Source organism: Bubalus kerabau, chromosome 16 (genome assembly GCF_029407905.1).
Source record: "Bubalus kerabau isolate K-KA32 ecotype Philippines breed swamp buffalo chromosome 16, PCC_UOA_SB_1v2, whole genome shotgun sequence".
NCBI lineage: Eukaryota > Metazoa > Chordata > Mammalia > Artiodactyla > Bovidae > Bubalus > Bubalus kerabau.
The window spans coordinates 75,260,856-75,396,498 of record NC_073639.1 but is presented as its reverse complement, the minus strand read 5'-3'; the positions used below and the strand labels follow the sequence as shown (position 1 = coordinate 75,396,498).

The window sequence follows — 135,643 nt, the reverse complement described above, 5'->3', positions numbered from 1 at the left end:
CATGAAACCTTCAATAGAGGCCACCCCAGGCGATCAGCCTGATCTGCTATGTGAATTCCTCCCCGTAGTGAATGGTGATTGGGTTCTTCCTGGACCCGGGACTTCTGTTTGAATTATAATCTTTCCCCCACTGCCCCTCCAGGGATCTGGAAAACGGAGGCCTGGGCTAGATGGAAGCTTCCTGCAAGATTCTTTATTGAAGGGATTCGAAGATAAACTTAGGTGGTCAGTAATCTGTGGGGGATGGAGGGGTGAGTTCTACGTGTAACGGTTTTACTGTTGCTACTGGACCAGTTTTGATTTGTTTCCCCCTTCAAGAAGCAGACCCAAACACCGAGATGCTGAGGTTAGCCGCAAAGAGCGGGTTCATCCACAAGGCAACCAGGCAGGGAGGCCAGAGAACGCTCTGGAATCTGCCCCCCTGCGGGCACGGGCTGGGCGCTCAAGAATGAAGACCGAGCAGCAGGGGGCGTGGGGCGTGGGGAGCCTGGGGAAGCGATGGACGAGGTAGGGGACCTCCAGCGCGAGTTGGAGGCGGAGCTTCCAGGGACACGCGGCCACGCCCAGTGGGAGGGTCAGCGGTCCATCCAGTCCTAACAGCTCAGCTCCAACTAGACGCAGCTGAATCCGGCTTTCTAGAGAGCAACCCCGGCGAGTATTTTATTGTTTTGACTTCGTGACTGTAGGACACCCGAGTCTTTTTTAACACTTGGTTAAATCTAATCAAGGGCCTTGATTAGTGCGGGCAGGCGGAATGGATTTGACTGATCACGACCCGCAGTTTCACCATCTCAGGGGCCGCCCTCCCACCCACCTATCCTGCCAAAGGTGCTGAGATCGGGGCCACACGTGCCCTAGACCGTCGGTCAGCGTTGCTGCTGAGCGGACCCGGGGCCACCCTCACACCGCCACTGGCCCCTGTGCTCAATAAAAGGAAGGAAAGCGGGAAAAGCGCTTTCTGGCCGCGGTGGCCTTGCGCGTTCCTCCATCGCCATCTGCTGGCAGAGCCCGGCATGGCACCCGCTGCACAGAAACCTCGGTGTCCGTTTGGGTGCCCCCCCCTCCGTCCAAAATGAAGGACACCTGCTCCCAAGAGTCATTATAATCACAATCAATTAACTGTGTTAATTCCTGCTCAAGTCCACTCACAGTTCCACGGAACATTCTGCTAACTTCTGACAACTCCTACATAAAGCAATACTGAGAAGAAAAGAACGTGGTTGATAAATACAAAGGCATACAACAATAAGGAGCAAAGAAAAAAGACAGAGTCCTCGCAGTTCTGTTTTGTTCATCTCTCATGAGTAGGATGGCAGATAAAACACAGAATGCCCAGTGAATAATTTTAGTCTAAGTATGTCCCAAATACTGCCTAATCTTCAAATCTAACCTTATTTTTAAAATATATATTTTTTGCTGGTCACTCATTAGTTCATGCACCAAAGCCTTTGTTTCTTGACTCCTAACTTTCTGAGCCCTCTGGGGTGAGGAGCACCCCTAATCTCGAGAGCTAACCCTTGGGACTAGACCCTTCTCTGCCCATCACAGCTGACCAGAAGGGCCAGCCCATGGCCAGCGCTCGCGCCCCCTGGCGGACAGACTCTGCGCGGCAGCCCCGGGAGCCCGGGTGCGACCCCGCGGTCTCTGGCGCCCTCTAGTGTGGAAAGATCTCCGCCTGGTGTTCCCAGTCATTGGGCTGTATTTTATTAGTGATGATGCTCGCGTGACGACGACGGTCCTTTACCAGGAGGCACGTTTGGGGCGTGTCGGCTCAGGGGCCGAGCTATTAGCCTGCATCACGCCCACAGGCATCGCGTCCCCCTGGGCCGGGTCAGCTGTGGGCTGTCCTGACATGGGCTTCCCCCAGTCTCTGGCCCACTGTCCCTCCCAGGTCAGTGTCCAGCGTTGCCCTCTTGGTTGTGGACTTGTGCAGCGGCCTCATCAGATGTAGGGGCGACCCTAAAGGATGTATTGAGGCATCTCAGCACTGTCCTCCGCCCAGGTTTGCTGGTCAGCAGTGAAGTGACCTGGAAAAGGGGCTGTTTTGGGGTCCTTTCAGAGGCCTGGGCTAGACCAAAGTTTTCTAGAAGATTCACCATTGCAGGGAGTCAAAGACAAAACTAGGGTGGTCAGCAATCTTTGGGGGATTCGGCGGTGAGGGGATTCTGAATGCTACATGTAATGGTTTTACTATTGTTAGGGAACATTTTTTCCCCCCTACAAACAGCAGGCCAAAATACTGAGATGCCAGGTTTGCAGCAAAGAGCGGGTTCATCCACAAGGCAACCAGGCAGGGAGACCAGAGAACGCTCTGGAATCTGCCCCCCTGGGGGCACGGGCTGGGCGCTCACGAATGAAGACCAAGCAGCAGGTGGCGTGGGGCGTGGGGAGCCTGGGAAAGCGATGGACGAGGTGCGGGACCTCCAGCGCGAGTTGGAGGCGGAGCTTCCAGGGACACGCGGCCACGCCCAGTGGGAGGGTCAGCGGTCCATCCAGTCCTAACAGCTCAGCTCCAACTAGACGCAGCTGAGTCCGGCTTTCTAGAGAACACTCCGGGCGGGTATTTTATTGTTTTGGCTTCGTGACTGGAGGACGTTCAAGTCTTAAAACACCCTTGATTAGTGCAGGGAGGCGGGATGGATTTGACTGATCACGACCCGCAGTTTCACCATCTCAGGGGCCGCCCTCACCCCCACCTACCCTACCAAAGGTGGGGGCATCGGTGCTGAGATCTGGGGTGACACATAAAATCAGGTGAAGTCTTAGGACAGGGGGCCGATTCCAGGTCCTAGGGTGCAGGAAAAACCTACCTGGCCCCGGGCTAGACAGCTTGGAGGGCGTGGCCCGGGCGGGTGCTCAGAAGCGGCCCCCAACTGGTCAGAAGGTGTGGGAGCCCAGGGCTGGTCTACTGCAGAAGGGGTCGCCTGGCGGACAGAGTGGGGCCTGAGTGCCTGCTGAACTGGTCCGTCAGGGCTGCTGAGCAGACACGGGCCCATCATCACTGGCTCCTGTGCTCGATAGAAGGAAGGGAAGCCAGGAAAGCAAAGGCGCTTTATGGCCGCTTTTGTGTTTCGCGTTCCTCTAGCACCGTCTGCCGGCAGAAGGCGGCATTACACCCGCTGGCCAAACCTCGGGGTCCGGCTTGCATGTCCCCATCCTTGTCTCGGAGATCTCACCTCTCAGCAGTTCCCCTGGGGACAATGTCGAGAAGATGCGACCTTGACCCGGAGCTCGGTGGAGAGGGTGCCCTGTGTTCTTTCCGCAACTGCTTGGAGTGGACGTGCCTCATGTTGGGCTGGGAACGGGAGGAAGGAAACAGGTCATGATTGAGAGGCTCTAGACAGACTGTCCCTGCTCTTGCCAAATTTCAGAAGATTGTCTTTAATAAATATTCCATTTTTTGGTATGCCCTTAGGTCTATTTCCAGACACTTTAAATATATTGAAAGACTTTAAATATTTATATAAAAATATTATTTATAGCCTGTATAAAAGGAACAGTTAGAACTGGACATGGAACAGCAGACTGGTTCCAAATAGGAAAAAGAGGACGTCAAGGCTGTATATTGTCACCCTGCTTATTTAACTTATATGCAGAGTACATCATGAGAAACGCTGGACTGGAAGAAACACAAGCTGGAATCAAGATTACTGGGAGAAATATCAATAACCTCAGATATGCAGATGACACCACCCTTATGGCAGAAAGTGAAGAGGAACTCAAAAGCCTCCTGATGAAGGTGAAAGAGGAGAGTGAAAAAGTTGGCTTAAAGCTCAACATTTGGAAAACGAAGATCATGGCATCTGGTCCCATCACTTCATGGAAATAGATGGGGAAACAGTTGAGACAGTGTCAGACTTTATTTTTTGGGGCTCCAAAATCACTGCAGATGGTGACTGCAGCCATGAAATTAAAAGACGCTTACTTCTTGGAAGGAAAGTTATGACCAACCTAGACAGCATATTAAAAAGCAGAGACACTACTTTGCCAACAAAGGTCCATCTAGTCAAGGCTGTGGTTTTTCCAGTGGTCATGTATGGATGTGAGAGTTGGACTATAAAGAAAGCTGAGCACCGAAGAAGTGATGCTTTTGAACTGTGGTGTTGGAGAAGACTCTCGAGAGTCCCTTGGACTGCAAGGAGATCCAACCAGTCCATCGTAAAGGAGATCAGTCCTGGGTGTTCATTGGAAGGACTGATGTTGAAGCTGAAACTCCAATACTTGGACCACCTGATGCAAAGAACTGACTCATTGGAAAAGATCCTGATGCTGGGAAAGATTGAAGGTGGGAGGAGAAAGAGACAACAGAGGATGAGATGGCTGGATTGCATCACTGACTCGATGGACGTGAGTCTGAGTGAACTCCGGGAGTTGGTGATGGACAGGGAGGCCTGGCATGCTGCGGTTCATGGGGTCGCAAAGAGTCGGACATGACTGAGTGACTGAACTGAACTGATACATAAATTTAAAATTAATATATAAAACAAATACATGCAATTATAAGCATATATTTATATTGTAAATGCATAATTATAAGCAAGTATATGTTATATTTATAATACTTTATAATGTATTTATAAGCAAGTATATATTATTATAAACATAATTATAAGTAGAAGTAACTTTGGGCTTTCCTGGTGGCTCAGACAGTAAAGAATCTGCCTGCAGTACAGGAGACCGGGTTCGATCCCTGGTTTGGGAAAATTCCCTGGAGAAGGGAATGGCAGCCAACTCCAACACGTTTGCCTGGAGAATTCCAGGGACAGAGGAGCCTGGCAGGTTACAGTCCATGGGGTCGCAAAGAGCTGTATACAACAGAGTGACTAACACATGTATATAAATAAATTTACTTATATATTGTATATATATATTTATAAACATATTCAGATATTATAAATAATTAGAAACATATGATAAATGTATTTAAATATTGTTATAAACATAAATTAAAAAATAATTTTAAGCCCTTTGGCTTGGGGGTGTGTTTGTGGACGTCTTCGTGCTACTGTTCCTGAAGTGGAGCTCTCCCCTCCCAAACCGGCTTTTGAAATGACTGGGAAAGCTATGGAAGGCATAAGCATCGGGAAGGTAGCAACAGAGCTGCCATTCTTCACAGAGGGTGTGCTCGAGTGTGTAGCAAGTCCTGCAGAATGTAGACAGATTAATATAGTCTATTAAAAACAGTGTAGCAAATTTACCAGGTGCGATTTCAAGTATAAAAACTTACTGGGTCTCAGTTCAGTTCAGTCACTCAGTCGTGTCCGACTCTTTGAGACCCCATGAACCGCAGCACGCCAGGCCTCTCTGTCCATCACCAACTCCCAGAGTTCACTCAAACTCACGTCCATCGAGTCAGTGATGCCATCCAGTCATCTCATCCTCTGGCGTCCCCTTCTCCTCCTGCCTTCAATCTTTCCCAGCATCAGGGTCTTTCCCAGTGAGTCAGTTCTTTGCATCAGGTGGTCCAAGTATTGGAGTTTCAGCTTCAGCATCAGTCCTTCTGATGAATATTCAGGACTGATTTCCTTTAGGATGGACTGGTTGGATCTCTTTGCAGTCCAAGGGACTCTCAAGAGTCTTCTCCAACAGCACAGTATATGAATAGAATAGCAAATGAATAGAGAATAATATTTACGAGGATATATTTTACCATTGCATAAAAAATATCAGCTTGTAGAGAACAGACTTGTTCCCGGGGAGAGGGTGGGTAGGGACAGAGTGGGCATTTGGGATCAGCAGAAGCGAGCTGTTATATAGAAGATGGATAAAAAGGATAAACAACAATGTCCTACTGTGTGGCACCGGGAACTATACTCAGTAGCTTGTGAGAGACCATAACTGACAAGACTGAGAAAAAGTATATATATACATACGTACTTGAGTCACTTTGCTGTACAGAAGAAATTAACACAACATTGTAAATCGATATTTCAATAGAATCCACCCCCCCAAATATACAAGTTTCCTGGAGATGGAGATGGCAACCCACTCCGTTTCTTGCACCCCAGTATTCTTGCCTGGAGGATCCCATGGGTAGAGGATCGCAAAGAGTCGGACATAACCCAGCGACTAACACTTTCACTTTCAAATGTATAAGTTTACTAGGGGTGAATCTACAGAGATGCCCAAGACATTCGTTTATGAGGAAAATTCCACACACAGCTTCACTGAGAATTATTAAACCTATTAAAGGGAGAGAGTGCCAGGATATTCATGGATTGAAAGATTCAATGTGGTCAAGTTGCCAGTTTCCCCCAAACTGATTGGTAAATTCCCCAGGAGCTGTTCAAGGCGCAAAATTCCCTTTACCTTTTTTTTAAGAGACAGAAGCCAAGGAGCCGATTCTGGTTGAGAGAAGCTCAGGTCCTCCTGCGGGAGAGCAGCCTTCTTGCTCCCGGTTGCCTGGGCAGTTTCGAGGCCACGACCAGAAGGACTTGGTTCCCTGTGTCGCGCACTCAGAAGTCTCCCTCTCCGTCCCAAGGACTCAGAAGCTGGGCGTCCTGCCCGCCGCCTAGGAGGCAGCCTGGAGGGGCCCCGCGGGCACAGCCGCCCCGGTTTCAGCCGAGTTGCCCGCCCCGCCCCCTCTACCTGGGCGCTCGCACCTGGCTCCGGGGCCGGCCGTGCCCTCCGCGGCCGCAAGGCGTCGCTGTCCCCCCGCTGGAAGTGCTGAGGGCCCCAGAGCGCTGACCCGGAGGAAAGGCCCCAGACGGAGGGACTCGGAGCCTCCGAGTGACACCCTGGGACTCCGAGCGCCGGAGCACCCCAGGCAGGGGCAGTGGGGGCCCGGGGGCGGGGTCAGGGGCCTCCCCCCGGTTCTCATTTGACACCGCGGGGGTGCGCTGGGCACAGTGTCCAGGGGCCACAGTCCGAGCAGGGGCGCGATGTAGGCCCGGGCTCGGCCTGTCCCGGGGCGTGAGTCCAGCTGCTTTGCAGAGGGGGCAGCAGGTCGCAGTGACCCTCACAGAGACGCCCCACTCTGCGGCTCCAGGTGGGCCTGTGCCCCCCAGAAGTGCTGACCTGTGCACCGGGGAGGCACAGGGCTCCCCCAGCCATGTCTTCGATGGAAGGGCCGGAACCGCGCCATGTCCGTCCTCACTGACCGGCAGGCACCCGCCGTGTGTCCACACGCTGAGCCATCTGGCTCCCCTTGCTTGACATACACCCAGGACCTGAGAATGCAGGAAGTTAGAAGGGGCAGGTGTGGTGACACGGTGCCATCCAGCGTCATCTGAGAACCTGGACAAACCTCAGGGGGCTCAGCCCTCTCTGTGAGGCCCCGAGGGCCGGCCCCCTCCCTGGACCCCTGCCTTGAATTCGGCCACACTGACCGCCTTGCTGTTCCTGCGGCTTGTCAGACACACCTGACCCCAGGGCCTTTGCACTTGCTGTCCCTTCTGCCAGGACTGCTCCTCCCCAGGCTCTTGTTGGGGTTCCCCTTCTTCATTCGGGGGTGGCCTCTCTTGTTGTTCAGTGGCTCAGTTGTGCCCAGTCTTTGCAACCCCATGGACTGCAGCACGCCAGGCTTCCTTGTCCTTCACTAGCTCCTGGAGTTTGCTCAAACTCATGTCCATTGAGTCAATGATGCTATCCAACCATCTCATCCTTTGCTGCCCACTTCTTCTCCTGCTCTCAATCTTTCCCAGCATCAGGGTCTTTTCCAGTGAGTCAGCTCTCTGCATCAGGAGGCCAAAGTACTGGAGCTTCAGCATCAGTCCTTCCAGTGAATATTCAGGGTTCTGAATATTCTGCCACTGTTTCCACTTTTCCCCTTCTATTTGCTATGAAGTGAGGGGACTGGATGCCATGATCTTAGTTTAAACCAGCAGTTGTTACCCCAACCGCTTCCTTTCCTAAAGAGCTCATCACACCTCCCATTAGAATGTAATGTGTTGCTTGTCCGCCTGCTTCACCTCCTGGGACTTTGCTGCAGGTCTTGGTCTCTGAGACCCCTGCCATGTCCCCAGGGCCCAGAGCAGTGCTGGGCTTCGAGTCCGATCAGGGACTATGTGTGTGGAGTGGATGGTGCTTGCTTCTTCTGGGGAAGGAGAGACCTGGGCCTGGGGTCAAGGGGACCTGGTGTGACCGGATCTCCTCCCTCGGGAGAGGAGTCGAGCGAGTGGACACAGGTCAGCGTGTCTTGCTCCTGTGTGGCAGGTGTGTCCCGTCTGTGTCCGTCATCTTGGCATTTCGGAGTTTCTGTGAACCCAGCCCCTCCCCTCCTGATACCCCATCCCATCAGCACAGAGGAGACTGGGCTTGGGTCCTGAGATTCCTCTCCGCATGTGACTCCCCCCTCCTGGGGCAGGCAGGCACCGTGTGTGAGAAGGGTGGAGGCTTTTCAAGACCCCCAGCTTTTCTGTCCCAGGGGGCTCTGGCAGCACCTTGGGAGCTGGAATGAGCTGGAATCTGGGCCAGTGGGGGCTTCCCTGTTGGTAAAGAACCCGCCTGCCCATGCAGGAGGCATAAGAGATGCGGGTTCGATCCCTGGGTCGGGAAGATCCCCTAGAGGAGGGCATGGCAACCCACCCCAGTATTCTTGACTGAAGTATCCCTTGGACAGAGGAGCCTGGTGGGCTACAGTCTCTGGGGTGGCAAGGAGTCAGACACGACTGAAGCGACTTGCCATGCACGCACGCGGGGTCAGGGGTCAGGGCCGCGCTGCTTACCTGCTGTGTGACCTTAGCCAGGTCACACCCCCCAGGCTGTGAAAGGAGAGGGAGAGAACAGTCTTCCCAGACTCGGGCGTCCTGGTCTTTACAGACGTGCCTGCGAGCTTTGTGACTCTAGCTCTGTGGCCGCTAGAGGGCGCTGTCCGCCGGGCCCTATGTGCGTGCACGTATGTGAGCGTGTACGCACACGTGTGTGCATCTGTGGGGGGCGCACGGTGCGGGGCCGCGGGTACGTGGTCAGGAATGCAGCCGGGACACCTCCACGTGGCCCACGAGTACCGTCAGGTGAGGGTCGTGGCTCCGCTGTGTGGGTGACCCACCCTCCCCCCGCGAACGTGGTGCATCGTGACTGCCTGGCTGGGCTCCTGAGCTCAGCCATCCTGCCCCCGGGGCCGGCTCCCGACAGGCCCAGCTCTAGGCCCCAGGTGTGGACTGAGGCGCCCAGGCCCCGGCCTGTGAGAGGGGACCTCGGTCTGGGGGGCTCACTCTGCTCCCGGAGGCCTGGCAGGCCCCTCCTCTCTGGCATCGCATACCCTCGCAGTTGTGGTGGGTAAGCACAGTGCCCCATGCCTGTGGCCCCGGTGGGAGCTGCCTGCTCGGGGAGGCTGGAGCCTCAGCTACAGGGCTGTCACACCGGGGCTGCAGAGGAAGAAGACGGAGCGAGGCCTACAGGAACCCAGCCAGGCCCTGGCCCACTGAGCGGACAGGAGCCTGGCCAGAGGCCTGCACGGAGTGGGGCGGCTGGGCCCTGTGGCCTTGACTGCAGACCCTGAGGGCTCCTCAGCTTAGAACGGCCAAGCCTGAGTCTTGGGGGTGCAGGTCAGGGGGCTTGACCCTGTCCGAGTTGAGGGGGCACTCAGGGCCATCATGGGTGGGGGACAGCCCTGGGCCTTGAGTCCAGCAGCTGGGCTCACAGTGTGACCCTGGTGAGTCCCTTGCGCCCTGTGGGCCTCCGTTTCTCCTGTGAAAGCTGGGTGGTGGCCCCCGATCTCTAAGCCTCCCTTCCTGGTCCCTTGGTAACCCCCACCCGCCCACTGACTTCTGAGTCAGCCAGAGAGAGTAGCCGGGACCGTCGATGGACCTGCCGAGCCCAGACTCTGAGATCAGGGCCTGGTGGGTTGGGGAACCAGGTCCCGCTCCTGGAGGTCCTGGGGTTGGGGGCCTCCCCACCAATCCCCCCCTACCAAGGCCAGACTGGGGTCCCCGGCCTCAGAAGCTGAGGAACCAGAGGGGCCCGAACCCCTTCCTTTGGCCCCGACTCTGGGGACCACTGACCGGGCCTCCTGTTTCCTGGCACAGCTCCACCCGTGCGGACCTCACAGAGCCTGACCGACCGCACACTGACCTCGAGCTGCCTCCACAGCCCTGCCCCCACACTCATGGCCTCCCAGCGACCCCACCCCACACTCCCAGAGCCGCCAGGGGCCTAGATCACAGCCTGGAGCTCTCTCTTCTCACTGGGGCTCCCTGCTGCCAGGAGACAGAGCAACCAGAGGTGGAGGGGAGTGGTCCGGGGACACCTTGAGGAGGGGGCTTCCGGCCTGGAGCACCCAGCGGGTGCTCCCAAGAACTGGGAAGAGGCCTCGGGGCCCCTCTCTGCGCCCCGCCTGAGAGCAGAGCAGGAGTCAGGTGGGACAGGTTGGGGGCAGCGCCCTGGGCCGCTCACCGTCCAGGCCGTGCAGTCCCTTCCCTAGGACTCGGGGGTCCTCCTGGGCTCTGCGGGGTAGGCGGTTGTGTGCTGTCTTCCCAGAAGGTCTGTAACTTGCTCTGGAGGCCTTAGACAGCACGACCTTCCTGCGGGGAGGGTTCAGTGGGATTCCTGCCTGGGGATGGAGCCGGGAGTCTGCTGTGTGGGACGCTGGGGCTGGAGGGACCCAGCTGGTGTTGTGAGAGCAGCAGGTTCACAAGTGTGACAACCGGCTCACCACACCCGTGTGGGTGTGCGGCCAGTGACAAAGGACGGTGTCTCCCGTCCGTCTGTCCCCTCGCTCAGTGTCTTAGCGTCTGTCTATCCATCATCTGTCTGTATATCTCTCTGTCTACTGTCTGTCATCGACCTATCCCCCATCTACCCAGCCTTCTGGGTAGATCTCACAGCCTTCTGATGTCTGCGTGGAATGTGAGGTCCAGCCTGGAAGGACACCCCAGGTGCACCTGGCGTGATCTCCAGGCTGTGCTGGGAACTTCTGTTCTTTATACTTTTCCCCTGTTTTATTTGTGGAGAACCTGTGTACTTCTTTTTATAATCAGGGAAATATTACACTGCCTCCACTTTTGAAAACAAAACCAGTAGGAACAGTGGACAGTGACCGGCCCTGGAGGAGCCCCTGCCTTGTCCCCAGTGTCGGGGGCCCTGCTCTGGGGGGGCAGGCCTGCTCGGCGGTGACCGGCCGGGCACGCAGCTGTGGGGCAGGGGGCCTCCCGTCCACAGTGAATGCAGCGCTGGGCAGCGTGGGTGGGCGTCAGACGCAGTGTTGAGAGAAGGAAGACACACACAGTCTACACTTAAAAAATGTGTTTTTCTTTCATGTTGGAGCATAGTGGATTAGCACTGTGTTAGCTTCAGGTGTGGGGGGTTGTTGGAAGGGCTGGTGCTGAAGCTGAAACTCCAATACTTTGGCCCCCTGATGTGAAGAACTGACTCCTTGGAAAAGACCCTGATGCTGGGAAAGATTGAAGGCGGGAGGAGAAGGGGACGACAGAGGATGAGACGGTTGGACGGCATCACCGAGTCGACGGACATGTGTTTGAGTGAACTCCGGGAGTTGGTGATGGGCAGGGAAGCCTGGTGTGCTGCAGTCCATGGGGTCGCAGAGTCGGACACGACTGAGCGACTGCACTCGAGTTTCAGGTGTATAGCAAAGTGATTCAGTTATGCATGTACAAGTGTCTGTTCTTTTTTCAAATTCTTTCCATTTAGATTATTACAGAATACTGAGCAAAGTTTCCTGAAACACAGTCTAACTTTATTATAAAGTCAGATGAAGTTGAAACATGGTGGGTTTAAGAGCAGATACAGAAGACATGAAACTCTAAGGAAAAGTAAAGGAACAGTGGACTCGGGCTTCCTGAGGGCCTGGCTGCATTCTGAGCCTGTGAAGTGAATCAATGGGAAATTCATATCACCTAAAACTCACCATTTACAAAAAATTCTTTTTGGCCACTCCCTATGGCATGTGGGATCTTAGTTCCCCAACCAGGGATCAAACCCAAGGCTCCTGCAATGGAAGCAAAATCTCAGCCACTGGGACCACTGGGGAGTCCCTAGAATTTATTTTGAAACGAGCATTCACAGCGCGGCACCGCCATCGCCACCGCCATGCTTACTTTTTAAACTTCACAGAGACCTTTAATTTATTTATGATGTGGTTTTTAGAGTTTACAATGAAAATAGGATTAAAATAGAAGGCAACCCATCAAAGTGTTAGAGGCGGCTCTTCTGGGTGAAATACCCGGGCTGCGTGTTTTCCTCTTGTTTGTTTCTTTTCACGTTGTTTACGGAGAACAGTTGTTATTTTAAAACCAAAGACCAGGACCCATAAAGGCTATTTTAAGAGAAACTCAGAAAACAAACAAAGTGATTCTCCCTGACGTGGGGCTCACAGCAGAGTCCTTGCAGCTCAGCCCCACCCTGTAGCCCCCAGCCGGGTCTGGAGTTCTGCCAGGACAGCCCTGAGACAGGACACCGGTCTGTCACGGGCTTGGCAGGTCCCTTCCTGGATTATCTCCTCCACATCACGCCCATGTTTGATAAACTCAGTTGCCCTCTGTCTGGGCCTCTTGTTGGGTTGATTTTTGTTAGCACAGCTCATGAACCAGAGCACTGCAGGTCCCCTGGGAACGTGGGTGCGGTGTTTAGCCACCAGTCACTGCCTCTTCCTGTCTCAACTTGAAGCTAAGTCGATTCAGTCGTGTGCGACCCCGTTAACTGTAGCCCGCCAGGCTCCTCTGTCCGTGAGGCTTTCCAGGCAAGAATACTGAAGTGGGTTGCCATTTCCTTCTCCAGGGGAATCTTCCTGAACCAGGGATTGAACCCACATCTCTAAAACCAGCCGGCGGGTTCTTTACCACAGGTGTACCTGGGAAGTCCCTTTCAACTTTTAAGTTACTGGTAAAGTCCTCTTGTAACAGCCTTGAGAGACAGATTTAAAAAGTAAGTTGAAATGCCTCACAATCCTACTGCTGAATCCGACAGGGTCTCCTGCGGTCCTTCAGCCGTGTCCTCGTCCTGGGGTCGGGGGCGCCCCTGCTCGTGGGCAGGGAGGGCGCTGTGCTGGACTGAGTGCTGTGTGCTTGGCTCTCTCCTCCCCACCGAGTCCTCCTGGGGGAGCTTTGAATCTCGGTTTTTCCTTAATGAGGGTCTTGGATTAGATCAGTGAGGGGAGGGACGTCCCTGGCAGTCTGGTGGTTAAGACTTCGCCTTCCAATGCAGGGGCTGTGGGTTCAGTCCCTGATTGAGGAGATTCGATCACACAAACCTTGCAGCCGAAAAAACCAGAGCATAAACCAGAAGCAATATTGTAGCAAATTCAATGAAGACTTTAAAAATGGTCCACATAAAAAAAAAAATCTTTTAAAAAAGATCAGCGTGGTTAGCCCTCCACAGGCCATGGCCGCTTTTCTGCTCAAAGCTCTGGACCTGTCCCCCCACAAAACACATCTTCACAGACACACTTGGGGGTTTCTCGAACCCCTGGGTCAGTGTCCTGGAACACTTCCCGGTCTCCAGGGCTCCTTGCTGCCGAGAGGCGGGATTGGGCCTCTTCTTCGGGACCCCAGATCCATCCCTGCGCCCTTGGTGGGCGCTGTGCTAAGTGCCTTCCCGAACGATCCCCCTGAATCCTCCCACAGCCCTGAGCAGTCATCGTGTCCACCTCCCAGAGGAGGACTGTCATCTGCCCAAGGTCACATACTTGGAAAAGGGTGGAGCCAGGACTGGAACCCAGGTCTGTCTGGGCCCCAAGCGCAGACTCTTCCCACCGCAGATGTGATCCAAGCCCGGGGTCGGGGTGCAGGGGTGTCGGCTCAACTCCCTTAAAGGGCCTGAGTGTGCCTGAAGAGTCTCTCGGGCTTCTAAAGCATCTCCACGCAGTCTGTCCTTCCTGCCAGCCTGTGAGGTGGGCAGGGCAGGGGCTGGGGTCCTTTTGGCCTGCAAGGGGCAAGGCTTCGAGGCACTAAGGAAATGGCCAAGGTCACACCAAATCAGGATCAGAGCTGGGTTTGGAACCTGCGTGTTGAGTTCAGCCCCTTTCCACAGAGCGGCCCGGTGCTAAGGGTCTGTGTTCTTCATGACTAGGGCCTACCCACAAACTCAACTATCCAGTCACCCATCTGACTACTAACCTGCTCATGAACCCCCAGTCCAATAACTCATCTACCCACCCAACCACTGACCCATCCACCCTCACAGCCACCATCCATCCATCTAACCACACACCTACCCATCCACCTACATATCCAGCAGTCGTTCACCTACTATCCCATCCATTCACCTGCCCACCCAGCTATCCATTCATCCACTCACCCACCCAACTACCCACACAACCGTGCACCCACCCACCCACCCACTCATCCGCCCGCCCGTCACATCTCCCTTCTTTCCTTCCCACCCTCGTTCAAACTCTTTGCCGAGAGCCTTGAAGTGGTCAGGCACGGGGCTGGGGGTGAGACGCCCAGGGAGGGCGCTGCGCCTCCTCCTTTGTGGAGGGGGTCGAGGAGTGGGAGCTGAGGCAGGAGACAGGCAGGCTGGAGAGATGGCTGTTGACTTCCAGCCCGTTTGGACTCGCAGTCACAGTGCCAGACTCACTGAATTGGGCTAAATACTCATATTTTTCTGGGGAGAGAGTGTAGAATGAGCGACTGAGGCATGCTCATGTCATCTGCAGTGACTTTGTGTGTGTTGTGCTCGTTGCTCAGTCGTGTCCGACTCTTTACGACTTCATGGACTGTAACCCGCCAGGCTCCTCTGTCCGTGGAATTCTCCAGGCAAGAATACTAGAGTGGGTAGCCATTCTCGTCTCCAGGGGATCTTCCTGACCCAAGAATCAAACCTGAGTCTCCCGCATTGCAGGCAGCTTCTTTCTTGTCTGAGCCACCAGGGAAGCCCCTTAAGTGGAGGATCTAAATAGAGTGTTTAGGAGTATAAGAGAAAGGAAGCACGTCTATACAAGATCCTTCAGCTCCTGTAACTACGATTAGAATTAACAAGCCCTATGTGAGTGAGTTGCCAGTAATTATTGCTAATCTGTTTCTTTCACTCACTGAGCCAGGTATCCTGTGAGAGGGCGTAGTTACCTCCTCTTCTGCATTCCTCAGGATGGAGCTGTGAGGTGGCCTCTAATACTACCACCATCGACCAGGTCAGACCCAGGGAGAGAGAATTGCTGAGACGCACTGTCTCCTCTGTGGCAGAGAAGTTTGTCAGCCTAGGTCTTCCACCCACACAGACTGTGCTTTCGTCTACCACGTAATCCTTCCCGTCCGAAGAACTGGTTAAACGCTCCTGAAGCATATTCTGGTCTGCTTCCAAAAGTGCCTCTTTCCTTTATAAGTTCCGCCAATCCTGGACTTTGTCCCAGGCCCGTCTACTTTATTTGTGGGAAGGTTTTTTTGGTCTTTTTTTTTTTTTAAACTCTGCAGAAATTGCTTCCACTTTTGGTGTGCAATGGCTCACTCTTATGGTTTTAGCTGTATTAAAAGGGGTTGCTTTTCTTTGTTTTTAAAGCTTTTTGGACGTGGACCGTTTTTAAAGTCTTTATTAAACTTGTAGCATAATTTCTGTTTTATTTTCTGCTGGTCTGGCCACGAGGCCTATGGGTTTAGCTCCCCTACCAGGGGTCCAACCCACACCCCTTGCACTGGACGGCAAGGTTGAACCACCAGAGAGCTTCTGAAAGGGGTTGCTTCTCTCCAATCCTCTTTGCTCCCTGCCTGCTGGTAGGGATTCAGCACCCCTGCAATACCTTCTGTCTGTTCTTAGGGGCTCAGTAGCCTTTCTGCCTGGCCGTGGAGCTGGGGTTGTAAGAGAGTTTCGTGGATTCTGACATGACCTAAGACGTAGAGGTAAGACTCCATCTTAGCGCTGTAATGACCTCTTTCCAACAACCACCCCCACCACCCTGGACCACTGATCAAGAGAGATGGTTCTCTCTCTTGTCATCAGCATGGTCAGTCCCAAACTTGCACCTGGCCTGTCATGGATGTAGCAGGTAAGCAATAAATATTTGTTGAATGTTAAGTGAATTGAAATAACACAAGTGAAAAAAAAAAAACACTTAAAAACATGTGGTTTTATAATTATACGGTAAACATATAATCATTGTAGAAAAAAATCAGAAAAGTGGCAAGGGCCAAGTGAAAACCACCATTCCCGGTATGTCCACCGGCCCGGGTAGCCCCAGGTAAGAGGTGTGGACACGGATGGGCGTGTAGATACAGAGACACACGCTCGCATATGCTGGGTCTTGTCTTGTGACCTCTTGGGGATGATGTTATTTTCACGATGCCATTCAAACCTTCTACCACACCATTTTTAGAGGGTTGTTCATCGTAAATCAGTTCAGTGCTGTGTTTTCTGATTTTGAAAGTGTCACGTTCTTCGAGATATGAGAAGGAACAGGGGCGCATAAGGAAGAAAGTAAACACGTGGCCTTGCTTCCAGGGGGCACTTGGTGTGTTGGTGTGCACGCTGGCAGTCTTTTCTCTGTGACAGTCATGCCCTTTTCCCGAAGGTGGGCTCAGACAAGACCGCCTCCCATCCCCCGTCCCTGTCCCTGTTCCCTACAAAGGAACCCACCCATGGCCTGTCTCCAAGGCCCTTTGGGGCTGTGGACATTAGGCTGTGTGGACGTACTGCTGGTGGGGACCCAGGGCTGGGCACCACGTTGCCCCTGGGTCCTGGGCCAGTGAGGAGCTCCCAGGAGCAGGGCTGCTGGGCCAAAGGGCAGTGCGTCCCCAGGCCATGGACAAGGGGATACATTTCCTGCTGAAGGGCTAGACTGTCTCCCCCTGGGGCCCTTTGGAGTCATGGGCAGTGGGGAGGCCTCTGCTCACCCCCTTGCCCACCCATGGCTCACTTTGCAGCCAGGAGGGCCCGGGGCTGGGACGCCGGGGCCGGAGCCCCTCCCTGCTGTGCTGACGGGCTAGGTGACCCTGCCGCCCCCTCCCTGGGGCCCTGCTGACCGCGGGGGCCACCCCGGCCAGTTCTGAGATTCCCCTGGGGGCCACCCCCTGGATGGTCCATCCATCCAGGACCCAGGATGTCAAGGATGTTGAGGAGGCAGCTAGGGGGCGGCATCAGGCCCAGACCGGGGCTGGGCAGGGGCTGGGCGCAGGCAGGTGGGGGGGTCTGCGCACCCCCACCTGCGAGCTGCACAAACATCCGACAACGTCAGCCCTGAAACTGGCCTGTCCCGCCGCGCGGGCCACACCTGGCACTGTTTGTGCCCCGTCCCACGCCCCGCCGACCGCGGCTCGGTTTCTCTTCCCCTTACGGCTCCCGGCTGGCACCCGCAGTTCTGGTTTCAGCCAGGGCAGGGTTAACTTTAGCCTGGGGATTCCCAGGGGCAGCCAGCTGCAGGCAGAGCCTCCACCCAACCCGGTCCCCTCCCTGCTCCCACCTCCGGCCCCACTGCCCCTTCAGGCCCAGGGCCTGGCTGCCCGGCTCCCTGACCCAGGAATCTAACGGTCTTCCTGCTGCTTCTGGCCTGCAAGTCCCCCCACCCGCTTCTCCCCAAGCAGAGGGGAAGGCTGAGGCCCAGAGAGGGGAAGCGTTTTGCCCAGGGTCACACAGCACGGCAGAGGCAGGCCCTGGACAAGGAGCCCAGGAGGGGACGGAGTGACTGGGGTGGGTGAGGGTCACTGGGGTCCAAGCACATCACGGGCATCATCTCCCTTAATCCCCAGGCCCCCCTTCAGGGAGACTCACTAACCGCACCCCCTGCCCCTTGTGAAGAGGGAACTGAACTTAGAGGAAGGGAAGTGGCCCCAGGTCAAGTCTGAGAAGGGCTGTGGGTGGGGGACACCCCCCCCACCACCCTGGGGTCTGGGCTCCTCTAGGCCCTTGTCCACCAGCTCCCGGCTCCTCCCAGCTGTGGGGTTGGGGGGGGCCAGGGGGTCCACCCTTGGGCCTCCCCTCTGCCCCCCAGGGCTGGGATGATAGAGGCGGGGGTCACCCACGGGGTGTCCAGGGCCTGGCAAAGGGCAGCCCCCGTGGAGCCCCTGTGTGGCCTCGGTTTCCCACCCCACAGAGGGGAGACCCCAGGCCGGGAGGAGGGGCCCCAGGGGCTGGCTCTGACCCGCTCACCGGGATGTTCGTCATCTGGGCCTCGGTTTCCCTCCCTGTGGGATGGAGCGATGAGCCCGCTGGGAGCCTCCCGGAAGGCACGAGTGGCTCCGCCTGGGAGCGTGTGTCCCACGTTTCAGAGGTGGTTCGGGACAGGGGGCCGCTCAGTGGCCTCAGGGCGCAGCTGCCTTCTGGACCCACAGGTCTGGTCAGGGCTCGGCCTTCGGGTCCTTGGAGCCCCGTCGCTGCCCCTCTGCTGGGTTCCCAGGCCTGGGACATCCGGGGCCTCTGTGCTCACCGAGCACAGCACAGCGCCGTCCACCCTGGAGAACTCCTGCCCCTGCCCCCCAGGCCTCCACGGGCCCCCTCCCAGCATCCTCTGCTCACCCCTCTCTGCCCTGGCATCCTGTCTGTCTGAATCGCCTTCCTCCCCAGGGCAGGGCCCAGTCACATGGCACCGCACTCAGGGATTTCTGGGTGGTGAGCAGGATGGCAGGCCAGGCGGGAGACGGGAGCCCAGGGTCTCCAAGGGGGAAGGGTGCTGCAGTGGGGGCCTCTATGTGCCAGCTGAGGGGTGCTCAGCCCCCACCCGGGTGCCTATGCTCATGCCAACCCCCCAGGAGGCCCTCCTTCCCTCTGCCCCTCAGCCCTGGGAGTCCAGCTCCTGGGCCTTGTTTTGGGGTGCCTGAGGCTGCTGCTGCTCCCAGACCCCCTAATCTGATCCCCCAGGACCCCAGAACCCCCCGGCTCTTGTCTTTCCCACTAATGTTTCCTGACGGAGGGAAGAAGCATTTCTTGACGGCGCCGTGGGCTCCGGGCTGGGCATGGATGAGGCTCCCTGACTTAGCTTGACCCCCAGGACTTGACCTGGGCCCACAGGGGAGGGCAGGGTACTGGGAGTGGACAGTGGTTGCTGAGCCGACTGACCGCGGCTGGGGCGGGCGAGGGCCATAGTCTCCAGGCTCGCGGGTGGGGGCACCTGTCCACCGGACACTGTGTCTCTCTGTGTCAGCTGACATGGTGTTATGGCTGTGGACTTGCAGGCCTGGCCCCTGGCTTCCTGGGGCTGGGGGACCCCCTGGCAGCTCCCCTGAGAACGAGCTGGTGAAGTCCCACCGGTGGAGGGATTTTTTTGTGTGTGTGTTTGGGGGTGGGCTCAGGAGAGCGTGCCGGGTACTTGTTCCCCACCTTTTACTCCCATGAGGACCACGGAGCCCTGGAATGTCCCGGGACCTCTCTGATTGGAGCCGGACAGGGAGGCGAGGAGGGCAGGTGGCATCAGGGAGGCCTGTAACTGGGGTTAGGTGGGCAGTCTGCTCACCCGCAGCTAGGGGGGCAGCTGGCCCCCCCACGCTGGCCTGTCTGTCCCACCTCCTGCCCCCGCGTTGCCCTCAGCATCTCGGCCGAGCACGGGGGGCAGGCTGGGCAGGGCATGGGGCGCCCTGTGTCCACAGCCCCCCTCCTCCCGTGGTGAAGCAGGCACCTTCCAGGTCTGACTTTGGCCTTGACTGTGCTGGGCCTGACTGGCCTGGATGAGCAGCTGAGAGCTGCATGCAGGCTGGGCCCCCGGGGAGGCCTCAGAGAAGCTTTCAGATGGATGGAGGGAAGGGTGATGGTTGGACAGATGGGTGGACAGACGGATGGATGAGTGACTGGCCCATCTGAGGTCCCGTCCCCTGAAGAAGGACCCTGTGAGGCCTCGTGGGGTATGGATGAGTGACTGGCCCATCTGAGGTCCTGTCCTCTGAAGAAGGACCCTGTGAGGCCTCATGGGGAATGGATGAGTGACTGGCCCATCTGAGGTCCTGTCTGCTGAAGAAGGACGCTGTGAGGCCTCGTGGGGAATGGATGAGTGATTGGCCCATCTGAGGTCCTGTCCCCTGAAGAAGGACCCTGTGAGGCCTCGTGGGGAATGGATGAGTGACTGGCCCATCTGAGGTCCTGTCCCTTGGAGAAGGACCCTGTGAGGCCTCATGGGGAATGGATGAGTGACTGGCCCATCTGAGGTCCCATCCCCTGGAGAAGGACCCTGTGAGGCCTCATGGGGAATGGATGAGTGACTGGCCCATCTGAGGTCCTGTCTGCTGAAGAAGGACGCTGTGAGGCCTCGTGGGGAATGGATGAGTGACTGGCCCATCTGAGGTCCTGTCCCCTGGAGAAGGACCCTGTGAAGCCTCGTGGGGAACAGCTGTGCTTCGAGTCACCGCATTGTTACTCCAGACACACCAGGGCTCCCAGGGCAGCGATCATGAGAGTCCCCATTTTCCTCCCCATCCCCATACTTGGCTCAGTCCCTCCCCACAAAGAGTCCCAAGTGAGGGGCGGCAGGGGAAGTGTGACCGTGGTGCCCCAGGCCAGCCCCAGCTCCGCTGTGTCCCGCGGCAGCCTCAGCTCTGAGCCTGGCACTTAGATGGGCTCCTGGGGCCCCGAGAGGGGCCACGACCTCCAGGATCCCAGACACATGATCGTGGGACAAGAGATGCTGCTTCTGATGGACGTGGTCTCAGGTGGCCAGCCTGAACACAGGGGCCTGGGCGGCCTGGGTGCTGGGATGTGGGCCCTTCTCCAGCTGGGCTGGTGGAAGCTTCCAGAACTGGAGCAACCCCTCCCCCAACCCCAGGGAGAGGGAGGCACCTGCTGCCAGGGCTGGGCGGTCGGTCGGGGTTTCCTGGCTATTTCGGGCGTCAGGGCCTCTTGGTTTCGCCAGGCCAGCTGCGTGGGGTGAGGGTGCGGGGCCTGCGGGGAGCCCCAGGGGTGCTGGCCTGAGGCTGCTGGGCCCAAACAGCCCAGTGCCAACGGCAACAACTGTCAACCCCAGAGACCCACAAACGTCCATTTTCCACCTGACCGTCCCTCCCAGGCCCCCAGGGAGCGAGGTTCCACTGTCACCGGCCCAGCTGCACAGAGGGCACCCTGGCCCCCAGCCCCCAACCCAGAATCAGGGCTGTCCCAGCCCCTGGCAGCCTCTGGGCTCAGCTGTGGCCCCTGGGGCAGCCTGGCAGGGCACCCGGCAATCCCCTGGCTGTTTCTCCAGGGCACCGCTCGCTTTCCGCATGCTGTCCCCTGGCCCCTGTCCCCAGTCGGGAGCCCCCAACAGGGCTGCCTTGCCATCGCTGAGGTCCCTGCAAGCAGTGGGCACTCAGGAAATCACTGCTGAGCTGGGGCTTTGCTCTGGGCCCCGGTCCACCCGGGCCTCACCCGCTCACCCTGGTCCACCTGGGCCTCACCCACGTGGGCCATGGTCCACCCAGGCCTCACCCACTCGCCCTGGTCTACCCAGGCCTTACCCACTCGCCCTGGTCCACCCAGGCCTCACCCACATGGGCCCTGGTCTACCCGGGCCTCACCCACTGACCCTGGTCCACCCGGGCCTCACCCACATGGGCCCTGGTCTACCCAGGCCTCACCCACTCGCCCTGGTCTACCCAGGCCTTACCCACTCGCCCTGGTCCACCCAGGCCTCACCCACATGGGCCCTGGTCTACCCGGGCCTCACCCACTTGCCCTGGTCCACCTGGGCCTCACCCACATGGGCCCTGGTCCACCCAGGCCTCACCCACATGGGCCCTGGTCTACCCGGGCCTCACCCACTCACCCTGTCCACCTGGGCCTCACCCACTCACCCTGTCCACCTGGGCCTCACCCACTTGCCCTGGTCCACCTGGGCCTCACCCACATGGGCCCTGGTCTACCCAGGCCTCACCCACTCACCCTGGTCCACCCGGGCCTCACCCACTCGCCCTGGTCTACCTGGGCCTCACCCACTCACCCTGTCCACCTGGGCCTCACCCACTCACCCTGTCCACCTGGGCCTCACCCACTCGCCCTGGTCTTCCCGAGCCTCACCCACTCGCCCTGGTCCACCTGGGCCTCACCCACTCACCCTGTCCACCCGGGCCTCACCCACATGGGCCCTGGTCTACCCGGGCCTCACCCACTCACCCTGGTCCACCCGGGCCTCACCCACATGGGCCCTGGTCCACCCGGGCCTCACCCACATGGGGCCTGGTCTACCTGGGCCTCACCCCCTCACCCTGGTCTACCCGGGCCTCACCCACTCGCCCTCGTCCACACCAGTGCTGGGCTGGCGGCCTGTGTGAGCAGAGACGCTGCGGGTGGCTCACAGGTGGTCTGGGGTCCCCGTCTCTCAGAGAGCTGCTCTCAGCCGGCCCACAGCAGCCTTTCTGTCCTCCTTAGGGAGCCCACTGGGGGTCTGGCCCAGGCTTCTCCCTCCTCCCCCGATGTGTACCCAGGAGGCCTGGTGCTGGATGGGCAGGAGTTGCCTGTCCTGGTGAGACCCGAGAGTGGGTGCAGGCGCTGGTGACCAGCACAGTCCCGGGCACGGGGTGCTCAGTGGACGCCAGCCCTGATGTCCCCGGGGCGGGGGAAGAGGTTCCCAGGCCAGGAGCTGGGGAGCAGGAGGGACCTGGGGGGGCGTAATGTGGCCACAGGAAAAGAGTGTCACCATGAGGGGTGGCCTGTGTGGAAGCACGCTTCGGTGCCCTGGTGGGTCGTGCTGACCGTCAGCTGCTTTTTCCCGGGAGTGGGCACAGGGCCTCTGCTGGACCCAGCCCTGCCCCCCCCGGCCCCTGATCTGTGGCTGCCCTGAGACATTCTCCCTGAGTCCTGCCAGGTCCCCTGGGGACAAGAGCAGGTTTCCACACAGGCAGATCTGTCACTGGGTGGGAAATGGTTAGGGCTGCACCCAGGTCTCTCACGGGCTGGGAGCGGGTGGGCTCACTCCAAGGGCTCCAGTCAAGGCCCACGGGGGCCAGGAACCCCATGGCGGCCACACACTCGATGGGGCTGCACAGGGTCTGCCCGGCTGACTGCGGGTCTGGTCCTGGCCTTGGGCCCCACATTTTAACCCATGAGAAGGAGTGTCAGTCACTCAGCAAACGGTTACCCTGAGCTTGGACAACCCCAGTTCACCATCCACAATGGGACATTTCCAGGATTGGAAGTCGCTCAGTCATGTCCGACTCTTTGCAAACCCATGGACTATATGGTCCTTGGAATTTTCCAGGCCAGAATACTGGAGTGGGTAGCCTTTCCCTTCTCCAGGGGATCTTCCCAGCCTAGGGATCGAACACAGGTCTCCTGCATTGCAGGAGGATTCTTTACCAGCGGAGCCACCAGGGAAGCCCGCCCCACCCACCCTCTCTGCACCCCCGCTGCTAAAAATCATGCCAGCTTTGTATACATAGTCTGAACTCAGGGAGCCTGACTCTTCCAGCTCCATTTTTCTTTCTCAAGATTGCTTTGGCTCTTTAGGATCTTTCTTGTTTCCCTGCAACTTGTAAAACTTTTTGTTCTAATTCTGATTCTGTGAAAAATGCCATTGGGAATTTGATAGGGGCTGTGCTGAATCTATATGTTTCTCTGGGTAGTATACTCATTGTCACACTATTGATTCTTCTAATCCAAGAGCCTGGTATCTCTCTCTCTCTGTGCCGTCTGATTTCTTTTGTCAGTATTTTATAGTTTTCTGAGTACAGGTCTTTTGCCTCTTTAGGTAGACTTATTCCTAGGTATTTTACTCTTTTGGATGCCGTGGGATGGTTTCCTTAATTTCTCTCTCAGATCTTTCGTTGTCAGTCTATAGGAATGCAGGAGATTTCTGTGTATTAATTTTGTATCCTGCAACAAATTCACTGATGAGCTCTAGTAGCTATCTGGTAGCATCTCTAGGATTTTCTGTGTATGAGTGTCATGTCATTTGCAAACACTGACAGCTTTACTTCTTCTTTTCCAATTTGGATTCCTTAATTTCTTTCTCTTCTCTGATTGCCATGGCTAGGACGTTCAGGGCTGTGTTGAGTAAAAACGGAGTGAGTGGACATCCTCGTCTTGTTTTTGATCTTAGAGGAAATGCTTTCAGTCTTTCACCATTGAGCATGTTGGCTGTGGGCTTGTCACGTATGTGCAGAATCTAAAAAAGTGGTGTAAATGAACTTGTTTACAAAACAGAAATAGAGTCGCAGATGTAGAAAACAAACTTATGACTACCAATCGGCGGCGGGGCGGGGTGGTGATAAATTGCGAGATTGGGGCTGACACGTGCGCACTGCTATATATAAAATAGAAAACTAATAAGGACTTTCCGTACTGTTCATGGGGTTCTCAGGGCAAGAATACCGAAGTGGTTTGCCATTCCCTTCTCTAGGGGATACTGGGAAAGACTGAAGGCAGGAGGAGAAGGGGACGACAGAGGATGAGATGGTTGGATGGCATCACCGACTCGATGGACATGAGTTTGAATAAGCTCCAAGAGTTGGTGATGGACAGGGGAGCCTGGCGTGCTGCAGTCCATGGGGTCACAAGGAGTCGGACACGACTGAGCGGAACTGAATAAGGCCCTACTGCGTAGCACAGGAAATGCTACCTGATACTCCATAATGACCTATATGGGAACAGAATCTTAAGAAGAGCTGGATACATGTATATGCGTAACTGATTCACTTTGCTGTGCAGCAGAAACCCACATAACACTGTAAATCAACTACACTCCAACACAAATTAATTTTACCAAATCATGGACTTGTCAAGACACGGGCATGAGCTGGGAATGTAGGGGAAATACAGGAGGCAAGTCTACCCCCTGGAGCCCCCACTGGGCCCAACGTTCTGGGGGAGGCCGTCACTGGGAGACTCCTGGCCAAACAGGATCAGCTTTGCTGTGACCCCAGGTCACCAACTGGCTTTTCAGAAAAACGGGTCCAAAGACCGGCCCTGCCGGGACCCACTACCCTCTGTCACATCACTGAACCTGTGTCCCCGAGACCAACATGCAATCCCTCCAGGTGACCTCAGAGAAGCAGGGGATCCCTGGCCACCCCAGGAGCGTGCGGCCCCTCGAAGCCTTTCAAAAAGGCTCCTGCCTGGCAGTGTGGCGGAGCAGCCTGGCCGCGGGTGCTGGTGGGTGATGCTCCTGTGTGTGTCGCCAGGGGCCTTGGAGACCTGGCCAGTTCCTCCCACGTGTCCTGCTCAGGAGCTGCAGGGAGGAGGCTGACGACACCCCGTCACAGCCACAGACGGGCCGGGGACCCGGGCCTGACCGGGCGGAGGACAGCGCGCTCTGAGAGACGCGGACCTCATCTCTCTGTGTCCGGGTCACTGGCCCAGAGGGCACGGCTGCTGTAATTTCAAAGCGGCCGGAAACCTGGGTTTAGACCCTTGTGCGGGGTGTGAGGGTCTGTGTTTCCCGCCAGACGGAGGGACCATGCTGGGCTCGGTAACCACTGCGGGGTGAAGGACACGTGTGCCCTGCCCAGGTTTGGCCAGGCTGCGCTCTCCCGTCGACTCTCAGGGGGTTGGGCAGTCGGGAGAGGCACCCAGCTCAGCACGGTAGAAACTCCTGGGCCTCCCCAGGACCCAGCAGTCACTTCCCCTCCCCCCTGCCCCCACAGCCCGAGGCTATTCTAGGCCTCTTTCCGGCAGTGGAGGAAGTCACAGCCCCCCTCCCCCACCCAACGCAATCGCCTCTCCCTGCCTTGGCCTCAGCAAGCAAGGCCGGGCCAAGGGTGCTGCCCAGCGTGGCTCAGCGAGGCAGGGCAGGGCCAGGCCAAGCCCCCTCTTCTGACCTGACCGTCTTCTCTGTTCCTCCAGGGGCCATGAGCTGGGACCGCTCAAGCCAGCGCTCTGGGGCCTTCAGTCCCCAGAGGCTGTGCCAGCGCTTGGCTGAGCAGGGCAAGCCTGGTGTGTTTGAACTTGGTCAATGTGCCCTCTGTCAACTTAAAAAAAAAGCACAGCGTGAGAGTTGCAAGTTTCATCTGGGACAATATGAGGACTGTGGCCCAGGAGATAGCCCCTCAGATAGCTCTGAGAAACTGCCCCGAAGAGGCAGGGGAGAAAGGCCAGTATATGTGTGATTTCGGTGAAGGGGAAGACATGCAGCCGAGCACGTATCTTTCCAGATTTCTACCAGTCTTGTGAAGCTTTTGCCAGGCACGAGGAGCAATCATCACCATGAAGGATTTGGTGCTTTTCTAGATATGAGGACATACAAGAATTGGGCTCCTAAAGTCAGCTCCTGAGAATGTCTAACTCTCTGAAGACCCCCTGCTCCCACACAGAGGGCCTCCGTTCTGCTTTCTGCCCTGAACTCCTTTCGGCGGGTGTTGACGGTCGGCAGCTGCAGCAGCATGTGCTTTAATCCTGTAGGAGCAGGTGGCGAGTGCCCACGGCAAGCGCCAGTTTGTAGCTGACACCTCTGAAGTGGGCAACGGCAGCCCTGATGGACCTGGAGCCTCTGAAGAAGGGATTCACAGGGCCTGGAGCCCATCTCAGGCCTGTTTGTGCTGCTCATGCTCGGCCACCTCTCCAACGGACTCTGAACTCTGTGTTTAGAGCCTGTGGAAACCTCAGTAGGAGGATAAGACCCCCTCTGGACAGGGGAATCTTGAAGATCACATCCAGGTTACTCATCGCCTAAGAGAAAACATACTCTAATCACCCCTGCCTCCAAACAGGTCATAAATTCTTTCTGTGTCTATGGGAGTGCAGGCTTATTGATTATTAACTGTTTGAACACCTAACACTCGAATGATGGGGTTATTGCGATTGTATTTACCCTTCCTTTGTTTATGTAAGTCTCAAGGAAATTGGGGTGTTGAGTTCAGACACGTACACGTGGGTATAAAAGATTTTCACAAATGCTGGTCGGGGTCCTTGGCTAAGAGGAGACTCTGCCTTGGGCCTGCCGGTGTAATAAACTGCACTCCACTATCTGCATTGTCCTTCTGAGTGAGTTTGTTTCCTGGAACGCATGGCTATAACACCTCCTTGAGGGGTGAGTTGGGGGCAGAGGTCAAAGGGGAAAGGAGAGAGGTGAGAAGCTGCTGCAGAAGCAGAGGGGGAGGGTTGAGCGGAGGACTGGGCTCATCTGGATGCTGGAAGGTCTCGGTTCTCAGTTCACGATTGCTGAAGCCCAGCCTGAAGGATTCTCAGCACATCTTACCAGCACGGTCGCAATTGTACAATAGTTTGAATAGTCTTTGGCGTTGCCCTTCTTTGGGATTGGACACTGACACTGACCAATCCAATGAAAGCTGACCATTTCCAGTCCTGCGGCCCCTGCTGAGTTTCTCAAATTTGCTGACATTGAGTGCAGCAGTATGGGCTCCCCTTGTGGCTCAGCTGGTAAAGAACCCACCTGCAATGCGGGAGACCTGGGTTCAGTCCCTGGGTTGGGCAGATCCCCTGGAGAGGAGAAGGGCTACCCACTCCAGTGTTCTGGCCTAGAGAATTCCATGGACTGTATAGACCATGGGGTTGCAAAGAGTCAGACACGACTGAGCAACTTTCACTTCTCGAGTGCAGCATGTTAAAAGCATCATCTGTGAGGATTTTGAATAGTTCAGCTGGAATTCCGTCACCTCCACTAGCTTTGTTCATAGTAATGTTTCCTACTACTTCAAGCTAGCCTTCAGCAGTATGTGAACCGAGAACTTCCAGATGTACAAGCTGGATTTAGAAAAAGCAGAGGAACCAGAGATCAAATTGCCAGCATCCATTGGATCATAGAGAAAGCAAGGGAATTCCAAAAGGACATAATTTAATACTTCTGCTTCACTGACTATGCCAAAGCCTTTGACTGTGTGGGTCACAACAAACTGTAGAAAATTCTTATTAAAGAGATGGGAGTACTGGGCCATCTTACCTGCCTTCTGAGAAACCTGTATGCAGGTCGAGAAGCAACAGTTAGAACCGGACATGGAACAATGGACTGGCTCCAAATTGGGAAAGGAGTACGTCAAGGCTGTATATTGTCACCCTGCTTATTTAACTTATATGCAGAGTACATTATGTGACATTCTGGGTTGAATGAATCACAAGCTGGAATTAAGATTATTGGGAGCCACTTTAATGGCAGAAAGTGAAGAGGAACTAAAGAGCCTCTTCAGGAGGGTGAACGAGAAGAGTGGAAAAACTGGCTTAAAGCTTAACATTCAAAAATCTAAGATCATGGTATCCGGTCCCATCACTTGATGGCAAATAGAAGGGGAAAAAGTGGAAGCAGTGATAGATTTTTTTTTTTAGGGCGGGCTCCAAAATCACTGTGGCGAGTGACTGCAGCCATGAAATTAAAAGACGCTTGCTCTGTGAAAGGAAAGCTGTAGCAAACCTAGACAGTGTATTAAAAAGCAGAGACATCACTTTGCTGACAAAGATCAGTATAGTCAGTGCCATGGTTTTCCAGTAGTCATGTACGGATGTGAGAGCTGGACCACAAAGAAGGCTGAGAGCCAAAGAACTGATGCTTTTAAGTTGTGGTGCTGCAGAAGACTCTTGAGAGCCCGTTGGACAGCAAGGAGATCAAGCCAGTCAATCCTAAAGGAAATCAAGCCTGGATATTCATTGGAAGGACTGATGCTGAAGCTCCAATACTTTGGCCACCTGATGCAAAGAACTGACTCATTGGAAAAGACCCTGACGCTGGGAAAGATTGAGGGCAGGGGGAGAAGGGGACGCCAGAGGATGAGATGGTTAGATGGCATCACCGACTCAATGGACATTAATTTGATCAAACTCCAGGAGATGGTGAAGGACAGGCGGGCCTGTCCTGCTGCAGTTCATGGGTTTGCAAAGAGTTGGACACGACTTAGCGACTGAACAACAAACAACAGAGGCTGGAAAAAACCCCCGGAAGGAGTTCAGCCTGAGATACCTTGAATTTCTCCTGTAGGACTCATTTTGTACTTCTGCCCCCTGACCTGTAAGAATAAATGTGTATTGATTGCTTAAAGCCTCTGTGTTTGGGTGACTCATTATAGCCGCTAATGCAAGAGCCAAGGGACAGAGTCACCAAGGGACATCCCGAGCCCTGACCACAGCCTACCTTTCTAGCCCCCAAGTGCAGTGGGAGGGGGGCACCGCCCAGGGCCCCAGCATGGAGGGCTTGTTTGGGGCTCATCACACCCCTTGTCGTCAGAGCCCCTGGACCCCCCGGACCCTGGGGGCCTCACAGAGGGAGTGAGTCCTGACGTCATAGTGGAAGGGAGCAAGCGGCCAGTGGACAAGCCCCGGGGAGGTGGCAGGTGCCTTCCTGGGCCTCAGGCCTGGGAGAGCAGCCTCTCCTCTTTGCTCCCACCTGGCAGAGCTGGGTGGTGAGTTGGGGGACAGCTTGGGGGCCCGGGGACACCCAAGGGGTCTCAGGCAGGGGTGGGAGAGGCCTTAGGTGTGCGATGTGTGCAGGGTGGTGGGTTTTTGTTCCAAGGGTCCACCCTGGGTCCAGAGGCAGGAGCTTACCTGGTGCACCTCCCAGGGGCCAAACCCAGGGACCATTACTGTGTAGCTGTCGCCTGGTCCCAGATGGTACCTGAGACAGGAACACGGCGGGCTCCCTGTGCAGGGGCAGCCGTGCCAGCTCACGGTCTTGGCCCCATCCTGAGGCTGCCGGACCATCACCTGTGTGTGTGTGTGTGTGTGTGTGTCAGAGCCTGGCTCCCGGCAGGGCTGAGGTCTCTGGTAAAACATGACCCTACTTTTAACTGCGGTACAAGGTGCCTGGCTTCGGCACAGAGACACCAGTTTCCCTCCAGCGAAGGCTTTGTTGCGAATCTCGGAGCTTCCGAGGCACCTCTTGCCGCCTTCCTGAGGAGCTCAGAGCTCATCTCTGTCGCGGGCTCAAGCCTCCTCCAGGTGGGTCTTTCATGCAATCGTTTTCCTTCCTGGCTTCCTTCCAGCCTCTTGCACCCCTGAGCCTGTCGTCGGGTGGAGAACCAAGACACACCCTAGATTTAAGAGCCTATGGCGCTGACAGTACTGGAGTGGCCTGGCCCCCGCGGGTGATCCAGCCCTTGGGAGTGACAAGGAAGACGTGGGGGTGGGCAGGAGATGAACTGCGCAGCGAGGGAGGGGGGCGTTCCAGGGGCAGGGCCGGGGCAGGAAAGAGATGACACAGTGGTGGCGGTGGCGGGGTCGCCATCTAGAGGGTCTCGAGCAGGGCAGGGAGGGAGGGCTCATCTGGACGGCACCAGTCCAGAAAGGGGGCGGGGTGGGCAAGGCCCTGAGCTGGAGGAGGAGAGGGCGGGTGGGGGTGGGTCCCAACCAGTCTCCCAGAGACGCTGCCCCCTACCCCGACACTGTAAGCTGCTCCCCTTGGGGTATTTTCCTCCTTGGTGCCTGGGTTTCCCCACCCCAGTTCCAGAATCCTGGAGAGGTTGACGATTAAATACGGGACAAGGAAAAACATGAGCGGAGAGCAGGGTTTCTGAATGACAATGAGGACGTTTTATTGCAAGTTCTTGGGTGCAGGGAGAGGGCTGGGGTGGGCCTGTGGACCCTCCTGGATCCTGTTAGGACCCAAGCCCTAATCTCGGGAGCTCCGGGCTCCCCCTCTGCGTCACTCTGACTCTTCAGGGTCTCACGTCCTGTGCTGTCTGCATAACTTGCCCCCGGCCTGTGCTCCCTGCAGCTGCTGGCATCGGCGGCCACGACCTCTCACCCTTCCTGGGGCATCAGTCTGCAGTGACCATGGTCCCCCCCAGACCCCACTTACCCTCAGGGTCCCCACAGAGCACGGTCATCTGCACTGGGGTCGGGTCTCCTCCCTTTTGGGGAGGGGGTTTCTTGCCTCACAGTCTCAGAAGGGGAAGCATCCAGGGAGGCAGCTCAGACATTATCTGGAGGCCGCGGGGAGCCCAGGGTGAGAGGGCCCGGGGGGCTGGCGGTGGACTAGCCTGCCGTCCCATATTGCCTGCCCCATCTGGGTATTCTCTGGGCTTTGCTGGGTGACAGTGAAACTGTCCCTCAAGGAAACGTGAAGAAGCCCAGAGGGAACAGGCTAAAAGGGGGAGGGTTACAGGCCTGGGGCGGCGGAGACCTCAGCCCCAGATGGGTAAGAAAAACACAAGAATCTACCCAGTTGTCACTCCTGACCCCAGAAAGCTGGAAAGGGGAGACTCACCCCGATGGCCGGCTGGGTCCCTCCACCGAGCAAACACACACAGTGACACAGCCCCGAGCATAAACCCTGCTGCCAGCCTTGCCACCCCCGGGGGCCCGCCTGCAGCTGCACTCGGAGCCCCAAGGCCGCCTCCCCCCCCCCCCCGCGTCAGAGGGGCTGCTTGACCCTCCGGGCGGGTGAGGGAGCGACCCCTCCCGTCCTGTGAGTTCACCCCTGGGAAATGGGGCGCCGGCCATCTCCAGGCGGGGGAGGGGCAGGAGGGACGGCTGGGTGTCACACCGGGTCCCAGGGAACTTCTCCTGGAGGAGGTGGGGGCTCCTCGTAAGCAGCTTTGGGGGTCACCCCGGTGGGAGGGTGAGGAGACGGTTTACAGCCCGGAGTGGATGGAGCTGTGGTCTCCGCAGAGTGAGGCCATGGCGGATTCTGGAAATGCCTCTGGTCCTAGAGATGCATCCAACCACCATGGCCGTGTTAGCAGGGACTCGTGTGTGTGTGTGTGTGTGTGTGTGTGTGTGTGTGTGTAACGGTGCTCACGTGTGGTCCCGTGTGAGTGCCTAGCACAGTCTATCCGGGTCTCAGATCCCATTCTGAGCTCCTAAGAAAGGGCCCAAGGTCAGAGATGAACACACCACGACCTCCCTAACCTGATTCTTGGCTTGAGCTCGCGGAACACATCAACTGAAATGGGCACTTGGACCTGAGATAGTGCTGGGCTCCGTGGTGGGCTGAGTTCTAAGGGGTTGCAGAGAGCAGAGCTGGGCTGGTCAGAGACCTCGAAGGCAGCTGGGACCCTCCTGACACACAAGTGGGAGGAGGGCGACCTGGGGGGACTGTGAGATGAGTGACCAGGGTTGGGGGCTTGCCGGTCCCCTGAAGAATGTGAGGGAGAGGCCTGGGGGAGGGGCAGAGGGCAGTGGCCTTGGAAAGGTCGAGACGGGGGGAGTCTTGGCTGTGACAACTGGGAATCACCAGGGTGGGGTTTCAGCCAAAACACGCATGACTTCAGGGGGGTCATCATCTAAGTGGACAGAGGGCCGCTTGAGCAGGAGCAGCTTCCAGATGTGATTGCTGAGCACCCAGTGGAGGGAGCCTAGATACTGCCCTGGGGCCGTGGCAACCAGAGTGTGTGACCTGGACCATCAGAGCTGGACACGGCCCACACAGAGGAGGAAGCATGGTGGCTGATGGGGAGGGTGGACAGACTTCCACTCCTGTAGTGGCCCCATCCCCTGTTCCAGAATGTTCTCTGGGGGATTCTGGATGACAGTGAAATCATCCCTCCCCAAACCCCCAAGCTTCCGCCCTCTCTCCTGATTCCCAAAGGCTAAGAGGATTTGTTTCCTTTGAGGATAACTGAGCTCAGGGCACCAAAGGTATCAACAAAAATGAGCAGAGAGCATTCATTTCTGAATGACAATGAGGACATTTTATTAAGAGCTGATTGCATGCAGGAGGAAGGGCTAGGGGGAACCAGGGTGGGGGAACCAGGGTGGGAGGGTAGAACTTTCCGGGGTGGGGTCCAGGGCCCTAAGAACACTCTGAGGGCTTCACTGTCTTCGTCACGGTGCTCCCCTCGTGCGTGACCTCGCAGCTGTAACTGCCTTTCGATTTCCACTCGCTGTCCGTCAGGCTCAGGTAGCTGCTGGCCGCGTACTTGCTGTTGCTCTGTTTGGAGGCCCGGGTGGTCTCCACATTCCGGGTGATGGTGCTGCCATCTGCCTTCCAGGTCACGGTCACGCTACCCGGGTAGAAGTCGCTGATGAGACACACCAGGGTGGCCTTGTTGGCGTTGAGCTCCTCCGTGGAGGGTGGGAACAGGGTGACCGAGGGTGCGGACTTGGGCTGACCTGCAAAGTGGGGGAGGGGAAGAAGACCACAATCAGAGGTCCGGTGCCTGTCATGGGAGCCCCTGAGTCTGTGTCACAGGGGGACACAGGATCCTTTGGGAGCCCAGCAGGACCCGGAGTCCAGGCACCACTGTGAGCCAGAGGGTCTGTGCCAGGGAAGGTGGGTGGGGTTTTCTCAGGCACCTCCCCATCTTCCTGGGAAAGCCTGAGCCTGGACCCCTGCCAGCGCTGTCCTGAGTCCCCCTGGGTCTTGGTTTCCCACACAGACATCTGACCCTCACTGTCCTTGCCTGCCTGTCTGACGGTTGATGGGGGTCTGCCTGGGGCTGGCAGTCTGTCTGTCCCCTGAGTGGATGATGTGGCCTCCCTGGTTGCCTGTGAGTCAGTTCAGGTATATTTTGAGCTGACATGTCTGTTTGCGCCTTTGCCCGAAGGGGTCCGTTGGTCTCCAAGTCTGTGTCCCTTGGAGGCTCTGTGCTGGGTCGAGGGGGAGCCTGTCTGCCTGTCCTCAGTGCCCCCATCCGCAGATCTGAGTTCAGGTTCCTCTCTGATTCTTCTTGGGTGGAGGTTTCCTACCCTGGTACCTGTCTCTCTGCTTCTTCAGAGACTCCTGCTTCTGAGGAGTGTGTCCTGCAGACTCAGGCATCTGCGTCCCCTGTGTCCTGACCTCCTATCTCTTTCCCCAGTTCTGAGTTCAGCACCTTCTCCTCCCCCGTCTTCCCCTTGCACTTTCCCTGCGTCCCTGGCCGGCCCAGGATCTGCACGGCAGCCCCATGGAGGCCTGGGGGAGCCCCTCCACCTCTGCCGAGTCCCTGACCTGGATCCCTAGACCCAAGGTCCCTAGCCTCTCCTGGCCCTCTGACTCCAGTCCCCAGCTCTGAGGGTTCTGTGTCCCTCTGATGTCTCCCTAGGGTCCCTCATCTGTAGTCCGGTTCCTGCTTCCCCATGAGATGGGGACCCCAAGTGACCCTCAGAGACAAAGTTGGGTCAGCATAGAGCCCAGACTGGGGGTTGGGGGGACAGAGGAGAGCGAGGTCCGGGAGCCAGACAGAAAGTCAGTAGGTCAGCCTGCTCATTCTACTGCCTCTGGGGTCAGAGGGGAGGCTCTGTTGGGACCTCAGACAAGTAGGAGAGGTCTGGGGTCAGGGCCCTAGAGGTGGGTCCTGGTTGAAGGGTTGACCACAGGCTGACACTGGGCACAGAAAAGAGCAGAGTGACAGAAAAGTGTCCAAACCGGGGGGAAGAAGAGGGAGGGAAGGCAGGAGGGAGACTCACCCAGGACGGTCAGCCGGGTCCCGCTGCCGAAAACACCACACAGTGACACAGGCTGGCACAAAAACCCCCTCCTGGGAGGCCCGCCCCAGCCCCCACCTGCAGCTGTGCTGGAGGACGTGGGTCACCGCCCCAGGCTGGCGTCTGCTCACAGAGGGGCTTCAGCACCCTCCCCCACAGCAGACGACAGGACAGGGACTCCATGCCAAGCAGCAGGAGCCTTGGAAGGCAGGTTCCCTAAGCAGGTTTTTGTTTTGGATGCCGTCTTCCCACCAGGCAGCAAGGGGTGGGAATGGAATAATAGGGGGGCGGGGGCCTTCACCGCCCCAAGAGCGAAGTGCCTCGGAGGAGAAAGCCGCTTCTCTTCTCTGTGGAGTTGGCAGCAGCCTGACTGCGTGGTGAGAGCACAGGCTGAGGGCAGGGGCGTTCCCATCCTCCCACGGACAGGGCTGGAATGGATTTGCCGCGAACATCTTCCATCTGACCCTAACTGGGGCTCCAGGGGCTCACCCCCAGTTCCCCGGGGTTCTCCTGGCTTCAAATGGGCATCTGTAGTGAGGCTTGGGCCGGTTGCCATCCAAGTCCGGCCTCCATCTGCAGGGAGGACTGGACAGTGTCCTGGCCAGCCCTCAGGGTCTCATCTGACGTTTGGGTGCACCTGGGAGCATCTTATTCAGAACAGAGTTGCGAGCAAGCCCCTCACTGTGGTCCTGAGACAGACAGCATCGCTTTAAAGAGAATCAGGCTGCTGGCTACATGGGCCATCCCAGGCCTGAGTCGGGCCAGGCACCAGATCGGCTTGGAACACATGGTCTCCACAGAACGCAGGAAGTTGTGAGGTCTCCTGTGCCTGAGCAGGAGGACCTGGGGCCACCAGCGGAGGCTGCCCTGGACAAAGGTGGGAACTCCAGCACCAAGAGAGTATAACCAGGGTGTATTCAAACATCGCCTGCACGTACCCTAGACTTACCCGCGATACGAAGGACTGTTCTCCTTCAGAAGATGGCAGAGACCACTCATTATTTTGTAAAAGTGCTCCACTAAAGGACAAAAATAAGACCTGAAAGCTAGTCCTGGAGAAGTGAAGAGCGTCTGAAGGGCCTCCCTTTGTGGACCAATTACTGCTTTCACTCCTGGAGAAGGAAATGGCAACCCACTCCAGAAGCTTTGCCCGGAAAATCCCATGGGTAGAGGAGCCTGGTAGGTTATAGTCCATGGAGTCCCAAAGAGTCAGACAGGGCTGAGCGCCTTCACTTTCTTTCACTTACTGCTTTCACTAGGTCAAGGAGGACAGAACTACAATTGCCCCTGGCTTCCCATCCCACCTGAGGGAGCTGGGATTGGAGCGTCCAAGGAAGATAGCTTGGATAAATGACCGATGATCCCAAAAGGGCACTGTGGAGGGAAATGGCCAACGGTCCTAGGATTGCCTCTGGCCAAATTATCCCCCAGAAACCTGCTAGCGCTTTCTAGCTAGAACCACTTTGTAGGCACGTAGAGCAGTGAGAACTTCCCAGATACAGCTTGTGGTGGAGGGGCTGGGGGCTGCACCCCAACCCTGGGGGAGTCCTGCATCAGCAACTGCACTCTTGCAGCCTCTTCTAGCCAGAAGAGGCCAGAGCGATTTGGGAGAGACTGAAGGACCCACCAGGCCCTAGACACACCCACCAATCAAAGGCTCAAGGCTTTCCAACCCTCTTGGAAAGAACACAAAATACACCAAATCAAACAGTGCCCAAAACACAACCAAGTAACCAAGAGGCACATGGAAAGCTTAACATCACTAATTATTAGAGAAATGTAAATCAAAGCTACAGTGAGTACACCTCCAAATTGTCAGAATGGCCAACATCAAAATGTCTACGAAGAGTGAATGCTGGAGAGGGTGTGATGAAAAGGGAGCACTCTTGTGCTGCTTGCAGGAGTGTCAACTGGTGCAGGCCCTACGGAGAAGAGCATGAAGGCTCCTTAACATACCATATGCGATCCAGCAAGCCCAGCACTGGGCATACACCCTGAGAAAACCACAGTTCAAAGAGACACGTGAACTCCAGTGTTCATTGCAGCACTGTTTACAATAGCCGGGGCGTGGAAACAGTGAAATGTCCGTCGACAGATGACTGGACAAAGAGGATGTGGTTCATACATGCAAGGGAATATGCGTCACCCGTAAAGAAGAATGAAGCAATGCCATGTGCAGAGACATGGTTGGACCTGGAGCTTGTCATCCTGAGTGAAGTCAGATAGCAAAGGACAAGTAGCTCTCGATACGGCTTAAATGTGGAATCTAAGAAGGTGGTCAGAGGGACTGATTTACAAAACAGAAATGAAGTCACATGTAGGAAACAAAATTCTGGTTACCAAGGGGGACAGAAGGGGAGGGATAAACTGGAAGATCGAGATTGACATACATATGCTGCCCTTGTAAGGTCTATGTATAAAGTAGACGACTAATGAGAAGCTACTACACAGCACAGAGGAGGCGAGGCAGTCCTCTGTGATGACTTGGATGGAAAAGGAATCCAAAAAGTGGGGGTACATGTGAGTGTATATATATATATATATCTGATTCGCTTTGTTGTGCAGCAGAAAGTAATCCAACACTGTAAGTCAACCGTAGCTCAATAAAAATGAGTGAACACAGGGTTTTCCTGGAGGTCCAGTGGTTAAGAATCCACCTGCCGGTGCAGGAGGCACGGGTTTGATCTTCCCTGGTCTGAGGAGGTCCCACGGGCCTCGGAGCGCCTAAGTCCTCACAGCACAGCGGTTGAGCCTGGGCTCAGAGCCTGTGCTCTGCAACAGGAGGAGCCCCTGGAACGAGCAGCCTGCACACCGCAAGGACAGAGCAGGCCGTGCTCGCTGCAACCAGAGAAAAACCTGGGAAGCAGTGTAGACCCAGGAACACAAAAATGAATACGATAAAATAAAGGAAGACTTTAAAAACTGATCACTATTAACATGAAAAATTACCAGAAAAAAGAGAGATTAAAAAATAAAAAGAATGAAAACAAAATACAACCAAGTAAGTATTCTATGACAATTGTGAGTCACTTCAGGAAAAGCTATTTTTCGGTCTTCAGGAATTATGGATGATTTTGTTTGGGTTTGCTCATGATAATTTAGTTACAGTTTAGGTTCTTTCTTTCCAGGCCACGAGTGACATATTTTCAGAGGAGACGACGTAGTGGGAGATGGGCGGCAGAGGCCCCCACTGGGGAGGAGGGATTCTGTTGTGGGGAGGAGTTGGCAGCACCCCTGAATTGATGACCTGGGATCCAGGCGACAAGAACTGGGGGTATTATTATTCCTCTGCCTTCTCATGTCATGTTCTCGGTTCTTCATGATGAAAACGTATGGCAATACAGGGGAGTTAGATTTGGGCGGACACAACTCTGGGTGGGGGACATGGTGGCATTGTGCTCAGCAGGTTCATAAAGAGGAGGGCGACCTGTGTGGTCCCCTTCTCCTTTGAGGTCTTAGTTTTCCCATCATGGAAATGGGATCAGGCGGCAGCCATGGAACATCGCAACCCTGGCTTCTCTCACCTCCTCGTCTGTGATTTTGGGTCGGGGTACCAGGGATGAAGACCTGGGAGGGGGTCTCTCCTCTGCCGCAGGGAGGCCGCAGAGTCCTCTGTCCATGTGGACTTTGTCCCTGGGCTGACCCGGCGGTCTGCTGGAGGCTGAAGCTGGAGGCACAGACGGGCTGCGAGGCCGGGGTCTTGAGGACGACAGAGGCAGTGGGGCTGCAGCTCTGAGCGGGTGGCCCCTCGCCCCGGGCCCTGAGCTCGTGTGTCCAGCTGCAGGTGCGCTCAGGTGAGCGACTACATTATGGGGGAGGGCACCCTGAGCAGGGATCGGGCCTGCTGACTCCTCCGAGAGCCCGGCCTTCTGGGAGCACTCTGCCCACACTCTAAGCCTGGCAAGAGCTGGGTTCATCGGTCTGACTCTCCTCCTGAATTCCAATGGACTCTCTCCATGCGGCTGTCACTGGATGGCCTCTTTATCCCCGGTGGTGTCCTTTTCCGCTGATCCGGCTCTCCTGACCACCTCCCACCCCCCCACCATACAGGAAGATGGCACCTGGTCCCTGCAGACTCCCCCCAGAGCTAAGTCCACCCCTGGCCTGGCTTCAGATGCCTACAGTCCTCCTGCGGGAGGCCCAGCTCCCCACTAGGCCATAAGCCTGCTGTGTGAGGCTCAGTCTTACCTGGAACCCGCCTCATTTGTCCCTGATCCTTGCTCCCAACCCCAGAGACATCCCTTGCCCCTTTTACTGGCCCTTGTCCCTTCCCGGGGGGACGGGGTGTGTGGGAGGGCAAGCCTGCCCCCCCGAGCCTGTGCCACTCACAATGTCCTGCTCTGGATCACTGCTCCCCTGGCTCTCAGAGCTCCATGGTCCCTGGGGATGGGTTGGGGTGATGATAAGTGGATGGACTCTCAGGTCACACCTGTCCCTTCCTTAAGGAACTGACCCTTAACCCCGACACTCGGCCAGACGCAGAAAGCACTTCAGACATGTTGGCTGATAAATGAGAAGGTCTTTATTCAGGAGAAGCAGGAACAGGGAGGAAGGAGAGGCCCCTGGTGTGAGGCGACCTGGGTGGGGCTCAGGGGTCCATGGAGAGTTGGGGGAGTGGTTGTGGGCCAGAGGGCCCCCGAGGGTGGGGGTCCAGGGCCCTAAGAACACTCTGAGGGCTTCACTGTCTTTGTCACGGTGCTCCCGTCGTGCGTGACCTCGCAGCTGTAACTGCCTTTCGATTTCCAGTCGGTGCCCGTCAGGCTCAGGTAGCTGCTGGCCGCGTACTTGCTGTTGCTCTGTTTGGAGGCCCGGGTGGTCTCCACGTTCCGGGTGATGGTGCTGCCGTCTGCCTTCCTGGCCACGGTCACGCTACCCGGGTAGAAGTCGCTGATGAGACACACCAGGGTGGCCTTGTTGGCGCTGAGCTCCTCCGTGGAGGGCGGGAACAGGGTGACCGAGGGTGCGGACTTGGGCTGACCTGCAAAGTGGGGGAGGGGAAGAAGACCACAATCAGAGGTCCGGTGCCTGTCATGGGAGCCCCTGAGTCTGTGTCACAGGGGGACACAGGATCCTTTGGGAGCCCAGTAGGATCCGGAGTCCAGGCACCACTGTGAGCCAGAGGGTCTGTGCCAGGGAAGGTGGGTGGGGTTTTCTCAGGCACCTCCCCATCTTCCTGGGAAAGCCTGAGCCTGGACCCCTGCCAGCGCTGTCCTGAGTCCCCCTGGGTCTTGGTTTCCCACACAGACATCTGACCCTCACTGTCCTTGCCTGCCTGTCTGACGGTTGATGGGGGTCTGCCTGGGGCTGGCAGTCTGTCTGTCCCCTGAGTGGATGATGTGGCCTCCCTGGCCTCCTGTGAATCAGTCCAGGTATATTTTGAGCTGACATGTCTGTTTGCACCTTTGCCTGAAGGGGTCCGTTGGTCTCCAAGTCTGTGTCCCTTGGAGGCTCTGTCCTGGGTCGAGGGGGAGCCTGTCTGCCTGTCCTCGGTCCCCCCATCCGCAGATCTGAGTTCAGGTTCCTCTCTGATTCTTCTTGGGTCTGGAGGTTTCCTACCCTGGTACCTGTCTCTCTGCTTCCTCAGGGACTCCTGCTTCTGAGGAGTGTGTCCTGCAGACTCAGGCGTCTGCGTCCCCTGTGTCCTGACCTCCTATCTCTTTCCCCAGTTCTGAGTTCAGCACCTTCTCCTCCCCCGTCTTCCCCTTGCACTTTCCCTGGGTCCCTGGCCGGCCCAGGATCTGCATGGCAGCCCCATTGAGGCCTGGGGGAGCCCCTCCTCCTCTGCCTAGTCCCTGACCTGGATCCCTAGACCTAAGGTCCCCAGCCCTTCCTGGCCCTCTGACTCTGGTCCCCAGCCCTGAGGGTTCTGTGTCCCTCTGATGTCTCCCCATGGTCCCTCATCTGCAGTCTAGTTCCCTCTTCACCATGAGATGGGGACCCCAAGTGACCCTCAGAGACAAAGCTGGGTGGCATAGAGCCCAGACTGGGGGTTGGTGGGACAGCAGATAGCGAGGTCCGGGAGCCAGACACACAAGTCAGTAGGTCGGCCTGCTCATTCCCCTGCCTCTGGGGTCAGAGGGGAGGCTGTGGTGTCGACCTCAGTGCCAAGTAGGACAAGCCTGGGGTCAGGGGAAGGGAGGAGGTCAGGGCCCCAGAGGTGGGTCCTGGTTGAAGGCTTGACACAGGCTGACACCGGGCACAGAAAAGAGCAGAGTGACAGAAAAGTGTACAAACCTGGGGGAAAGAAGAGGGAGAGAAGGCAGGAGGGAGACTCACCCAGGACGGTCAGCCGGGTCCCGCAGCCGAAATAATCACACAGTGACACAGGCTGGCACAAAAACCCCTCCCTGGAAGGCCTGCCCCAGCCCCATCTGCAGCTGCGCTGGAGGACGTGGGTCACCGCCCCAGGCTGGCGTCTGCTCACAGAGGGGCTTCAGCACCCTCCCCTTTAGCAGATGACAGGACAGGGAACCCGTGACAAGCAGCAGGAGCCTTGGAAGGCAGGTTCTCTAAACAGGTGGCGTGTTGGATGCACTCTTTCCACCAGGTGGCCAAGGGTGGGAATGGAATATTGGGGGGGTGGGGCGGGGTCTTAACCGCCCCAAGAGTGAAGTATCCAGGACGAGAAAGCCCCTTCTCTTCTCTGAGGAGTTGGCAGCAGCCTGACCCCGTGGAGAGAGCACAGGCTGAGGGCAGGGGCGTCCCCATCCCCTCACGGACACGGGTGGAATGGATTTGCCGCTATCGTATTCCATCTGACCCTAACTTGGTCTCCAGGGGCTCACCCCCAGTTCCCCGGGGTTACCCAGCTTCAAACGGGCATCTCTAGTGAGGCTTGGGCTGGTTGCTGTCCAAGTCCGGCCTCATTCTGCAAGGGGAACTTGACAGTGTCCTGGCCAGACCTCAGGTTCTCATCTGACGTTTGGATGCATCTGGAAGCATCTTATTCAGAACAGAGATGTGAGCAAGCCCCTCACTGTGGTCCTGAGACAGCATCTCTTTAAAGAGAATCAGGCTGCTGGGCTACATGGGCCATCCCAGGCCTGAGTCGGGCCAGGCACCAGATGGGCCTGGAACACATGGTCCCCACAGAACGCAGGAAGTTGTGAGGTCTCCTGTGCCTGAGCAGGAGGACCTGGGGCCACCAGCGGAGGCTGCCCTGGACAAAGGTGGGAACTCCAGCACCAAGAGAGTATAACCAGGGCGGATTCAAACATCGCCTGCACGTACCCTAGACTTCCCCGTGATAAGACGGACTGTTCTCCTTCAGAAGATGGCAGAGACCACTCATTATTTTGTAAAAGTGCTCCACGAAAGGACAGAAATAAGACCCGAAACCTACTCCTGGAGAAGTGAAGAGCATCTCAAGGGCCTCCCTTTGTGGACCAATTACTGCTTTCACTCCTGGAGAAGGAAATGGCAACCCACTCCAGAAGCTTTGCCTGGAAAATCCCATGGGTAGAGGAGCCTGGTAGGCTATAGTCCATAGAGTCCCAAAGAGTCAGACAGGGCTGAGCGCCTTCACTTTCTTTCACTTACTGCTTTCACTAGGTCAAGGAGGACAGAACTACAATTGCCCCTGGCTTCCCATCCCACCTGAGGGAGCTGGGATTGGAGCGTCCAAGGAAGATAGCTTGGATAAATGACCAATGATCCCAAAAGGGCACTGTGGAGGGAAATGGCCAACGGTCCTAGGATTGCCTCTGGCCAAATTATCCCCCAGAAACCTGCTAGCGCTTTCTAGCTAGAACCACTTTGCAGGCACGTAGAGCAGTGAGAACTTCCCAGATACAGCTTGTGGTGGAGGGGCTGGGGGCTGCACCCCAACCCTGGGGGAGTCCAGCACCAGCAACCGCACTCTGGCAGCCTCTTCTAGCCAGAAAAGGCCAGAGCGATTTGAGAGAGACTGAAGGACCCACCAGGCCGTAGACACACCCACCAATCAAAGGCTCAAGGCTTTCCACCCTCTTGGAAAGAACACAAAATACACCAAATCAAACAGTGCCCAAAACACAACCAAGTAACCAAGAGACCAAGAGGCACATGGAAAGATGCTCAACATCACTAAGTATTAGAGAAATGTAAATCAAAGCTACAGTGAGTAGACCTCCAAATGGTCAGAATGGCCAACATCAAAATGTCTACAGGAGTGAATGCTGGAGAGGCTGTGAGGAAAAGGGAGCACTCTTGTGCTGCTTGCAGGAGTGTCAACTGGTGCAGGCCCTAGGGAGAAGAGCATAAAGCTTCCTTAAAATCCAAAAACAGAGCTACTGTATATGATCCAGCAATCCCAGCACTGAGCATACACCCTGAGAAAACCACAGTTCAAAGAGACACGTGAACTCCAGTGTTCATTGCAGCACTGTTTACAATAGCCGGGGTGTGGAAACAGTGAAATGTCCGTCGACAGATGACTGGACAAAGAGGATGTGGTACATATATGCAAGGGAATATGCGTCACCCGTAAAGAAGAATGAAGCAATGCCATGTGTAGAGACATGGATGGACCTGGAGCTTGTCATCCAGAGTGAAGTCAGATAGCAAAGGACAAAGAGCTCTCGATACGGCTTAAATGTGGAATCTAAGAAGATGGTCAGAGGGACTGATTTACAAAACAGAAATGAAGTCACAGATGTAGGAAACAAAATTCTGGTTACCAAGGGGGACGAAAGGGGAGGGATAAACTGGAAGATCAAGATTGACATACACATGCTGCCCTTGTAAGGTCTATGTATAAAGTAGACGACTAATGAGAAGCTACTACACAGCACAGAGGAGGCGAGGCAGTCCTCTGTGATGACTTGGATGGAAAAGGAATCTAAAAAGTGGGGGTGCATGTGCGTGTATATATATATATATATCTGATTTGCTTTGTTGTGCAGCAGAAAGTAATCCAACACTGTAAGTCAACCGTAGCTCAATAAAAATGAGTGAACACAGGGTTTTCTTGGTGGTCCAGTGGTTAAGAGTCCGCCTGCCGGTACAGGAGACCTGGATTTGATCTTCCCGGGTCTGAGAAGGTCCCACAGGCCTCGTAGCGCCTAAGTCCTCACAGCACAGCGGTTGAGCCTGGGCTCAGAGCCTGTGCTCTGCAACAGGAGGAGCCACTGAAATGAGCAGCCTGCACACTGCAAGGACAGAGAAGGCCGTGCTCTCTGCAACCAGAGAAAAACCTGGGAAGCAGTGAAGACCCAGAGACACCAAAAATGAATAAGAAAAATAAAGGAAGACTTTAAAAACTGATCACTATTAACATGATAACAGAAGAAAAAAGATATTAAAAAAAATGAATGAAAACAAAACACAACCAAGTAAATATAGTATGACAATTGTGAGTCGTTTCATGAGCAGCTGTTTTCCGGTCTTCAGGAATTCTGGACAATTTCTGTTTGGGTTTGCTCATGATAATTTAGTTACAGTTTAGGTTCTTTCTTTCCAGGCCTTGAGCTCCATATTTTCAGATGACACGACATAGTGGGGGATGGATGGCCGAGGCCCCCACTGGGGCGGAGGGATTCTGTTGTGGGCAGGAGTTGGCAGCACCCCTGAATGATGACTTGGAATCCAGATGACAAGAACTGGGGGTATTATTATTCCTCTGCCTTCTCATGTCTTGTTCTCTGTTCTTCATGATGAAAACGTATGACAATACAGGGGAGTTAGATTTGGGCAAGTACAACTCTGGGTGGGGGACACGATGGCATTGTGCCCAGCAGGGCCATCAAGATGAGGGTGACCTGGGTGGTCCCCTTCTCCCTTGGGGTCTTAGTTTTCATCATGGAAATGGGATCAGGCAGCAGCCATGGAACACCGCAACCCTGGCTTCTCTCACCTCCTCGTCTGTGATTTTGGTTTGGGGTACCAGGGATGAAGACCTTGGTGGGGGGGGCGTCTCATCAGCTGCAGGGAGGCCGCAGAGTCCTCTGTCCATGTGGACTTTGTCCCTGGGCTGACCCGGCGGTCTGCTGGAGGCTGAAGCTGGAGGCACAGACGGGCTGCGAGGCTGGGGTCCTGAGGACGACAGAGGCAGTGGGGCTGCAGCTCTGAGCGGGTGGCCCCTCGCCCCGGGCCCTGAGCTCGTGTGTCCAGCTGCAGGTGCGCTCAGGTGAGCGACTACATTATGGGGGAGGGCACCCTGGGCAGGGATCGGGCCCTCTGACTCCTCCGAGAGCCCGGCCTTCTGGGAGCACTCTGCTCACACTCTAAGCCTGGCAAGAGCTGGGTTCATCGGTCTGACTCTCCTCCTGAATTCCAATGGACTCTCTCCATGCGGCTGTCACTGGATGGCCTCTTTATCCCCGGTGGTGTCCTTTTCCGCTGACCCGGCTCTCCTGACCACCTCCCACCCCCCCCACCATACAGGAAGAAGGCACCTGGTCCCTGCAGACTCCCCCCAGAGCTAAGTCCACCCCTGGCCTGGCTTCAGATGCCTACAGTCCTCCTGCGGGAGGCCCTGCTCCCCACTAGGCCCCAAGCCTGCTGTGTGAGGCTCAGTCTCACCTGGAACCCTCCTCATTTCTCCCCAATCCCCAGCCACCAACCCCATAGGCATCCCTTGCCCCTTTCACAGGCCCTGTCCCTTCCCGGGGGGACGGGGCGTGTGGGAGGGCAAGCTTGCCCCCCCGAGCCTGCGCCACTCACAATGTCCTGTTCTGGGTCACAGCTCCCCTGGCTCTCAGAGCTCCCTGGTCCCTGGGGATGGGTTGGGGTGATGAGAAGTGGATGGACTCTTAGGTCACACCTGTCCCTTCCCTAAGGAACTGACCCTTAACCCCGACACTTGGCCAGACCCAGAAAGCACTTCAGACATGTTGGCTGATAAATGAGAAGGTCTTTATTCAGGAGAAGCAGGAATAGGGAGGGAGAAGTGGTCCCTGGTGTGAGGTGACCTGGGTGGGGCTCAGGGGTCCATGGCGAGCTGGGGGATGGGGTGTGGGCCAGAGGGCCCCCGAGGGTGGGGGCCCAGGGCCCTAAGAACACTCTGAGGGCTTCACTGTCTTCGTCACGGTGCTCCCCTCGTGCGTGACCTCGCAGCTGTAACTGCTTTTCGATTTCCAGTCGGTGCCCGTCAGGCTCAGGTAGCTGCTGGCCGCGTACTTGCTGTTGCTCTGTTTGGAGGCCCGGGTGGTCTCCACGTTCCGGGTGATGGTGCTGCCGTCTGCCTTCCTGGCCACGGTCACGCTACCCGGGTAGAAGTCGCTGATGAGACACACCAGGGTGGCCTTGTTGACGCTGAGCTCCTCTGTGGAGGGCGGGAACAGGGTGACAGAGGGTGCGGACTTGGGCTGACCTGTGTGGATGGAGGAGGGGGTGTAAGACGCTGGGGAGGTTCTGACCTTGTCCCCACGGTAGCCCTGCTTGCTTTCTCTGTGCCCCCCGACCCTTGCCCTCAGCCCCTGGGTGGCAGACAGCCCCTCAGAAGCCGTTGCATGCCACTCTCCCAGTGACCAGCCAAGCGTGGCCTCAGAGTCCCCGACTGCGACCAGAGCTGCTCTCCTCCATCCTCCTGGCCCCGGGAGTCTGTGTCTGCTCTTGGCCCTGACCCCTTGAGCCCTCAGCCCCTGCCAGACCCCTCCGTGACCTTCCGCTCATGCAGCCCAGGTGCCTCCTCCGTGAACCCGGGTTCCCCTGCCCACCTGCCAGGACGGTCCTAACGGGAGATGTGGGGACAAGCGGGCCAGGGGCATGTGCGGAGCTGGGCCTGGGCCTCCCTCTCCTCGCCCAGCCCAGCCTCAGCTCTCCTGGCCAAGGCTTGGGGCTCCTCTGAGACCCTGCCTGTCTACCGTCCCCCCTGCCTGAGTGCAGGGCCCCTCGCCTCACCTGCCTTCAGGGGACGGTGCCCCCACACAGCACCTCCGAAGACCCCGATTTTGTGGGGGTCAGAGCCCTCTTCATATCTCCTAAGTCTAATGCTCGCTTCGAGGCCAGCAGAGGCCGACCCTCGGACAGGTGTGACCCCTGGGTCCCAGGGGATCAGGTCTTCCGGACTGACAAGTTTCTGCCCCAGGGGACCCGCTTCTTTCTGACCGCTGTCCTGAGATCCTCTGGTCAGCTCGCCCTGTCTCAGCTGTGTCCACCCGGCCCCTCAGCCCAGAGTGGGTGAGACCCCTCTCTCTCTGACGTCCAGGGCCTTCCCTCAGGCTGCCTCCTGTGTTCCTGGGGCCTGGTCATAGCCCCCGCCGAGCCCCTAAGCTCCTGTCTGGCCCTCCCGGCCAGGGCATGGAGCTCACAGCATGGAGCCCGGGGCTTGGAGATGCCTCTAGTCAGCACCAGCCTCTGGCCCGCACCCCAGCGTCTGCCCTGCAAGAGGGGAACAAGTCCCTGCATTCCTCGACCAAACACCAGCCCCGGCACCCCGACTGGCCCCATTGGACGGTCGGCCTCTGGACGCTCCTGCTGGTTACCCCAAGACCAACCCGCCTCCCCTCCCAGCCCCACGGAGAAAGGTGGGGATCGGCCCTTAAGGCCGGGGGGACAGAGAGGAAGCCGCCCCCAGAGCAAGAGAAGTGACTTTCCCGAGAGAGCAGAGGGTGAGACAGGCTGGGGTAGGGGCGGGAGCCACTTACCCAGGACGGTGAGCCAGGTCCCGCCGCCTAAGACGAGACACAGAGACTGAGCCTCGGACCAAAACCCGCCGGGCCAGCGCCTGGGGCCTGTCCCCCGGGGGGGCTGGGCCGAGCGGGCACCTGCTGGGCGTGGCGGGCGCAGGGCTGCAGCCGGCGGGGCTGTGTCCTTGGGCTGAGGGGTGCTGTGGAGCCAGCCTTCCAGAGGCTGGGGCAACTTGTGTGCTGGAGATGCCCCATGTCCAGCCCCCTGGCTGAGGCAGTGGCCACACACGCCTCGGGCTCACCCAGTGCCCCCTCACTCGGAGGCTGTCCTGGCCACCACTGACGCCTCAGCGCTGATGGAGACGTGGAGCGGTAGAGGAGTACCAGCCTGGCTCGGACCTGCCCGACCGCTCCTGGCCTCACTGTAAGGCCGCTGGGTGTTCCTTCCCCACAGTTCCTCACAGTCCAGCCAGGCAGCTTCCTTCCTGGGGCTGTGGACACCGGGCTATTCCTCAGGCCCCAAGTGGGGAACCCTGCCCTGTTTCTCCACCCACGGAGACGCAGTTCAGTTTGTTCTCTTCGATCAACATTCTCTGTTGTCAGATCACTGTCTTTCTGTACATCTGTTTGTCCATCCATCGATCCAACATCCATCCATCCATCCATCATCCATCCATCTGTCATCCAACATCCATCCTTCCATCCATTATCCATCCATCTGTCCATCTTGCATCTGTCTGTCCAACAGTGGCCATCAAGCACCTGTCTGCCAAGCCCTGTTTCACACGCTGGGACTTGGTGGGGGGAGCCCTCCCCCCCCACCCCCATCTCTCCCTGAAACTTCTGGGGTCAAGTCTAACAAGGTCCCATCCCGTCTAGTCTGAGGTCCCCCCGCAGCCCCCGGTGCTCTTCCACTCTCTCTGCTTCTGACCCACACTGCGCACTCGGACAACCACCCAGGGCCCTTGCATCCCTATTTCCTTCCTGACCTCTTTTTTTTGGCTCTGGATTTATACACATTCTGCCTCCTGGATGCTTCTCAGCTTGAGTGTCCCACAGCCTCCTCAGACTCAGCATCTTCCATCGAAACTGCTCCCAGGTCCTTGCAGACCTGGTCCCCCGCAATGTTCTCAATTAGGTAGATTTCTCCACAAGCCAGAGGCCTGGACTCATCCCATAATGCTTGCGCCTCATTGAGTCAGCCTCTGTGTCCTACCATAACAAAACATACCCTTAAAAATCTCAGAAGAACAAAAAAAGCACCCAGATTGCACTGTCAGAGTTTATGATGACAAGAATCCTCAGTTCAGTTCAGTCGCTCAGTCATGTCCGACTCTTTGCGACCCCATGAATCGCAGCACGCCAGGCCTCCCTGTCCATCACCAACTCCCGGAGTTCACTCAGACTCACGTCCATCAAGTCAGTGATGCCATCCAGCCATCTCCCTCTGTCGTCCCCTCTCCTCCTGCCCCCAATCCCTCCCAGCATCAGAGTCTTTTCCAATGAGTCAACTCTTCACATGAGGTGGCCAAAGTACTGGAGTTTCAGCTTCAGTATCATTCCCTCCAAAGAAATTCCAGGGCTGATCTCCTTCAGAATGGACTGGTTGGATCTCCTTGCAGCCCAAGGGACTCTCAAGAGTCTTCTCCAACACCACAGTTCAAAAGTATCAATTCTTCGGCTCTCAGCCTTCTTCACAGTCCAACTCTCACATCCATACATGACCACAGGAAAAACCATAACCTTGACCAGACGGACCTTTGTTGGCAAAGTAATGTCTCTGCTTTTGAATATGCTATCTAGGTTGGTCATAACTTTCCTTCCAAGGAGTAAGCGTCTTTTAATTTCATGGCTGCAGTCACCATCTGTAGTGATTTTGGAGCCCAGAAAAATAAAGTCTGACACTGTTTCCCCATCTATTTCCCATGAAGTGATGGGACTGGATGCCATGATCTTTGCTTTCTGAATGTTGAGCTTTAAGCCAACTTTTTCACTCTCCACTTTCACTTTCATCAAGAGGCTTTTGAGTTCCTCTTCACTTTCTGCCATAAGGGTGGTGTCCTCTGCATATTCTCCCGGCAATCTTGATTACTGCTTGTGTTTCTTCCAGTCCAGCATTTCTCATGATGTACTCTGCATATAAGTTAAATAAGCAGGGTGATAATATACAGCCTTGACGTACTCCTTTTCCTATTTGGAACCAGTCTGTTGTTCCATGTCCAGTTCTAACTGTTGCTTCCTGACCTGCATACAGATTTCTCAAGAGGCAGGTCAGGTGGTCTGGTATGCCCATCTCCTTCAGAATTTTCCACAGTTTATTGTGATCCACACACTCAAAGGCTTTGGCATAGTCAATAAAGTAGAAATAGATGTTTTTCTGGAACTCTCTTGCTTTTTCATTGATCCACTGGATGTTGGCAATTTGATCTCTGGTTCCTCTGCCTTTTCTAAAACCAGCTTGAACATCAGGAAGTTCATGGTTCACGTATTGCTGAAGCCTGGCTTGGAGAATTTTGAGCATTACTTTGCTAGCGTGTGAGATGAGTGCAATTGTGCGGTAGTTTGAGCATTCTTTGGCATTGCCGTTCTTTGGGATTGGAATGAAAACTGACCTTTTCCAGTCCTGTGGCCACTGCTGAGTTTTCCCAATTTGCTGGCATATTGAGTGCAGCACTTTCACAGCATCATCTTTCAGGATTTGAAATTGCTCCACTGGAATTCCATCACCTCCACTAGCTTTGTTCGTAGTGATGCTTCCTAAGGCCCACTTGACTTCACATTCCAGGATGTCTGGCTCTAGGTGAGTGATCACACTATCATGATTATCTGGGTCGTGAAGCTCTTTTTTGTACAGTTCTTCTGTGTATTCTTGCCACCTCTTCTTAATATCTTCTGCTTCTGTTAGGTCCATACCATTTCTGTCCTTTATCGAGCCCTCATCTCCCTACGTAGAGAATCTAAGTAGGAAGGTAACCCATACTGCACTGGGTCCAGCATTCTTTTAATTCAGCAGTGGAACTTTTGGGTCACGGTTGTGTTTAAGGAATGCACATACTATTTTTGAAACAAAATTTAACAGGACAGCAATGTAAATTCAGCACTTATTTCTGATTAAAGAAAGCAAATATCCAGCCTGTTACTAAATTAATTAACTAAAGAAACATCCTCAACTCAATGAACAGTATCTCCTGAAACTTAGAGCATGCTTCACATTTAAAGGCAAAACCATTTTAGAGGCCAGGGTTCCCACGCTTACTTTTACTATTTAATATATGCTACAGATTCAAGCCCATGACACAAAATGGGGGGAAGAGTGTGAGTGTTAGGAACAATGAGATAAAATTGGTTTTTGCAGGTGATGGGCTAGTTTACTTTAAAAAAAAAAAAAAACAAGCTCAAGATGAACTGAAGGACTATTAGAACTGGTGCAAGAGTTAACCTGTGATCAAATACAAGCAGGCTAGGCAAAACTCAGCAGGTTTTCTTCTATACAGGCAGTAATGATTGAGAATACAAAATGGCAGAAGCACTGACAATCTCGATAACAGTTCTATTGAAAGCCCCAGGAATAAACTTAACATGGAATGTACAAGATCTGTGAGGATAAAATATAGCACAACCTAATGAACGGACACAGCAGCAAAGACATCAATTCCCCTCAAGTGAACCCACGTACTCCATAAAATTACAAGCACAACATCAAAGGAATAATTTTGGACTTCCCTGGTGGTCCCGTGGCTGAGACTCCAAGCTCCCAATGCAGGGGGCCTGGGTTCGACCCCTGGTCAGGAAGCTAGAACCCACATACTGCAACTAAGAGTCTGTAAGTCGCAACTAAAGGTCCAGAGTGCCGCAGCTCAGACCCGGCGCAGCCAAATAAGTAAATATTTTTAAAAATCAGTGAGCCAGTTCTAAAGTCCAACAGTAAGAATAATCGTGGAACTCAGTTCAGTTCAGTCGCTCAGTCATGTCCGACTCTTTGTGACCCCATGAACTGCAGCACACCAGGCTTCCCTGTCCACCACCAACTCCCAGAGCTTACTCAAACTCACGTTCACTGAGTCGGTGATGCCATCCAACCATCTCATCTCAATGGTGGAGAATAGACACAGATATTTTGATTGAGAATAACACTGGCGGATTGTTCCCTAGCAGGTACCAAAACACACTGTAAAGCTACCATCATTAAAACATGGTGGAAGGGGGGTGGGAACTGATGGTTAGAACCACAGCGAGGATGTGATAAGTCAGGAATTCAGCATTTGATGAAAGTTGTGTTTGTATTCAAGCAATACAGAATGACTGGTTTCCCATTTTGAAAATATATAAGGATACGTTTCTACCAACACAAAAATAAATTTCAGGTGAAGTAAAAACAAACACCGAAACAATAGAAGTACCTGAATACAATAAAAAAAAAGTCAAAATAGAAATGTCTTTCCTATGCTTGCCACAGTTCGCAAACACCATAAAGAAAAACAACCGATCTGACACGTAAAAATTAAAAAGCCTTAGTGTTGAAAGACCCCACAAATGAAATTGGAAAACAGATCAGGGAAACATATTTACCACATACATGCTTAACGAGGGGTTACTATCCCAAATGGATGAAGAGTTTCTATAAAGTACAACCAACCGAACAAAAAGCAAACCAGACAAAATTACAACCGGTACATTCACAGAAGAAATAAAGTCAATCAGTAAAAGTATGAAAGGAAAATAAATATCACCAACAATCAAATAAACAAATGGCAAACAGTTTTGTTCTCATTTTTGCTCTTCAGATGCGCAACATAAAAAAAGATCCAAACGTCACATTATTGCGAGAATGGAGAGGAAAAAGCACTGTTGTTGACTGCAGGGAACGGAAGCCAGAGCAGACTCTTGGGAGGACCACTGGCGTCTCCTATGAAAATTTCAAAGCCTGTTCTTTCTGACCCAGTACCCCATTTTTAGGCATCTTTCCGGGGAGACAAAGCGTACAAAGTACGAGCACATAGCTACGCACGTGGGGGTTTCCACGTAGCATCTCTTGTAATTTACATTTTGTAGTGGAAACACCCCAAACGTCCATTAATAGGCGAATGATTAAAGACACGCTGCTTATTCCAAACTTTGAATTCATACAGAGCCATTCAGGGAACATGGGGGATCCATATGGGCTGATACAGAAAATCTCAACAGACTGAATAGATAGTTGCAGGCTCATAGGCAGAGTATGAGCCCGTTTTGAAAAATAAACCCCCGGCACCGTTAGTTGTGTGTGTGAGTTTCCAGGGACATACATGCCTAGGAGGAAGGCCAGGAGTGTACAGACCCACATGACACTGTCTCTCGCTGGAGAATGGGTTTTAGGATAAGATGTGCGTGCGGTTGGTGAGCAGAGACTCTCAATTTTTACTTTATACGCTTCTGTGCTCAATCTTTTTTAAAAGCATGTTATTCTGGTATTAAAAAGTATTGTAGAAGATAAAATTACATGTCTATCTTCTTGTGAACATTTTCATGACTATTTTTTATAGTTTATAATTCTATCATTATATTTCATACAATTATAACTTTATAAAATTATAAAGCAAAAATTAAAAAATCTGGCTAGAGACACATGATTGTCATATTTCTATGTTTTCTGACAAGCTTTTGAAAGTGCACGCATGCTTTAAAAACCCAACTTTAGAAATATCATTTTGGAAGTTTGTGTTAGGTTTCCTTACGGTGGATGTGCCATGCTGCGCTTCATCACACCCTTTCTGTTGGATGTTCAGGTTATTTCCGGTTTTATCCCATCATTAACGAGTTGAGTTCCTGGCTTGTAAACCTTGGGTCACATCTTTTTGATTGTTCCCCCGCCCCCAGATGAATTCCTAAAAGCGGAATTACGCAATTTAAAGAAATGTGCTTTCTTTTATGATTGCTGCATATTGCTGAGAAGGGTGCACATTTTAGATTTTTGTAGCCGGTTTATGACACTGCCCTCTCCTCCCCGACAGCCCTCTGACGACGTCACTGTCAATTCGCCTGCGGATTCCATTGGCGATCTCGGTGCCTGGTCACCGAGGACCGTCCCCCTGCTCTCCATCACCTTTTCACAGCTTCTTCTCCATCCTCTAACCTGACCTCACACTGGTCTCTGATCTGAAACAATTTTTCCACAGCACGAACTGGACTCTGACAGCCCCGCACATAAATCCCTCAATGCCTGCCCTGGATCCCAGGATAAAGGAGGGGTGGACAAGACTCCCGTGGCCTGTACCCCATTCTCCCCAGCTCTGGAAGCTCCCTGCAGGCCTGTGCACCCCTCTCTCCTCCTCGGCCTCCCTACTCCCTTTGCCTGGAGCACTCCCATCCCAGGTCAGTGTCCCATATCTGGACGTGACCCCTTGGTTCAGGCTTGGCTCCATTAGACACTTAGGAACCTCGCTGAGGAGCTGACCTCCTTGGGGGAGACCGAGCCAAGCCCTTGCTTCCTTCTCTGGACGCCTTGCAGACTTGCCCCTTCTCTTGGACCGTTTTCTTAAAAAACACAGGACACTCTGGTGCCTGTCTAGTCCCGGAATTTCTACAGTCCTGGGACTGTGCCCATGTGCTGTGTGACCTTGGGCAGCTTGCCTCACCTCTCTGGACCTCTGTCCCCGCCTGTAAGAAGGGGAGGAAGGCAGACCTGCCTTGTGGGGCCGCTGCCCCCAAAATGATCAGTGCCTCCTGGGCACGTCCTGCCCCGTTGCGCCGTGTCTGCCTTGCTCAGAGGGCCGGGGTGAGGCAAGAGGGACACCAGCCACGGGTGCAAAATCTCAGGCTGCCAAAAGCTCCACGAGATAAATAGTATTTCAATACAAAATTAAAAAATAAAACCCAACACAAAGGCACACTGGGCCCAGCGTCAGCGCTCTAAGTGCAGCCACGTCTGCCCAGGCTCCTTCTCTCCAGCTGGTTTTCCCTTCTCGTTCCCCGCCCCTGCGGTCATTCACCCCTGGGTCCCATCGAAGGGAAGCCCCACTTCCCTGCACCACGACTCCCCCGGCCCTTACCTGTCCTGCAGGCTCCACGGGCTCTTTCCTGACGGGGCTTCCATGCAGGGGGCATGTGCATCAGGGGCAGCAGGCCGTGGGTGCCCACGGGATAAGAGGCCAGGCCCAGCAGAATGAGAGGCCAAGGCTGCCTGGGGACACCGCGCTGACCCCTGGGGGCCTCACGGGCCCCCTGGCCTGGCCTGGGCCTCATGTGCCCCCAAGGCCAAGGACACTTTGGACAGACGCGCTGGTGTGGGCTTCTCCTTGGAGGGGGTCGAAACTGCCCCCGCTTCCCCTTGCTGGCAAGGGCCGTTCTGGTGCACCCTGTCCCATGGGGCCCATCCTCTACCTGGGCCTTCTGTCCCTTCCCCCAGCACCGCCCCCTTCCCCAGGGCCCAGGGCCCAGGGCCAGTACTCCGGGGCGGGGGGGGGGGGGCGCCTCTCCCAGGGGGGCCTCTGCCAACTGTTCTGCTCTGGTTCCAGGGCTCAAGGGCTTCTCACTAAAGCCTGCCCACCAGCCCCGCCCCACCCTTGGGACCTGGTTCGGCACACTAGCTCTGTTCCGCTTCTCTGCTCTGCGAGGGTGTCTTGTGGCCCTGGAGAGGCCATGGAGGGCTAGGGTCCCAGTGCCGTGAGGACTCTGGGTGTAGGAAGAGCTCCACGTGGCAGGTTGCATGTTCCCACTCATTGCAGCCTGCACCTACCCTCCAGCTTGCCAGTTGCTTCAGTTCTGTCAGTCTCTCAGTCGTGTCTGACTCTCTATTACCCCATGGACCACAGCATGCCAGGATTCTCTGTCCATCTCCAACTCCCAGAGTTTACTCAAACCCATGTCCATTGAGTCCATGGGTGGGTGATGCCACCCAACCATCTCATCCTCTGTCGACCCCTTCTCCTCCTGCCTTCAATCTTTCCCAGCATCAGGGTCTTTTCCAGTGAGTCAGTTCTTTGCATCAGGTGGCCAAAGTATTGGAGTTTCAGCTTCAGCATCAGTCCTTCCCATGAATATTCAGGATTGATTTCCTTTAGGATGGACTGGTTGGATCTCCTTGCAGTCCAAGGGACTCTCAAGAGTCTTCTCCAACACCACAGTTCAAAAGCATCGGTTCTTCGGTGCTCAGCTTTCTTTATGGTCCAATTCTCTCATCCATACATGACTACTGGAAAAACCATCACTTTGATGAGACAGACCTTTGTGATCCAGTTGCTTAGGTCCACTTAAGTCCAGCTCTGCAGCCCTTCCGGTTCTCTGTTTCAGCAACTCTGGGGAAGGACCCCAAAGGGACTTTTCTGGAAAGGACTTTTCAGACATGTCTGGCCCTTGTATTTTGAAGCTGATACTCCTTAACATTTCTGCTACATTCAGTGAAAATCAGTCCAGCCTGTTCCATGGGATGTGGTACCAGACACACAGCCTGGGACTTCGGTTCCTTTACATAGATAGGATCCTGGGAGACAGTATCTGTGGATCTCTGTGCTTCTGCAGTCTCAGGAGTAAAGGCACGGATCGCCTTCAGTATGGATTGTCTTTGGATGTTTGTGGAATGAGAAACCCTGGAAGGTAGGGGAACCCTCTCCCTCCGGAGCTGAATGTATTTACTGTCTGGCATAACAGACCTGGGGTCCCCCAGCTTGGACATGCAGGTGTCTCCTGGCTCTTTTGCATCACCCCGTCGGGCTCAGAGAACCACTGCTTGGATGATGCTTGTGGCCCGACTGCCACTCTGGCGGGGTGACAAGCTGGCCTTTGTCTCCGGCACAGCATCTCGGGTCTGCCTGCATCAGTGCAATTGCGGCAGCCTCATGGTTTAGCTGGCAGGTGGGATGACCTCCCAGACCCTCCACAGCTCTCGATAATGACAATAACAACGGTGATGGGGGGCAGGAGGGGGCGAATGGATGGCGGTGATCAGAGCCTCACAGTTTGACCAAACTCATAAAGCAGTTTTGGAGGAATCCCAGGCTGCCTGGTCCAGTGCTGAGGCTGGACTGCGCGTGCGCGCGTGCATGCATACACACACACACACATCCCTGGCCTTGGACACTGGCCAGCACTGAACAGCAATGGGGTGCGGGTGCCCTGACAGCTGCCATGCAGGTACGGGGGAGCCCCTAGGGGCTCCGATCCAGTCCAACTTCTCCCCACCGTGGTGCTTCGCTCACCCCAGCCTGGCACCTGCTCTCCTCGCATCTTGGGGGCTGGGTCCCCCCGCCGCCTGGAGACTGCGGTGGCCCCCGGGACAGCCCCAGGTTTGGGGGAGGAAAAGGGACTGTCCCTGAACTCAGTGGGTGACTCCAGCTGCCCCCCTCCCCCCACCCTGCACCTGCCCAGGCCTCTGGGCCGACTCCCACCGGCCACGTCCTCCTGTGTGGGCTGCGGTCGGAAACTGGAGTCTGGCTAGACCCCGGGGGACCCTCGGGGGACGGGCAGGGCCTTCCCAGCCCATGCAGCTGCAGCTCTGGCCACACCACTCAGGCCTGCCCTACACCCTGCCTGGGCTGAGCATGGCTTAGAGCTGGATTCCAGCTGGCTCAGAGATGTCTGGGTCCAGCAGTCTGCTCAGTGGACCCCCTTCCCAGGGTCTCTTGTTCCTTTGTGCCGCCGCCCCTGCCCACCTCCCCTGGAGTGGAGGGGCGTGTCGTGTCCAGTCACCTCTGTCTGCTCCTGCCCGCTCTCCACCCCGCAGGCCCCAGAGACCCTGCCTGTGGCCACGATGGATTCCTGTCTCCCAGGCCCAGGCCCTCCCCCAGCTCCCCACTTCCCTCCTCCCCAAACTCAAGCCTGGTGGATCCTTCTCTTAAGCGCTTCACTGTTGGGGCTTGGAGCATTTGAGGTGGAGATGGGGGACAAAGGGTCATCTGGAGGTGTGACCAGGTTTTTGGAATCAGGGTCTGGCTCTGTGGTTCCTGAGCCCCCTCTGAGGGGTCCCCGGGAACCATGAAGACCCCGGGTCCTCTGGTGATCCTAGGGGTGCAGAAGCTCCCCCCACCCCGAGCTCTCTTTCAGCAAATGGGGAGAGAATCTTCGGCTGCTGGAGACGTCACAGACTCCCCGACCTGGCAGTCCCTTCTGCGGATGAGGGAACAGAGGCACAGAGAGGGAGAGTTTCTTTCCTAAGACACACAGCAACTTGATGTAAAGACTATATCCTGGGACTTACCAGCGCCAGCCGGGAACCTGGGAGGACCAGGCTTTCTGGGACATGGGAGTGGGGTGGGGCCCAGCCTGGAACCTGGGGGCTCTGGGAAATCTCCCTCCCTTAAATAGATGGGGAAACAGTGGAAACAGTGACAGACTTTATTTTCTTGGGCTCCAAAAATCACTGCAGATGGTGACTGCAGCCATGAAATTAAAAGATGCTTGCTCTTTGGAAGAAAAGTTATGACCAACCTAGACAGCATATTAAAAAGCAGAGATATTACTTTGCCCACAAAGTTCCATCTAGTCGAGGCTATGGTTTTTCCAGTGGTCATGTATGGATGTGAGAGTTGGACTATAAAGAGAGCTGATCGCCAAAGAATTGATGCTTTTGAACTGTGGTGTTGGAGAAGACTCTTGAGAGTCCCTTGGACTGCAAGGAGATCCAACCAGTCCATCCTAAAGGAAATCAATCCTGAATATTCATGGGAAGGACTGATGCTGAAGCTGAAATGCCAATACTTTGGCCACCTGATGTGAAGAACTGACTCATTGGAAAAGACCCTGATGCTGGGAAAGATTGAGGGCAGGAGGAGAAGGGGACGACAGAGGATGAGATGGTTGGATGGCATCACTGGCTCGATGGACACGAGTTTGAGTAAGCTCCAGGGGTTGGTGATGGACAGGGAGGCCTGGTGTGCTACAGTCCATGGGGTCGCAAAGGGTCGGACACAACTGAGTGACTGAACTGAACTGAACAGAAGGGACGGGCCCGGTAGCGGGCAGCAGAAACCAGCTGTAGAGGGAGACACTGCCCAGAAAGAGTGGAGCTCAGACACAGGACAGGGGAGACCTGGGGGCAGGGGTGGGGGGTAGGGGGGTCGGGGGGGTGGGAGGTGGGGTAGGCGGCTCCATTGGAGGAGGTGGTGGGGGGAGGGGGCAGGGGCTGGACTCTGTCCTCCTGGCACCCCTGGAACTCCTGGAACCCTGACCAGTCCTAGGGTGGGGGTGCTTAAGGTGAGTCACATCAGTGAATGTCAGAGCCTGACTTCATTTACTATTTCGATGCTTTATTCATCCGGATTGGGGAGTGGGGGTGGGCAGGAGCTTAATTTCAATTCTAAAACCTATTGCATTAAATATTTCTCTCTCTTTTTTCTTTTTTAAATTTGGCCATGTCTTGTGACTTGTGGGATCTTACTTCCCCGACCGGGGATTGAACCGGTGCCCTTGGCAGTGACAGTGCAGAGTCCTAACCACTGGATTTCCAGGGAGGTCCCGAAATATTATTTACCTTGATGACTGAGTCTGGGGACACTTCCTGGGCCAGCAGCTCCTGCCTCTCCTGGCCAGGTGGGTTTATATTAGTATCTGGTGGGTAGCACTTATTTCCAGGTCCTTTCCAAAGGTTTGGACCGACACCCGGGAGGTGCACTCTGGCAAGAGGAGACCCTACTTTGGCAGGTGGTGGTTTTGTAGCAGCTGCTGCTCCCTTAACTGTTGCTCTGACGACTGTCAGCTCGGTGAGTCCTCCTGGGACCCCAACTGTCAGCTCGGTGAGTCCTCCTGGGACCCCGGGACGGTGGTTCAGACGGACACATTCTCACATCCTTGTTCTGTGCATGGGAAATGCTTCGCCCGATGGCTAACGATGCCAAGGTGATTTATATTTGATTCTTACTTCATTATTTCTAAACGCCAAACACTTAAACACCCTGACATTTATTTCTCACTATCCGTGGCAGCCAACAGTATCTGTTGCTAATTCAAGAATGATGAGTAGCCTGGTGACTTATCTTGTTTTTAAAGAGCTTTTATAAACGTAGGTAAAGGAACATAGAAGATCTACATCATTTTAACGTTGGTTTCACTAGACAGACACATCGTTTAATTTTCAGTGATTTTATGATATTCCTCAAAATGCACACTAATATGTTTGTTTGTACTGACACAGTGGGAAGGCTTCTAACAGAACTTGGTCGGAATGGGACGTTTGGCAGGGAGGACTAGCTTTGCTAGTTAGATCACAAGATTAGACTCTTCCATCGATTAAACGATTCGAGTCAGCAGCCTCAAGTTTGGGAGGAAGCATATACTGAAAGCAGCAGTCGTTTTTGGCTCCAGGGACAAGGGTGGGAGGTGGTTTCAGGCTGGTTCAAGTGAACTGCATTTATTGTGCAGCTTATTTCTACTATTAGTACTCTATTATCAGCTCCACCGCAGATCTCAGGCGTTAGATCTTAGAGGCTGGGGACCCTTGACTTAGAGCGCATGAAAAGACGCAAGCATTTTCCTCATGAGATACCAGATTGGCAAAGATGCATGGAATTGACTTGTGCGGGCATGCCAAGTCGTGTCCAACCCTCGCGACCCCGCTGACTGTAGCCCGCCAGGCTTTTCTGTCCATGAGATTTTCCAGGCAAGAATACTGGAGTGCGTTGCCATTTCCTCCTCCAAGGGGTCTTCCCAACCCAGGGATGGAACCGACATCCCTTGTCTTGTCTGCACTGGCAGTTGGGTTCTTTACCAACTGTGCCACCTGGGAAGCACTGAGATGACAGATATTTAAAATTTCCTCAGTCTTTAAAACTACGTCTTCTACAAGGGGCCTCTAAAGTGAAGATTGAAGCAGGAAGCTCTGCTCAAGCTTTCTTGTTTACCCCTGAAACGGAGAAAGTGAACAAGTGACCGGGTGACACCTTGCAGCAGCTGGTTTCTTGAAACGTTGCCTCTGGGGTGGGGCCAGCTGGCGGGGTTTCCCCCAGCGGATGGGACAGTGAACCCTCCTCTCAGACGGTCCGGAGGTGCATCGAACTGGCCCATCTCGAATCCTCTTGAGGTCAGACGCTGTCCAGTGCTTTGTGATCTGCAAAATCAGAAGAGTACGAATTGGGGCTGTCAGCTGATAGATCATTCAGAGAAACAATTTCTGACCATCCAGCATGAATCATTTCTGGCACCTAATCAGGAAGGAGTTCATAGCAGGGAGGGACACTCTGTTACAAAACTCCTGTTTGTGGAACTGAAGTTTCCCCAGGTTTGTTGTAGAAACGAAAGCCAGAACAGCATTGCTGTGGACCTACTTCATTCTAGAGACAAAGAAAGAAAGAAGGAAAGTGAAGTCGCTCCATCGTGTCTGACTCTTTGGGACCCCATGGACTGTAGCCTACCAGACTCCTCCAGGCCAGAACACTGGAGCGGGTAGCTGTACCCTTCTCCAGGGGATCTTCCCAACCCAGGGATCAAACCCAGGTCTCCCGCATTGTGGGCAGATTCTTTATCAACTGAGCCACAGGGGAAGCCCCTAGAGGTAAAAGTAAATTATACTAATTGATGGATTCATGAATCAACACTAGTTGATAATTATTCATAAGGATTTCAGGACGTCCCTGGTGGTACAGCGGATAAGAATCTGCCTGCCAGTGCGGATCTGATCCCTGGTCGGGGAAGGGCCCACCTGCCACAGAGCAACAAAGCCCACATGCTACAACCACTGAGCCTGAGTGCCTAGGGGCTGTGCTCCACGACAAGAGACGATTTCACAGTGAGAAGTCGGAGAGTAGCCCCGCTGGTCACGGTTAGAGAAAGCCCACCTGGCAACAAAGACCCAGGGCAACCAAAAATTAAAAATAAGTAAATAAACTGTAAAAAAAAAAAAAGATTTCAATACATTTATGTTGTTTGAGTCAAACTCTGATACTAATAGTTAGGGTAATAATTCAAGGTAGGAGAAAAATCACAGTGCCATTGAACATTTTTAAATGAATGTACATTGTTCTGATGGAGATGTATGTCAGGATCCTGAATGAGATTCTTGGGTATGAAAATACAGGAGCATAAGTCCATCTGCTATGTCTACGTCTCTATTCCTGCCCTGGAAATAGATTCATCTGTGCTATTTTTCTAGATTCCACACGTATGCATTAATGCATGGGATTTGTTTTTCTTTCTGACTTACTTCACTCTGGGTGACAGAATCCAGGTCCACCCACATCTCTACCAAGGACCCTATTTCGTTCCTTTCAGTGGGTGAGTAGTACTACATTGTATGTGTGTACCACATCTTTAAAAAAAATTATTAAATTGTTCTCTTTCTTTTTTGTTTTCTAAATGATGAAAGTATAGCAACACGCTTAGAGGATACTTGGAAAATACAGAACAAGTTTACATATACTTCCACTATTTGTTACAATTATTTTTTTAAGTGGATAAATTAAGATTTTTAGTTGGAGTTTCAACGTCGAGCTCTCAAAACTTAATAGAATGAATATACAGAGAAGTAGAAGGATAGTGTAGACCTGAAAAGCACTATGAACCAATTCAACATAATTGAGATTTATACAATTTTCCCACAACAGTACAATCCAAATTCTATTCAATTTCCCATAGACTACAAACTAGGAGACAATGGAACATATCCAGGGACACAAAACAAGGTCCAAAAGTTTAATGGGTTAAAGGTACTTGAATCACACAGAGTCTGTTCTCTTATCACTGTGGAAATATGTTAGAAATCAATATCTAAATGTATTTGGAAATAACCCACACCTTTTGTAGTGCAATGTGACATCTATCAAGAGAGAGCTTTGAGTTCACCGTTGAAACCCTCAGTAAAATCAGAAGACTGAAAAAAACACAGAGGGTGATTGCAGAGAAGAAAACACTTAAATGAGAAGTTGATATGACCAATTAATAGCAAAGATACTTAAAAAAAAACTCATGTATTTAGACATGAAATGTCCACTGTTAAATGATGGGTGTAGCTAAGAAGCCACAGCGAGGAAAGTTAGAGAATATTTATAACAGAAGGAAAATGACAAGAGAAGTTGCCAGAAGTTGTTGCAAGCAGCTGAAGCTGCTCCGTGCATCACATCTTCTTTACTCATTCTCTGTCTGTGGGCATTGAGGCTGCCTCCACGTCTTGGCTATTGTCAACAGAGCAGCTTTGGGGCACCGAGGGGAAGGGGAGGGTGGGGTGGGTTGGGAGAGGAGGCCTGACACATATACACTGCCTTGGATGAACAGGTAGCTAGTGGGAGCCTGCTGTAAAGCACAGGAAGCTCAGCGCGGTGCTGTGTGATGACCAGGAAAGTGGGACGGGGAGAGGTGGGAGGGAGGCTCCAGAGTAAGGCGATATACGCATTGACTTTGCCTTTTGCTAAGTTGCTTCAGTCGCGTGCAGCTCTTTGTGACCCTATGGACTGTAGCGGGTCAAGTACTTCTGTCCATGGGATTCTCAAGGCAAGAATACTAGAGTCGGTTGCCATGCCCTCCTCAGCACAGCTCAGTTCAGTGCAGTTCACTTGCTCAGTCGTGTCCGACTCTTTGCGACCCCATGAATCGCAGCACACCAGGCCTCCCTGTCCATCACCAACTCCTGGAGTTCACTCAAACTCATGTCCATCGAGTCAGTGATGCCATCCAGCCATCTCATCCTCTATTGTCCCCTTCTCCTCCTGCCCCCAATCCCTCCCAGCATCAGGGTCTTTTTCAATAAGTAAACTCTTCGCATGAGGTGGCCAAAGTATTGGAGTTTCAGCTTCAGCATCAGTCCTTCCAATGAACACCCAAGACTGATCTCCTTTAGGATGGACTGGTTGGATCTCTTGGCAGTCCAAGGGACTCTCAAGAGTCTTCTCCAACACCACAGTTCAAAAGCATCAATTCTTCGGTGCTCACCTTTCTTCACAGTCCAACTCTCACATCCATACATGACCACTGGAAAAACCATAGCCTTGACTAGATGGACCTTTGTTGGCAAAGTAATGTCTTTGCTTTTCAGTATGCTATAACTTATTGGAGAAGGCAATGGCACCCCACTCCAGTACTCTTGCCTGGAAAATCCCATGGACGGAGGAGCCTGGTGGGCTGCAGCCCATGGGGTCGCTGAGGGTCGGACACGACTGAGTGACTTCACTTTCACTTTTCACTTTTCACTTTCATGCATGGGAGAAGGAAATGGCAACCCACTCCAGTGTTCTTGCCTGGAGAATCCAAGGGGCGGGGGAGCCTGGTGGGCTGCCGTCTGTGGGGTCGCACAGAGTTGGACACGACTGAAGTGACTTATAGCTTATAGCAGCATGCTATAACTTTCCTTCCAAGGAGTAAGCGTCTTTTAATTTCATGGCTGCAGTCACCATCTGCAGTGATTTTGGAGCCCCAAAAAATAAAGTCTGACACTGTTTCCCCATCTATATCCCATGAAGTGATGGGACCAGATGCCATGATCTTCTGAATGTTGAGCTTTAAGCCAACTTTTTCACTCTCCTCTTTCACTTTCATCAAGAGGCTTTTTAGTTCCTCTTTCACTTTCTGCCATAAGAGTGGTGTCATCTGCATATCTGAGGTGATTGATATTTCTCCCGTCAATCTTGGTTCCAGCTTATGCTTCTTCCAGCCCAGCATTTCTCATGATGTATTCCGCATGTAAGTTAAATAAGCAGGGTGACAATATACAGCCTTGACGTACTCCTTTTCCTATTTGGAACCAGTCTGTTCCATGTCCAGTTCTAAGTGTTGCTTACGGACCTGCATAAAGGTTTCTCAAGAGGTAGGTCAGGTGGTCTGGTATTCCCATCTCTTTCAGAATTTTCCACAGTTTATTGTGATCCACACACTCAAAGGCTTTGGCATAGTCAATAAAGTAGAAATAGATGTTTTTCTGGAACTCTCTTGCTTTTTCGATCATCCAGCGGATGTTGGCAATATGATCTCTGGTTCCTCTGCCTTTTCTAAAACCAGCTTGAACATCTGGAAGTTCATGGTTTATATACTGTTGGAGCCTGGCTTGGAGAATGCCTGGCTTGGAGAATTTTGAGCATTACTTTGCTAGAGTGTGAGATGAGTGCAATTGTGCAGAAGTTTGAGCATTCTTTGGCATTGCCTTTCCTTGGAATTGGAATGAAAACTGACCTTTTCCAGTCCTGTGGCCACTGTTGAGTTTTCCCAATTTGCTGGCATATTGAGTGCAGCACTTTCACAGCATCATCTTTCAGGATTTGAAATCGCTCCACTGGAATTCCATCACCTCCACTAGCTTTGTTTGTAGTGATGCTTACTAAGGCCCACTTGACTTCACATTCCAGGATGTTTGGCTCTAGATGAGTGATCACACCATCGTGATTATCTGGGTCGTGAAGCTCTTTTTTGTACAGTTCTTCTGCGTATTCTTGCCATCTCTTCTTAATATCTTCTGCTTCTGTTAGGTCCATACCATTTCTATCTTTTATCGAGCCCATCTTTGCATGAAATGTTCCCTTGGTATCTCTAATTTTCTTGAAGAGATCTTTAGTCTCCCATTCTGTTGTTTCCCTCTATTTCTTTGCAATGACCTCTAAGGAAGGCTTTCTTATCTCTCCTTGTTATTTTTTGGAACTGTACATTCAGATGCTTATATCTTTCCTTTTCTCCTTTGCTTTTCGCTTCTCTTCTTTTCACAGCTATTTGTAAGGCCTCCTCAGACAGTCATTTTGCTTTTTTGCATTTCTATTCCATGGGGATGGTCTTGATCTCTGTCTCCTGTACAGTGTCATAAACTCTGTCCATAGTTGATCAGGCACTCTGTCTATCAGATCTAGTCCCTTAAATCTATTTCTCACTTCCACTGTATAATCATAAGGGATTTGGTTTAGGTCATACCTGAATGGTCTAGTGGTTTCCCCCACTTTCTTCCATTTCAGCCTGAATTTAGCAATAAGGAGTTAATGATCTGAGCCACAGTCAGCTCCCAGTCTTGTTTTTGCTGACTGTATAGAGCTTCTGCATCTTTGGCTGCAAAGAATATAGTCAATCTGATTTCGGTGTTGACTGTCTGGTGATGTCCATGTGTAGAGTCTTCTGTTTTGTTGTTAGAAGAAGGTGTTTGCTATGACCAGTGCGTTCTCTTGGCAAAACTCTGTTAGACTTTGCCCTGTTTCATTCTGTACTCCAAGGCCAAATTTGCCTTGTGTTACCAGGTGTTTCTTGACTTCCTACTTTTGCATTCCAGTCCCCTATAATGCAAAGGACATCTTTTTTGGGTGTTAGTTCTAAAAGGTCTTGTAGGTCTTCATAGAACCGTTCAACTTCAGTTTCTTCAGTATTACCGGTTGGGGCATAGACTTGGATTACTGTGATATTGAATGGTTTGCCTTGGAAACGAACAGAGATCATTCTGTCATTTTTGAGATTGCATCCAAATACTGCATTTTGGACTCTTTTGTTGACCATGATGGCTACTCCATTTCTTCTAAAGGATTCCTGCCTGCAGTAGTAGATATAATGGTCATCTGAGTTAAATTCACCCATTCCAGTCCATTTTAGTTCGCTGATTCCTAGAATGTCGACGTTCACTCCTGCCATCTCCTGTTTGACCACTTCCAATTTGCCTTGATTCTTGGACCTAACATTCCAAGTTCCTATGCAATATTGCTCTTTACAGCATTGGACCTTGCTTCTATCACCAGTCACATCCACAGCTGGGTATTGTTTTTGCTTTGGCTCCATCCCTTCATTCTTTCTGGAGTTATTTCTCCACTGATCTCCAGTAGCATATTGGGCACCTACCGACCTGGGGAGTTCCTCTTTCAGTATCCTATCATTTTGCCTTTTCATACTGTTCCTGGGGCTCTCAAGGCATGAATACTGAAGTGGTTTGCCATTCCCTTTTCCCGTGGAGCACATTCTGTCAGACCTCTCCACCATGACCCTTGGGTCTTGGGTGGCCCCACAGGGCATGGCTTAGTTTCATTGAATTAGACCAGGCTGTGGTCCATGTGATTAGATTGACTAGTTTTCTGTGATTATGGTTTCAGTGTGTCTGCCCTCTGATGCCCTCTTGCAACACCTACCATCTAACTTGGGTTTCTCTTACCTTGGACGTGGGGTATCTCTTCAAGGCTGCTCCAACAAAGCTCAGCCGCTGCTCCTTACCTTGGATGAGGGGTATCTCCTCATGGCCGCCCCTCCTGACCTTGAACGTGGAGTAGCTCCTCTCGGCCCTCCTGCGCCCGGGCAGCTGCCCCTCCTCAGGACATGTATAACTAATTCACATCGTTGTACAACAGAAACCAATTCAACATTGTAATGCAAATATATTCCAATAAAAAAATTAAAAAAAAAAGAAAACACACGAGCAGACCAAAGGTAGTAAGAGATGTGGAATGAAAACACATCTAAGGAGCAGGAAAGATGAACGTTATAGAAGACTTTTTAAGGAGAGTGGTTAGCAAGTTATGATAATTTTTAGCTTCTGAGGAATGTACATAAAGGAGCGGTGTGACTATTTTGCAGAAGTTCTGATGAAAATGTTCGGATGTCAGGTTGCGAAGGGGCAGGCGTCCTGGGGAGCGCGGTTCTTCGAGGGTTTGGGGTGACGGTGTGAGGGCCGGGCTGCAGTCCCGCATCCTGCCCTCCAGGGAGGCCCTGGGTCTCAGTGCTGGACGATCCGGTAGGCTGACCAGAATGGCCGCCTGACTCAGTGGCCACCAGCGACTGATGGTTTCCTGCCTGTTTCTGGAATCTTCCCACCACTCCTGAGAGAAGCTGAGCATGGACAGGGGACATGGCTGTCCTAGGACTCAGCCGGCATGGGGGACCCTCTGGCTCAAGGGTGCTGATATGCCCCCAGGACTCGGGACCCAGTGCCCACTTGCCGCTGCTCAGCAGGATGAACAGAGGGCCCTGAGCACAGAGGGCACCAGGCCTCAGTGGGACCTGCCGCTGCTCCGAGGAGGCTGGGCTGTGCGGGCCAGGCAGGGGGTTTGCGTCTCGCTTCCCGCCTGCCTGTGTCGCTGTGAGGATCGTTACTGCTGCTGTCCCACAGCTGACTGTAATAGTCAGCCTCGTCCTCGGCCCGGGCCCCGCTCATGGTCAGGGTGGCCGTGTTCCCCGAGTTGGCGCCAGAGAACCGGTCAGGGACCCCCGTGGGTCGGTTATCGTCACCATAGATGACCAGCACACGGGCCTGGCCCGGCTTCTGCTGATGCCACTGAACATTTTCACCTCCAACGCTGTGCCCTCCACACGTGATCCTGGCCGTCTGTCCTGGGGACATTGATGCCGAGGGTGACTGAGTCAGCTCGTAGGAGGACACAGCGCCTGCAGGAGAGGAAAGGAGAGGCGGCTGGACATGGAGAACCTAGGAACAGAAGCCCCCTGCCTGATGCAGATTAAGTGCCAAAGATTCTCTGGCCCCCAGGGACACCCTCCCCTCAGTCTCAGCACTCCCGGCTCATGTGCCTGGTGGATGGAGTCTCTGAGTAAAGGAGACCCCCCCTTTCCCTGGCAGGCACAGCCCTCAGGGCTGACCCAGCAGTGAGCACAGAGGGGGGATTTCAGCCCACCCTGCAGCAGCTCCAGGAGCCCCCTGCCCCCATGGGCAGATCCCACTGAGCTCAGAGTCAGGGCCAGGCCCGTCCCCGAGTTCTGGGCTGGGGTGGGTGGACCCTGGGACTCACCTGTGCAGTGAGCTAGGAGGCCTAGGAGCAGGGGGTCCAGGCCGTGGTGGAGGCGCCCCGAGTCTGCTCGCCAAACCCAGGCTAAGCAGGGCTCCTCCCATGTCTGTCTTATCCCCTTGCTGCTGGGGATACAAATCAGCCCGAGCCGGGGTTGGGGGTGGGGTGGAGGCTGTTTGCAGCCGTGGTCGGAGAGGCTCAACCCAGGGCCACAGCGGTTGTGGGGGGGGAGCACCCTGCACACTCCCCTCAGCCCGGGGCTGCTCCTGCACCTGCTGGTCTCAGGGTCTGGGGGGACAGCTCCACCCCAGTCTGGGTCCTGGCCGCACTCTTGGGAGAGAAGCCCTTCTCACTGAGGGCTCAGAGGTGGAGACTGTATTTTCCAGGAAACCTGAGTCCTTTGCACCAAAGGATCCTGGGCCCTGCCATGAACGTGGCCAGAGTCACAGTGGAGACGTCGGGGTTTCCTGGAAGCCAAGTCCTTCCTCTGCTCCATCCTGGTTCAGGGGAAGGACCTTAATTTCACCCAGGACTTTGAAGTGTCTCATCCTTCACTGTTTTTGGGTGCAGTTCACATGTGGGTCTGGTTCTAGCTCCACCTCTAGAACTTTTAAGGGAAGGTTCTTCTGATCCTTGAGGGCCCCTGGACGGTGACTCTCACCAGGCCCACACCACAGGTGACGCACCCAGCCCAGACACAGCTCCCGAGTGACAGAGCCATGGATAACACTGGTCCTCTGCCAAGAGCACGGGGCGTTCTTAAAGGTCCCCTGAGGTCCTGGAAGTGTCCACCCTTGGCCATGAGGTTCTGGGCAGCTGGTGGGTGCTGGGCCTCAGTATTGCTGTGTGTGGTCTGGGCTATCGACCGATCATGTGCTCAAAGGAATGACTAAGTGTAAGACAGAATACTGGCTGTAAATTATAGAAACACCTCACATGAAATATATGCATACTAAACACTTGTTTCTTTGCCTGCATTGGTTGGCATGCAGGATCTTATTTGCAACCTGTGGGATGTAGTTTCCTGAGCAGGGATTGAACATGGGCCTCATGTACTGGGAGCTCAGAGTCTAGCCACTGGACCACCAGGGAAGTCCCGGAAATACATTTTTTAAAGTTGCCTTCAGTTACTGGGGAAATGCAGGAATACAAATAGTTTTTCTAATTAAGACAAATAAATCTCTTGGCTCTGTGTTCCTGGAGCTGACTAGAGAGAACACTGTTGGCCCCAGCCCCCTGGGGAGAGATGGGGAAGGTGGAGCTTGTCCTCCAGGTAGGACAGAGGCTATCAATGCAAGCGAAGAGGGTGGAGTCTGTGCATCCTGACAGGACGACACCACAGAAAGCCGGCCCCTGTCCTCAGGTGTGAGGTGTGGGTACCCAGCCCCTGCATGGGCACCTGATGCCCAGGTCACCTCATCTCCAGATGCGGTGTTGAGTGACTCTCTGCTGCCCCCTGGTGGCCACTTTACACTGACTGCTGATGAGGCCAGGAAGTCATCTGTCCAGGTGGTCATTCCCTGGGCCTTGACTGTCGGTCCCATGGGAGGAACTACTGCTCTCTTCACGCCCTCAAACTGCCTCGGTGTCAAGCTTTAGGGTCTCAGGTTACCTGTGAAATGATGAGCAGACCTGTTTGGAGAAGGAGGCTCAGGGTTCCACCTGAGGCGTCTCTGTGTTGCCACCTTTACGACATTAGGTCTCCAAAACACAAACAGTGTTTCTATATGATTTGCTCTTATTTAATTTCATCACCAAATGTTTTATAACTCTCTGTAAACAGGTCTTTTCTCTCCTGCTACTGCTAAGTCACTTCAGTCATGTCCGACTCTGTGCGACCCATAGACGGCAGCCACCAGGCTCGCCCGTCCCTGGGATTCTCCAGGCAAGAACACTGGAGTGGGTTGCCATTCTCTCCTAAGTTAAATTAATTCCTTGGATACTATTGTTAATGGAATTGTTTGTTGGTACATCAAAACCCAGATGATTTTTGCATCTGAATCTTGAGCCCTGACGCATTTCTGGATTCATTATGAGCTCTAGTAATTTTTGTGGACTTTAGAAATTTGTCTATATTGTATTATGTGTCCAGAAAATAGAGACCCTTTGATTTCTTCCTACCAGTTTAGACGGCCATTATTTCTTTCTCTTGCTCTGTTGCTGTGACTAGAATTTCCAGGACACAGTTCAATGGCAGTGGGGAAAGCTTTCAGTCTTTCTCATGGAGTGTGATGTATGCTGTGGGTTTTTCATAAATGCCCTTCATTGGGTTGAGATATATTCTTTCTACACAGAATTTTCTGGTGTTTTGTTTCTTTTTTTTCCTTTGGTCATGAAAAGATGTTTGATATTGCCAAATCTTTTTCTGCACCATTTGTGATGTTTAATGTCTTTTTAATTTCTTTCCGTGATTTATTCATGACTGATTGTCTTAGGCTGAACCACACTTGCATTCCTGGGGTGAATGTCACTTGGACTTTTGATACATTTTTGTTGATTAAGTTGGCTAATATCTTAAAAGATTTTTTCTTGTATATTTATAAGGCATTTGGGGCTTCACTTTCTTTTCTTGTAATGTCTTTATTGGTAAGTGTAATTCCAACTTTATGGAATAAACTAGAGAGTATCCTTTCTCCTCTATTGTTTGAAAGATTTTGATAAAGATTAGTGTGTAATTCCTCTTTCAATGGTTGGTATAATTACCATCTTTCCTCCCTGTTGGCTCAGACGTCAAATATCTGCCTGTTAGGCAGCAGACCCCATGCACAGGAGGCGACTCGGGTTCCATTCCTGGCTCGGGAAGATCCCATGGTGAAGAAAATGGCTACCATCTCCAGTATTCTTGCCTGCGAAATCCCATGGACAGAGGTGCCTGGCGGGCAGCAATCCATGGGTTGCAAAGAGTCAGACATGACCTTGCAACTAAACAATAGTAAGAATTAGTTAGCAAATCAAGACATGAGTGTCATGCCTCCCTGCTAAGAAATGCATCCGGAGGCGGCCGGTCACAAACAGCTGGCAGTCTTCGCAGCTCCCTGCCCCTGACCTCTGGCCATCACGCGAATTCCTTGCTTTTCTTCCACTTCTTTCCAGCTCCTGATGGTGGAGGAGGGCTCCTGAGACCTTCCCATTTGTTGCTAACCATTCAAATGTATTTTTATTCAACTAAAACCCCACATAATAAAAAATGCCAAGCTTTTCTTTTAAAAAGAAAAAAAAAAAAAAAAAAAAACTACCACATTGGACATATGTCTTTGCCTGACTTTAAATGAGACCCGAGTTCTACATTTCACACCATTGTCAAGAAAACACCATGGAGCCTGGTCCTGGGAACCCTAAATCCATTCCTGACCCACCCACCCCCCACCCCCGCCGTGCAGAGCCTGCCTGGAGGCCCAGGAGGTGGGGCTGCCTGGGGGCTCCGCTCTGGGGGAACTGGGCCAGGCCTGTCCCTGCGGTGTCCACAGTCCTCCCGGGGCTGGAGGAGAGTGTGAGCAGGACGGGAGGGTTTGTGTCTCACTTCCCCGTCTGTCTGTGTCACTGTGAGGATTACCGCCGATGTCATATGACTGACAGTAATAATCGGCCTCGTCCTCGGCCTGGGCCCCGCTGATGGTCAGGGTGGCCGTGTTCTCTGAGCTGGAGCCAGAGAACCGTTCAGGGATCCCTGAGGGTCTCTCACTAGACTCATAAATGACCACCACAGGGGCCTGGCCCGGCTTCTGCTGGTACCAGTGAGCAAAAGCGCTTTCGAAGTCGTCTCCCTGGCAGGTGATGCTGGCGGTCTGTCCCAAGGGCACGGACACCGCAGGCGGCTGAGTCAGCTGAGAAGAAGCCAGTTGACCTAGAAGAGAGGAGAGGAAGGGGAGTGTGAGGAACAGGGTCTTCTCCCCAGGACCCCATACCCCCTGCAGCAGCCCCTGTGCTGAGTTTAAGACCAGCCTGAGCCCTGGTCACTTGGGGGCCGAGGCGGGGGCCGCACCTGTGCAGAGAGTGAGGAGGGGCAGCAGGAGAGGGGTCCAGGCCATGGTGGATGTGCCCCGAGCTCTGCCTCTGAGCCCGCAGCAGCGCTGGGCTCTCCGAGCCCCTTTATTCCCTCTCAGAGCTTTGAGGGGGCAGTGAGGGTTTGGGTTTATGCAAATTCACCCCCGGGGGCCCCTCACTGGGAGGCGGGGTCACCACACCATCAGCCCTTGTCTGTCCCCAGCTTCCTCCTCGGCTTCTCACATCTGCACATGAGACTTGTCCTCAGGGACTGCGGTCACTGTCACCTTCCCTGTGTCTGACCACATGACCACTGTCCCAAGCCCCCCGGCCTGTGGTCTCCCCTGGGCTGTCCCAGAGGTGCCCTCAGCCTGGCAGCATCCTGGCCATGGGCTGAGGCATGGATGGTGCCCCTTGCCCTGGGTGTTCTGTGTGTCCTGAGGGGATGGCCTGTCCAGTCCTGACTTCCTGCCAAGCGCTGCTCCTTGGACACCTGTGGACCCACCAGGGCTGGTTCCCCTGAAGCCCCCCTTGGGCAGCCCAGCCTCTGACCTGCTGCTCCTGGCTGCGCTCTGCTGCCCCCTGCTGGCCACCCCACGTGCTGCCTCTAGTAGAGCTCTGATTTCTCAGCATGACTGTAATTTCTGTCTTCAGTTCAGTTTAGTCGCTCAATCCTATCCTACTCTTTGCGACCTCACAGACTTTACAGTCCATGGAATTCTCCAGGACAGAATACTGGAGTGGGGAGCCTTTCCCTTCTCCAGGGGACCTTCCCGACCCAGGAATCGACTCGGTGTCTCTGCATTGCAGGCAGATTCTTTACCAACTGAGCTATCCTGAGCGTGAGTGTGATTATTCTCTTCAGTTCTGTTCAGTCCCTCAGACTTGTCCGACTCTTTGCGACCCCATGGACTGCAGCACGTCAGGCCTCTCTGTCCATCACCAACTCCCAGAGTTTACTCAAACTCATTTCCATATAGTCAGTGAGGCCATCCAACCATCTCATCCTCTGGCATCCCCTTCTCCTCCCGCCTTCAATCTTCCCCAGTATCAGGGTCTTTTCCAATGAGTCAGTTCTTTGCATCAGGTAGCTAAAGTATTGCAGTTTCAGCTTCAGCATCAGTCCTTCCAATGAATATTCAGGACTGATTTCCTTTAGGATGGACTGGTTGGATCTCCTTGCAGTCCAAGGGACTCTCAAGAGTCTTCTCCAACAGCGCAGTTCAAAAGCATTGATTCTTTGGCGCTCAGCTTTCTGTATAGTCCAGCTCTCACACCCATACGTGAATACTGGAAAAACCAAAGCTTTGACTAGACGGACCTTTGTTGGCAAAGTAATGTCTCTGGTTTTTAATATGCTGTCTAGGTTGGTCTTAAATTTTCTTCCAAAGAGCAAACGTCATTTAAATTCATGGCTGCAGTCACCATCTGCAGTGATTTTGGAGCCCCCAAAATTAAAGTTTGTCACTGTTTCCATTTTTTCCCCATCTATTTGCCATGAAATGATGGACCAGATGCCATGATCTTCGTTTTCTGACTGTTGAGCTTTAAGCCAACTATTTCACTCTCTTCTCTCACTTTCATCAAGAGGCTCTTTAGTTCTTCTTTGCTTTCTGCCATAAGGGTGATGTCATCTGCATATCTGAGGTTATTGATATTTTCCTCAACAATCTTGATTCCAGCTTCTGCTTCACCCAGCCCAGCATTTTTCACGATGTACTCTACATAGAAGTTAAATAAGCAGGGTGACAATATACAGCCTTGATGTACTCCTTTCCCTATTTGGAACCAGTCTGTTGTTCCATGTCGTGTCCTAACTGTTCCTTCCTGACATGCATACAGATTTCTCAAGAGGTAGGTCAGGTGATCTGGTATTTTCTTCTCTTTAAGAATTTTCCATAGTTTATGGTGATCTACACAGTCAAAGGCTTTGGCATAGTCAATAATGCAGAAATAGATGCATTTCTGGAACTCTCCTGCTTTTTCGATGATCCAGCAGATATTGGCAGTTTGATCTCTGGTTCCTCTGCCTTTTCTAAACCCAGCTTGAACATCTGGAAGTTCACAGTTCACATACTGTTGAAGCTTGGCTTGGAGAATTTGGGGCACTACTTTGCTAGCATGTGAGATGAGTGCAATTGTGCGGTAGTTTGAGCATTCTTTGGCATTGCCTTTCTTTGGGATTGGAATGAAAACTGACCTGTTCCAGGCCTGTGGCCACTGCTGAGTTTTCCAAATTTGCTGGAGTATTGAGTGCATCACTTTAACAGCATCATCTTTTAGGATTTGAAATAGCTCAACTGGAATTCTATCACTTTAGCTAATTCCATTCATTAGCTTTGTTTGTAGTGATGCTTCCTAAGCCCCCCTGGCTTTATCTTCCTGGATGTCTGGCTCTGGTGAGTGATCACACCATTGTGATTATCTGGGTCATGAAGATCTTTTTGTATAGTTCTTCTTAGGAACAGATTTTATGATCTCCATCCTTGCATCTCATTATATATAGAGAAGCACTGACTCCCTTCATGGTGACATCAGATCCTCATGACTAACAAAAAGCCTTTTGTAAAATGAGTGCTTCATGGTATTGAACTCCCCCGTCACCAAAACCTTATATTTGACCTTCCCCCATTGCCCCAGGTACCTCTCAGAGCATCTGAGATGCCGCCTCCCAGGCTGCACTCCTCATTTTGCCCCAAATAAAACTTAACTCGCAGCTCTCAAGCTGTGCATCTGTGTTTAGTTGACAGTACAAATATAATGGAAAATTTAAATTAAATATAATCCATGGGGAGAAATCCAAACATCTTATGAGGGAGAGAGAGTTAGAGAAAGGAAAGAAGAAGAAGCAGGAGGAGGAGGAGAGGAGAGAAGCAGGGGGAGGGCGGCAGGGAGACAGAGGGGAGGACACCGAGGGGAAAGGGAGGAAGGGGAGTGAAGTGAGAGAGAGGCCAGAGTTCATCAGAGTCTGGACTCGCAGCCCAATCCCGCGGGTGTGTCCCGAAGCAGGGGAGAGCCTGAGCCAGGCGGAGACAGAGCTGTGTCTCCAGTCCTCGTGGCCGTGACCTGGAGCTGTGTGGTCAGCCCCGCTGACCTCAGCCCGGCCCTGCTGGTGGTCGGGGGCAGTGATCCTGGACATAGTGTCTGAGCGTCTGAAATCCCTGTGGAGGCGCCACTCAGGACGGACCTCGCCTGGCCCCACCTGAATCTGCAGGTCCAGGCCCTAGTGGGGCTTCCTGCCTGGAACTGAGCAGCTGGAGGGGCATCTGCACCCTGGCAGCGGAGCTGCCCCAGGGGCGCTCAGAGTTGCCAGGGGGAGAACAGAGCTTGTCTGAGACCCAGGGCTCGTCTCCAAGGGGTCCCCTAAGGTGTCTCCTGGCCAGGGTCAGAGCCGGGATGAGCACGTGGTCTGAGTCGGACTTTCAGAGCTGGTGGCTGCATCCCTGGGGACAGAGGGCTGGTCCTAACCTGGGGGTCAGAGGGCAGGACGGGAGCCCAGCTGACCCCTGGGGACTGGCCTCCTCTGTGGTCTCCCCTGGGCAGTCACAGCTTCCCCGGATGTGGACTCTGAGGAGGACAGCTGGGGCCCGGCTGTCAGGAGGGGTTCGGGAGGCCACACTCAGGGGAGGAGACCCTGACCTGCTCGGGTTGTGACTGAGTTTTTGGGGTCCTCTAGGAGACTCTGGACCTGCAGGCCCTGCAAGTTCATCTCTAGTGGAGCAGGACTCCGCAAGATTGATGAACTGAATCCTCTAGGAGAGGTGTGGTTGTGAGGGGGCAGTATTCTAGAACCAACAGGGTGCGCAGGTAGCTGGCACCGGGTCCAGTGGCGGCAGGCAGGGCACTCAGGGCTGACTAGGGGTCTGGGGGATTCAATGGTGCCCACAGCACTGGGTCTTCCATCAGAATCCCAGACTTCACAGGGCAGTTTCGGGGATTAGGTCAGGACGTGAGGGCCACAGAGAGGTGGTGATGGCCTAGACAAGTCCTTCACAGAGACAGCTCCAGGGACCATGATAAGATGGATGGGTCTGTATTGTCAGTTTCCCCACATCAACACCATGGTCCCACCAGCCCCTCCTCCCGGGCCTCCAGGAAGGCTCTGCGGACACCCCTGTGCAGAGTCTGCCTGGAGGCCCGGGAGGAGGGGCCACCTGGGGGCTCAGCTCCAGGGGAACCAGGCCAAGCCTGTCCCTGCTGTGTCCACAGTCCTCCCGGGGCTGGAGGGGAGTGTGGGCAGGACGGGAGGGTTTGTGTCTCACTTCGCTGTCTGTGTGTGTCACTGTGAACATTGTAACTGCCACTGTCCCACGACAGACAGTAATAGTCGGCTTCATCCTCGGCACGGACCCCGCTGATGGTCAAGATGGCTGTTTTGCCCGAGCTGGAGCCAGAGAACTGGTCAGGGATCCCTGAGCACCGCTTACTGTCTTTATACATGACCAGCTTAGGGGCCTGGCCTGGCTTCTGCTGGTACCACTGAGTATATTGTTCATCCAGCAGCTCCCCCGAGCAGGTGATCTTGGCCGTCTGTCCCAAGGCCACTGACACTGAAGTCGGCTGGGTCAGTTCATAGGAGACCACGGAGCCTGGAAGAGAGGAGGGAGAGGGGATGAGAAGGAAGGACCCCTCCCCGAGCGAGAAGGGCACCTTCCTGAGGTTGTGTCTGGGCTGAGCTCTGGGTTTGAGGCAGGCCCAGTCCTGGGTGCTGTGGGACCAGGGCCGGGGTGCAGTGCTGGGGGGCCACACCTGTGCAGAGAGTGAGGAGGGGCAGCAGGAGAGGGGTCCAGGCCATGGTGGACGTGCCCCGAGCTCTGCCTCTGAGCCCGCAGCAGCGCTGGGCTGTCCGAGACCCTTTATTCCCTCTCAGAGCTTGGCGGGGGCCAGTGAGGGTATGGGTTTATGCAAATTCACCCCCGGGGGCCCCTCACTGAGAGGCGGGGTCACCACACCATCAGCCCTGTCTGTCCCCAGCTTCCTCCTCGGCTTCTCACATCTGCACATCAGACTTGTCCTCAGGGACTGTGGTCACTGTCACCTTCCCTGTGTCTGACCACATAACCACTGTCCCAAGCCCCCTGGCCTGTGGTTTCCCCTGGACTCCCCAGTGGGGCGGTCAGCCTGGCAGCGTCCTGGCCATGGACTGAGGCATAGTGTCCTGGGGTTCACTGTGGATGTGACCCTCAGAGGTGGTCACTAGTCCTGAGGGGATGGCCTGTCTGGTCCTGACTTCCTGCCAAGTGCTACTCCTTGGACACCTGTGGACCCACAGGGCTGGTTCCCCTGAAGCCCCCCTTGGGCAGCCCAGCCTCTGACCTGCTGCTCCTGGGCACGCTCTGCTGCCCCCTGCTGGCCACCCCACGTGCTGCCTCTAGTAGAGCTCTGATTTCTCAGCATATCTGATTACTGTCTCGAATACATTCATGTCCCTGTGAAGGGCTGAGTTAGCTTTTCTCACACTAGAGAACCACGGTCCTCCTGCGTACAGTGATCACACTCCTCTCTGTGGAACTTTTGTAAAAGATTCTGAAGCCAGGAGTCATAAGTAGTCTTAGCTGAGAAATGCTGGATCAGAGAGACCTGATAACCGATGTGATGGGGGGAACCTGGAAGATCTTCAGTTCAGTTCATTTCAGTCATTCAGCTGTGTCCGACTGTTTGGGATCCCATGGACTGCAGCACGCCTGTCCTCCCTGTCCATCACCAACTTCTGAAGCTTGTTCAAACTCATGTCCATCAAGTTGGTGATGCCATTCAACCATCTCATCCTCTGTCGTCCCTTCTCCTCCTGCCTTCAATCTTCCCTAACATTAGGGTCTTTTCCATGAGTCAGTTCTTCGCATCAGGTGGCCAAGTTTTGGAGTTTCAGTTTCAGCATCAGTCCTTTCAATGAATAGTAAGGACTGATTTCCTTTAGGATGGACTGGTTTGATATCCTTGCAGTTCAAGGGACTCTCAAGAGTCTTCTCCAACACCACAGTTAAAAGCCATCAATTCTTCGGTGCTCAGCTTTCTTTTAGGTGCAACTCTCACATCCATACATGACTACTGAAGATATATTGGTCTTGTAGAACCAGTTTGGGGCTTCCCACATGGCGCTAGTGGTAAAGAATATGCCTGCCAACTCAGAAGATGTAAGAGATGCGGGTTCAATCTCTGGGTCGGGAAGATCCCCTGGAGAAGGGCGTGACAACCCACTCCAGTATTTTTGCCTGGAGAATCCCATGGACAAAGAAGCCTGGTGGACTACAGTCCATGGAGTCTCACAGAGTCAGACACAACTGAAGCAACTTAGCTACATGGGAAAGAGCATGCACGAAGCTCTCTAAAAAACAGGTCAAGAAGTCTCGTGTTTTGAAGGTTTACTGAGAAAGTTGATGCACTGCTCCAACACTTCCTCTCAGTTGAAAAGATCAGAAGCATTAGATCAAATGGTGGTCAATACCTTGGATGTGCTCCAACAGGTTATATCTGCAGATGGAAATGAAGCCAGTTTGTGGGGTAACTGGAGGACAAGATGAGATCATACACTTAGAACACTGTCTGGCATCGAAGGCATGTACAGTAAGCATTAGCTCTTATTAGCAAAATAAATTCAGCTTGAATCACCCAAATCAGGTGGCGTTCTTAAAGCCACTGAGCGGTAAAATCAGGGGTGTGCAACCAAAATGTAAATTTTGACTCGTTATGATTTCCATGTCACAAGACTAGAAAATCACTTTCTCCTCAGCAGAAGAGAAGGTAGAACATTTTAACCTTTTTTTGGAGTGTCAAGGGAATTTTGTTTACACTGTAAAGTCAATGAAAATATTGAAGCTTTTCATTTCTGGAAAATATTAAATATGTAAAATTGAAATTTTAAAATTTATTCCTGGGTAGTTTTGTTTTTCCAGTAGTCATGTATGGATGTGAGAGTTTGACTATAAATAAAGCTGAGTGCTGAAGAATTAATGCTTTTGAACTGTGGCACTGGAGAAGACTCTTGAGAGTCCCTTGGTCTGCAAGGAGATCAAACCAGTCAATCCTAAAGGAAATCAGTCCTGAATATTCACTGGAAGGACTGATGCTGAAGCTGAAACTCCAATACTTTGGCCACCTGATGCAAAGAACTGACTCATATGAAAAGACTCAGATGCTGGGAAAGATTGAAGATGGGAGGAGAAGGGGATGACAGAGGATGAGATGGTTGAATGGCATCACCGACTCAATGGACATGAGTCTGAATAAGCTCTGGGAGTTGTTGATGGACAGGGAGGCCTGGCGTGCTGCAGTCCATGGGATTGCAAAGAGTTGGACACGACTGAGCGACTGAACTGAACTGAGTTTGGTAACAGATATGAAAATTATATAATTTAAATCTAAACTCTTGGTATTTCTTTCTTTCTTTGGCAGTTCCAAAAGAGCTGTACCTTCTGTTAACTATACAAATCCTTTTTGAGAATTACTAAATTGATAATGTTCACAAGTTATCCAATTTCTCATTACTCTTAGTTGTCAGTATAAGAAATCCCATTTGATTTATCATGTTATAGTGTCTGCAACTCTAATAGTTCAGTTCTGACAAATTTTTATTTTATTTAAAAATATTGGCATAAAATAAAATTTCAAACAATATACAATTCTCCCTTTCAGTTAAAAAAAAAAAACAAAAAACAAATGTAATATTAGTTAAAAAAAAATCCGGGAAGAATCCAAACATTTAAAATTGCATCACATTTCTATGCTAGACAAGCTGATATTAAGTTATAATTAATAAAGGATTGGACTATTAAACTCTTTACATATGAGGTAACATGGCTCTCTAGCAAAACATTTAAAAATATGTTGTGGGTAAATTATTGTTGTCCTTAAAGAAATAAAAAGACATAAGCGTAAGCAATTGGTTGATATAGTCCACTGAGAATTTCAAAAGCCATTTGACAAAGTTTTACATGAGCTAATTTCAAAATCTGGTCAGGCTGTAGTGAAGAGTCTTTTTTATCTTATAAAGGCTCTAGAGATAATAAACAAATAATATAAATTAATTCTTCTCTGAATACAAATGGGTGAATAAGAGAGTTCTGTAAAGACTGCATGAATTAATAAATAACTTGGAATAGAGACAACAAAGCAAAATATTTATATTTGGAGATGATACTAAGTCATTTTGAGTAGCTAAGAATAGACTCCTGAAAGATCTGATTTATCTGTGAGAATAAATAGAAAAATTGTCAATGATGGACAAGGATAAACCATTGTATTTGTCTACTAAAAGAATCCAAGCCAGGGAAATGGAATTCTAGTTTCTGGTAATGGAGGAATAGCTCTTACTGGGCCAAATATCCTTCAACAAACAACAGTGAATTCTGGAGAAAATACGACAACCACCTAAAGGCACCGGAGAACAAACAGAGAGCGGAAACTTGACAGCAGCCCAGCTTGCAAGGACGGCGAGGCACGGACTAAGCTTCTCATTTTTCTCAATTTGTTTACCTGAGAGCAAACCCCAATTTATGCCAGATGGGGTGGCTCAAACTTGGCTAGAAAAGTCATAGTCCTAGAGGTGTAAATAATCAGATGACAAATTTCAGGGGGACCACAGAAGCCAGAAATTTAAGAGCAAGTCTCAGGAAGGAGAGAGCCATGGAGGAGACTATATTCTGCACACCACTTTTGCTTAAATCTCTGTCTGATTCTTGAACTACATAGGTATGTGGAAGGCTCCAAGCAGCCTAATTAAGTCTAGAAGAAATAAACTAGGTTTCTACTGCTTCATCTACTGGATGAGATGGTTGGATGGCACCCCTGACTCAATGGACATGAGTTTGAGTAAACTCCGGAGGTTGGAGATGGACAGGGAGGCCTAGCGTGCTGCAGTCCATGGGGTTGCAAAGAGTTGGACGCGACTGAGCGACCGAACTGAAGTGAACTGCACTAATGCTTCAGGCAACACAAAGAGTTTATCACTAGAGTTCTGTCAGGAAAATTGTCTGATAAAAAAGTTCAGTATTCTCAAGAGGGACATAAGAGAAACCAAAACCTGTACACCATATCATTAGCAATGTCCAGGGTATAAACCAAAATTACCAGGAATGTGAAGAAATAAGAACATGTGGCCAATGTTCAAATAAAAGGCAATCAACGGAGACAAACTCAGAGATAACCGATTTAATGAAATTACCAAAGATTTTAAAACAGCTTTTTAACTATACTTGACACTATGAAGGAAAATACACTCAAGTGAATAGAGAATGCCAGGGAGAAATAGAAAATGTTGAAAATAACCATTAAGTCATAGAACTAAAACATCAACATCTAAAATAAAACATCCCCTGGATAGTCTAAACAAGAGACTGCAGACGACAGAAGAAAGTGCTGGTAAACGTAAGGGCAGTTTCATATAAATTAGACAATCTGAGGAATTGTGTGTTGACTGTAAAAACTCCTTTACATTATAAAGGCACAGACAGTTTAAAAGTGAAAAGATGGGAAAAGGCTATAAAATACAAAACTGATCATAGAAAACCTAAGTAGCTATGTTCATGTCTAACAAAACAAACTTCAGAGCAAGGAGTATTATCAAGGATAAAGTTCACAATTATTAATGAGCTAAGTTCAAGATGACAAATTCTCAACGTATGTGCATATAATAACAAAAATCTAAACAAAACACTTGAAGCAAAAATTGGTAGAACTACAAGGGAAAACTGAGAAGTCTACAGTGTACAGAAACTATAACAATTCTTACTTGTTAATAAACAGCACAAATAAAAAGTTGGTAGTGCCGTAGGAGACTAGGAACACATCCAACTTGACCTGACATTTGCAGAACACTTTACCAACATCTGCAGGATGCACAATTTTTTCTAGTGCCTATGAAACACTCACTAAACTAGACCATATTCTGGGATTTAAAAAGAATTCTCAGTGACTTTTTGGTTTTTTGGCTATGCTACATGGCTAACAGTATCTCAGTTCCCCAGCTAGGGACTGAACCCAGACTGGCAGTGGAAGAGCAGAATCCTAATCACTAGGCCACCGGGGATCTCCCTCAGCAACTTTAAAAAAATTAAATAATAAAAATTATGTCTGCCACAATGAATTTAAACTAGAAATCAACAACAGGAAGATGAGGAAGCTATCTGACAATGTTCTCAAATATTTAAAAATTAAAAAACATACTTCCAAATTGGCTTCCTTGGAGGCTCAGATGGTAAAGGATCTGCCTGCCAGGTAGGAGACCCAGGTTTGATCCCTGGCTTGGGAAGATCCCCTGGAGAAGGGAATGGCCGCCTACTTCAGTAATCTTGCCTGGAGAATCCCCTGGACAGAGGAACCTGGCAAGCTACCATGGGATTGCAGAGTCAGAAGTGACTGAGCAACTAACACTTTCACTTCTAAATAACCTCTGTGCTATGGTTTGAATGCTTGTGTCCCCCTGAGATTCATGTGTTGAAAACCTAATGTCCCAGGTGTATTTAGGAGGTGAAGACTTTGGGAGGTGATTGCTGCTGCTAAGTCGCTTCAGTCGTGTCTGACTCTGTGCGACCCCATAGACGGCAGCCCACCAGGCTCTCCCGTCCCTGGGATTCTCCAGGCAAGAACACTGGAGTGGGTTGCCATTTCCTTCTCCAATGCATGAAAGTGAGAAGTGAAAGTGAAGTCGCTCAGTCGTGTCCGACTCTTCGAGAACCCATGGACTGCAGCCCACCAGGCTCCTCTGTCCATGGGATTTTCCAGGCAAGAGTACTGGAGTGGGGTGCCATTGTGGTTAGGTGGTGATTGATTAACGGGGCCCTTATGCAAGTGGCCTCAGAGAGCTTCTTCGCCCCTCCAGCTATGTGAGGGCACAGCACTAAGTTGGCAGTGTGCAACCTGCATGGAAGGGGACCTTCATCGGGACCAACTCTGCTGGCCACATGATCTCAGACTTCCAGCCTCCAGGATTTAGGGATAAATTTCTGTGGTTGACGAGCCACCTAGTCTGGGGCAGTTTGTTGTAGCTGCCCAAACAGACGAAGACACTGGGTTAAAGAAGAAATCCGAAAGCAAATTACAAAATAATATGTCAGCTGTATGAAAATGAAAACACAACGTGTAAAGTTAATGAGATGCAGCTAAGCACATGCCAAGAGAAAAATACACAGCATGGAGTGCTTTTATTACAAAAAAGGAAGATCTTCAACTACTGAAGCTACAGAAGTTAAACCCAGAGTAATTAAAAGGATCTTCCAGACCCAGGAACTGAATAAAGGATAGAAACGCTATGGACCTAACAGAAGCAGACGATATTAAGGAGAGGTGGCAGGAATACACAGAAGAACTGTACAAAAAAGATCTTCACAACACAGATAATCATAATGGTGTGATCACTCACCTAGAGCCAGACATCCTGGAATGTGAAGTCAAGTGGGAGAAAGCATCACTACGAACAAAGCTAGTGGAGGTGATGGAATTCCAGTGGAGCTATTTCAAATCCTGAAAGATGATGCTGTGAAAGTGCTGCACTCAATATGCCAGCAAATTTGGAAAACTCAGCAGTGGCCACAGGACTGGAAAAGGTCAGTTTCCATTCCAACCCCAAAGAAAGGCAATGCCAAAGAATGCTCAAACTACCCCACAATTGCACTCATCTCACACGCTAGTAAAGTAATGCTCAAAATTCTCCAAGCCAGGCTTCAGCAATACGTGAACTGTGAACTTCCTGATGTTCAAGCTGGTTTTAGAAAAGGCAGAGGAAACAGAGATCAAATGGCCAACATCTGCTGGATCATCGAAAAAGCAAGAGTTCCAGAAAAACATCTGTTTCTGCTTTATTGACTATGTCAAAACCTTTGACTGTGTGGATCACAATAAACTGTGGAAATTTCTTAAAGAGATGGGAATACCAGACCATCTGACCTGCCTCTTGAGAAATCTGTATGCAGGTCAGGAAGGAACAGTTAGAACTGGACATGGAACAACAGACTGGTTCCAAATAGAAAAAGAAGTACGTTAAGGCTGTATATTGTCACCCTGCTTATTTAACTTCTATGCAAAGTACATCATGAGAAACACTGGGCTGGAGGAAGCACAAGCTGGAAGCAAGATTGCCGGGAGAAATATCAATAACCTCAGATATGCAGGTGACACCACCCTTATGGCAGAAAGTGAAGAAGAACTAAAGAGCCTCTTGATGAAAGTGAAAGTGGAGAGTGAAAAAGTTGGCTTAAAGCTCAACATTTAGAAAACTAAGATCATGGAGGTCCCATCACTTCATGGCAGATAGATGGAGAAACAGTGGAAACAGTGGCTGACTTTATTGGGGGGGGCTCCAAAATCACTGCAGATGGTGACTGCAGCCGTGAAATTAAAAGACGCTTACACCTTGGAAGGAAAGTTATGACCATCTTAGACAGCATGTTAAAAAGCAGAGACATTAATTTGCCAACAAAGGTCCGTCTAGTCAAGCTTATGGTTTTTCCAGTGGTCATGTACGGATGTGAGAGCTGGACCATAAAGAAAGCTGAATGCAGAAGAATTGATGCTTTTGAACTGTGGTTTTGGAGAAGACTCTTGAGAGTCCCTTGGACTGCAAGGAGCTTCAACCAGTCAATCCTAAAGGAAATCAGTCCTGAACGTTCACTGGAAGGACTGATGCTGAAGCTGAAACTCCAATACTTTGCCCACCTGATGCGAAGAACTGACTCATTGGAAAAGACCCTGATGCTGGGAAAGATTGAAGGTGGGAGGAGAAGGGGACGACAGAGGATGAGATGGTTGGATGGCCTCACTGACTCTATGGACATGAGTTTGAGTGAACTCCGGTAGCTGGTGATGGACAAGGAGGCCTGGTGTGCTACAATCCATGGGGTTGCAAACAGTCGGTCACGACTGAGCAACTGAACTGAACTGAACTGAGTAGCTTAATACTTCTTTCAAGGAATTTGTCCATTTCATCTAACTTGTCAAATATATTGGATCTAAAGTTGTTAATAATTTTTACTTATTATCCTTTTGATGACTATGGGGTTTTCTTTATGATAATTTTACTTATTTACTTCTTCGTTTTTGGCCGTGCTGGGTCTTTGTTGCAGCATGGGCTTTTTCCTGCTTGAGGAGAGCGGGGGCTGCTCTCCAGGTTCAGCGTGCGGGTTTCCCACTGCAGTGGCCTCTCGTGGAGCCAGGCCCTCGGACGCACAGGCTTCAGTAGCTGTGGAACACAGGCTTAGTTGCTCTGCAGCACGTGGGATCTTCCGGGACCAGAGAAGTCTCTTCCCGCACCAGGGAAGTCTCCTGCGTGGGCAGGTGGATTCTTTACCACTAAATTACCAGAGAAAATGCTTCTCTTTCATTCTTGATATTGGTCTTCTTCTTCTTCTCCCTCTCGCTTTCTCTCTCTCTCTCATTTTGCTTGAACTATATGAACAGAGAACGATGAGAACAGTTTCTCAAACTTGGAACAGTTAACATTTTGGGCTAAATGATTCTTTTTTGTGGGGAGTTGGCCTATGAATAGAGGATATTAGCAGCATCATTTAACCTTTACTCACTACATACCTGTAGCAACTACATCCTCTCCATTTGTGTCAATCAAAACTGTCTCCAGACATGGACAAGTGTCCCCTGGGATGAGTGGAATGACCTTTTGTTAAGAACCACTGGGTCAGAGATTCATAGATTTTTGTCTTGTTGACTTTTTAAAAATACATCTTGTTTTTTATTTTATTGGTTTCTGCTCTTATCGTTATGATTACCTTCCTTTTACTTGGGGCTTCCCTGATAGGTTTTCCCTTCTGGCTCAGCTGGTAAAGAATCTGCCTGCAATGCAGAAGACCAGGGTTCAATCCCTGGGTTGGGAGGATCCCTGGAGAGGAGAAGGGCTACCCACCCCAGTATTCTGGCCTGGAGGATTCCATGGAGTGTATAGTCCATGGGGTCGCAGAGTCGGACATGACTGAGTGACTTTCACACACACACATGTCCCTGGTAGCTCAGCTGGTAAAGAATCCCACCCGCAATGCAGGAGACCCCGGTTCAATTCTGGGGTCCGGAAGATTCCCTTTTGTTTACTCCATAAGATCTTATCTGGGGACAAAACTAACAGCTATGCCAGACCTTCTGGGCATCAGGGAACATGAGGGCTGTGGACTGGACAGATGTGTGTGTATTCTCCCAAACACAAACATACATCTGTATACATGTACATGGAGAGAGAGGGAGAGGGAGGCTGTGAGTCTCCAGGGGACCATGCAACCCATGTGACATTCATGGACGCGATTGCAGTTGATCACTACACAGTTTCTTCTTCTGGTTTCTTGGTCAATTGACTTCACAATTCCAATTCCTATACTTCATTTTAGACTGAGGGAATTTTACACTATTGTAAGACATATGTATACATGAGTTATGTTCAGCACCATGAGGGCACATTTTGTGTGTCCACTTTGCCTGGAAACAAAGTTGGACTGATTTACTTCTAGGGGTGTCTGGGGGTGTTTCTGGAGGACAGGAGCATTTGAACCCAAGGGCTCAGTGAAGCATGAGCCTCTCTGCAGGTGGACCCAGGAGGAACGCAAGGCCGAGGAAGGCAGAGTCCCCTCCTCCCTAACCTGAGGTCTCTGCTCAGAAAAGGGACAATATAATGACTAGAAGAAAAGAAAGAAAATCAGCTGTTGGAGGTTTGTTCTCTGGAGCAGATTCACACTTTGAGGCTCATGTGCAGGAATTCTAGGTGAAACAGAGCACTCACCCATGTGTGTTGGAAAATTTTAAATTACATGTGCAGTTACAACGTTGTTTAAGCCAGACAGGGTAGCACAGCAAAGTCACCACATCGGTCACTTGTGTTTTAAAGGAGAGAGAACTTGCTGGCACATTCAGGAAAGGCCGTGTCTCAGCTTTGGAGGCACACTGAGAGGCCACAAGCAGATGGTGAGGACCAGGGTCTCGGGCAGAGGGATCAGTTTGCTGCTCTTCACTTTTGCCACATCTGTCTGCTGTCCATCCTGTCCAGACTAGTTCAGTCTTCAGATGCTGTAGTTCCCATTGGTAGAAATTCAATCTGGGTCATTTTTAAACCTCTCTTGTTTCTACTTAACGTGTTTAAAATCTCTTTGTCTCAAGAAAAAAAATAAACATAATTTTAAAGGTTGGTTTTGTGTCCTTGACTATAAACTATATTATCTGGGCCATTTCGGAGCATGTTTGAATTAATACATTTCGTGCTTACTATTTTCTTGATTCTTTACAGGTAATTTTTGTTAGGAATTGGGTACTGTGAATCTTTCCTTGTTGAATACGGGATATTTGTATTTTTCCCTAATTTTTTTTTTTTTTTTCACTTTTGGTTTAACCTTGAGGAAAGTCACTAGGACTCAGGAAAGTCCTTTGTCCACCTGTTATTTCAGTCTCTTACCTGGGGCCAGGGCAGCGTTTCCTCTGGGCTAAGTTTCCCCACAACCGGGGCCAGTTCTCCTGACTCTTCACCCTGAGGCCTTAATGAGGAGGTCCCCTGCGTCTGGGCAGCCGGCCCTACTGTGACGTGCGTGTGTCTCTGGCCATCGGCGTCCAATGTCCTTGGAGGTTCCGTCCTCCCTCCGCTCACTGTGCCCCGCACTCGAGCTGTCAGGCTCCGAGCAGTGTCCGCAGTCTGCAGACCCTCTGTGTAGCTCTCTCCTCCTCAGGACTCTTCCCTCTAGACGTGTGTTTTCTTTTGGCTCCTTGGATCTCCGCTCTGAACGAAGGCATGGTGCTGAGTGTGATCTCTGGATGGAAGCTGGACAGGTCCACCCTGCAGTGTGGTGACAGGTGTGGGCTTGGGGCGGGGCCTGCATGTCGTCCTGCCGCGAGCCGGGGACTGGGCTCCGGGCCTCAGGCATTGCTGACTGAATCTCCCTCAGAGAGGGGTCAGGGCCTGGGCGGGGGGACAGTCTCTGCAGTGACAGCCCCTCCCAGGGAGGGCACAGCGGGGAGCTGCCGCGGCTCCAGCACTAGTGGGAGGTCGGGGAGCCCAGGAGAGGGCCTGATGGCCCGTCACCGGCCCCGGGCTGGTTCGTTCTGTTTCTCGAGCTCAACAGAAGCTCCGAGGAGCTGGGTAGTTCTCTGAATTCATCCAGGAGTTTTGGCTGCTGAGTGTCCTGTCAGCACCGAATGGTCATCCAGGGTCCATTGGCAGTGGTCTCTGTCCCTCTGTCTGTCCTTCATCAGGCTCTTTGTCCAGGTCACCACACGGCCAACACCAGGACAGTCTGGTCCCGCCAGCCCATCGTCCACTGCGGACGCCCCTGTGCAGAGCCTGCCGAAGGGCCGGGAGGCGGGGGGAACCGGGCCAGGCCTGTCCCTGCTGTGTCCAGGTCCTCCCGGGGCTGGAGGAGAGTGTGAGCAGGACGGGAGGGTTTGTGTCTCACTTCCCCGTCTGTCCGTGTCACTGTGAGGAATATCACTGCTGTCAGCTGACAGACAGTAATAGTCGGCCTCGTCCTCAGTTTGGGCCCCGCTGATGGTCAGCGTGGCCGTGTTCCCTGAGCTGGAGCCAGAGAACCGGTCAGGGATCCCTGAGGGCCGCTCACTATCTTTATAAATGACCTTCACAGGGCCCTGGCCCGGCTTCTGCTGGTACCAGTAAGTATATTTTTTATCCAGCAGGTCCCCTGAGCAGGTGATCTTGGCCGTCTGTCCCAAGGCCACTGACACTGAAGTCGGCTGGGTCAGTTCATAGGAGACCACGGAGCCTGGAAGAGAGGAGGGAGAGGGGATGAGAAGGAAGGACCCCTTCCCCGGGCATCCACCCTACAGCGCTGCCTGGACTGCGCTCTGGGTTTGGGGCAGGCCCAGCCCAGGGTCCTGTGTGGCCGGAGCCTGCGGGCAGGGCCGGGGGGGCCGCACCTGTGCAGAGAGTGAGGAGGGGCAGCAGAAGAGGGGTCCAGGCCATGGTGGATGCGCCCCGAGCTCTGCCTCTGAGCCCGCAGCAGCGCTGGGGCCTCTGGGCTCTTTTATTCTCAGAAGGGACGTCCTCATGCAAATGTCCTTCCTGCCCCTCGTGACCTGGTGACCGGCCCCCTGCTGAGCAGAGAGCAGCTGGGCTCCAAGAGAGGAGTCTCTTGGGGCCGGCCTCCCAGGTGCCCAGACTCTCTCTGGGCTGAGTGAGAAAGCCTGCCCTTCCCCAGCTCTTTCACACATCCTATGTCTGGTCATGGGGTCCCCTCTGTGTCTGGGAGACACACAGGAGTCCTCTCTGGGGGCGAGGTCATGTGGAGGGCTGGGCACTGCTGGAAGTGGGTGCTGAGGGGACCGTGGTCCTGCTGCTGTGAGAGCCAGGATTCCAGCATCAGACACGATGACACTGGTCACATAGCTCTGGCAGAATTTTTACTATATTTCTTTAAAATTGTATTTATTTATTTATTGACATATCGAGCTTTCCAGGTGGCTCAGTGGTAAAGAGGTCACCTGCAATGCAGGAGAGACAGGAGATATGATTTTGATCCCTGGGTGGCAAGATCCCCTGGAGGGGGGCACAGCAACCCTCTCCAATATTCTTTCCTGGAAAATCCCATGGACAGAGGAGCCCGGTGGACTACAGCCCACGGGGAAGCAAAGAGTTGGACGTCACTGAGTGAATGAGCACACATTTATTGACCTATAGATGATTTGCAATGTTGTGTTAGTTAAAGGTTACAGCAAAATGATTCATATATACGTATATGATTCATATGTATAAATATTCTTTTTCATATCATGTTTTAGAAATAAAATAGGGAAAAAAATCTTCTGTACCTAGACCAAGGTAAGAATTCTTGGACTCTTCACAGTAACTTCATTACATGTAGAAGGAAGAAGTCAAGTGGAAACATTAAACTGGAAAGTACTTGTTATTAGAAAAGTCTTTTTTAGAGAGTTGAAAAATCCAGGAAAGTTTAGAAAGTACTCTCTACTCACCGATTCCTCAAAAGACTTGTGTATGGATTTCAAAAATTCTCAAAACTAATCAATATGAAAAAAATCCAATAGGAATGGGGAAAATGCTGTGAAGAGACAGTTCTTCAGGAACGTACAGATGCCAGATGAGCAGATGGACGATGGCCACGAGTCATTAGGGGAATTTCAATTACACCCTAAGGAGACCCCAAGGCTGGCTGGACAGCAGAGAGATAGGTTATCCTTGAGTCACAGGAAGGAATGTGAAGCGTCACAGCCACTCTGAGAAAGAGTTCTGCAGCTACTAATACACTCAACATTGGATTACTGTGCAATCTAGAAATTGTGCTCTTAAAATTTATTTCAGGAAAATGAAGACTTATGTTCCAATAAATCCCTATACACCAGAGCAACCAGCTCCTGATATAGTCAGCTCAGGCAGCTATACTCAAATACCATCCACATGATGCTTAAATACCATAAATTTCTTTGCTCTGTTTCTGGGGGTCAGAAGTCTGTGATCAAGACCCTGCAATATTGTTTTTGTTGCCAGGTCTTTCCTTGGCTCACTGAGGCCGTCTCCTGGCTCTGTCCTTACAAAGCCTTGTCTCGGTGGCTCACTGGGGGTTGGGCAAGTGTTTCAGGTCTCTTTTATAAGGTCACCTATCCTATCTCCACAGGGCAGAGTCACCTGAAGTGGACACCAATGTCCACCCCGTTCATCTGTCACTTTCACAGATGGGACGGACAGTGGCCTCCCTGAGAGCCTGACCTTGTTGTGACCTTGTCACAGAGATGACCTCTAAAGGGTGCTCCAAGCTCTATGGCCAAGACTCTGTGGGGGGGGACTCCTCACTGGTGCGGCACCATCTCAGCACAGCAGGGAGTGGTCTTCTCTGCCTCCCTTTCCCACCACTGTCCTCCCTTCTGTCTGTCTGTCCTTCTGTGTGTCCATCAGAGGTTCCTGCTGACTGTCTTCAGTTCTCAGCAGCCCAGACCGTGGGGGTGTGGACGTGGTGGGACCTGCAGGGGTGGCTTTGCTCCCTGCTGACCTCCCGCTCCCTCTCCTGCAGTGTAAGGAGGACAGGACACTCCCCACTTGAGGGAGCTGTAGGAGCTCTTGTCTGGGTCAAAGGCACTGCAGAGAACAGCCCTTCCCTGGAGTGAGGGCCTGGGAGACGGTCCTGTGTCCCCAGTGAGTCCAGGCAGACTCGTGGACAGAGGTCACTGTGGGATGGAACCCAGATGTCCTGTCTAGTCCTGCTTCCTGCACCCTGTCCATCCCTCATCAGGACACCAGCCTCCTCCTCTCCTCCTGCCCACGGGCATCACCAGGCCACGGGCAGCTCCTGGACTTTCCCCATCAGCCCTCAGTCACTGAGGCCCAGCTGACCTTCCCGATCCAGCCCCGAAATCCCACCCGATGCTGGTCAGGTCAGTGCCGAGAGTCATGGTCCCTGTGGTCAGGACAGCTGCCCCACGTTGACTCAGGGGCCGGGTGTGTGTGAAAGATGCTTGTTTTTCAGATTTCAGACAAACTCTGCAGGAACCTCAGGTGCACAAACCTCCCTCCCAGGTGCGTTTGAGGGGGTCCCCAGCAGGCTGAGACATGGGGCGGGACCATACTCTCCAGCTCAGTGTCCCTCCCTGATGCCTCTTGCTGTCTCTGTGGCCATGGTGCTGGCCCAGCACTAGGATGTTCTGTGGGTGAACGGGAGCCATTCTTGACAGCAAAGCAGAGATTCTTCCTAGCTGGAGAAACTCAGCCGGCCTCGGGTCCGTCTGGCCACAGCTCCCCCTCACACACCCCTCATTCCACCAGGACCCAGCTCTGCTCCCACCATGGGGCCGAGGCTCCGACCTCCCCTGAGGCTCAGTTCTTCCTGCTGAGCCCTCAGTCCCGGCAGAGCTCCACTTCTGTCCCCCGGGAACCTGAGTCCGGTCACTTGGTGCCTCAACCTCCAGTGTCACTTGTGGACCCCAAGATCCCGGTCCCTCACTTGAGAGACCCCACAGGGCCTGGGGGCTCTTGGGGACAGGGTCATCTCAACTCAGCCTCCTCCCAGGGTCATGGTCCCTCCTGGTCTGGGCTGGCCTCTCCCAGCATCGTCCACACAGGCCTGTGGAAGAGGAAACACAATGTCCTGTTTCTAAACCACTTAAAATTAATGTGTATCTGATCTCCAGCTGGTGAATCTGGGAGAGAGTCAGGGAGATGGATTTCTGAGGGGAGACTCAGAGGTCAGGGCCCTGGGGACGGACAGGGAGCAGATCACCCTGGTGCCCGTGGGCAGAGGGCACGGGAGGGAGGTGTATGCCTCACTTCCCCTTTGTGTGTGTCACTGTGGTACCCACTTTGGCCACCATCATTAGAGCTGACACAACAGATGTAATCAGCCTCGTCATCAGACTGCGGTTGCTGATGGTCAGGTAGTGGTCAGCCCCAGAGCTGGAGCCGGAAACGTGGTCGGGGATCCCGTCCCCCGTGGTGACTTTTCCGTCACTGGTCAGCCTCATCAGATGCCGAGGGGCCTGCCCAGGACTCTGTTGATACCACTCACTGTAGACCGTGCTGTGCTCGCTGCTCAGGGTGCAGGTGAGCTTGGCCGAGCCTCCCAGGGAGGAGGATGCAGACGGGAGCTGGGTCAGCACAGGCCGAGCACAGAGGCCCGCAGACAGAAAGGCAGGCGAGGCTGAGGGTGCCCACACTGGGCAGGGGACCCTCAGGACTGAGCCAGACGGAGGGGCCGGGAGCCCCCCGAGGCCCTGGGCCACACTGACCTGTGCTGACCAGCAGGTACAGCAGGTAGGAGAGGACCCAGGCCACGGTGGGAGGCGCGTCCTGAGCTCTGCCCTGAGGCTGCCCAGCTGGACGGGCCTCTCCAGGCCCCGTTTTATCCTCTCCCCTTGCAGCTCCAGGAGGACGGGCAGTGCATGCAAGTCAACTCCCTGCCCCCATCCTTGGTCTCAGCTCCTGTCTCAGCCCTGAGCCCAGGGCCTCACTCTGGGGATCCCCTGGGGTCAGAGGTAGGGCCACGTGTGGGTTTCAGAGGGACAGACATTCTCCCCAAGAGTAGTGTGTTCAAGGAAGCACCAGTTATGCCCTTTGCACTTGAGCCCTGCCCAGGGGACAGGCACCTGGGAGGGTCTGCAACCAGGACCCGCAGCGCCCCCTGGTGCCCCAGGATGGTCATCTTCCTACACCTGTAGCTCCTTCAACACAGGGAGGACTTGTGAGCCCCAGTAGATGCCAGACCCTTGGGGAGTTTCCTGCATCCCCTCCCCTGGCATCACAATAAGCCCACAGCGCCCTCTGTGACCGCTCAACCCCTCCCCAGTCTAATGAGGCGGAGCCAGCACTGGGAGAGGACATGACTTCCCCAGGGTCCCCCAGATGGGGATGAGTGAGTCAAGATTCCATCCAGGGCACTGACCTCAGAGTCTGACCCTCCGCCCCTTCCCTCCCCTCCCCATCTTTGGGCCCCATAGCTTCTTTCCCTCCCCCACCCGAGGCCTCCTCCCCCTCCACTGGCAACCCTCTCCTCTGTATTCAAGGGCACTGGAACCTACGTCAGTAAAATAGTCCTTACATTCCACCTTTCCTTTAGATCTAGGCACAAAATAAAACTTTAGGACATGCCACGGGGTTCATGCAAATATCTTCCCAGTGTAAGGGATGCTTGTAGAAATTTAATAAAACAGTATTGCCACTTATTTCACAAACAATATTAAAAATGTGCATGATGGCTCAGAACCACCTTTGAAAATTATATTTGCATTCCTAACTTGCCTTTGAGATGGAAGTCACATGGATACATGTATAAAAGCCCCCAGTTTCTCGGTGGAATGTAGATGGGCAGCTTCTCCCCAGCAATAACACTAGGTCTGGGACCCTCCATCGCCTCCTGGTGGTGGGAAGTGTGTTCTGCAGGCACAGTTACCCCAAGGAAGCCTCATCCGTCTCACTTGCTCAGTCCAATATGGTGGCTAAAAGCCCAGGTGGGCGGTCCCTGTAGAGAAGTGCTGTTCTGAAATACCCAGCAGATTTTAAAAATTTAGGATAGAGTAGTGTAGAATGTATCCAAATTTCCATATTCAATTCATATTGAAATGGTATTTTAAAATGATGTCTTGATGTATTTATGGCGGCGCTGGGTCCTCACTGCTGTGTGGGCCGCCTCCACTCGTGGTGAGCGGGCGCTCGTCTTCCTTGCGGTGCTCTGACTTCTCAGTGCAGTGGTTTGTCCGCCTGTGGAGCACCGGCTCCAGGAGGGCGGGCTTCCGTAGTTTCGGCAATGAGCTCCGCAGCTGCAGCTCCCAGGCTCCAGAGCGCTGGCTCAGTGGATGTGAGGCGTGGCTTAGTTGTCCTGTGGAATGCGCAATCTTCCCTGATCAGGGATAGAACGCGTGTCTCCTGCATTGGCAGGTGGATTCTTTCCCACTGAGCTTCCAGGGAAGCTCTTGAACTTATATTTTCAACTAACTGAGTAAGCAAAATCTATCATGGAAACAGCACCTGTTTTGCATAATTTTTCAAAAGTATCTCTTGGAAAATTTAAAATTACATATGTGGTTGGTGGTGGTGGCTTAGTTGGTAAGTCACGTCTGACTTTCATGACCCCATGGACTTTTGTGACTCCATAGATTGTAGCCTGCCAGGCTCCTCTGTCCATGGAATTCTCCAGGCAAGAGAACTGGAGTGAGTTGCCATTTCCTTCCCTGCCGGGGTCCATCCCGGGTGGATCCAGGGAATTCGAAGGAGAGACGGCTTCAGCGATCAGGATAGGATAGCTTTAATTAAATATTAATTAGAGATATAAAGAGTAATAGAATAAGGATAGCTCAGTAGGAAAATTCAGTGGAGAAAAGAGGCTGAGTAGCTTGGTTTATGTGGGAAACCAATAAAACTTCAAGACAAGAAGCTTGCACCTCTTACGTAGGCTGCAGGCGTCCTTCCGTTCTCCCGAAGGAGAGGAGACACTGAGGTCTCCCCGGTCGGATCTTAGAAGCCTAGGCAAAATTAGTAAGCTTGGCAGGCTCTGCGCTCCAGATGGAAACTCAGCCAGAGTTTGAGAGAGAGAGAGAGAGACATGGGGAGACCAGTATTTTGAGGAACTGATCCCAATTCTTTATTTTCCAGAGTCTGTTTTTATACACTGAGATGTTATACAAAAGTCACGAGGGGACAGCAGTCCTGACTTTTATTAAAGTCATGTGCTTCATACAAATGTATTCAGAGGTCTTAGGGGTGTTACATCATTACCTGCTGACAATTTATGACCCTCTCCTTGTGACAGCGGTCAGTCAACACTTATTTCTCCAGGGGTGATTATTCTTAAAACAGACACCACCCAAATAAAGTTACATTCCTAGAGGGTGATGGTGTAGTGGGTTTTAATTAAGGAAAGAATTTACTTAGCCTAAGGTCTAACATGACTTATATCAAAGGTTAATACTTATTTCTTCTATATATTCATTAATGTGTGTAAGGGCAGGGGATGTGGAGACTTAGCAGCAAACATTGGCTCAACAAATGAAAAACCCTTCACCAATATAATTTCCAATCAGCCCACTATACTTATACTAATAGTTTTCTAACTTCTCTAAGAAACCTGTTTTTAGAAGGTTTAAAGCATCTCGTGCCTCTCACGGTTGGGAGGCTGTGAGCAATCACATGTGGCCGGACAAGCCTGTCAGGCAGTCTAGAGAACCTTCAGAGGAATTTGTAGGTTGAAACAGTCCTATCACACCCAGGAATTATTATTAACTGGAGCTCTAAGTTAATTCCTTCTCTGAAAGAAGTGGTGGGGGACAGCCCCCCGTAAAGTCAGAGGTGTAGGTGAGAGCACAAAGTAGTAAAGTAGGCAGACTCTGGTTTTGGGGGTAGATGTTCGAGGATTTCCAGGGGGACTCCTGAGGCTCGATCCCGCCTTTGCGTATGTCGAGCCTCCTCCCTCATGACCTCTGTCACGGGTGGAGGTCCTCACGCCGGCTCCACGCACTTCCCAGGAGATCTTCGCGACTTAGGAATTGAACTCGGATCTCCTGCATTGCAGGCAGATTCTTTACCAACTGAGTGATAATGAAGCCCCCACGTGCGGCTGAAACTTTGTTTTAATAGCACAGGGCAGCAGTGCACAGTCCCACATCAGTCACTTGATTTTTCAAACAGGAGGAACTTCCCAGCACATTCAGGAAAGGCCGTGTTTAGCTTTTGAAGCACAGTGAGAGGCCACAGGAAGGCGGTGAGGACCAGGGCTTGAGTGGAGGGAGCGAATAGTTCTGCTAAAGAAGTAAATACATAGAAAGAACTTTGATGGTGCTTGATACATCTTAAGCACATATGAATATTTACTCTTATCCCATCTGTTAATATTCATATTCCTTATCCTTGACACAAACCAGAGGCTTTAGGATGGTGGGGGTAGGAGTGTGATGGGTTTGGCGCAATTGGCAAGGGCAGTGTTTTCTGGCAACACCAATATACACACACTCCTTGCGGGAACCCTCCACACTCACCAACTGAGGTCCTAACAGCCGTGCATAAGAGCGGGCCTTATTTGGAAACAGTCAATTCAGACATCATGAGTTAAGCTGAGTTCATGTTGGGGAGAGGTGTCCCTAGTCCCATTCAGTGCCCGTGGGTCTCAGGAGCTCTGGTCCAGGAAACCGTCACCCTCTCCCACCAGCCCATCGTCTGCACTGTGGACGCCCCTGTGCAGAGCCTGCCTGGAGGGCCGGGAGGCGGGGCCGCCTGGGGGCTCAGCTCTGGGAAAACCCGGCCAGGCCTGTCCCTGCGGTGTTCACGGTCCTCCTGGGGCTGGAGGAGAGCGTGAGCAGGACGGGAGGGTGTGTGTCTCACTTCCCCGTCTGCCTGTGTCACTGTGAGCAACACCACTGATATCAGCTGACTGACAGTAATAATCGGCCTCGTCCTCCGCCTGGGCCCCACTGATGGTCAGGGTGGCCGTGTTCCCTGAGCTGGAGCCAGAGAACCGGTCAGGGATCCCTGAGGGTTTCTCACTAGACTCATAAATGACCACCACAGGGGCCTGGCCTGGCTTCTTGGTACCAGTGAGCAAAAGAGCTTTCGAAGTCGTCTCCCTGGCAGGTGATGCTGGCCGTCTGTCCCAAGGACACGGACACCACAGGCGGCTGAGTCAGCTGAGAAGAAGCCAGGTGACCTAGAAGAGAGGAGAGGAAGGGGAATGTGGGAAGAGGGTCTCCTCCCTGCGGCCCCCATCCCCTGCAGCAGCCTCTGTGCTGAGCTGACGGGCCAGCCTGAGCCCTGGTCACTTGGGGGCCGAGGCTGGGGGGCCGCATCTGCACAGAGAGTGAGGAGGGGCAGCAGGAGAGGGGTCTAGGCCATGGTGGATGTGCCCCAAGCTCTGCCTCTGAGCCCGCAGCAGCGCTGGGCTGTCCGAGACCCTTTATTCCCTCTCAGAGCTTTGTGGGGGCAGTGAGGGTTTGGGTTTATGCAAATTCACCCCCGGGGAACCCTCACTGAGAGGCGGGGTCACCACACCATCAGCCCTGTCTGTCCCCAGCTTCCTCCTCAGCTTCTCACATCTGCACATGAGACTTGTCCTCAGGGACTGCGGTCACTGTCACCTTCCCTGTGTCTGACCACATGACCACTGTCCCAAGCCCCCCAGCCTGTGGTCTCCCCTGGACTCCCCAGTGGGGCGATCAGCCTGGGAGCATCCTGGCCGTGCACTGAGGCATAGTGCTCTGGGGTTCACTGTGGATGTGACCCTCAGAGGTGGTCACTAGTCCTGAGGGGATGGCCTGTCCAGTCCTGACTTCCTGCCAAGCGCTGCTCCTTGGACACCTGTGGACCCACAGGGCTGGTTCCCCTGAAGCCCTTCTTGGGCAGCCCAGCCTCTGACCTGCTGCTCCTGTCCGTGCTCTGCTGCCCCCTGCTGGCCACCCCACGTGCTGCCTCTAGTAGAGCTCTGATTTCTGAGCATGACTGATTACTGTCTCAGGTACATTCACGTCCCTGTAAAGGGCTGAGTTAGCATTTCTCACACTAGAGAACCACGGTCCTCCTGTGTACAGTGATCACACTCCTCTCTGTGGGACTTTTGCAGAAGATTCTGCAGCCAGGAGTCACAAGGAGTCTTAGCTGAGAAATGCTGGATCAGAGGGACCTGATAACCAATGTGAGCACAGGAACCTGGAAGATATTATCTGCTGACAATACTCACAGCTCTGACAGATGTTCTGGGCATCAGGGAACACGGGGGCTGTGGACTGGTGAGACGTATGTGAAATCTTCCGAATACATACATACATGGAAATATATGCGTATGTACATGTAGAGAGAGAGCCAGAGGCTGTGAGCGTCAGAGCACCAGGTACCCACGTTACCGCCACAGAGATCACAACACAGTGATTTCTTCTGGTTTATGGGTCAATTGATTTCACGATTCAAATTCTTGTACTCCATGTTGAACTGAACAAATTTAAAAATACTGCAAAATACACTTCTGTGTGCTTGTGTGTGTTCAGTCTCTGTGACCCCGTGGACTGTAGCCTGCCTGGCTTCTCTTCCATGGAATTTTCTAGGCAGGAATAGTGGAGTAGATTGCCGTTTCCTTCTCCAGTAAATACACACACACAGAGGTTACTATTTTAATCACCGAGGTGGTTCTTAACATGTGTCCCACTTGTCTGGGAAACAAGGTGCCATTCCATTTATTTCTGGGGGTCTCTGGGGGGAGTGTTTCTGGAGGACATGAGCAATTGAACCTTCCGGCTCAGTGAAGCAGGCGACCCTCCCCGTGTGGGTCCTGGAGGAACAAAAGGCTGAGGAAGGCAGAGTCCCCTCCTCCCTCTGCTCAGAAGAGGGTAGTATCATAAAGAAGAAAAGGAAAAAATGAACTCTTGGAGCTCAGTTCTCTGGAGCTAAATTGCACTCTGAGGGTCACATGCAGAAATTCTAGATACAAGACAACTCACCTCACCCAACTCCCAGCCTTTCGGGAAAGGATGGGATGAAGGAGGCAGGATGGTGACCTGGGGGCCATCACAGCCAGGCCTGCAGGAGGACCCGAGGAGCTCTGGTACGGGTGAGCTCTTCAGCCCAGTTCAGTTCAGTTCAGTCGCTCAGTCATGTCCAACTCTTTGCGACCCCATGTATCCCAGCACACCAGGCCTCCAAGTCCATCACCAACTCCCCGAGTTTAACCAAACTCATGTCCATCGAGTCGGTGATGCCATCCAGCCATCTCATCCTCTGTGTCCCCTTCTCCTCCTGCCCCCAATTCCTCTCAGCATCAGGGTCTTTTCCAATGAGTCAACTCTTCACATCAGGTGGCCAAAGTATTGGAGTTTCAGCCTCAGCATCAGTCCTTCCAATAAACCCTCAGGACTGATCTCCTTTAGAACGGACTGGTTGGATCTCCTTGCAGTTCAAGGGACTCTCAAGAGTCTTCTCCAACACCACAGTACAAAAGAATAATTCTTCGGCACTCAGCTTTCTTCACAGTCCAATCCTCACATCCATACATGACCACTGGAAAAACCGTAGCCTTGACTAGACAAACCTTTGTTGGCCAAGTAATGTCTCTGCTTTTTAATATGCTATCTAGGTTTGTCATAACTTTCCTTCCAAGAAGTAAGCATCTTTTAATTTCATGGCCGCAGTCACCATCTACAGTGATTTTGGAGCCCCCCAAAATAAAGTCTGACACTGTGTCCCCATCTATTTCCCATGAAGTGATGGGACTGGATGCCATGATCTTTGTTTTCTGAATGTTGAGCTTTAAGCCAACTTTTTCACTCTCCTCTTTCACTTTCATCAAGAGGGTCTTTAGTTCTTCACATTCTGCCATAAGGGTGGTGTCATCTGCATATCTGAGGTTATTGATATTTCTGCTGGCAATCTTGATTCCAGCTTGTTCTTCATCCAGCCCAGCATTTCTCATGATGTATTCTGCATATAAGTTAAATAAGCAGGGTAACAAAATACAACCTTAACATATTCCTTTCCCAAATTGGAACCAGTCTGCTGTTCCATGTCCAGTTCTAACTGTTGCTTCCTGACCTGCATACAGATTTCTCAAGAGGCAGGTCAGATGGTCTGGTATTCCCATCTCTTTCAGAATTTTCCACAGTTTATTGTGATCCACACAGTCAAAGGCTTTGGCATAGTCAATAAAGCAGAAATAGATGTTTTTCTGAAACTCTCTTGCTTTTTCCATTATCCAGCGGATGTTGGCAATTTGACCTCTGGTTCCTCTGCCTTTTCTAAAACCAGCTTGAACATCTGGAAGTTCACGGTTCATGTATTGCTGAAGCCTGGCTTGGAGAATTTTGAGCATTACTTTGCTAGCGTGTGAGATGAGTGCAATTGTGCGGTAGTTTGAACATTCTTTGGCATTGTCTTTCTTTGGGATTGGAATGAAAACTGCCCTTTTCCAGTCCTGTGGCCACTGCTGAGTTTTCCAAATTTGCTGGCATATTGAGTGCAGCACTTTCACAGCATCATCTTTCAGGATTTGAAATAGCTCCACTGGAATTCCATCACCTCCACTAGCTTTGTTCATAGTGATGCTTTCTAAGGCCCACTTGACTTCACATTCCAGGATGTCTGGCTCTAGGTCAGTGATCACACCATCATGATTATCTGGGTCATGGAGATCTTTTTGGTACAGTTCTTCTGTGTATTCTTGCCACCTCTTCTTGATATCTTCTGCTTCTGTTAGGTCCATACCATTTCTGTCCTTTATCGAGCCCATCTTTGCATGAAATGTTCCTTTGGTATCTCTGATCTTCTTGAAGAGATCTCTAGTCTTTCCCATTCTGTTGTTTTCCTCTATTTTTTTGCACTGATCGCTGAGGAAGGCTTTCTTATCTCTTCTTGTTAGTCTTTGGAACTCTGCATTCAAATGGGAATATCTTTCCTTTTCTCCTTTGCTTTTCGCTTCTCTTCTTTTCACAGCTATTCGTAAGGCCTCCCCAGACAGCCATTTTGCTATTTTGCATTTCTTTTCCATGGGGATGGTCTTGATCCCTGTCTCCTGTACAACATCACGAACCTCATTCCATAGTTCATCAGGCACTCTGTCTATCAGATCTAGTCCCTTAAATCTATTTGTCACTTCCACTGTGTAATCATAAGGGATTTGATTTAGGTCATACCTCAATGGTCTAGTGGTTTTCCCTACTTTCTTCCATCTAAGTCTGAATTTGGCAATAAGGAGTTCATGATCTGAGCCACAGTCAGCTCCTGGTCTTGTTTTTGCTGACTGTATAGAGCTTCTCCATCTTTGGCTACAAAGAATATAGTCAATCTGATTTCGGTGTTGAGCATCTGGTGATGTCCATGTGTAGAGTCTTCTCTTGTGTTGTTGGAAGAAGGTGTTTGCTACGACCGGGGAGCTCTTAAGAGCCCTTCAAATTGGGGGCAGGGGCCCTGCCTCTATCCCCTGCTCCACACACAGGTCCATAGCTGCATCTGCCACTGGGATGAGGAGTGTCACCGGGGCCAGAGACTACAGCAGAAGTAAGACCGGGATCTGGGGCTGTGGACCCCAGTGTCTGGGGAAATGAGGGGTTCAGTCCTGCAGCTGGCGGGCTGGATTCGGGCTGTCACACGAGACACCTGGGGCAGTGATGGTCACAGCATGGCTACTTCTGGTGTTATGACCATTAAAGAATAAAGACAGACAGACAGACACACAATGGACAGGGGAAAACAATGAGAATCAGTGCATGAGTAGAGGACGTATAACATGCAAATGTAATGCAAGATTTAAATAAAAATGTAACTTTTGGGGAGAAATCCAAACATGTTAAGAAGAAGAGAGAAAGGAAGGCAAGAAGAGGAAGAAGAAGGAGGAGGAGAAGGAGGTGACGAGGGAGAGGGACAGGAGGGAGGGGAGGAGGGTGAGGGGCCGAAGAGAGGGAGGACTCGGGGGAAGAGAAGTGGATTAGAAGGTGAGAGAGGCCAGGGTCAACCCAGCGTCAGGTCACCCGAAGTCAAGCAGCAACAGTTAGAACCAGACATGGAACAATGGACTGGTTCCAAATTGGGAATGAGCTCGTCAAAAGTGTATATTGCCACTCTGCTTATTTAACTTACATGCAGAGTACATCATGCAAATTGCTGGGCTGGATGAAGCACAAGCTGGAATCAAGATTTCTGGGAGAAATATCAACAGCCTCAGATATTCAGATGATACCTCTCTAACGGCAGAAAGTGAAGAGGAACTAAAAGGGCCTCTTAATGAGGGTGAAAGAGGAGAGTGAAAAAGCTGGCTTGACACTCAACATTAAAAAAACTAAATCCTGGCATTCACTCCCAACACTTCAGGCAAATAGATGGGGAAAAAGTGATAATACGACAGACTTTATTTTCTTGGGCTCTGAAATCACTGTGAATGGTGAATACACCATGACATTAAAAGACACTTGGTTCTTGGAAGGAAAGCTATGACAAACCTAGACAGCATATTAAAAAGCAGAGACATCATGTTGCCGACAGAGGTCCATATAGTTGAAGTTACAGTTTTTCCAGTAGTCATATATGGATATGAGAGCTGGAATACAGAGAAGACTGAGCACCAAAGAATTGATGCTTTAAAACTGTGGTGCTGGAGAAGACTTTTGAGAGTCCCTTGGACAGCAAGGAGATCAAACCAGTCAATCCTAAAGGAAATCAACCTTGACTATTCATTGGAAAGACTGATGCTGAAGCTTCAATATTTTGGCCACCTGATGTGAGAGTTGGACTATAAAGAAAGCTGAGTGCTGAAGAATTGATGCTTTTGAACTGTGGTGTTGGAGAAGACTCTTGAGAGTCTCTTGGACTGCAAGGAGATCCAACCAGTCCATCCTAAAGGAGATCAGTCCTGAGTGTTCATTGGAAGGATTGATGCTGAAACTGAAACTCCAATATTTTGCCCACCTGATGCAAAGAACTGACTCATTGGAAAAGAACCTGATGCTGGAAAGATTGAAGGCAGGAGGAGAAGGGGACACAGAGGATGAGATGGCTGGATGGCATCACCGACTCGATGGACATGAGTTTGGTTAAACTCGGGGAGTTGGTGATGGATAGGGAGGCCTGGCGTGGGGCGATTCATGGGCTCGCAAAGAGTCGGACCCGACTGAGCGACTGAACTGAACTGAACTGAACTGAATTGTCAATATTTTTGATGGCAATTTTCCCTCACATTGCCTCCATCCTCCATATTAGACGTCAGCTCTCAAGCTAGACAGGGGTGTACCTGGAAGAAAGTTCTGCCTTTTCTTTTCAAAGCAATTCACAGGTGACGTTTTTCTATTTCTGATGTGGACATTGCCCTGCAGCCACTGGAATTCTGTGCCAAGTAGGAGGTTTATGTGTCCCTGGTCCAGGTCATCACATGGTGATTCAAATATTCTCCAGGGAAATCTTCTTTGTATGAAAGTTCACTGTTTTTGTAGGACACCCAGAAATTTCCTCTTGCACCTCTAAGAGTTTGGACAGTGGCTTGCTGAGCAAACCAGTGAGATGGTCTGGATTTTCTTTTTGAATGTGATGGAAAAACATGGTCAAAAGGAGAAACATGGGCCAAAAAATCATGGGTCAATAGCTGTCCAGGTAGCAACCCAGTTCCTCCCCGGACCTTGTCTCAGAGAAAGAGAAGCCTTTGGTGTAACTGAGGTGTTTGTTCTCAAGGCTGGGGCAGCACTTTGAAACAGAACAGGTGTTCCTGGTGACCCTCATCACTTACAGCACCTACACACAGGCACAGCCTGAGGGGTCTGGGGTTCAGACACAGCTCAGGGCCAGTGTGATATTGCCTCTGAGGTAAGAATTCGAAGGGCAGGAGTGACATGTGGTCAGGTAGTGGCACGGGGGGCTTCTGGGTAATAGATCTGGGTGTTTGCAGCTGCCCAGGATGGCGCCCGAGGAGCAAAGCAGGATTGCCACGGGTGGGTTGAGGCCAGCCTTGACCTTCACTACTTTATCCGGGGCCTGAAGATCTTCAAGGAGGTTCAGCTGCTGTGTGTGGCTGAAGGTCCTCTGGGCCTGAACCCTGTCTACTGTCCCCCGTGCTGACCATAGATGCCTTCCCCAGATATCTGCAGATTTTCTGCTGAGCGTGCAGCACAGGATTTAGGGAGTGGCCTTGACGGGGAAAGGCAGGGGCTGGAGAGCGAATAACAATGCCAGGTTCCCTTGGGGAGGAAGAGGTTCTTTCTGATGGACCTTGAAAAGCATTCTCCTGAAGTCTCAGGTTAAAGAGGTCTTGCTTGAAAACGCTGGATCAGCATGGCTGGACAGACCTGTGAAGGTCATCACTGGCTCAGCCTCTCATCTGGTCTTTGTCCCTGCTGTGCTCTGCCCACAGTCAGCTGAGAAAGGAGCTGCTCTTCCTATGGGGAAGGGACGCCCTGTCTGTGGAGCTGACCCAGGCTCTGGGCTCTGGAAGGACCAGGCGGGGAGGAAGATGGAGTGGGCTATGCCAGGCTGATCCAGCCCCCCGTGAGAAGCTGTGAGTGTGAAGCAGGTGCATTGGACCAGACTATACAAGGGCCCTCAGCCTTGTCCCCAGCGATGGTGAGGGCCGCTCTGTCCCCAAGGATGGAGCCTAAAGAGTGACTGGGGGTGGATGAAGGTGAGGGTGACTGTCGGCCTGGATGACAGCATAGGGAAGGGTCTTGAGTCACCACAGGCTGGAAGCTGATGGCCGAGGAGAAGAGAAGGAGACACCCATGGGCACCAGTGTTAGGGCAACTCCTCCACAAGGCCCCTTGCCCAGACCCCCTCCCCACCGCCCAGGGAGTCTGCCCTGACCTGTGCAGAGGCCCATGAAGGGGACAGTGGTCCAGGACATGTTGTTGATGCTTCTACATGCACTGCTTCCTGAGGGGCTCGTGGCTGGGGCTGGTCTCCTGCACCTTGAACTCTCCCCTGTCTCTTCAGTGAGGAGTGGCCCTCAGGCCCATCCCCCACCCACCCAGCTTCCTGCCAGCACCAGGGCTGGGTCCTAGCTGAGGACCCCTGCCTGATGAAGGGTGGGCGGAGGGGGTGGTGAGGGCTTCGTGTCTGCTTTCCTTCGGCTGTCACCCTCTGTCCCCGGGCATGTGGACCCTCATGGCTCCTGACGCACGCGTGAGGACCACTTACAGGAAATGAAATGGCGTCAGATGAAAAGATACTCAGCTGGGCCAGCTCCCACAAATGGAGACAGGGACTCAGTGCCCACTGCTACTCAAAAGTCTGAAAGTCTCCTTTCCCCAGACTCCAGGTCTGATAGACTTGACCATGGGCCTCTGGTTGATTCCCTCTAAAATAAGCTTTGGTCTTTTTTTTTTTTTTTTAAAGTACTTTTAGCTCTTTTTTAGAAAATTTATTTATTTATTTATATTTCTTCTTGACTGCACCGAGACTTCATTGCGGAGTGGGCTTTCTCCAGTTTTGGCAAGTGGGCAGAGGAACCTGGTGGGCTACAGTCCATGGGGTCGCAAGAGCAGGACACGACTTAGTGGCTAAACCACCACCACCACCAAACTGGCTCAAGGCTGGAAATGGATCCAGGCGCTGTGACTTGAGTTAGACTTTTGTTCACTTGACCTAGACGGTTTTGGGGCAAAGTAGGAGTTTGGTGGTGGTTTAATTGCTAAGTTGTGTCCTACTCTTGCGACCCCATGGACTGTAACCCACCAGGATCCTCTATCCACGGGATTTCCCAGGCAAGAATACTGGACTGGGTTGCCATTTCCTTCTCCAGGGGATCTTCCCCATCCAGGAATTGAACTCCGGTCTCCTGCTGGGCAGGTTGATTCTTTACCACTGCACCACTTGGGAAGCCCCCTCCAAGTGTGGGTAGCAGGTCTTAAAGCACAAATCTACTCTAACCTTACAATCTCGTTACACGTTGAGTCCCTTTGTGTTCAGGCAGACAGGTCTGGGTCTTCTAGTTCACTCACTAGTGAGAGGGTAACAGGAAGGAAGGCTGTGGGTCTCCAAATGGGGGAAATAGGCTTCAAGTGTCAGGCGTTTTTTCTCTCTCTCTTAAGGGCCAGGAGGAAACAAACTACAAATGTCCTATTTTTTCCCTTCTCTATACAAAATTATAAGGAGGTTTCTTTTTACAATCTATGTTCCATCAGAACTTAACTTTTCTCAAACCTTGAGCTAACCAGTGCGTTTTCTTCTGGAAATGCTTTTCGTAAGTTACGTTAATGAACTGTGTATTTACCCTAGACTCTGTTTTTCTTCAAGTTGATTTCGCCTAAGGCTGAGAACCGTAATGGCTCAACAAACCAGTATGTTTTACTCATGCAAATGTTCTCTTAAGCTATATTAATGTATTTGCCTGGAAACCTAGCTTTCTTTAAGAATCACGTCAAATGTTTTATGGCCTGGGGTGACTTACCTTGTGCCAATATTATCTCAAAATTTATGTTGTGGTTGAGGGATCTGGTGCCACTTTCTGAGTTTTGAGACATTTCCTTTTAGCAGCCTGCTCATAGGTGTATAACTTCTTGCTAAAAACTAGCAAGGGGGCACTCTTTCTGCCTGCTTCTGATGTCTATGTCAGAAGCTTTCTCTATCTCTTTTATACTTTATTAAAACTTTATTACTCAAAAGCTCTGAGCGATCAAGCCTCGTCACTGGCCCTGGATCGAATTCCTCTCCTCTGGAGGCCAGCAATCCCAGCTTCTTTCATGGCTCAGCAACAACCTTTCACTAAGGATCGCGTTTTGGACTCTGCTTCCAGTAACTAATCAACCAAACCACTGGGACTCCCTGTACCCTCTGCCACCCCTACCAGCTGCAGGTAACACGAAATGCAGAGTCTGTGTGAAGGGAGCCCAGGTCAATGAATCCAGCTGATCCAGCCTTATGCTCCACCCACCACTAACCACCTCCCTTCCTGTCCCCTCCCCGTTTGGTCTAGGGGTTTTTGTCCCTGTGAAATAGGAGAACCAAGCAGTTCCTGCAGTGCAGTGTCCCTCCTGTGGGTCGTACTCTCTACTCAGCCTAGGAACCTGCTGAGGCTGATTGCAGTTGTTGGTCTAGAAGCTAAGGGGGGGCAACACAGGTGGGGGCCCAGTGGAGAATCAGCACAGGCCCACGTGGCAGCTTCCTCATGAACCGTGACTATGTTCTTGGGTCATGTTCCCACTCATATGCGGCTTAAAGAGGAGGGACAACAACCATGAAACCACCCCTTCCTCATCTCCTCAGCCCTCAGAAGGGTCCTCAGTGCCCTCTCAGCTGCTGACGCTTCCACATCAGATGCAGACGAGCTGCCAGCAGAGTCAGAGCAACAGGGAGCCTGTGACCTCAGGTGGGTTTTGTCTCACTTCCCCATAAGCTTGGACCGCTGTGCACAGCACCACCACTTTTATATGAGCTGCAGTAATAGTCGGCCTCGTCCTCAGCCTGGAGCCCAGAGATGGTCAGGGTGGCTGTGTTCCCGGACTTGGAGCCAGAGAACCGAGCAGGGATCCCTGAGGGCCGTTTGTTGACATTATATATCAGAGCTTTGGGGGCTGAGCCCGGGAGCTGTTGGTACCAGCCCACACCATTATAACCCCCTATGTCACTGCTGGTCCCAGCACAGGAGATGGTGACTGTCTGTCCCAGATTCCCAGACACTGAGGGAGGCTGAGTCAGGCCAGACTGGCCCCAGGACCCTGCAAAGAGGAGAAACACACTCTGGTCAGTTCCCTGCTGGGGCCCAGGTCACCCTGAGGACAAAGACACCAGGGATCAGTCAGGTCCCCGGGGTCCCTCCCCTGGAGGCCTCACCTGAGCCCTGAGTGAGGACGGTAATGAGCAGCAGAGCCCAGGCCATGGTGGAGACGCTCCAGACGCTGCCTTCTGAGCCCGCAGCCCTGGGCCTGGTCCTCAGATCCCTCTTATCCCCTCCCCCAGAGGAGGGTGGGTCCCCATGCAAATCTGCTTCCTGCTCCTGCCCCTCCTCACCCCCTCTGCTCACCCTCTCTGACCTGGCCCTTTGTTGTAGATACTTCTCCCTCCCCGGACAGCAGAACTTCCTGAGAATTAACTCTTTCACATATTGAGTGAGGACAGACCAAGTCCATGACAGGATGTGGGGAATGAACCCCACAAGTTTCCACAAGTCATCGTGGTTCCTGGGGGAGAAATCCCAGAATGTCCAGTGGGCTGGCTGACCCGCAAAGAAGAGAACTGGGGCCCCGATGGCTCAAAGATCCAGCTGCCCCACATTCCAGGAGTCACATGCAGAGCTGGAGACCATTACCCCTCAGCTCCTTCTGTTTTAAAAAACTGTTGTTGAAGGGCCTTCCCTGGTGGTCCCGTGGTTAGCTCTCCGAGCTTCCACTGCATGGGGCTCGGGTTTGATCACTGGTCTGGGAACTAAGATCCTGCAAACTGCGAGGCACAGCCAAAAAGTAAAAGTAAAAACAAAAGATTATATTGAAGTATAGTTGATCTACAATGTAGTGTTAATTCTGCTGTAGAAGAAAGTGACTCGGTTATACTCACGTACACATTCTTTCTTCATGTTCTTTTCCAACACGGTTTACCACAGGATATTGCATACAATTCCTTGTGCTGTACATAGGACCTTGGTGTTTATCCATCCAGTGGTTAATAGTCTGTTCTACTTGTCCCAAACTCCCAGTGGGTTCCTCCTCCACCCCCAGCTCCTTCTTTCCGCCTCTCTTGGGAGAGTCCTCATGTTCCCCTCCATCCTCTCTCGGCGGTGCTCTGAGTCTGAGACCCGAGCGTGAGCCATTGGCCGCTTGTTTGCACTTCTGAAGGTAATTTATTGGAGCGCAAATGCTTTGGGACATAAAAAGGGATCTGGGAGAAGCAGCCGGTGAAACTTCATTTGCTCTTGTTTAGTCACTATTTGGTGTTAACTCTGTGCGACCCCGTGCACTGTAGCCCACCAGACTCCTCTGTCCATGAGATTTTCCAGGCAAGAATACTGGAGTGAGTTGCCATCTCCTTTTCCAGGGGGTCTCCCTGACCCAGAGATTGAACCCAAGTCTCCTGCACTGGCAGCTGGGTCGTTTACCACTGAACCACTGGGGAAGCCTGTCGATCCTTCACGTGGGACAGTTTAAGCCGCCAGAACCGTCCCCAAATCCTGGCCTTTACTGCCCCCTGGTGGCTGCAGACGTTGCCGACCAAGCCCAGGGAGGCAGCTGAGTGGCAGCTGGAAATCCCTCCCTCCGGCCCTCCCCTTCCCTTCCCGCTCAGTACCAGACCGCCCCCACCACGCCCCCGCCGCCCTCCCTGACCCAATCCGCTCTAAACTCTTGTCTCTTTGTCCTTTAACTCCCTTCGGGATGGGATATATCACCTGCCCCACCAGGTGGACGGACCCTCACCCGTGGCCAATGATGGACAAAGCTAGAGGGATCCCCTTTCCATTTCAAGTCCCGCAGAGGCATTCTTCGCTCTCTATGTTTTCTTCAGAGAATCAGTTACAACCTCACTCTTTAAAACCATGGTCTTGTTTTGGTTTTGCTTTGGTGTTTTTCTGTTTCCACCCTAAAACTCATGAGCACATACCTTCTTGACCGTTGCACCAGCAGCCGCTCAAGGACAAATGTTTGTTTAATGAGTCTGGATGAGAGGAAGGAGGGGAGGGCTGAACCTCCTGTTCCAAGATGAAAAAATTGAGTTTTGATCAGCTCTGTTCCAGGTGACAATCTTAGGTCCAGATGGAACAACAGTATGCTTAAAACGATGCTTAAAACTCAACATTCAAAAAAACTAAGATCATGGCATCTAGTCCCATTACTTCATGGCAAATAGATGGGGAAACAAAGGAAACAATGACAAACTTTATTTTCTTGGGCTGCAAAATCAATGCGGACGGTGACTGCAGCCATGAAATTAAAAGATTCTTGCTCCCTGGAAGAAAAGCTATGATAAATGTAGACAATGTATTAAAAATCAGAGCCATCACTTTGCTGACAAAGGTCTGTATAGTCAAAGCTATGGCTTTTCCAGTAGTCACATACAGACATGAGAGTTGGACCCTAAAGAAGGCTTAGCGCTGAAGAATTGATGCTTTCAAACTGTGGTGCTGGAGAACTCTTGAGAATCCCTTGGACTGCAAAGAGATCAAACCAGTTCATCCTAAAGGAAATCAACTCTGAATATTCATTGGAAGGACTGATGCTGAAGATGAAGTTCTAATACTTTGGCCATCTGATGCAGAGAGTCGACACACTGGAAAAGAGTCTGATGGTGGGAAAGATTGAGAGTGGGAGGGGGAGGCAACAGAGGATGAGATGGTTGGATGGCATCATCGACTCAGTGGACATGAGTATGAGCAAGCTCCGGGAGATGGTGGTGGACAGGAAAGCCTGACAAGCTGCAGTCCATGGGTTTGCAAAGAGTTAGACATGACTTAGCGACTGAACAACAACAATATATTCATCCATCCATCCATCCATCCATGTGTGTAGCTGGACACCTTAAGCTCTCTTAGCTCACAGGCACAGGGATGTCTGGCGGAATGGCAGGGAGAGCCAGGAAAAACAGCCATCCCTACTGCCCTGCCTTTACTCTTAGCCACCAGGAGCTGCCAATGGCCTCTGGTTAAAGATTTAGGGTCTCTGGGATGACAAGGACACAGCACCAGACCCCACCTTCAGAAAAACACAGCTTCACTGTCTGAGGATGCCAAGGGTTCCTAGGCTTAAGTGAGGACTCAAAGGAGGCCCCCCAGGCCAGCATGAATGAGAAGGGCTCTGCTTGGCTTGTAACCCATCCAGGCAAGAATCCTCAGCCACCTGGCTCTTACGTCTATCCAGAAGCCAGACTTTCTCCCCTCCAGGGGCTGGGAGGAAGGAAGTGCCAAAATCATCCTGGATGCCAGGTACCTGGTGCCCCCTGGTGGCCCAGGTGTAACATCCCCAGATTTGAGGGGCACCGCTTCAGAGGGTCCTGCCCACATTTTCCATGACTATGCTCTGCCCTGACTTAGTCTGAAGGGGACCTTTGGTGAAAACAGGGGAAGCCTGTGCTCAGGAGCAGCTCAAGCTGAGGACATCCGAGGGGCTGCGGAGATTAGGCAGAGGTGAGGAAACCAGACGCAGGAATTGTTTGGCTTCTTAAAAAGCTGAAAATGAATCGGGGGGTGGGGCAGGGGACTCAAGTAGAGGGGGTGGCACTGCCTGCCCTCCACAGGGGCAAGCAGGCAGTGTTGCTGATGGGGTGGCATGGGATGGAAGTCGGGGGTGGAGTGGGATGAAGGTGCCCCTGAAATCTGGAGGGTGAGGGGTAGAACGAGGCATCATCTGGAGAGAAGACAGTCTAATTGACCCTGGTCTGCAGTTTCCGCTGCCCCTGGGATCACAGAAGTGGCAAAGTCCAGAGAGTAGGGGGCATTGGAATGATAAGGGGAGGGACATCTTATCTTATAAGGGAGGTGGGGGTGGGGCAAGAAGCACTGCTGAGCAGGCCCTGGGCCCCTGACACCCCACCCCCAGAGGAAAAGGGGTTTTGGAAGCACAGGCCCAGAGGCGGGGTGGGTAGAGGATTGGTGGTGGGGGCTTTCTATGTCTCACCCCCTCCCTCCAGATCACAGGGGCCTTCACCCCACTCCACCCTTGACTTCCATTCCATGCCACCCCATCAGTGAATCTGCCTCCTTGCCCCTGTGGGGGGCAGCAGTGCCACCTGCCAGCAGATGGTCTGAGTCTGAGCTCCGGAGGACAGCTGCTGAGCCGAGGCACCAGTGAGTGCAGGTTTTTCTGGATTTCTCCCCAAATAGTGCACCCTTCCCCCATCCTCCTGGATGACCTGGCAGGACCCCCAGACCTGCTGAGTCCCGGGACAGTGGAGAATGGTGTCTCTTCCATTCAGAATGGAAGCTCCTGTCCTCCACTCTCATCCCGGACCTTGTCCACTGCCCACAAGCAGAGTGGGCAGTTCCCACCTTCAGGCGACTTCCCTGGGCACACTGCCCTACCAGGCTGGCCCAGGGATGTCTTGGGAAGCCCTGGACCTGCAGCCAAAATAGCTTTACTATTTTTGTTTCTCTAAACATTTACAAGAGTAGAAGAATGGTGTGCTGTAGTTCATGGGGTCGCAAAGAGTCAGACATGATTTAGTGACTGAACAACAGCACTCATCTCACACGCTAGTAAAGTAATGCTCAAAATTCTCCAAGCCAGGCTTCAGCAATATGTGAACCGTGAACTTCCAGATGTTCAAGCTGGTTTTAGAAAAGGCAGAGGAAACAGAGATCAAATTGCCAACATCCGCTGGATCATAGAAAAAGCAAGAGAGTTCCAGAAAAACATCTATTTCTGCTTTACTGACTATGCCAAAGCCTTTTACTGTGTGGATCACAATAAACTGTGGAAAATTCTGAAAGAGATGGGAATACCAGACCACCTGATCTGCCTCTTGAGAAATCTGTAGGCAGGTCAGGAAGCAACAGTTAGAACTGGACATGGAACAGCAGACTGGTTCCAAATAGGAAAAGGAGTTCGTCAAGGCTGTATATTGTCACCCTGTTTATTTAACTTATATGCAGGGTACATCATGAGAAACGCTGGACTGGAAGAAACACAAACTAGAATCAAGATTGCCGGGAGAAATATCAATCACCTCAGATATGCAGATGACACCACCCTTAGGGCAGAAAGTGAAGAGGAACTCAAAAGCCTCTTGATGAAAGTGAAAGTGGAGAGTGAAAAAGTTGGCTTAAAGCTCAACATTCGGAAAACAAAGATCATGGCATCTGGTCCCACCACTTCATAGGAAATAGATGGAGAAACAGTGGAAACAGTGTCAGACTTTATTTTTCTGAGCTCCAAAATCACTGCAGATGGTGACTGCACCCATGAAATTAAAAGACGCTTACTCCTTGGAAGGAAAGTTATGACCAACCTAGACAGCATATTCAAAAGCAGAGACATTACTTTGCCAACAAAGGTTCGTCTAGTCAAGGCTATGGTTTTTCCTGTGGTCATGTGTGGATGTGAGAGTTGGACTGTGAAGAAGGCTGAGCGCTGAAGAATTGATGCTTTTGAACTGTGGTGTTGGAGAAGACTCTTGAGAGTCCCTTGGACTGCAAGGAGATCCAACCAGTCCATTCTGAAGGAGATCAGCCCTGGGATTTCTTTGGAAGGAATGATGCTAAAGCTGAAACTCCAGTTCTTTGGCCACCTCACGTGAAGAGTTGACTCATTGGAAAAGACTCTGATGCTGGGAGGGATTGGGGGCAAGAGGAGAAGGGGATGACAGAGGATGAGATGGCTGGATGGCATCACTGACTCGATGGATGTGAGTCTGGGTGAACTCCGGGAGTTGGTGATGGACAGGGAGGCCTGGCGTGCTGCGATTCATGGGGTCGCAAAGAGTCGGACACGACTGAGCGACTGATCTGATCTGATACAAAAGCTTCTCTACTACTCTTGATAAAAGCTGAGAAAGAACAACAACAAAAAGAGAAGAGATGGAGAAATTGGAAAACCTAAACTACATGAAATGGGAGCATTGAATATGAAACTGAAAAAGTGAAACTAGATAAAAGTAAAAGATCATCACATAGTCCAGTTGCCTTTACACCTGGCTTCTCATTAGAAACATATCTACAGCTTAGGAGATAAAAGTAATACCTAGGCATTTGTATTTTTCAACAAATTCCAAGATAATTCTGATATTCATCTGGATTTTTAAAAGTGACTACAGGTTTTCCTATTAAATGGTAGTTTTGGTGATCTAGAATTCTATTATTTTTCTGTTGATCAGTCATGATAAAATGGTATTAATGAGTAAAAAGATAATCACATTAGTAAAAGATGTCTAGAAGTTTTCACAATCAATAGCCAAACAAAAAAGTAAAAATAATAATTACAATTGCAGGCCATAATGGGAATGTGATTCACCTAATAATACAAAATAACTGCATATAATTTGGGGGTCAAGCAGAGTGATGTAGTAAGTGGAGTGCATACAGGCGCATGTTTTCACCCTCTAGCCAGTCTTTGTCTTTTGGTTCGTGCATTTAACCCATTTACATTTGAAGTAGTCATCCATATATATGACCCTATTACCATTTTCTTAGTTGTTTTGAGGTTTGTTTTGTGTAGGCCTTTTCCTTCTTCTGTATGTCCTGCCTAGAGAAATTCCTTGAGCATTTGTTGTAAAGTTGATTTGTGGTGCTGAATTCTCTTAACTTTTGCTTGTCTGGAAAGCTTTTGATTTCTCCATCAAATCTGAAGGAGAGTTTTGCTGCATAGAGTATTCCCGGTTATAGGTTCTTCCCTTTCATCATTTTAAATATATTGTGCCATTCCCTTCTGGCTCGTAGAATTTCTATTGAGAAATCAGCTAACAATTTGATGGGAGTTCGCTTGTATGTGATTTGTAGTTTTTCCCTTATTGCTTTTAATATTTTACCTTTGCCTTTAACTTTTGACAAATTGATTACTATGTGTCTTGGGGTATTCCTCGTTGGGTTTATCCTGCCTGGGACTCTCTGTTTTATCTGGACTTGGTTGATTATTGACTTTCCCATGTTAGAGAAGTTTTCAGCTATTATCCAGCTATTATCTCTTCAAGTATTTTTCTCAAGTCCTTTCTCTCTCAGATTTCCACAAATTCCTGGAAAGCACTTTCTGCATTCTGCTGGTTATGGAAAAATTCTCCCTGCAAAAAGTTGTCAAGATGCTTGAAGAAGTGGCAGTCATTTGGCAAGAGGTCAGGTGAATATGGTCGATGAGGCAAAACTTTGTAGCCCAGTTCATTCACTTTTGAAGCAATGATTGTGTGACCTGTGGTTGGGTGTTGTGAAGAAGAACTGGGCCCTTTCTGTTGACCAATGCCAGCTGCAGGCGTTGCATTTTTTGATGCATCTTATCAACCTGCTGAGCGTACTTCTCAGATGTAATGGTTTTTCAGGGACTCAGAGAGCTGTAGTGGATGAGACAGGAGGCAGACAACAAATAGTGATCATGACATTTCTCTGATAGAAGATTGATTTTCAGAAGTGATTTGCAACTTATTCTTGGTTTGACCACAGAGCTACATATCACTGGTTGTCATATGAAAACCACTTTTCAAACAAACCACAATCCCATTGAGAAATGCTTTAATGTTGTTAAATAGAATAAGGGAAGAATACACTTGAAAGGGCCAAATTTCTTGATTTCACTCAGTTCATGAGTCACCAACTTATTGAGATTTTCCACATTTCCAGTTGCTTCCAATATCAAATGAAAGCAAAATGGTCTAAGGGGAAAATGAACAGAAAGAGATTATGAGGCAATCAGATCAGATCAGGTCAGGTCAGTCGCTCAGTCGTGTCCGACTCTTTGTGACCCCATGAATCGCAGCACGCCAGGCCTCCCTGTCCATCAACAACTCCCGGAGTTCACCCAGACTCACGTCCATCGAGTCAGTGATGCCATCCAGCCATCTCATCCTCTGTCATCCCCTTCTCCTCTTGCCCCCAATCCCTCCCAGCATCAGAGTCTTTTCCAATGAGTCAACTCTTCACGTGAGGTGGCCAAAGAACTGGAGTTTCAGCTTTAGCATCATTCCTTCCAAAGAAATCCCAGGGCTGATCTCCTTCAGAATGGACTGGTTGGATCTCCTTGCAGTCCAAGGGACTCTCAAGAGTCTTCTCCAACACCACAGTTCAAAAGCATCAATTCTTCAGCGCTCAGCCTTCTTCACAGTCCAACTCTCACATCCACACATGACCACAGGAAAAACCATAGCCTTGACTAGACGAACCTTTGTTGGCAAAGTAATGTCTCTGCTTTTGAATATGCTGTCTAGGTTGGTCATAACTTTCCTTCCAAGGAGTAAGCGTCTTTTAATTTCATGGGTGCAGTCACCATCTGCAGTGATTTTGGAGCTCAGAAAAATAAAGTCTGACACTGTTTCCACTGTTTCTCCATCTATTTCCCATGAAGTGATGGGACCGGATGCCATGATCTTCGTTTTCCAAATGTTGAGCTTTAAGCCAACTTTTTCACTCTCCACTTTCACTTTCATCAAGAGGCTTTTGAGTTCCTCTTCACTTTCTGCCCTAAGGGTGGTGTCATCTGCATATCTGAGGTGATTGATATTTCTCCCGGCAATCTTGATTCTAGTTTGTGTTTCTTCCAGTCCAGCGTTTCTCATGATGTACCCTGCATATAAGTTAAATAAACAGGGTGACAATATACAGCCTTGACGAACTCCTTTTCCTATTTGGAACCAGTCTGCTGTTCCATGTCCAGTTCTAACTGTTGCTTCCTGACCTGCCTACAGATTTCTCAAGAGGCAGATCAGGTGGTCTGGTATTCCCATCTCTTTCAGAATTTTCCACAGTTTATTGTGATCCACACAGTCAATATGAAAGAAAACAGGAGGCTCTGGGATAAAATCAGACAGAAACTGGGAGGCAATCAGGTCACATGTAAAAAAATCCAGGGAGCCCAGAAGCCAAATCAGAGTGAAATCAGGGAGTATGAAGTAAAATCTGATAGAAACAAGGGGTTCTGAGTTAAAATTGACAGAAACAAGGAGGTAATGAGGTAAAACCTGAAAGAAACTAGGATATATTCAGCTACATACAGACAGAAATTAGAAGCTTCTGAGAGAAAAATCTAACAGAAAACAAAGGGATCTGTGGTAAAACCTGAAAGAAACTTTGGGATCATGAGGTAAGATCTGGAAGAAACTAGGGGGTTCGGAGGTAAAATCTGACAGAAACTAGGGGGTTTTCAGGTAAAATGTGAAAGGAACTAGGGCTTTCTGAGGTAAAATCTGAGAGAAACTAAGGGGTCCTCAGGTAAAATTTACAGAAACTAAGGGCTCTTGATGTAAAATCTGAGAGACTAGGGATGTCTGAAGTAAAATCTGACAGAAACTAGGGCTCCTGAGACAAAATGTCAGAGAACCTAGGAACTAGGGGGTCCTGGGGTTAAAATCTGAAAGAAACTCGGGGCTCCTGAGGTAAAACCTGACAGAAACTGGGGGTCCCAGAAGTAAAATCTGACATAAACTAGGGACTCCTGAGATAAAATCAGGAACGAGGGGTTCCCAAGGTAAAATCTGACAAAAATTAGGGACTCCAGAGGCAAATACTGACAGAAACTAGGGGCTGCTGAGCTAAAATCTAAAAGCATCTAGGGGCTCCTGAGGTAAAATCTGACAGACACTAGGGAAATCTGAGGTAAATTCTGACAAAAAAATCTGACAGAAACTCGGGACTCCTAAGGTAATTCTGACTGACCTGGAGCTCCTGAGATAAAATCTTACAGAATCTAGAGGCTTCTGAGGTAAAAATCTGACAGAAACCTAGGAGATCTGAGATAAAATCCAGCAGAACATAGGGGCTCCTGAGGCAAAATCTGACAGAAACTCGGGGCTCCTGGGGTAAAATCTGACAGAAAGTCAGGACTGCTAGGTAAAATCTGACAGAAACTGGGGTTCCTGAGGTAATTTCTGACAGGAGCTAGGGGGTCCTGAGGTAAAAATCTCACAGAAACTGGGGTTCCTGAGGTAATTTCTGACAGAAACTCAGGGCTCCTGAGGTAAAATCTGACAGAAACTGGGGGTTCCAGAAGTAAAATCTGACATAAACTAAGGACTCCTGAGATAAAATCTGTCAGGAACAGGGGGTTCCTGAGGTAAAATCGGATAGAAACCTGGCACTCCTGAGGTAAATCCTGAACAGAAACTCTGCAATTCTGAAGTAAAATTTGACAACCTAGGGGCTTCTGAAGGAAAATCTGACAGAAACATGGGGCTCCAGAGGCAAAGTCCGACAGAGTGTAGGGGCTCCTGAGGGAAAATCTGAGAGAAATTTGGGACTTTGAGGCAAAGTCTGACAGAGTGTAGGGGCTCCTGAGGGAAAATCTGAGAGAAATTTGGGACTTTGAGGTAAAAATCTGACAGAAACTATGGGCTCCTGAGGTAATTTCTGACAGGAACTAGGGGATCTTGGAGTAAAATCTGGCAAAAACTAGGGGCTCCTGTGGTAAAATCCGACAGAAACTAGGAGCTCCTGAGGCAAAACCTGACAGAAACTTTGGCTCCTGAGGTAATTTCAGACAGGAACTATGGGCTTCAGAGTTAAAATCTGACAGAAACTTGGAGATTTGATGTTTAAAACTGACAAAATTTAGGGGCTCCTTAGGTAAGACCTGACAGAAACAAGGGCTCCTATGGTAAAATTTGACAGAAACTCGGGGCTCTGAGGTAAAATCTGACAGAAACTCTGGGCTCCAGACATAAAATCTGACAGAAGCTCACGGTTCCTGGTGAAATCTGACAGAAACTCGGGCGTCTGGAGGTAAATAAACTCTGAAAGAACTTGGGTCTCCTGAGTTAAAATCTGACATATATCCGGGGCAACTGAAGTCAAAACTGACAGAAGCTTTGGGCTCCTGTGGTAAAATATGACAGAAACTTTGTGCCCTTGAGGTAAAATCTGAGAAAACCTAGGTGTTCCTGAGGTAAAATCTGACAGAAGCTTGGATGTCCTAAGGTAAAATCTGAGAGCTCACAAGGAGTCCTGAGGAAAAATCAGACAGAAACTCGCAAGGCATGAGGTACAATCTGAGCAAACCTAGGGGCTCCTGAGTTAAAGTCTGATAGACACTTGGGGTTCCTGAGGTAATATCTGATATAAACTACTGGCTCCTGAGGTAATATTTGACAGAACCCAGGGGCTCTTCAGGTAAAATCTGACAGAAATCAGGGGCTCCTGAGTTAAATTGTGACAGAAACTAGGGGCTCCTTAGGTAAAATCTGACAGAAACATGTGGTTCCTGAGGTAAAATCTGACAGAAACTAGGGGCTCCTGAAGTAAAATCTGACAGAAACTTGGGGTTCCTGAGGTATAATCTGACAGAAACTAGCAGCTTCAGAGGTAAAAATCTAACAGAAACTAGTGGCACCCAAGGTAAAATCCGATTGAAACTAGGAGCTTCTGAGGTAAAATCTGACAGAAACCAGAGACTCACTCCTGAGGTAAAATCTGCCAGAAACTCGGGGCTTCTGAGGTAAAAGCTGACCTAGGCTCTCCTGCAGTAAAATCTGACAGAAATTAGGGGCTCCTGAGCAATATCTTACAAACCTAGGGGCTTCTGAGGTAAACTCTGACAGAACCTTGTTGCTCCTAGGCTGTGACTACATTTGTGTGAAAAATTAGAACAGGCAGGAAGTCCATGAGTGATTTACAGGACTTAAATACTAGGGAGAGTTGTTGACTGGAGATGGATGATGTATTTCTCTTATGAGGAGGAAAATATTCTAAAGATAGAGTGTTTGTGGATGTTCAAATTTGAGAATATATTATAAACCATAGGATCATTCACCTTAAAATGATGTATATTATGGATTGTGAATTGTATATAACAGAGACTATGAAGATTCTGATGCTGATAGATACAAATCAGTCTCAAATGATTCAGAAAATAAATGTTTTGCATCCAGAGCATGTGCTGTGTGAAGGTAGGTGTGTGTGTTTGTAAACTTATAAATTCAGGAAGAGAGTGTGAGAAAACAGGATATAAGAAAAGCAAATATAGCAACGTTTAAAACATAGTGAAATTTCTAAAAGCTCCTGTATAGAACCTCTAAAATTTTATTGAAGTTTGTAATTACTACAAAAAAAAAAAAAAAAAAAAAAAACAAAACTACAAAACCAAACCAAACCAAAACAAAACAAAACCCCAGCAAAACCAAATGAAAGCCTGAGTTTAGGAGTGTCAGGAAGCATTTAACAGGAGGCTTCCTGTGTGCTGTTTTGGATCTGTCATGAATCCTCTGTTCCTTATTAAAATTAAGAGGAGTGGCAAACAGCTCCCGGGGCTGAGGAATGCATGCATTTCCTTCCTTAGTTTTTCCATATGGTGATAGGTAACTATCTACGACCATCTTCCTTTTTATGAACCATAGGGCAAAAGTGATTATTTACAACCCTCTCTCTTTGATACAGATTGCCTTATGTTTCCTTGATAATCTGTAAGTCTGGACTTTTGATCTTTTTATGAACAGAGCTACCTTGTAAGACAGTATATATACCCACACTATGTTGAATAAAACACCCTCGTTCCATCACAGCTTGGGTCCCCTTGTCTTTCTTTCTTTTTCTCTCTCTTTCTCTCTCTCTCAGGCTAATTCTTTGGAGCGCAGAAGCTCGCTGAGCTCACTTTCTTGTCTGGGCTTGCAAGACCCTCGCAAGAGGGCGCCCTGTGCCTACGTGAAGCAGTGCAAGCCCCGTGTCAAGGGCTTTACTGGTTTTCTGCGTAAACCAAGGAATATCAGCCTCTTTCTCTCTCTTTTACTTTCTTATTGTCGACTCCAGACCACTAGGTTCCGGCCCATTAAAGGACCTCAACATAGGAGGAAGGGCTGACTGAGTCCAAAGGATGTATTGGTCTCACTTCCCCACTTCCCTCACTTCTATATGACCTGCAGTAATAAACAGCTTCACCCTCAGCCTGTGTGGCCCAATTCTTAACAGGCCACAGACCTGTACCTGTTGAAGACCTCTGTGATAATGGATGGACTAACTTGTAAGTGCATTATAAACCACTGAACTCTACACCTTATAAGTGGACTTCCCTGGTGGCTCAGATGGTAAAGCGTCTGCCTACAGTGTGGGAGAACTGGGTTCGATCCCTGGGTCAGGAAGATCCTCTGGGGAAGGAAATGGCAACCCACTCCAGTACTCTTGCCTGGAAAATCCCATGGACAGAGGAGTGTAATAGGCTACAGGCCATGGGGTCGCAAAGAGTTGGACACGACTGAATGACTTCACTTCACTTCACTTCTTCTATACCTTAAATGAGGACTGTCATTTGATGTGAACACTGTTTAGAATAAATGTACTAAGCCTTAGATGGCGATTGAATGCAACTGAAACCCGATTCAGGAAATGAATGTTTTGTTTGCCATGTGTGAGTGTGCTGAGTATGCACACTAATGGATGTGTATATCCATGTGCACATTCAACTACATATACATATGTGCAGAGAGAAAATGAGAGCTAAATCAGATAATGAGACTCAAGTATGGTAAAATGTTAAGTATAGATGGATCTGGGGAAAGGATATGAATCAGTTCTTTTTGAAATCTAATTCATTTAAGTTTGTAATTGTTGACAAATAAAATGATAACAAAGAAGGAACAAATGAAAGTTTGCAAGTAGGTGTGAAGGTATTTGAGGGACCGGATGCAAAGAGCCAACTCTTTAGAAAAGACCCCGACAGTGGGAAAGATAGAAGGCAGGAGGAGAAGGGATGACCGAGGAAGAGAGGGTTGGATGGCATCATAGACTCGATGTACATGAGTTTGAGCAGGCTCTGAGAGATGGTGAAGGACAGGGAGGCCTGGGAAAATGAAGTCCATGGAGCTGTAAGAGTCGGACACGACTAAGTGAATGAACAACAGTGGAGGTTTTGGTCTCACTTCCCCCTAAGCTTGGACCGCTGTGCACAGTGCTACCACTTCTAGGAGACCTACAGTAGTAATCAGCCTCGTCCTCAGCCTGGAGCCCAGAGATGGTCAGGGTGGCTGTGCTCCCGGACTTGGAGCCAGAGAACCGATCAGGGATCCCTGAGGGCCGTTTGCTGACATTATGTATCAGAGTTTTGGGGGCTGAGCCTGGGAGCTGTTGGTACCAGCCCACACCATTATAACTCCCTACATCAATGCTGGTCTCAGCACAGGAGATGGTGACTGTCTGTCCCAGATTCCCAGACATTGAGGAAGGCTGAGTCAGGCCAGACTGGGCCCAGGACCCTGCAAAGACAAGAAACACACTCTGGTCAGATCCCTGCTAGAACCCAGGTCACCCTGAAGACAAAGACACCAGGGATCAGTCAGAGATCCCCGGGGTCCCTTCCCTGGAGGCCTCACCTGAGCCCTGAGTGAGGATGGTGGTGAGGAGCAGAGCCCAGGCCATGGTGGAGATGCCCCAGATGCTGCCTTCTGAGCCTGAATCTCTGGGCCTGGTCCCGTACCTCTCTTATCCCCTCTCCCACAGGAGGGCGGGGCCCCCATGCAAATCTGCTTCCTGCTCCTGCCCCTCCTCACTCTCTTCTCACCTCTGGCCTGGCCCTGGACACTAGAGTCTCTATGTCCATGGACAGCAGGTCTCCTCTGAGAGGATGGAAATGCTTGGACACGTCATCCTTAGTTAAGACACTGACTATTACTGGTCCAGGAAATGGGGCCCTCCTGGATGGTCCCTGATGTCCTGATTGGGGGTCAAGATGTCCTTGGCTGATAATCTGGTAATCACTGTCTGGGTTTTGTGGGTGAAGGTGAGGACAGGGGTCAGAGGGGCTGGGGTTTCTTAGAGATTCAGTCCTGTCTCCTCCTGTCACTGCAGGAGACCTGGGGGTGTCCATCCCCTCCCTATACTATCCCCATAGCACCACGATTCCTCTGCCCCCAGTCTCGGCCTCTGCTAGGCTCTGAGTTTGAACCCTGGGACCTTAATCGGTCTTTGTATAATAGGAAAGGGCCTATGAAGCAAAGCAGGTTGAGGACATTTCACCCTGACTCACACTTAGAGGCTCAGGAGGTGGCAGCTGAGGGCTTCATACAGGTCAGGAAACTGCACCAGAACCTCCCTAAACCTGGGCAGGCCTTCACTGCCCCCTGGTGGCCTCAGAGGGTGAGGACAGTTGCCCCAGGGAGGCAGCTGAGTGGGGTTGACCCCTCAACTCTGACCCCTCCACCTTCTCTTGTCCTCCTCCCAACTCTAGCCAACCTGTCCGCCCTTATCCCCTCCATGCTCCAGTCACTTTATTCAGAAACTCCTTTCAAATGAAATGTGTCCCCCGCCAACACACACCAGGAGACCCTGTCCCTCCCGCAGGTCATTCCTGCTTGTCGGGGCCACTTTGTTCCAGCGGTGGATCTGGACACAGAGGTGAGGAGATGGTGGAACTGAAACCAATCCCAGCCAGGAGGAATCCTGGATGAGAAACCTGGGGCACAGAATATGTATGCCACCTTCTCAAAGTGCTGAAAGGAAACATTGCCCAGAGGGACATGGAGAGTCAGCAGGACCGAGAATGACCTGAAGGAGAGCAGGAGAGCCGGGTGAGGCTCTGGGCACAGGAGCGTGGAGTCAGGGTTCCCTAAAGGGTGCAGCTCCCAGAACATGATTCCCTGGAGGCCTGGCCTGTGCCCTGAGCTGGAGGATGGGGGGTGGGGCCGAGCCAAAGCCACCGTGGACACACCCAGGATGCCTCCTCCTAGGACTCCCACCAGGGACAGGGCTCTCTTAATCCCCTCGTGTTCTGAAGTGAAGGGGTGCCTCCAGACACATGAGCTCCTGGACCCCAGCTCTGGGCCTCCTGGCTGCTCTCTCCTTTCTGGGCGTGGCCTCTCCCTCAGGTGAGGAGGAGGGGCGTGGTCAGGGTGATTCCCTCTGCACATTCCCTGGGCTGAGCCTGCATCACCAAGCTCAGCAGCACCCTTGCAGGGACCCCCACTCTCCATCCCCTCACACCCCTGGGAAAGCCCCCACTCTGCCCTCTACAATGCACACCCTGAATGGTGCCGCCCACCCTGGAAGGTCTTGCCTCTCCCTTCCTTTCCTGACTGCCCAGCAGAACACAAAACTGGCCCTGATGTCTCTAGAAGCTTCCTGTGCTGACCATCTGTCACAGCTGATGCAGGGCCCTCAGGTGTATGAGGCTGTCTTCTACCTGGGGGGCAGTAGGGCCATTCTCTCAGGAAGCGTCAGTGTGGGCGCTGAGCTGGCCCGTATGTGGTCCCTGCCCGGTTCCCCTCCTGATTCTGTCATTTTCACTCTGAATGGGGCCACCTGGAGAGACCCTCCCTCACACCTCATTGTCCTCCACAGAGAGCAGGTGTATCTCAGCCCTGGGCCCACAAGACGACACAGGGACAGAAGGGCCCGGGGACGAGCATCTCCTCCTGGCTCGGACAGAAAGCGGACCCTGCCTGAGGGCAGGGCAAGGGCTGGACCAGCACTGTGAGGCTGCTTCCCAGACATCTGTCCTCCTTCACTGACCCCAGCTCGTCCCTAGACCGTCCCCTCTGTCCTCTCTTCCTGCTTGGACACCAATGTTGGAGAAGCAGAACTCATTGGTTTTTCTCCTCTGATTTTCCAGGACGTTTTTATACTTCCTTTCATTTCTTCCTGAAGGCACTACAGGCTCAGCTCTTGATTCTTTCAGTATGAATATAAAGTGAGTATCACAATTGTTACAAGAAGATAATATTGGAATTTCCTATCGGTCCAGTATTTAGGACTTGGAGTTTTCACTGACATAATGCTGGGTTCAATCCCTGTTCAGGGTACTAAGATCCCACAAGCCCCACAGAGTTGCATATAATAGTAATAATAATAATAATAATACCAACTCAAAGTGCATATTCAAAAACTATAGCAATATAGGTGATCGACAAAGTAAAATGCTTAACAGATTAGATAACGTAGAGTAAATAATACAGGAGATTTACAAGTGGCCATTCCAGGAAAAAGTTATGATGGAGTTCTCTGCATTAGCTTTAAATTTTCATCTAGGTTCGTAGTTATTCCAAGATAAAATAATAGCAAAGAATAAATAATCCTGAGTTTAGACGTGAAGGGGCTTGAGTTAGCTCAGAGGACGTTGTGGTCTCACTTCCCCATGAACCTGGACCACTGTGCAATGGTTGCTGCTTCTGTCTGAGCCACAGTGATAATCAGCCTCGTCCTCAGCCTAGAGCCCAGAGACAGTCAGGGAGGCTGTGTTTCCAGGCTTGGAGCCAGAGAAGCGATCAGGGATCCCTGAGGTCGTTTACTGATAGCATAAATCAGTAGTGTGGGGCCATGCTCAACTGCTGCCAGTACCAATCTACAGAGTTATAACCCTGATGTCACTGCTGGTCCCAGAACAGGAGATGGTGACCGTCTGTCCCAGATTCCCAGACACTGAGGGAGGCTGAGTCAGGCCAGACTGGGCCCAGGATCCTGCAAAGAGGAGAAACACACTCTGGTCAGTTCCCTGCTGGGGCCCAGGTCATCCTGAGGACAAAGACACCAGGGATCAGTCAGAGATCCCTGGGGTCCCTTCCCTGGAGGCCTCACCTGAGCCCTGAGTGAGGATGGTGATGAGGAGCAGAGCCCAGGACATGGTGGAGATGCCCCAGACGCTGCCTTCTGAGCCCACAGCCCTGGGCCTGGTCCCCAGACCTCTCATCCCTTGCATGGAGGGGCCCCCATGCAAATCTGCTTCCTGAACCTGCCCCTCCTCATTCTGTCCTGACCTCTGACCTGGCCCTGGATACTGAGTCTCTGTGTCCTGGAAAGAGGTTATAACTCCAGGGATTAAAACTTTGTGACACATGAGATGACATGTAGATAAAGGGCTCAGATGGTAAAGAATCTGCCTACACTGCAGGAGACACTATCCCTGGGTTGGGAAGATTCCCCTGGAGAAGTGTATGGCTACCCACTCCACTATTCTCACCTGGAGAATTCCATGGACAGAGAAGCCCGGCGGGCTACAGTTCATGGGGTCCAAAGAGTCGGACATGACTGAGCCACAAATTTTTATGTTTTTAGACACAGGAACATGAATTTTTTTCCACTGGTTGGCAGAGAGAGAAAGACCAGAGGAAGCCCCTCAGGCAATGAGCACCAGGACCTTCAGTGTCTCTTCCTGGATGTGACTGAGTCTCTGGGACCCTCAGAGATGGGCCACTGCCCATCGCCCTCTGCTGGAAGCTCATCTTCAAGGTCTCTATTGTGGGGACAGAGACAAGCCCAGCAGAGGAAACTTCTGCTGTTTGCTGAGTGGCTGGTGGGACCCCTAGCTGCAGCCTTGTCCCATCTTCACCTCCCCCAATCCCCCACCTTTTTGTTCTGAAGCATCTGCACTGTCAAATCCAGGAGCAGATCCTTGACTGAGCAGCCCCTACCCCAGGCCCCAGCGAGCTCCAGGTGCACACTATTCTTCCTGTGGGGGCAGCAGGCACAGCGCTGGCAGAGGGACTTTCTTTTATGATTCAGGAGCTGGCTTCCCACCCAGGAGACCATCTACCCCTTGGAATCTGTCCCTCTGTGTCCCACTAACATGGACATCAGCCCTGTCCCAGGAAGAGACAGCCATCGATGGAGTTACAGTCACGGTTTCTCATGCAGAAGACGGAGAAGTAACCCTGGGGTCCAGGGAGCACTGAGCAGATTGTGGGGAGGGACAGGCTTAGGAAAGTCACCCTGAAAATGGTTCTTGATGTCAGGCTCCTTTGTGAGTCAAGCTTGGGTGGATTCTGACATAAGCAGATAGGAGCAACGTTAGGAGGAAGTTGAGGGACACAAATCTACCCAGTTTGCAGACAGGCATCTGTGTGGCTATTTTGGGAGGTGTCCCAAGAGCAAGTCCAAGTTTGTGTAAATGACCTGACATCAAAAGCACAGTTCACACCAAGCTGATTGGAATTAACTCCCTGGACTTAAACAGGTAGAGAGTCTGATTTTATAAAGTGTCAACACAGGGGACTCTATCCCCACAGAGCAAATCCCTGCTTCCTTCCCTGGTGCATGGAGGGGACCCAGGAGTGCTGGAGCTATGTGCATGTGTGTGTGACTGTGTGTATATGTGTGTGTGTGTGTGTGTGTGTGTGTTTCTTCAGAACACAGCCTGTGTTTGTGCATAACCAGGAACGGATGGCGAGAGGTTGGGTTTCCTTGATCTGCATCCTGAGATCGGGTAAGGAATACAAAAAGGATTTGTGTAGAGAACACTTATCAGTCTGAGAGCAATGGCCTCAGAAAGACATGCCTTCAAAACTCCCTTGGTTTGATCCTGGGAATGAGATTTCAGGAAGGTTCCAGCTATTCCCCAATAAGAATGACCCCTTGTCTAAACTGTCCTGCAAACTTACGCTTTATGCTAGACCTCTGACCACCCCTTGGAAGTCTGGAATTTCTGTAGAGGCCAGACACAGGATACCTAGGAGACTGAGGGCAGAAAAGGACCTTGAGGGTCTGTCTGATGAGCTGCCCTGGGGCACAGCTCTTCTCAGGCTTTGTCACAACTCAATGCAGGGTTAAAGCTCTTCCAGTGGCTGCAATAAGAAAGACCTCCTGGAAGCTTCTCCTGGTTTCCTTGACCTTCACCTCATCCAGCATTGACCTTGGCTTATTTTGCTTTGTCTCCAGTCCCTGAAGGAGATCACAACCACCAGAACAATTGTTTATTGAGAATCTTCTTAGTTGTCAAAAAATGGGGGTTTTCAAAGAACTTTTATGATGTGCTTTGTGCTTAGTCTCTCAGTTGTGTTGGACTCGTCTGTCCGTGTGAACTTGGAAAACCAAGCAGTTCCTGCTGTGCAGTGTCCCTCTCATGGGTCAAACTCTACACTCAGCCTAGAAACCTGCCAGGGCCTAATTCGAGTTGTTGGTTTAGAAGAAAAGGGTGGCTTTGAGGATGGATGTCCTCAGGACAATCAGCAGAGCCTTGCACTATTGATTTCTCGGGAACCGTGACCTTTTCCTCAGACCATGCACCCATTCAGATGCAGCTCAAAAAGGAGTAACAAAAACCATGAAAACACCCCTTCCTCTTCTCCTCATCCCTCAGAAGGGTCCTCAGGTGCTCTCGTCTGCCAGCGCTTCCACATCAGATGCAGACAAGCAACCAGCAGAGTCAGAGCAACAGGGGGCCTGTGACCTCAGGTGGGTTTTGTCTCACTTCCCCATAAGCTTGGACCGCTGTGCACAGCACCACCACTTTTATATGAGCTGCAGTAATAGTCGGCCTCGTCCTCAGCCTGGAGCCCAGAGATGGTCAGGGTGGCTGTGTTCCCGGACTTGGAGCCAGAGAACTGAGCAGGGATCCCTGAGGGCCGTTTACTGACACCATAAATCAGAGTTTTGGGGGCTGAGCCCGGGAGCTGTTGGTACCAGCCCACACCATTATAACCCCTGATGTCACTGCTGGTCCCACCACTGGAGGTGGTGACCGTCTGTCCCAGATTCCCAGACACGGAGGAAGGCTGAGTCAGGCCAGACTGGGCCCAGGACCCTGCAAAGAGGAGAAACACACTCTGGTCTGTTCCTTGCTGGGGCCCAGGTCACCCTGAGGACAAAGACACCAGGGATCAGTCAGGTCCCTAGGGTCCCTTCCCTGGAGGCCTCACTTGAGCTGTGAGTGAGGAGGGTGACTGGAAGCAGAGCCCAGGACATGGTGGAGATGCCCCAGACGCTGCCTTCTGAGCCCGCAGCCCTGGGCCTGGTCCCCAGACCTCTCATCCCTTCCCCCAGAGGAGGGCGGGGCCCCCATGCAAATCTGCTTCCTGAACCTGCCCCTCCTCATTAGGTCCTCACCTCTGACCTGGCCTGGACACTAGAGTCTCTATGTCCCTGGACAGCAGGGCTCCTCTGAGAGGATGGAAACTCTTGGACACGTTGTCCTTAGTCAGAACACTGACCATTACAGCCCAGGAGTTGTGGCCCTCTTGGGAGGTCGTCCCTGTCCACTCTGGCAGTCACCATGTCCTTGGCTGATAATCCTGACAATCACTCTCTGGGTTTTGAGGGTGGAAGGTGAGGTCCCCTGAGGAGCTGGAGTTTCTTAGAGTTCAATTCCATCTCCTCCCAGCTCCACAGGAGATCTGGGGTGTCCATCTCCTCCCCCAATTGTCCCCTCCACAGGACGGACCCCGTGTAGTCCTGTCCCCTGCCTCAGCAGGGCTCTGAAGATGAGCCCTGAGACCTTTATTGTTGGTTGTAGTCAAGGCCTCATAAAACAGAACAAATGGGTCACTGCACCCCGCACTCCCTTAGGGGGCTCAGAAGGCAGTACCTGGGACTTCATGCAGACAAGGAAGCCACACCAAAACCTCCCCACACCCAGGCCTTTGCTGCCCCCTGGTGGCCTCAGATCCCACTGACGCCATTACAGTCAAGGAGCACGTAGTCAGGGATCCCCCAGATGCCACGGGGGATCCTGGGACCGCGGTCTCTCTGTCACCTCTGTCATCCCCACTGGGACACACAGCTATCAGACAGGTGCAGCCTCTCACCAGATTATGCATGAGGGGCCAGGACTCAGAACCCTGTTTGGTGGAGAAGGAAATGGCAACCCACTCCAGTGTTCTTGCCTGGAGAATCCCAGGGACCGGGGAACCTGGTGGGCTATCGTCTATGGGGTCGCACAGAGTCGGACACAACTGAAGTGACTTAGCAGCAGCAGCAGCATGAGTAAGTGCCTACTTCAATTGTGAATTAATGATGGCTTAAAATATTACATTTTTCAAATAAAACTCAACACTGAGAGCTGCTCAAGAGCAGGAAAAAAATAAAAAAGAACCCTGTTTGGTGTTCAGTAGCTAAGACCCTTCCTGGCAGTGCTGTGCCTGGCTCCTGTGGGGTGCAGGGATGGGTCATGACCCTGTCCCGGCCAAGGTGATTCGATCATGAAGATACTGACCTGTGCATTTATAGGAAAGGAAAAAAGATAAAAAGCAAAGATTTTTAAAAATAATAATGATGAGAATATAATAATTAGATTGAGTTTTCTAGTAGGACTGGATTAGTCAGGGTTCTCCAGGGAAACAAAACAAATAGAAATATATACATACATGTATATAGTGAGGGATTTTTTAAAGGTTTATTTATTTATGTATTTGTTATTTTATTTTTCATTTTTGGGTGTGCTGGGACTTCCCTGCTGTGCTCGAGATATTTCTAGATATGGCGAGCGGGGGCAGCTCTCTAGCTGCAGTGCGTGGGCTGCTCATTGCTTCCTGTGCAGCGTGGGCTCTAGGGTGAGTGGGATTCAGTAGTTGCTCCTCCCGGCTCTAGAGCAGAGGCTCGGTACTTGTGGCTCTCTGGCTAAGTTGCTCCATGGCACATGGGATCTTACTGGAACAGGGATTGAACCCTTGTCTCCTGCACTGGCAGGTGGATTCTTCAACGGTGGACCATTAGAGAAGTCCCTGTAATGGAGGATTTTATGTATGGAATATATATATGTGTATTGTATTTATCAGATCAGATCAGTCGCTCAGTCGTGTCCGACTCTTTGCGACCCCATGAATCGCAGCACGCCAGGCCTCCCTGTCTATCACCAACTCCCGGAGTTCACTCAGACTCACGTCCCTCGAGTCAGTGATGCCATCCAGCCATCTCATCCGCTGCCGTCCCCTTCTCCTCCTGCCCCCAATCCCTCCCAGCATCACAGTCTTTTCCAATGAGTCAGCTCTTCACATGAGGTGGCCAAAGTACTGGAGTTTCAGCTTTAGCATCATTCCTTCCAAAGAAATCCCAGGGCTGATCTCCTTCAGAATGGACTGGTTGGATCTCCTTGCAGTCCAAGGGACTCTCAAGAGTCTTCTCCAACACCACTGTTCAAAAGCATCAATTCTTCGGCACTCAGCCTTCTTCACAGTCCAACTCTCACATCCATACATGACCACAGGAAAAACCATAACCTTGACTAGACAAACCTTTGTTGGCAAAGTAATGTCTCTGCTTTTGAGTATGCTATCTAGGTTGGTCATAACTTTCCTTCCAAGAAGTAAGTGTCTTTTAATTTCATGGCTGCAGTCACCATCTGTAGTGATTTTGGAGCCCAGAAAAATAAAGTCTGCCACTGTTTCCCCATCTATGTTCCATGAAATATTTATATAAATATAATTATATATAGAAATATGTACATAGAGAGATTATTGTTGATTATTGAGCAGGCAAGTCCCAGGGGCTGCTCGCCTCCTGCTGTGTAACCTGGGTCCTAACAGGCCACAGACTGGTACTGGTGGGGGACCCCTGTCTTAAGGGAATGGAAGTGGCTGGACTGTGGGGTGATAATGAATGGACTAACTTCTAAATGCATTATAAACCACTGAACTCTACACCTTAAAATGATGACTGCCATTTTAAGTGAACTCTGTCTAAAATCAATGTACTAAGCCTTAGATGAGGACGGATGCAACCTCTTTCCAAAGGTTTCGAAAATGAACGCTCTGTTTCCGTGTGCGTGTGTGTGTGTGTTAACTATGCATACTTATGGACACGTACATGCATGTACACATTCAACTACATGTATATATATAGTGAGAACTGAGCCTTTTAAACTGTGGTGTTGGAGAAGACTCTTGCAAGTCCCTTGAACTGCAAGGAGAGCAAACCAGTCAATTCTAAAGGATACCAATCCTGAATATTGATTAGAAGGACTGATGCTGAAGCTGAAGCTCCAATACTTTGGCCACATGATGTGAAGAGCCGACTCCTTAGAAAAGACCCTGATGCTGAAAAAGATTGAAGGAAGGAGGAAAAGGGGGTGATAGAGGATGAGATGGTTGGATGGCATCCCAGACTCAATGGACACGAGTTTGAGCCAGCTCCGGGAGATGGTGAAGGACAGGGAAGCCCGGTGTGCTGCAGTCCGTGGGGTCCCAAAGAATCGAACATGACTGAGAGGCTGAAACGCAATAGAGAGGGAATGAGAGATAAGCTGATGTAATGAGAAATAAATATTGGAAAATGTTAAATGTGGATGGATCTGGGGAAAGATATGAAGTAGATCTTTCTGAAATCTTCTAATTCAATTAAGTTTACAATGATTGTCAAATAAAATAATAACAAACAGGAAACCAATGAAGCCCTGCAATTAGGAGTGAAGGGGCTTGAGGGAGCTCAGAGGTGGTTTTGGTCTTAGTTCCCCGTGACCTTGGATCACTGTGCAAATTGCGTCCACTTCCATGTGAGCCAGAATAAGAGTCAGCCTGGAGCCCAGAGATGGCTAGGGAGATCGTGTTCCCAGAGTTGGAGCCTGAGAAGCAAACAGGACCCCTGAGGACCTTTTACTGACATCATAAATCCGAGATTTTAGGGCAGAGCCTGGGTGCTTCTGATACAAAGACACCTAACCAGAGGTCTCCAGGGTCCCTTCCCTGGAGGCCTCACCTGAGCCCTGAGTGACGAAGGGAACAAGGAGCAGAGCCCAGGCCATGGTGGAGATGCCCGGATGCTGCCTTCTGAGCCTGCAGCCCTGGATCTGGTCCCCAGACCCCTCTATCCCCTCCCCCAGAGGAGGGCGGGCCCCCACGCAAATCTGCTTCCTGCCCCTGCCCCTCCTCACCCCCTCTGCTCACCCTCCTCTGACCTGGCCCTTTGTTCTAGATACTTCTGCAGCCCTGGACAGCAGAGCTTCCTGATAATTAACTCTTTCGCATGTTGATTGAGAACAGAACGAGTCTATGACAGGATGTGGGGAATGAACCTTCGTTTCCTGTCTTTCCACAGGTCATCATGGTTCCTGGGGGAGGAATCCCAGAATAGCCCCTCCGGGCTGATGCAGCAAAGAAGAGAACTGAGGACCCGACGGCTGAAAGATCCATTTTCCCTCCCTTACAGTAGTCAAACGCAGAGCTAGGAACAAGTATCCCCTCAACTTCTGGGTTTTTTTTTTTTGGCTGTGCTGGGTCTTCAATGTGGCTTGTGAGCCCTTTAGTTGGGGTGCATGGAGTTAATTGCTCTGTGGCCTGTGGGATCTAAGTTACTGACCATGGATGGAAGCTGCATCCCTTGCATTGTAAGGCTGATTCTTAACTGCTGGACCACATGGGAAGCCCTCCTCAACTCCTTTTTTTTTTTTTTTTTTAATTTTAAAAAATTTGTCCTGGGCAGTACAGTGGTTAGGATTCCACACCAATACTGCAGGGGGGCTTGGGTTTGATCACTGGATGGGGAAGGAAGATGCTGCATGTCATGCTAAAAAAATTTTTTTTTATAAATAAACTTTTTAAAAAGGAGAAAAAACAAAGAAATATTTATTGAAGTATAGTTGATTTACACTGTAGTGTTAATTTCTCCTGTACAGCTAAGTGATTCAGTCATATGAACCTCCACATTCTTTATCATATCCTTTTCCATTATGGATTATCACAGGATATTGAATACAGCTTCCTATGCTCTGCTGTAGGATGTTGGTGTTCATCCATTCTGTGGACAATAGATATGCTAGTCCCAAAGTCCCAATCTGTTTCTCCCGGCTCCCCAGCTCCTCCTTGTCCCCTTCCTTGGGGAGGGTCATCATGCTGCCCTCCGTCTTATCCCTACAGTGCTCTGAGATCCAAGTCTGAGCCCTGGGCCATTTATTAGCCCTTCTGAAGATGATTTATTGGAGCATAAACATTTTGGTACATAAAAGGGGGGTCCGTGGGAAGCAGTTCTAGACACTGCATATAGGACGGTATAAGCCACAAGTACCTTTGCCAAATCCGGGCCCTTGCTGCCTCCTGTGGCTGCCTGCATGTTTAGCTGCAGAGTTGTGTCTGACTGCTACCCTGCAGACCACAGCCCAGGCTTCCCGGGTGGCTCAGCTGGTAAAGAATCTGCCTGCAATGTAGGAGACACTGGTTCTATTCCTGGGTCGGAAAGTTCCCCTGGAGAAGGGATAGCTACCCACTGCAGTATTCTTGCGGTGGCTCAGACAGTAAAGAATCTGCCCACAATGCAGGGGACCTGGGTTCGATCCCTGGGTTGGGAAGATCCCCTGGAGGAGGGCAGGGCAACCTACTCCAGTATTCTTGCCTGGAGAATCCCACGGACAGAGGAGCCTGGCGGGCTACAGTTCACAGAGTCGCAGTGTCGGACACGACTGATGTGATTTCGCTCTCACACACACCCTCCCACCTCCCCCTTCCTCATTCAGCTCAGTACCAGGCCCCCTGACCCCCACTAAGCTCATTTCTTTGTCATTTAACTCCCTCCAGGATGGGATGTGTCATCTGCTCCACCAGGTAGCCGGACCCTCACCCAAGACTGTTTAGCTCATCCCATCACAGCCTAGGCACCAGGTCACACCTGCGAGGCAAGTGTCCATAGTGAGTGACAACAGGTGCACAAGAGAGGTGACTCCATGGCCAGTGACGGGAAAAGCGAAAGGCTGACTCAGGGATTGAAGAAGAAAGAGGAAGATGTTTGGGGAGAACTGATTGTTTTTGATTCATGGCTATTGCTTGAGTTTTAAGTGTTTTAAGCATTCTTTGTGCTTTTTTTAATAAGATTATTTTTTGATGTGGATCACTCTTTAAGTCTTTATTGAATTTGTCACAATACTGGCTCTGTTTCATGTGTCTTGGCTTTTTGACCACAAGGCATGTGTGATCTTAGTTCCCCAACCAGGGACCGAATTGCATCCCTTACACTGGAAGGCAAAGCCTTAACCACTGGACGGCCAGGGAACTCCGTTTTGGGGCTTTTTATTTTAGACCCTGGCTAAGATAATAATGTCTGTTATTTAAGATAATACTAAGCCCCACAGTCTGTAAGCTGCGGACTCAGGAAAGCTGTCGGTGCAATTCAGTCCAGGTCCTGAGATCTGAGAACTGGAGTTGCTGATGCTCTAAATCCCAGTCTGAAGACAGAGAAAGATGAGACAACAGTGAGACAGGAAACGGGGGCAAGTTCCGCCTCCCTCTGCCTCTTGTTCTATCCATACCTTCAATGGACTGGATGCATCTCGGCTCGTCCTTTGCTCCAAGTCCTGAGGCTTAGTACCCAGGGGAGTGGGCAGATGCCCTGGCACCGCCAGGAAGGGGCTGGGTTGAGAGACCTGCTCTTCTAGTTAAGTTTCTCTCTACACACACCTAATGTCCCCCCTCCACCACACACACCCCTGGGGAGGGGCCTCCTACCCTCTTCATAGGCAAGCCCGTGCCTGTCAGAGCCCTGAGTCTGAGTCTAGGGTGGACGGATGCTGCCCTGCCCCTGAAGGCTCCTGCCTTGCTCTCCCTCTGTGCTCATCTCTAGAGACCCCAAAAGGATTTTCTAAAATGATGATTCCCCCAAATCTGGACATTTGGCCTTGGGAACGCACACCAGCCATCCTGGATTCTCTCCAAAGCCTGCCTCATCAATTTAATCCTGCAGCAGACTGGGAGACCAGAGGCTGTGCAGGTATGGAATTCTTGGCAGTCCAATGGTTAGGGCTCAGTACTTTGGGCCCAGGTTAAACTCCTGGTTGGGAAACTAAGATTCTGCAAGCTGTGAGGCATGGCTAAAAAGAGAGAGAGAGAGACTGTTTTGTTAAATCTCTCAGTTGTGTCTGACTCTTCGTGACCCCATGGACTATATAGACCATGGAATTCTCCAGGCCAGAATACCAGAGTGGGTTACCCATTGCCTTCTCCAGGGGATCTTCCCAACCCAGGGATGAATCCACGTCTCCTGATTTGCAGGCAGATTCTTTACTGAGCTACCATGACAGAATTTTTTTCATATTTCTGAAATAAATCATATTTCCAAAATAAGTAAGTTGAGGAAAAAATTATGATGGAAGTTCAGTTCAGTCATTTAGTCATGTCTGACTCTTTGTGACCCCACAGACTGCAGCACACCAGGCTTCCCTGTCCATCACCAACTCCCAGAGCTTACTCAAATTCATGTGCATCCAGTTGGTGATGCCATCCAACCATCTCATCCTCGGTCATTCCCTTCTCCTCCTGCCCTCAATCTTTCCCAGCATCAGGGTCTTTTCCAATGAGTCAGTTCTTCACATCAGGTGGCCAAAGTATTGGAGCTTCAGCTTCAGCATCAGTCCTTCCAGTGAACGTTCAGGACTGATTTCCTTTAGGATGGACTGCTTGGATCTCCTTGCAGTCCAAGGGACTCTCAAGAGACTTCACCAACACCACAGTTTAAAAGCATCAATTCTTCGGTGCTCAGCTTTCTTCACACTCCAACTCTCACATCCATACATGACTACTGGAAAAAACCATAGCTTTGACTAGATGGACCTTTGTTGGCAAATAATGTCTCTGCTTTTTAACATGCTGTTTAGGTTGGGCATAACTTTTTTTTCCAAGGAGCAAGCATCTTTTAATTTCATGGCTACAGTCACCATCTGCAGTGATTTTGGAGCCCCTCCAAAATAAAGTCTGTCACTGTTTCCATTGTTTCCCCATCTATTTGCCATGAAGTGATGGTACTAGAGCCCAGGGATTTCTTTGGAAGGAATGATGCTAAAGCTGAAACTCCAGTACTTTGGCCACCTCATGCGAAGAGTTGACTCATTGGAAAAGACTCTGATGCTGGGAGGGATTGGGGGCAGGAGGAGAAGGGGACGACAGAGGATGAGATGGCTGGATGGCATCACTGACTCGATGGACGTGAGTCTGAGTGAACTCCGGGAGTTGGCGATGGACAGGGAGGCCTGGCGTGCTGCGATTCATGGGGTCGCAAAGAGTCGGACACGACTGAGCGACTGAACTGAACTGATGGGACTAGATACCATGATCTTAGTTTTCTGAATGTTGAGTTTTAAGCCAACTTGTTCACTCTCCTCTTTCACTTTCATCAAGAGGCTGTTTAATTCTTCTTCGCTTTCTGCCATAAGGGTGGTGTCATCTGTGTATCTGAGGTTATTGCTGTTTCTCCCAGCGATCTTGATTCCAGCTTGTGCTTCATCCAGCATTTCACGTAAAAGTTAAATAAGCAGGGTGACAGTATAGAGCCTTGACATACTCCTTTCCCGATTTGGAACCAGTCTGTTCTTCCATGTTGTTCCATGTATGATGGAAGTGGTTCCCCAAAATATAGAAAAGTGTTTGACCATGGCCAGTGTTATCATTTTAGTGACCATCTTCTGGACTTCTTGACACACTTCTCTACAACGTTCACAAGTATGAATTACATGTATCCCAGGAGAGTGGGGGTTCCTGTAACTTTCACCCCTTGTTCTACATGCAGGCCT

General features: G+C 51.6%; 2 protein-coding genes, 1 pseudogene and 2 gene segments (V, D, J or C); all 5 read right to left on the bottom strand.

The window, feature by feature from the left end:
* Positions 1-38,660: 38,660 nt before the first annotated feature.
* On the bottom strand, positions 38,661-106,800 carry LOC129629600 (immunoglobulin lambda-1 light chain-like). Its single transcript, XM_055549692.1, has 5 exons — positions 106,755-106,800; positions 106,346-106,639; positions 104,473-104,474; positions 40,279-40,330; positions 38,661-38,980 (listed from the first exon to the last, which is right to left on the bottom strand). The coding sequence occupies exons 1-5, from the start codon at positions 106,798-106,800 to the stop codon at positions 38,661-38,663; spliced, it is 714 nt and encodes a 237-aa protein (XP_055405667.1).
* LOC129629601 (immunoglobulin lambda-1 light chain-like) lies at positions 44,973-71,160 on the bottom strand. The gene is made up of 6 exons (XM_055549693.1): positions 71,115-71,160; positions 70,686-70,976; positions 59,227-59,238; positions 58,399-58,404; positions 46,569-46,595; positions 44,973-45,292 (listed from the first exon to the last, which is right to left on the bottom strand). The coding sequence occupies exons 1-6, from the start codon at positions 71,158-71,160 to the stop codon at positions 44,973-44,975; spliced, it is 702 nt and encodes a 233-aa protein (XP_055405668.1).
* Positions 106,801-114,177: 7,377 nt separating the features above from the next.
* Positions 114,178-120,876, bottom strand: LOC129629801 (immunoglobulin lambda variable 2-18-like). The segment is given in 3 exon segments: positions 114,178-114,197; positions 120,381-120,713; positions 120,831-120,876. Coding segments are annotated over 3 exon segments (399 nt in total).
* Positions 120,877-123,553: 2,677 nt separating this feature from the next.
* LOC129629800 (immunoglobulin lambda variable 2-8-like) lies at positions 123,554-124,072 on the bottom strand (annotated as a pseudogene).
* Positions 124,073-126,614: 2,542 nt separating this feature from the next.
* LOC129629799 (immunoglobulin lambda variable 2-14-like) lies at positions 126,615-130,897 on the bottom strand. The segment is given in 2 exon segments: positions 126,615-126,967; positions 130,852-130,897. Coding segments are annotated over 2 exon segments (399 nt in total).
* Positions 130,898-135,643: the final 4,746 nt, after the last annotated feature.

Bases quoted from the DNA above. Each gene is read 5' to 3' on its own strand.
- LOC129629601 (XM_055549693.1), bottom strand. From the start codon at position 71,160: ATGGCCTGGACCCCTCTCCTGCTGCCCCTCCTCACTCTCTGCACAG. The intron at 70,977-71,114 runs GTGCGGCCCCCG...CCTCTCTTCTAG, and splicing joins CCTCCTCACTCTCTGCACAG to GTCAACTGGCTTCTTCTCAG. The intron at 45,293-46,568 runs GTAAGTGGCTCC...CCATCCACACAG, and splicing joins GACCTGGCTCACCGTCCTGG to GTCAGCCCAAGTCCGCACCC.
- LOC129629600 (XM_055549692.1), bottom strand. From the start codon at position 106,800: ATGGCCTGGGCTCTGCTGCTCATTACCGTCCTCACTCAGGGCTCAG. The intron at 106,640-106,754 runs GTGAGGCCTCCA...TCCTCTTTGCAG, and splicing joins CGTCCTCACTCAGGGCTCAG to GGTCCTGGGGCCAGTCTGGC. The intron at 38,981-40,278 runs GTGAGTCTCCCT...CCCACTTTGCAG, and splicing joins GACCCGGCTGACCGTCCTGG to GTCAGCCCAAGTCCGCACCC.